Source organism: Sinohyriopsis cumingii, chromosome 7 (assembly GCF_028554795.1).
Source record: "Sinohyriopsis cumingii isolate HCF-2022 chromosome 7, ASM2855479v2, whole genome shotgun sequence".
NCBI classification, from domain to species: Eukaryota; Metazoa; Mollusca; class Bivalvia; order Unionida; family Unionidae; genus Sinohyriopsis; species Sinohyriopsis cumingii.
This window is the reverse complement of record NC_142967.1, coordinates 125,689,783-125,833,961: the sequence shown is the minus strand read 5'-3', so window position 1 is coordinate 125,833,961 and position 144,179 is coordinate 125,689,783. Positions and strand designations below refer to the sequence as shown.

The following is a 144,179-nucleotide window of genomic DNA, read 5'->3' as shown; positions in this document are numbered from 1 at the left end:
GAGGAAGAACCTGTGAAAACCCTGGGAAGAACCACTGACCCATGGGAAGCTACTGGCAAGCTTTCTATCATACTCATATTGGCTGATACTCAAACCCACACTGACAAGGTGTTAGTGATCTGTAGGGGCAAGTACTTAAACTATTCAGCCACTGAGGGACACCATTTATATTGGAAATTTGCACATGGGAAATTAGAACGGCCACAGGCAACTGACATCAGGTGACCACTCTATAAAGGCAAATATTGGGACAGCCTGGACTGTACTGGATTAATAACATGAAATCTTTAATAATCTAAACTCAGATAAATATAAAATATGAATAATTTTATCTCCTGGAATGCGTAAGGAAACATAACAATCAAAATGGAAATTGTTTGATTACATTTCCTTGCTCATCTCAACAAGAGGCAACTCCTTTTATTTCAGTCACAATGATCATAATTTACTACACACAGCAAGCATTATACTGTACATAGCAAGCAGTGTCTGCATATAGCAAACAGTGTACTGCATATAGCAAGCAGTGTATTGCATATAGCAAGCAATGTACTGCATATAGCAAGCAATGTACTACATATAGGAAGCAGTATATGGTACTGCATATAGCAAGCAGTGTACTGAATATAGCAAGCAGACCATGTTCAGACCTTGCATCAATTGAGGTGTGTTTTTTATTTGGATTTTTAACATAGCTTTAAAAAAAATCTGTCATATTGGTATGATGTCTGCAGTGTGGTAGTTTATAATGATGTCTAGCACTGGGGCATCATGCCACAGACATGTGGCATCATGTCCCACCCGTTTCCATTACCCTGACACACAGATAACCAGTCCTAACACTAACTTCTTAATGCTGAACATCTAGTGAGGCATCTTCTAGTACCATTTTTATGACTTGGCTGGGGTTTGAACCTGCAACCTCCTGCATCCGAGGCAGATGCTCTAACCAACAGGTCACCAGAGTGGTCTCATCAACTGAGGAGTGGTCAAAACAAAATAAGATGGTAATAAGTGAATCTAAGACAAAATGCATGCTTATGGGAACATCATAAAATGCGCAAAATTAAAGAAGATATATGACAGTACATTAATAATAAGGAGCTGAAAATGTAAGAGATCAGCAGCTATTAGAAGAAATCATTGACAGAAGTCTCAAGTGGGGATAAATAGTGGCCCTCAGGGTGGTTTGAATCTGAGACCCCTTGCCTAAAGGAATATCTAAGCAGAATTGATCATTAACTGCTATGAATATATGAAGATCCTGCTGAAAGTAATTTTCAAAACATAATTAGAGATCAAACCAAAACAAAAGATTTTTTACTTCTTTCATTTTTATTGCTTACACTTTAGCAGAATACCTCGTGGGAGATTAACTGTATTTAAGTAGCTGACAAATGAGTCACCCTCTTCAAATAAAGACATTATAATTATTATTACTGACTCAGGTATTAACTGTATATAAAGACCACTTTTGCGTTTTTTGTGTGGACTCTATGTTGTCATTACACACAGTCTGACTACTTTTCTGTCTTGCAATATACAATATTAAATACATGATCATTCTGAACAGAAACAATTTACAAAGAATAACTTCATGTATGCATTACAGAGCCTAATGGCAAGTAAGCACAATCCTGGCTATACAGTGCTAATCTGGCTCCAAGAATAAACTATATTCTTCTATAAATTTCACTGCATTAAGAATTCTGATACAATTTTTTGACAAAAAATCTGTACATATTTGAAGTTATGTTATTTTATAACCATTTGATACTGAATCAGAAAAGAAACTGTACATATTTGAAATTATGCTATGCCAATGTAACAATGCATGTATATCTGACCACTGGTATAGAGTGAAGATGTCAGTGAAACAAAGCATGCATCTCTGACCACTGGCAAAGAATGAAGATGTCATTGTAACAATGCATGTATATTTGACCACTGGCAAAGAGTAAAGATGTCAGTGTAACAATGCATGTATATCTGACCACTGGCAAAGAGTTGTTGTAGTAGGGTTTAACGCCATTTTTCAGCACATGATAGGCTATTCATGGCGGCCAGTATTAACGGTGGAGGAAGAACCCGGGAAAACCCCGGAAAGAACCACCGACCCACAAGAAGCTACTGACAAGCTTTCTCACATACCCACGTTGGCTGAATCCGAGACTCGAACCCACGCAGACAGAGGTGAGATGGCAGTGATCCGTAACGGAGAGCACGTTAGACCACTCGGCCACTCGGGGCCCCCTGGCAAAGAGTAAAGATGTCAGTGTAACAATGCATGTATATCTGACCACTGGCAAAGAGTGAAGATGTCATTGTAACAATGCATGTATATCTGACCACTGGCAAAGAGTAAAGATGTCAGTGTAACAATGCATGTATATCTGACTACTGGCAAAGAGTAAAGATGTCAGTGTAACAATGCATGCATATCTGACCACTGGCAAAGAGTGTAGACGTCAATGTAACAATGCATGTATCTCTGACCATTAGCAGAGAGTGAATATGTCAATGTAACAATGCATGTATCTCTGACCACTGGCAAAGAGTGCAGACGTTAATGTAACAATGCATGTATCTCTGACCATTGGCAAAGAGTGAAAATGTCAATGTAACAAAGCATGTAACTCTGACCACTGACAGAGAGTGTAGATGTCAATATAACAATCCATGTATCTCTAACCACTGGCGAAGAGTGAAGATTTCAATGTAACAATGCATGTATCTCTGACCACTGGTAAAGAGTGCAGATGTCAATGTAACAATGCATGTATCTCTGACCACTGGTAAAGAGTGCAGAGGTCAATGTAACAATGCATGCATCTCTGACCACTGGCAAAGAGTGCAGATGTTAATGTAACAACGCATGTATCTCTGATCACTGGTAAAGAGTGCAGATGTCAATGTAAGAAAGCATGTAACTCTGATCACTGGCAGAGAGTGCAGATGTCAATGTAACAATGCGTGTATCTCTAACCACTGTCAAAGAGTAAAGATGTCAACGTAACAATGCATGTATCTCTAACCACTGTCAAGGAGTGCAGATGTCAATGTAACAATGCATGTATCTCTGACCACTGGCAAAGAGTAAAGATGTCAATGTAACAATGCATGTATCTCTGACCACTGGCAAAGAGTAAAGATGTCAATGTAACAATGCATGTATCTCTGACCATTAGCAGAGAGTGAATATGTCAATGTTGTTGTTGTTGTTATTTTAGGGCTTAACGCCATTTTTCAGCACACGATAGGCTATACATGGCGGCCAATATTAATGGTGGAGGAAGAACCAGGGAAAACCCCGGAAAGAACCACCGACCCACGAGAAGCTACTGGCAAGCTTTCTCACATACCCACATAGGCTGAATCCGAGACTCGAACCCACGCAGACAGAGGTGAGATGGCAGTGATCTGTAACGGAGAGCGCTTTAGACCACTCGGCCACTCGGGGCCCCGAATATGTCAATGTAACAATGCATGTATCTCTGACCACTGGCAAAGAGTAAAGATGTCAATGTAACAATGCATGTATCTCTGACCACTGGCAAAGAGTAAAGATGTCAATGTAACAATGCATGTATCTCTGACCACTGGCAAAGAGTGCAGATGTCAATGTAACAATGCATGTATCTCTGACCACTGGCAAAGAGTAAAGATGTCAATGTAACAATGCATGTATCTCTGACCATTACCAGAGAGTGAATATGTCATTGTAACAATGCATGTATCTCTGACCACTGGCAAAGAGTAAAGATGTCAATGTAACAATGCATGTATCTCTGACCACTGGCAACGAGTAAAGATGTCAATGTAACAATGCATGTATCTCTAACCACTGGCAAAGAGTAAAGATGTCAGTGTAACAAAGCATGTATCTCTCACCACTGTCAAAGAGTAAAGATGTCAATGTAACAAAGCATGTATCTCTGGTCATTGGCAAGGTGTGTAGATGTCAATGTAACAATGCATGTATCTCTGACCACTGAGAAAGAGTAAAGATGTCAATGTAACAAAGCATGTATCTATGACCACTGGCAAAGAGTAAAGATGTCAATGCAACAATGCATGTATCTCTGACCACTGGCAAAGAGTGCAGATGTCAATGTAACAATGCATGTATCTCTAACCACTGGCAAAGAGTAAAGATGTAAATGTAACAATGCATGTATCTCTGACCATTGGCAAAGAGTGAAAAAGTCAATGTAACAATGCATGTATCTCTGACCACTGGCAAAGTGTAAAGATGTCAATGTAACAATGCATGTATCTCTAACCACTGGCAAAGAGTAAAGATGTCAGTGTAACAAAGCATGTATCTCTCACCACTGTCAAAGAGTAAAGATGTCAATGTAACAAAGCATGTATCTCTGGTCATTGGCAAGGTGTGTAGATGTCAATGTAACAATGCATGTATCTCTGACCACTGAAAAAGAGTAAAGATGTCAATGTAACAAAGCATGTATCTATGACCACTGGCAAAGAGTAAAGATGTCAATGTAACAATGCATGTATCTCTGACCACTGGCAAAGAGTAAAGATGTCAATGTAACAATGCATGTATCTCTAACCACTGGCAAAGAGTAAAGATGTCAGTGCAACAAAGCATGTATCTCTCACCACTGTCAAAGAGTAAAGATGTCAATGTAACAAAGCATGTATCTCTGGTCATTGGCAAGGTGTGTAGATGTCAATGTAACAATGCATGTATCTCTGACCACTGAGAAAGAGTAAAGATGTCAATGTAACAAAGCATGTATCTATGACCACTGGCAAAGAGTAAAGATGTCAATGCAACAATGCATGTATCTCTGACCACTGGCAAAGAGTGCAGATGTCATTGTAACAATGCATGTATCTCTGACCACTGGCAAAGAGTAAAGATGTCAATGTAACAATGCATGTATCTCTGACCACTGGCAAAGAGTGCAGATGTCAATGTAACAATGCATGTATCTCTAACCACTGGCAAAGAGTAAAGATGTAAATGTAACAATGCATGTATCTCTGACCATTGGCAAAGAGTGAAAAAGTCAATGTAACAATGCATGTATCTCTGACCACTGGCAAAGTGTAAAGATGTCAATGTAACAATGCATGTATCTCTAACCACTGGCAAAGAGTAAAGATGTCAGTGTAACAAAGCATGTATCTCTCACCACTGTCAAAGAGTGCAGATGTCAATGTAACAAAGCATGTATCTCTGGTCATTGGCAAGGTGTGTAGATGTCAATGTAACAATGCATGTATCTCTGACCACTGAGAAAGAGTAAAGATGTCAATGTAACAATGCATGTATCTCTGACCACTGGCAAAGAGTAAAGATGTCAATGTAACAATGCATGTATCTCTGACCATTAGCAGAGAGTGAATATGTCAACGTAACAATGCATGTATCTCTGACCACTGGCAAAGAGTAAAGATGTCAATGTAACAATGCATGTATCTCTGACCACTGGCAAAGAGTAAAGATGTCAATGTAACAATGCATGTATCTCTGACCACTGGCAAAGAGTAAAGATGTCAATGTAACAATGCATGTATCTCTAACCACTGGCAAAGAGTAAAGATGTCAGTGTAACAAAGCATGTATCTCTCACCACTGTCAAAGAGTAAAGATGTCAATGTAACAAAGCATGTATCTCTGGTCATTGGCAAGGTGTGTAGATGTCAATGTAACAATGCATGTATCTCTGACCACTGAGAAAGAGTAAAGATGTCAATGTAACAAAGCATGTATCTCTGACCACTGGCAAAGAGTAAAGATGTCAATGCAACAATGCATGTATCTCTGACCACTGGCAAAGAGTGCAGATGTCATTGTAACAATGCATGTATCTCTGACCACTGGCAAAGAGTGCAGATGTCAATGTAACAATGCATGTATCTCTGACCACTGGCAAAGAGTGCAGATGTCAATGTAACAATGCATGTATCTCTGACCACTGGCAAAGAGTGCAGATGTCAATGTAACAATGCATGTATCTCTGACCACTGGCAAAGAGTGCAGATGTCAATGTAACAATGCATGTATCTCTAACCACTGGCAAAGAGTAAAGATGTCAATGTAATAAAGCATCTATCTCTGACCATTGGCAAAGAGTGAAAAAGTCAATGTAACAATGCATGCATCTCTGACCACTGGCAAAGAGTAAAGATGTCAATGTAACAATGCATGTATCTCTAACCACTGGCAAAGAGTAAAGATGTCAGTGTAACAAAGCATGTATCTCTCACCACTGTCAAAGAGTAAAGATGCCAATGTAACAAAGCATGTATCTCTGGTCATTGGCAAGGTGTGTAGATGTCAATGTAACAATGCATGTATCTCTGACTATTGGCAATGAGTAAAGATGTCAGTGTAACAAAGCATGTATCTCTGACCACTGAGAAAGAGTAAAGATGTCAATGTAACAAAGCATGTATCTCTGACCACTGGCAAAGAGTGCAGATGTCAATGTAACAATGCATGTATCTCTGACCACTGGCAAAGAGTGCAGATGTCATTGTAACAATGCATGTATCTCTGTGTAACAAGATAACCGGGTGGGATATTTCGGATTAACAACAGAACACGTTTTGACGACACAGATATATGGTTTAATGTGGTGATTTATATGAGTAGTGGATGATGAAGATGTGTGCGTATTTATAATCCAAATATTGGATCTATTTAACAAAAAACGCACAGTTTCAAAGATGGAAAAAAATGTACAAATAAATTTAGGTCAGTAACCCTAAAACACAGGATAAATGATTTCACAAATGATTCAATAATGGAAAGATGAATATAGTTCACTCAAATAGTAAACAATGTAAGCGTTTACACATAGTAAAAAAAATGTATTCGCTCAGGTAGCGAAATTATGTCACTAAACAAGAACGGATATACAATCTATCCTTCCAGTCCTGAATAATACACTGGGTCTTACTAACCCAAAATTAGCATACAGCTAAAAATACATGTGTGGAGATGCACTCCGTCACCCGTGCACCATACCCGCTCCACAGCTCCTCCGAATCAATTTCACAACCAATATAGACTCCGGACCCTCGGAATACTATGATCACTTGAAACATTAGACCCTCCGGACACTTGAAATATTAGACCCTCCGGACCCCCTGGTCCTTTGACGGCTCTACAGCTGGGTCACCTTAGTCACTCTTGACATTCCGGATGCTAGACATTAGACGCTCCGGCACCTTAAACGCTCCGGACACACGGACGTTTCTACACTCTGACAACACCGGACACCCCGGATATTCCTACCATCAAAAACTCAGCCCTACAGCTGGAGTTGTGCGAATCCTTTAAGCAGGCTGCTTGCTGACAAAACCATTAGTATTGTAAAGGTCCTTTACATGTAGTAACGTATATATACCTTTAGAATTTTCATTACTCTTTATCAAAGGCACCTTGCACGTGTGGCACAGGACGTATCGTACTCACGATTTCGAAATACATAGACCATATTATAATCACCCTCGGGTATCGTTGTACAGAGAAAAAGAAACGAAACCCGAGTACATGTATTTAATTAACAACATTTACACCATTCCGTGACACTCTGACCACTGGCAAAGAGTGCAGATGTCAATGTAACAATGCATGTATCTCTAACCACTGGCAAAGAGTAAAGATGTCAGTGTAACAAAGCATGTATCTCTGACCACTGAGAAAGAGTAAAGATGTCAATGTAACAAAGCATGTATCTCTGACCACTGGCAAAGAGTGCAGATGTCAATGTAACAATGCATGTATCTCTGACCACTGGCAAAGAGTGCAGATGTGATTGTAACAATGCATGCATCTCTGACCACTGGCAAAGAGTGCAGATGTCAATGTAACAATGCATGTATCTCTAACCACTGGCAAAGAGTAAAGATGTCAGTGTAACAAAGCATGTATCTCTGACCACTGAGAAAGAGTAAAGATGTCAGTGTAACAAAGCATGTATCTCTGACCACTGGCAAAGAGTGCAGATGTCAATGTAACAATGCATGTATCTCTGACCACTGGCAAAAAGTGCAGATGTCAATGTAACAATGCATGTATCTCTGACCACTGGCAAAGAGTGCAGATGTCAATGTAACAATGCATGTATCTCTAACCACTGGCAAAGAGTAAAGATGTCAATGTAACAATGCATGTATCTGACCATTGGCAAAGAGTGCAAAAGTCAATGTAACAATGCATGTATCTCTGACCACTGTCAAAGAGTGCAGATGTCAATGTAACAATGCATGCATCTCTAACCACTGGCAAAGAGTAAAGATGTCAATGTAACAATGCATGTATCTCTAACCACTGGCAAAGAGTAAAGATGTCAGTGTAACAAAGCATGTATCTCTGACCACTGTCAAAGAGTAAAGATGTCAATGTAACAAAGCATGTATCTCTGGTCATTGGCAAGGTGTGTAGATGTCAATGTAACAATGTATGTATCTTTGACCATTAGCAGAGAGTGAATATGTCAATGTAACAATGCATGTATCTCTGACCACTGGCAAAGAGTAAAGATGTCAATGTAACAATGCATGTATCTCTGACCACTGGCAAAGAGTAAAGATGTCAATGTAACAATGCATGTATCTCTAACCACTGGCAAAGAGTAAAGATGTCAGTGTAACAAAGCATGTATCTCTGACCACTGTCAAAGAGTAAAGATGTCAATGTAACAAAGCATGTATCTCTGGTCATTTGCAAGGTGTGTAGATGTCAATGTAACAATGCATGCATCTCTGACCACTGAGAAAGAGTAAAGATGTCAATGTAACAAAGCATGTATCTCTGACCACTGGCAAAGAGTGCAGATGTCAATGTAACAATGCATGTATCTCTGACCACTGGCAAAGAGTAAAGATGTCATTGTAACAATGCATGTATCTCTGACCACTGGCAAAGAGTGCAGATGTCAATGTAACAATGCATGTATCTCTAACCACTGGGAAAGAGTAAAGATGTCAATGTAACAATGCATGTATCTCTGATCATTGGCAAGGTGTGTAGATGTCAATGTAACAATGCATGTATCTCTGACCACTGGCAAACAGTGCAGATGTCAATGTAACAATGCATGTATCTCTGACCACTGGCAAAGAGTAAAGATGTCAATGTAACAAAGCATGTATCTCTGACCACTGGCAAAGAGTAAAGATGTCAATGTAACAATGCATGTATCTCTGACCACTGTCAAAGAGTGCAGATGTCAATGTAACAATGCATGCATCTCTAACCACTGGCAAAGAGTAAAGATGTCAATGTAACAATGCATGTATCTCTAACCACTGGCAAAGAGTAAAGATGTCAGTGTAACAAAGCATGTATCTCTGACCACTGTCAAAGAGTAAAGATGTCAATGTAACAAAGCATGTATCTCTGGTCATTGGCAAGGTGTGTAGATGTCAATGTAACAATGCATGTATCTCTGACCACTGGCAAAGAGTAAAGATGTCAATGTAACAATGCATGTATCTCTGACCACTGGCAAAGAGTAAAGATGTCAATGTAACAATGCATGTATCTCTGACCACTGGCAAAGAGTAAAGATGTCAATGTAACAATGCATGTATCTCTGACCACTGGCAAAGAGTAAAGATGTCAATGTAACAATGCATGTATCTCTAACCACTGGCAAAGAGTAAAGATGTCAATGTAACAATGCATGTATCTCTAACCACTGACAAAGAGTAAAGATGTCAGTGTAACAAAGCATGTATCTCTGACCACTGTCAAAGAGTAAAGATGTCAATGTAACAAAGCATGTATCTCTGGTCATTGGCAAGGTGTGTAGATGTCAATGTAACAATGCATGTATCTCTGACCACTGGCAAAGAGTAAAGATGTCAATGTAAAAATGCATCTCGACCACTGGCAAAAGAGTAAAGATGTCAATGTAACAATGCATGTATCTCTGACCACTGGCAAAAAGTAAAGATGTCAATGTAAAAATGCATGTATCTCTAACCACTGGCAAAGAGTAAAGATGTCAGTGTAACAAAGCATGTTATCTCTGACCACTGTCAAAGAGTAAAGATGTCAATGTAACAAAGCATGTATCTCTGGTCATTGGCAAGGTGTGTAGATGTCAATGTAACAATGCATGTATCTCTGACCACTGGCAAAGAGTGCAGATGTCATTGTAACAAAGCATGTATCTCTGGTCATTGGCAAGGTGTGTAGATGTCAATGTAACAATGCATGCAAATTAGGCTTAAAGTCACAAAGGATTTGATCGCATAATGTATGCATTTGTGCCTCATGGGAAGAATCTTACTGACATTAAAGCAGCATCAGACCCAGGCAGTTATGGCGGACAGTCAGCAATCTGAATCTATGCACATGGGAAACAAATTAAACTTCAGTAGAGTTGTACTGATTTTGCCACATTCCAAAGGAAACATTAAAATGGAAATTTTCCTGTCTGAGCAAAATTCGTGTTGACTCTAGAGGAAACCTGAATCCAATAATAGTACATTGCTATGTATATTTCATTTAATTGTTTGTTTGTTTGTTAGTTTTAAAAAATTTATTTCATTACATGCTATTTTAATGTAACATTGTAAGCTGTACTTGACCTTATCCAAAACTAACCTGCTTGACGTGACTGATTTTTTAAAAATATATTTCATTTTATGCAAACAACTAATGCAAAGCTAAATTATTCTCTATGTTTATGGGCTTAATATCAGGATCTTTATTAATAGAAGAAGTAAATATATTGATTTGGGTCAGGGTTTTGGACCTTCCTATGTGAATTTTACTGGTTATGGTTTTGATTTTGTAAACATCAGGATCATACAAGATGGTTATTTTGCATTAGGTAATTTTTTTTTATACAGAAAATGCTAATTGTGACCTAATGTCAAGTAGAGAGCTATATAATCTTGTAATTGTGAGGACTTGGTCATTTGTGCTTTAACATCTAACACTTTCAAGTTGTATATTATATGTTGTGACCAGTAGTTCTGGGCTGGAATCTTTTTTGTTCAAATTATTGAATTCAAGTGATTATTTTCTCTAAAAATACAAAAGTTCTCTGATAAAATACATGGATAAAATCATTCACTGGAATTTATAGTATATTCAAACCTGGCATTATATTTCTGTGGTTCAACAAAAGACTGTAGACACACCAGCTCTTTAATAGCTACCACAGACACGTCATCTACTTCAATTTTGTAATTTTTTTCTGGACTTTTACTGAATTTGATTCAGGACTTCAAATTACAATGACTTATGTCTGTTATTCTTGGATTATCTTGGGATTTAATTCACAATACCTTAAGTTGTTTTTTTTTCATTTTCACTTTTTATTCCTTGGAAATAATTATATTTGTTAAATTTGACATAGTTTGATGTCTTTCACTCTTTCTGTTACTTATTTTAACAACATCATCTCCCAGGTGTTAAGATCAGCAATCATAACTACCACCAATATAATCCTGCAACGACTTAAGAAACACTAAAAGTACCTGTGGTGCATTAAGAAGAGTATGGACGGCAACAATAGTTCTGTGAAAGGACTGATTGAATGAGATGATGTTAATATTTTAATATTAATTTTTTTTAAATTTGTCCAATAGTTGTAATTTTTGACCATCTGGATGTTAACAATCGGTTGGTTAAAATCTCCCGTTGTTGAGGTAAAAAATACTAACCAAAGTTTGAAAATCTCCTGTTCTGACTTGTATTTCTGTCACGTGCATTAACATTTCCACAAATTCGATCATGATTTATTGCCTGTAATCTAAAATGGGTTAGGGCAAGAAACTCGCTCTCCATTTATTGCTAATATCATGCCCATCACTCTTCCCTATGTTCCACATATTAAAGGATGCCATGTAAAATGTTAATATATAAAGAATTTAAATGCTATGCACATGCTATCGATTTGTATACAGAAAAATCAAGGAATGAGCTTTCACAATTTATTCATAATCCACGTCTTACGGATCATTGATAACGAGAAAATGTCAATAAAAAAAATAAAAAAAAGAAATGTTATTCCCACAGTACAGACACTGACACTTTAGTTTAATTTCTGTATTATTTTTATTATTATAGATGTTGGTAATTCGTTTTTTGTCATTTTTTTTTTTTATGGAAGGAACGTAAAACTCCCGTAGCTCGCCATATTGGATGGTTTCATAACAAACCTCTAACAAGATTAGTTTTTTTAAAAGACATAGATATACGTGTGATATTGCTCTAACGAAAAACAAAACGAAATAAAACAAACCCACTAAACTTAATATAATATACCTTAGCCATAATCAACAATCTGCATTATCAGCATAGTAAAATCTTTTTAAAAAAATCCACATACAATATAGAACCAGTACATCGATGCCAATGACCTTTCTGGTCTTGTACTCCAGAGATTTATTTGTAGGAGTTATGTCCCTTACATCAGTATTGGAGATTAATCCAGTGTCGTGTAGCATATGGATTACTTCTAATTGCACAGTAGCAATATATTTATTTTCGTCTCACTCTTAGAGTGTTTGAGATGAAGAGTTTGTTTTTATTTCTGGATAATATTCACTTCTAAGTGTATATTAAGTTTGGTAAGCTTCATATAGTAGACTTTTCACAGTTACAAACAGGAAAAACAATATAAAAGTTATATCCAAAATTATATCCAAATATATAGTCCAGATATACATAAAGAATACGATCTCGAAACAATCAGGATGAGTATTATTTAAACCATCCATTTACCAACGTGATTAGGAAAGGAATATCGAAGATTTAACGTATATTAATAGTTTAAATATTAAGTTGAGGGTCACATTTCTTTACTCATTTCATATTGAACTATAGCTATTCTGAGGTGCTAACTGTTGACTGAATTATAATCTGTCATCTATTGTTTCATTACCAAGAAGTTAAACATTACATTTATAAAAAAAAATGCTCAGTTGAAGGTAAAAATATTTAAAACCGTACACGTACTGCCGCTACGTTAACTGGGTTGAAGGTAGCGCCTTTCTACTCTGCTACAGCTGACAGTAATTTTACACGCGTTAATCTGGTTATAGCAGCACTACCGTATGCCGCACATTTCATACCAACATTAAATATTTTCCTGTAATGTACGTTTAAAAACGGGCCCATGCTTGTACTGTCGATTTGTTAATGGAGCTAAATAGATAAGTAGTATAGTGGGACACTTTAGCGCCAATGGGAATTTAACATGGGAATGCCACCTGAAGGTCAATGGGAATTGAACATAGGGTGGCGTCATGAGATTCATAGGGTCAAAACTTTTTATAGGGTGAAATGTATTTCTAGGGACAAAGGGTTGATAGGGACAAACGTACACATATAGAAACAAATAAATACACATCCAAACACATATAAAAGAGGACAGAAATGTTCGAAAGAAAGATTCACAGATATAATAAAGACTCGAAAAAGAAAAGTCTATTGTATGGGTTCAAAACATTTATTCAAGTATATACATGGGCTCTCTGGCCTGTGTTTTGGTCTAAGCACTATCCATTCAATACATACACATTTGGACATGAAACAAACCTATTTACGAGTTATTTAGTTCTTCGTTGTAGTAAACTACTGTTTAAAATTAAAGTTCACTCCTTTCTAAAATCACTTCATATGCAACGTATTTAAATTTAATGGTACAAGTCGGTGGGAGGCAAGACTTTGCACTTGATCAATCCTTCGTATCGTCGAATGTTGTCCAGATCGATGTGTTCCGTCAGCAATTGCGGATGCCATGCTGGAGAGTGACAATATTTTCACACGTATGGGCACAGTGAACACACGTCCAAGTATTTGATTTCTTCTCCTTTCTCCTCGTCGGGTTGGTACAGCAAACAGGTGGCATTTGTCCTTCCTCCGTACAAACTGTCCCTCGGTTTCAGTGGGTCCACCAGCTTGTAACTTTCCACGATGCGTTTAAACTCGAGATGGGTTTTCAAACGGTGGTCGTACTCGTGTTCCCACATTTCCACTACTTCGTATCCTTGCTGTTCTAACTTCAAGCGCCGCTAACAAGTGGCCTCGTACAGGTATTCCATGGTACGTTGTAAAAACTGATTTTTAGTGTCACGTTGAGGGCATCAGAGTGGACATCTGTGAAATAAGCATCCGTTAAACTCGTACACATTCTTGGGATATCTTGAGTCCTAACCATCCATTTAATGCGTTCCGATGGTCTTTTGGTCTCCGCTGTTGCGGGCATGTGAATCCATTTATCTGCGTTGTCGCACAAGTAATGTAGCCAGCGTACGGCTTTGACCGAGTATTGAAGTTTGATAATGTTTGTCGTTTGAGGGCTAATGACAGCCAGGGTGTTTTCGGGCATAAAACGTTGGCGGTACACTACGGAACAGGTTTTGGCAATGGTGCAGGCTTCTTTCAAAGGATCGATCCCACTGTGTTACATGAACAGTTCTCGAAATTTTCCACAGCAACGTCGTAAAATGTCCACATCGGAACGACAATACTTTAACAAAAGTCGAAAGGGTCCAAGGCGTGAGCCTGGTACCAAGCGTATAAAGCTTCTCGTTGTTCGTTAAGTATGTTGTCGGTGTCGTAGTGGTGAACTTTGTATAGAGTGAAATGTATTTGCAACTTAAAGAAAATAGGTGTAGTCAATAAAAGTGCTTCTAACGAATGACGCATTTCTTTGCCTAGGCTCTTGCGTGAACATACATACAATCCTGTGTTATGTAACGTAACATTTCTTCTTGCCAAATCAAATACGTCACTGTGCCATTACACTGGACAACAAATTTTTACAAAAGTCATGTTACTGAAATAAAATTAGTCAATTCTTATCAATTTTTATATGCTGAACACGAATATGACAGTCAAATTGCAAAATTGGCTCTAGTTTTTTTGTAATCTGCAAGAAATTAATGTTTACATAACGAAATGCATTCCAATAGTAAAAGGTCAACTGTAATAGCCTACCTATAAAAAATCAAGTCATTGACTACATCTTAGATTTCTTCGCCTGTCTCTTGTACAGCTGTTCGGGAGCATCTCTGAGGAGTGTCCAGCAGTAGTCAGCCAGCATTGTAGTGGACCATTTTCCCTGGTATCTTTGTTCCATTGTTGCGATATCTTGATGAAAACGTTCGCCGTGTTCATCACTAACAATACCACAGTTGCTAGGAAAGAAATCCAAATGGGAATGAAGGAAGTGAATCTTTAGAGACATATTGCAGCCAAGTTTCTTATACTTCATCAACATGTCTTCTACTAGTTCCTTATAGTTTTCTGCCCTAACATTTCCGAGGAAGTTTGTAGAAACTAGGCGAAAAGCATTCCATGCTTGTTTCGCGTCACCTTCCAGCAAGTTGTTGAACCGGTCATCTTTGAAAAGCTCTCGAATCTGAGGACCCACAAAAACTCCCTCTTTAATCTTTGCTTCGCTGAGTCGAGGGAATTTTTCATGCAGGTATCGGAATGCTGGCAAAGTCCGGTCAATGGCTTTCACGAAGTTCTTCATCAAACCTAGTTTGATGTGAAGGGGTGGTAGCAAGATTTTCTGAGCCTCAACCAGAGCTGGGTGTTGGATATTCTTCTCTCCAATGGCTACATTCTGCCTGTGAGTCCATTCCTTCCTCATGTAGTGCATTTCCCTTGCTCGGCTATCCCACTCGCATAAGAAACACATGTATTTTGTATATCCTTGCTGCAGTCCCATTAAAAGGGCAACTACCTTCAAATCACCACAGAGGTGCCAGCTGTACTTGTTATACTCAATGGAATTCAGTAGCTGCCTTAAGTTATCGTATGTCTCTTTCATGTGGACAGCATACGCTACTGGAATAGATGGAAGAATGTTTCCATTGTGCAAAAGCACAGCCTTGAGACTCAGTTTCGAAGAGTCCACAAATAGTCTCCATTCTTGTGGGTCATGAGTGATTTTTAAAGCATTCATGAGGCCCTCAATATCGGAACAGAATATCAGATTACTTTCCTTTCTGAAGAAAGGCTCCAATTGCTGGTGGCGCTTTCGATATGCAGTAATTGTGACATCTTCTTCTAGAAGATTCCATTGTTGGAGTCTTGATCCTAGCAATTCTGCCTTGTTCTTTGATAAGTCCAAATCACGAATCAGGTCATTTAGTTCTTCCTGTGTTATTCTGTGTGGGGTTGATGATGCACAACAGTGAAAATCTGGATCACTGCATGCTGATGGACCAGGAGAAGAACAGGTCGACTCACCTTTGTCTTCGTCAGATGAATCAAGAGAATATTCTGCTGGAGGTTCTGGAATAGGAAGTCCCTCACCATGTGGAACTGGTCTCAATGCAGACGGCATGTTTGGGTAGACTATTCTCGACTTCTTTCGCTTCGTTATTCCGCCGGAAAGAGGAGGAACCAAGCAGAAGTAACAGTCATTTAGGTGGTTGCTTGGCTCTCTCCACACCATTGGGACTGCAAACGGCATTGATGACCTTTTGCAATTCAACCACTGTGAAAGCTGTGTTGTACATGTAGCACAGCATATATGCGGAGCCCAAGGCTTGTCTTGGTCACCAACCTTGCATCCGAAGTAAAGATGATATGCCTTCTTCACTTGAGAATTGATACTTTTCTTCTGGTTGGCAAATGTCACTTCCCCACAAATATAGCAAAAATTGTCCGCGGTATTAACACACTTTCGAGGCATTACTGTTCTTTATTGTACGTAAATGGATAAAATAATAAGTTTTATGTAACAGTAGCTTGAACTGTCTCGCACAACGTCTAAAATATTTTAAATGCTGAACCTATCTGATTGGGCTTTATATAGTACACTGCTTACGTCAGCTTCAGCAGCCGCCTGGCATTAGTATAATAGGCCTACACATGTATAGTACACTGCTGACGTCAACTTACTTCAGCAGCCGCATGGCATTAGTATTGCATTGCATCAGAAAATGATGCAATCAACTGTGGATGATGTGAGCATGATGGTATTATGCAATGTTACATCATTATTCCGGATGTTGCTGCAGTCCTACTGGAGAAATTTACACAGTGAAACATAGAAAATGAGGTATATGAATATCTTCAAAACGAGAGCCAATACAAATTTTTCACGGTTATATTCGTGTTCGGCACACCAAAATACTACAGATTAGGGCCTTTTCAAGTCAGTAATGATTTCACTGTTGACCAGTGTTATTGTTCGCGTTTTGAAACTGACCAAAACAAAATATTTTCTCACCTAGACATTTTGACGTACACACAATCGCATAAGTTGAGATAGAAATGATATAGTATCGAGTGGCAGTTTTTTTCTTCTTCAAAACAGTGAATTTTGGGTTTGTATGAAGTAAATAAACTAAAGTACAGTGAACGTCAAGGATGATAACCCATGCTGTCTGTCCATTGATGCATGTATTTACATCAGAAGAAATATAATCTCTAAAACACAAAGATATAAGGCAAACATGTTTGGAATGAAAACAAATACAGCAAACTGTAGTAACAAAGTTATGTTTTCCTTCACGTCCGCGTAACTTAAAGTTTCAATCCTTTGGAAGACAAACTTTGTACCTTTTGTAGAGCTTGAAATAAGAAAACTGAACAAATCTAAATACTTTGCTCTAGATATTTCCTTTTGCAGCAACAGACTATACAATATAAATACCGTTGCAGCAATAAAAAATCTTACATCTTCTATAACAAAAACATACATAAAAAATAGAATTAAAGATTAACGATGACTAACCGACAAAACTGAATTTAACAAAAGCAATGACATGTGTAGAAATGCATCTCACTTTGGGAAGGTATGCCAATGTAATCTGCCATGCACCATCAACATGAGAAAAAATAGTTATAAACAGAGAGAAACCTGAATTCAAAATTAAATTTTTTAAAAATTATTTGTACATACCTAAGCACTAATAAAGAGTGGAGGAGGGAAAATACGCATAAAAGCTTTGATATTTCTGAATAAATGAGGAGATATTCCTAACTTTGTTAACCAGCTATATATGCTTGAACTTGTCTGTGAGATATCCACAAATAAAGAAATAAATATTTCCGGTCACGTTTCAAGTGTGTGCGTGTTTTGGAAAATTGTAAAAATTTGATATACAATTTTCTCGTGACACTTCTATAATGAAGAGTCTGTGCAAGTGTCAAAAGCCGAAGTCATATAACGTGTGTACAGCTTATAAAGCTTTCCACTCTAGAAAATATGAAACATCACAAGTTATTATCACAAACAGAAGTGGAACATAGGGGCTTGTTAGTTTTTTTTATTATTATTATATAGATAGATATATCCACTAAACTTCACAACTTACTTGCGCTGTCTCTAACTTTGGTCTTAGGAACGATCACCTTTGTAGGTGCAGCAACAATGGTAACAGCAGGAGGAGACGCTGTCGCTGCTGTTGAAAAAGGTAAATTCTTTTAAAAATGGGTATAGTATTTTTGTTTAAAATATCAAATGAAGAAAAACGTGTGTTAAAACATTGTTGGTAGACATCGTGGTCAGCGACAAAGTAGAAATAACTGAGAGAAGGAGACATCGCTGTCGAGTAGCAGTGCCGTCTCTAGTTCTCTTGAAGACACCAACTCTCTGAGTTTTTTTTCTTGCAACTTTTTTTTCGTGGTAGGGTTTGAATCGAAGGGTCGTCAAGATGAATGAGGTGTTTAAGACGACAGCTGTCGTTGGGTTCCTGTATGTTTGGCTTTCACTTGCCCTTGTGAAATATACCAAGTCTATGTGACAACAAGAGGTAGAGAGGGTATATATGGAGAGAACGAACTTGGTTAAATCATTTCTGAATCGGCAATCGAGACGAAACAATCACACGATTTCAGTGAGAGAGAAGAAGAACGTAGGAAGCAGCGACGTGACGTACCGCCTCATACACGAAAAAAGTGTTCGCTCAAATCGAAGACATGAGCGAACCTAAACCAACACCTTCTACGTAAATTTAGAACCACGGCTTACACCTACACGGTGAAGTTTAAAAATTTCAAGTCCGGCGTACCGTTAGAGAAAGCAGAAGGGTTCATCACCGAGATGTGGGATTCTTTGCTCACCACACTCAAGCGACAATGTCAACCCAAAGAAGACGATCGCTTGAGACTTTCCATACAACACAACGGCTTGAAATCCCCTGTTTGGATCGAGTTTAGTAGCCCTGCAGAATTGACCCCTTCCAAAGCCATGGACAAAATTCAACACGTACAACAATCCAATGCCCAGTTTGACATCACTGACGGAAAAGCCACACTGTTTATGACCCACGTGTCTCCTCCTCAAGGGACTGGACGCAAAAAGATGTTATTGGTGAACGGTCTTCGCAGCATTAAGCGTAGCCTCCACCAAATTCACAATTCTCAAGACCAGATGTGTTTAGCCCGGGCTATTGTGGTGGGACGAACCTATACCAACAAGAACGACACGGTAGAATGGAAAAGAGACTGGGAGAACATTCGACAATCGGACCGAGCCAAACAACGAAGTGAAGCAGAACTCCTGTTACAACAAGTCGGCCTGTCCAAAGACACACCCTGTGGCATTCCTGAGATGCAAACATTGCAAGATGTCCTAGCTCCACGCTACACCTTGAAAGTGCACCCTCAAAAAGTGCGTGGACCTCTGTTGTTTCGAGGCCATGACTTTAAAGATGGAAAATACATTCACCTCTATCATCACGATGACCATTTCGATACCATTACTAGTATTACCGCACTCGTGGGATACGGTTATTACTGTGAGAAATGTGACTATGGTTATAATAATCGAGAGCAACACAAACATTGTGGATCGAAATGCTCAGGATGTTTGGCCTCTCCATCCTGTCTGAGCGTAGGACAAGAACCAGTGCATTGTTCAACTTGTCTGCGCACGTTTGTCAGCCCTGCCTGTTACCAATAACATTTGAAGACGCAAGGTTCACAGAAGAAATGTGCTTGTCAACTCCTGAGATTGTGCCCTACCTGTGGACAAGACATATGTACCAATACTGTCAAGGCACACGTATGTCGAGGAAAGAAAAAATGTCACATTTGTCATCACATCGTGGACTTGGAACACCAATGGTACGTGCAAAAATACCAATCCCAACCAGAGAAAGAGGATGGACACAAGAAGAAAGGCAATTTCATCTTTTTCGATTTCGAATGCATGCAAGAGACCGGCATTCACATTCCTGATTTCTGCGTGGCTCATCGAACGTGCGAAAAGTGCATTCAAGAACCTATCTTCAGTCACTGCCCTCACTGCAGCAAGATTCCTGGAGGGCGTGAAAAAATCTTTCGGGGACCGAACACGCTAGCCGATTTCGCACAATGGGTCTTAGACCCCATTGACAAGACGTGGAGCCAAGAGGACATCGAACGTTACGGAGATTGTCATCGTCATGCCACGGTGATGGCTCACAATTTCTCCGGATACGATGGACAGTTTCTTCTCAGATACTATACTGAACAAGGCACCGAGCGTCCTAAAGTCACTTTGAACGGAGCCAAAATCATTTTCATGCAAGTGGGACAAGTACAGTTTAAAGATTCGATGACTTACTTGGCCATGCCTTTGAGTCGAATGCCTAAAACGTTTGGAATGACAGAAATGGCTAAAGGGTACTTTCCACACTTTTTCAATACGGAAGCCAATCAACATGCCGTTCTACCCCATTTGCCTGAGGCTCACTATTACGACCCTGACAACATGCGTACCGAACAACGAGAAGCTTTCTACGCTTGGTACCAGGTCCATGCCTCCGACCCTTTCGACTTTCAGGAAGAAATGTTAAAGTATTGTCGTTCCGATGTGGACATTATACGGCGATGCTGTGGAAAATTTCGAGAACTGTTCACGGAACACGGAGGGGTCGATCCTTTGAAAGAAGCTTGCACCATTGCTAAAGCGTGTTCCTTAGTCTACCGACAACGATTCATGCCTGAAAACACCGTGGCTGTCATCAGTCCTCAAACGACCAACTATGTTAAACGTCAATACTCGGTCAAAGCCCTATGCTGGTTACATTACTTGTGCGACAAGGAAGACAAATGGATTCAGCATGCCCGCAACGGAGGAGGCGAAAAGACCATCGGAACGTATTCGGTCGATGGGTGGGACTTAGAAAAACCCAAGATCGTGTACGAGTTTAACGGTTGCTTATTTCACGGATGTCCCGTCTGTTACCCTGACCGTGGCACTAAAAATCAGTTTTTACAACGAACCATGGAAGACTTGTACCAGGCTACTTGTCACCGACGCCTAAAGTTAGAACAGCAAGGATACCAAGTGGTGGAAATGTGGGAACACGAGTACGATCACCGTTTGAAAACCGATCCCGAGTTTAAACGCCTCGTGGAAAGTTACCAGTTCATGGACCCGCTGAACCCGAGGGATAGTTTGTACGGAGGAAGGACCAATGCCACCTGTTTGCTGTACCAAGCCGACAAAGAGAAAGGAGAAGAAATTAAATACTTGGACGTGTGTTTGCTGTATCCCTACGTGTGCAAATATTGTCGCTTTCCTGCAGGGCACCCACAATTGTTCACCGAACACATCGACCTGAAAAACATTCGACAATACGAAGGCTTGATCAAGTGTAAAGTTTTGCCTCTCACGGACTTGTACCATCCCGTCTTACCTCACCATTGCCAAGGCAAACTGATGTTTCCTTTGTGTCGTACTTGTGCCGAAATGTGCAACCAAGATCAACCTTGTCATCATACCCAGGAAGAACGGGCCTTGACGGGGACGTGGGTTAGCGTAGAATTGTTCAAAGCTTTGGACATGGGATACCAACTGTTAGAAGTGTACGAAATTTGTCACTTTCCCAAGACACAACAATACCACAAGGGTGACCCCACGCAGAAAGGCATTTTCGCAGACTACGTGAATGCCTTTTTCAAACTGAAGCAAGAAGCCAGGGGCTATCCTTCCTGGTGTCGCACTCCCGAAGACCAAAAGACATTCAAAGAGAATTACTGGGCACAAGAAGGCATCACTTTAGATCACATCGAGAAAAACGAAGGCAGGCGATTGTTTGCCAAAGTGATGTTAAATTGCTTGTGGGGCAAAATGGCACAACGCCCGTGTTTACCCAAGACGGAATATTTGACAGAACCTCCCGCTACTTCCAGATGATTCACGACAAAACCAAATTCATGAAACACGTGGACGTCGTTCGCGAAAATTTGATCTTAGTGAATTACGAAGAAGATCTGGACTTTGTACAAGACGGCCCTTTTGGAAATGTCATCATTGCGGCTTACGTGACAGCTCATGCTCGCTTAAAATTGTACGAAGCTTTAGAACTGTTAGGGGAACGCGTCCTGTACTTTGACACGGACAGTTGCATTTACATCCATCACCCGAGTCAACAGCACCCTGACATCGAAGGAGACTGTTTAGGAGCCTGGAAAGACCAGCACCCCGACGACAATATTCTAAGTTTCGTCAGTGGTGGTCCCAAAAATTACGGTTACGAATACCGGGACAAACAAGGAGAAGTGCACACGACGTGTAAAGTGAAAGGATTGACTCTGAATTATCGTACCCTCGTGTGGTCAACTTTGGGGTATTGAAAGAAGCCTTGCAGTCTAGAGAAGATGAACACTTTAAAGTGATCACCTATCAGCCCAACAAGATTGTACGTTTACCCACTCACCACATCGTCAGTCGACCCTTGGAAAAAGTCTATCAAATCGTGTACCAGAAGCGAGTGCGACTTCCCAATCATTTCACCTTACCGTATGGACACGTTGGTATTGGTCTGTATATAAAAAGGAACCCTAGACAAGATCGATAGTTCATTGTGACTACCAAGACCGAGCGAACAAGATGAATACTTTCAGAGAAACACAAAACAAGTTTAGACAGGCACAATTCAAGTTTGGGGCCTCTGAAGTGGAATGCGATTGTGAGCCTTGCGATGGGAACGATGCTGTACGTTGTGACCTTAGCGATGCCGTAAAGCATCATGGGAACTTTGTTCTCACTACCCCTATCATGGAAAGTGATGCTGTGCGTGTCAAACCTGAGGGATGCGAAAGCGATGCCGATCGTCCTCTTGGACACTTTACTGGGTTTCGTTTTAAAGGTGAATGTCCACCTTCACGTCTACCTCCCTATGGATGTCATCCAGCTCTGAGCAAACTCCTGTCCATGTCACCCAACCCTCATCGAAACGAACCTGTGAAAGACGAATATTCTTTCCCTGTGCGTTTGTCGGAATACTGCGACTTTGAAAATCGTCTTCAATCGTTCAAAGGAAAATGGCCTAAGTATCTAGGAGGCCCGACCCCCGAAGAATTAGCCAGAGCCGGATTTTTCTACTTGGGCGAAGGGGATAAAGTCAAGTGCTTCAGTTGCGGTGTGTTACTTCACCACTGGGAACCACAAGATTCGGCCTACCTAGAACATGCTCGATGGTCACCGAATTGTCATTACTTACCCTTAGTGGGACCGAGACATTGAAGTAACTTACCATGTCGTTGACGAAGAAGAAGAAACCAGATTGGTTAGGAGTCAAATGTTGGACATCACCGAGACCAGTATTTAAACTTCATTTCAAGAACGATATTGAATCATTACCTAAAGAACTGCAAGAGAAGATTTGCAAGGAAGTTTGGCAGGGGTTTGCCAGAGTGAAATCTCAATGGGTGACTGTAGAACTTTTGTGCCGAGAAATTCACAAGAGGAAAGTGAAAAAAGTCAACCAGTGTGTTAGATTTCTCTGGGTTAAGTGTGCATTCGTCCTATTATATTACTCTAGACCGTTTACATCAAAAGAGTTCAATGAGATTCTTGGACGTTACCCTGAATGGCAGTGGCCAGAAATTACTCACTATGTGGATTACTTTTGCTCTAGGAGAAGATTGTGAATTGTACGGACTGACCTATTCATGGATGCTTTGCTAGAGAACATTTGTGCTTTGCCTGTGGAGTTGAGAGAACGCATTTACCGAGAGCTAGTCAAAATACAAGTCAAACGTAAAGAACAACTGCATCCGTTACGTCACCGGTGTTTGAACCACTGATACCTGAATGCTATACAAGGACTGATACAGTTGAAAGTGTTCCACTGGACAGTCATTGATCTACGACACCCTAGTTTTAAAAAGGATTGGTTTGCTATTGATGATTCTATCTACTACATTGTAAACTTACTGCATCGAATTCCAGAGGAAGAGTTAACGAATTACCAACATCTTTTACGCAATGTCAACTTAGTGAAAGAGGAAACTTCTGAACGAATTGTAATGTGTAAATTAGTGACTAAACGATTTGAATTCGACACTGAAGTAAAACTATGTCTGTGCAAACGGTACATTTCTTGTGTCAGAAAGAGGATTTAGTATGACCTATTCATGGATACTTTACAAGAGAACATTCGTGCTTTGCCTGTGGAGTTGAGATAACGCTTTTACCGAGAGCTGGCCAAAATACAAGTCAAACGTAAAGAACAATTGCATCCGTTACGTCACCAGATCTTTAACCACTGGTACCTGAATGGTATAAGAGGACTGATTCGTCAGAAATTGTTTCAGTGGTCAGACCATGTTCAACACTTTCAGTTAGTGAATGAACTAAATATTCGTAATTTTGGTTACTTCGAGATTCACCTAGAGCAACGTATTGAGGAAGACGAGTTAAAGGATTACCAACATATGTTACGTGGAATCTGCTTAGCGGAAGACGAAACATCTAGACAAACTCTGAAGTGTAGGTTACAGTATGCAAGATTTAGATTCCCTACTGGAGAACGAAGATGTCTAATTAGAAAGTACCTTTATTGCTTCCGAAATAAAGAGACTATAAAATCAGGAACATGCCACGGCTTATGTCACAACTGATTGAACAGATTCCGTGGAAGGAACTCAATGACCATATTCAAACCGTGGATCATTACCGTCAATTATTACAAGAACTGTATCCATTCAATTTGGGACGACGCATAGTGTGTGTCTTAGTGACTTGTTTTCTGGGATTTCGTATACCAGCCGATTCCTTGTGGACTCTTTACGAACAGTACTTACCACCCCAAAGGCCTTAAATGATCACGAAAGACTCGTTTTGCTTAAAGCCTTGCGTTTTCATCTGGATACTTCTCGACCTCAACAGGAAAAAAAGAATCGTCAACTTTTAGGTACCGAAGACGTGTATGACGATGTGTGTGTAGCTTGTGACTTACACCCCCATTGGACAGATCTTCGTGACTTGAAAATGGGGGGTTTTGAGGCTTGGACCCAAGAAGTGGCCCAGTATGCACAAGAGTTGTTCAAGGAAAAAAGTTACTTTTCAACCTGTGTTAGTGACAGTGCCAGAAGAACCCGTCACCGAGAACAACCACTCGCTTCAGGACAGGACTGTCATGGACATTCCTGAAAGGTCATTCCGGGAGGACACTTGTGTGACATTACCTCATGTAGAGACTGTAAGAACATTACACACTGTCCCTAGGACATCTTGATTACCCAAAACATGTTGTACAGAGACTTGTTTATATTCCACTTTGATCGTTTTGATGTGTTTTTTATTCCTGTACATAATTATTTGGCTTTTATGTATTTTTGTCTTTCGTGTTGTTCATATTTGAAACAGTCAATAAACGTGTCCTGAAAAAAGTATATAAACTCTCGTCTTGTTTGTTTTCGTGTCACAAGTGACATTCCTAACACTATAGCTACCTCTGCTGTCTCTGCTCCCTCTTCCTCCACTGTCAAAGTCAGCGGTCAGCGACGAACACTTAGATCGTGCCAGTTGGGAGGCTTTGCATCTTCGCCATCCCTTTAACATGCTCATTGCTTGACCTAGCGGTTCAAGCAAAACCGAATTCGTCAAACGTTTGTTTGAACATAAACATCATTTGATCGATCGACCACCTCAACGCATCGTATGGTGTTACAAAGAGTGGCAATCGGCGTACAGCCTCTTGCGAGAAAGTCAAGGCGATTCCATCGTCTTTGTGGAAAGCATTCCTAAAGAAGACGACAGCATCGTCTCTGACTCCCGTCAAACCCATTTGGTCATTTTCGACGACATGTTAGGAGAAGACGAAGAAGAAATTAAACTGTGGTTCACGCGCAAAGGGCATCACCGTAATGCCAGTGTCGTTTACATCACTCAAAATTTGTTTCAACAAGGTAAAGCCCATCGCACCATCAGTCTCAATGCGCATTACGTGGTCTTGTTTAAAAGCCCTCGAGATAAATCGCAAGTGCAAGTCTTAGCCAAACAGTTAGGAACGCCTTGGCTGACTCAGGCGTACGACGATGCTACTCACACTCCACACGCCTATTTACTCGTAGATTTGAAACCTACGACCCCCGATGATTTGCGATTTCGTACCCACTTGTTTCACCACTGGTGCCAAGACGGAGGGCCAGTCCTGTACACGTCTCCGTCCTCGACTTAACTTCACTCAACAAAAAAATCTATAAAAACCTCAGACACTTTGCGTCTGTCTCACACAGCGTCAACATGACGTCCCTTCAGTCGCATCTTGCCGTCAAATTGATTCGTGCCTTGTATGGCATCAGTCGAGAAAAAAAATCCACAAATACGGGCTCGTGTCTTAGAAGCTAGTCTCAAAGAAGTCTTACGATGGTTCACGGTGACAGCACGTCAATTACTGCAAGGGATCATTCAGATTCCTCATCAAACCGAACGCTTTTTTGATCCAAACAAAGTCGCTTTGACCCAACTGGCCGATCCCCCTATCGACACTCAAACCAAAAAACAAATCATTTTGAAACCTGGAGGGAGCGGTACTCTAGGAGGGGTCATCATTCGCTCTCTCTCTTAAGATGGGATCCTAATGCCCCAAAAGTTCTCCCCAAGAAAAAAGTCAAACGAAGCTCCAAGCAGAAGAAGAAGAAAAAGACCAGGTCCCCAAGGAGACTTCTCCAGTGGCGGACCCTCCTCTTACCAGACACCACCCCGGAAAAAGAAAAGCCCCCAGAAAAAGAAGCAGAGAAAAAGTCCCCAGAAAAAGAAAAGTCCACAAAAAAAGAAGCTGAGAAAAAGTCCCCAGAAAAAGAAAAGTCCACAAAAAACTAGTCGCAAGAGAGGCACTTCGGCCATGACGCAACCTTACACTCGCAAACCACGACCTGCAACGGCGGTGACCGCGTCTCCGGCAGCCTCAGGTTCATCCACTTCCCCGTTGATGATACCAAGAACTGAATAGTACTTGGAGACGTGTATCACACCAATAACTTCTCCGTTGATGACCCCAAGAACTTCCCGAGTGGCAGGACCCTCCAATTTAGTGACAGTGGCTGCTGCTCACAAAGTACCTGCTCCCAAAATCAAAGTTCAAGAAAGATCGGGCATGTTACAAAGTTTACTGGATTTGTCCAAGCAAGAACTGGCTCGATTTAATCCGTTACGTACCCTTGCACGACGTGTCATGCCTGTCCTGAAGTTGATACGACGTAAAGACAATCAGTGGCGACGCGTTCCAGTATAAAAAAGGTGTGTGACCAAGTAGGGTGTCAGTGTTTGGTGCTCCTGAAGATGTCACCCTTCAGAAAACATCCCTCTTCTAAACAACCCCGAGGAAAGAAAAGGAAAGGACTGCCTCCTCGTTTAGTCAAACATGGGGACATGTTATCTGTCCTGTCCAAAGCTTCTTCACCTCTACGAAAAAAAAACTCATTCAAACAGCCTCCAAAGAGGTCATCGATACCGTGTGCGAATGTTGTTTGAACGTCTTGAAAGGTACGATTCCTTCGTCCAAACACCAGAAACAATGCTTAGACAAACATCATGTTCTTCGCCAAATGGTTCAAAAGAAAATCCCCCTTCGCCAAAAGAAGAAGATGTTGGTCCAACGTGGAGGAATTTTACCCCTCTTGTTAGGCCCCTTACTGAAAGGAGTCTTGGGAACCATGTTGGGAGGCCTGATGGGAGGAAGATAAAAAGGCCCTCTGGAGACCCAAGATCTCAGAATCGACCCCTGACATCCCATGGAAGGACGAAAACTAGCTTTAGTGCCTTATAAACGATGGATGGAATACTATCGTTGGCAAGAACAACGCACTCCGCATTTACCTCCCAATCCCCATTTGACTGAGATGTCCCAGTTACAACACGAATTGCAGTCTTTGATGGATCGCCAAGATTTCTCCGAAACAGAAAAATCGCAAAAGTACGGTCAACTCTTGCAACGACTGCAACTCTTTCACCAGAAAGCTTTAGACGCAACAGCTCTTCCCACTCTGAAAGATTTTAAGACCTTGATGAAAAGTCCAGCACCATCACCACCACCAACACTACTACCAGTCCCAGGGGTCACCAGAGACGCTACCCCACGAAGGCCTGATGAAGAAGAGATACGAAAAGTGTTTCAAACACCGTCAGCAGCTCCCATGTCTAGTAAGATTGCAACATCCTTGTTGACACCGTCCCCCACACCCCAACGAGAAGAAATGAAAGCTTGGGTTAAAAGGATGATGTCCACTCCTCCTTCGACAGAAGTGAAAAAGAAAGAAGGGAAACCAGAAGTGAAAAAAGAAAAGAAGACCAAAGCCATTCCATTGCCACCTCCACCACCAATACCTTCGTCTTCTACTCCTGTAGCCCATCGTCCAACCTTCCGTCCCACCCAAAGTAGCATCCTCGAAGAGTGGGTGCCTTATTAACAAACACAAAAATGGAAAAAGTGTTAGCCAGCATTTACTACGATCCCTCTCATCATGCATGTTACGCAGGAGTACAAAAATTGTATCGTGCTGCCAAAACTCGACTGAAAAGTCTCCGTTTACCTCAAGTGCAACGATGGTTACAAGAACAAGCTACTTACACTTTACATAAACCCATTCGACACAAGTTTTCCAGAAGTTGCACCCGAGTGGAAGGCATCGATCATCAATGTTAAGCCGATTTAGCCGATGTCTCTCATTTGGCCAGCTACAATCGCGGCAACAAATATTTGTTTTGTGTCATCGACGTCTTTTCCAAATTTGCCTGGGTCGTGCCCTTGACTTCCAAATCGAGCAGCGAGTTAGTGCGAGCCCTGCAACGGGTGTTGAAACAAAGCGGTCGTCACCCTCTTCGATGGAAAACGGACAAAGGTACCGAATTTCTGAACCAAGCTTTCCAAAAAGAATTAAAGAAACGTGACATTCATTTTTTTTACCACCGAGAATCCTGAAACAAAAGCCAGCATCGTGGAACGTTTTCAACACACTTTGAAAGAACGCATGTGGAAATATTTTACGCATCACCACACTCTGAAGTACATCGACATCTTACCGCACCTGGTGCAAGCGTACAACCAATCTTACCATCGAAGCATCGGACGTGCCCCGCAAGAAGTGACTCCCGAGAACGAAGTGTTGGTGTTTGAGCGCCTGTTTGGTACGTCCCAGACAAGAGCTGTCCCCAAGAAAAGTGGAGTGTTGGCCGTAAGAGATTGGGTGCGCATTGGCAAAACCAAACGCACTCTCGACAAAGGTTACTTACATAACTGGACGACCGAATTGTTTCGTGTCACTGGACGAGTGCATGGCCGTCATCCTGCCGTCTATAAATTAGAAGACATGAACAGAGAAGTGCTCAAAGGAACGTTTTATTTGCCCGAGTTACAACGTGTCACCAAAAAAGAAGGCGACGTGTACGACATCGAAAGCATTCTCGAACGCGGAACCCGTAAAGTGGGCAAACGACGTGTCAAAGAAGTCAAAGTACGTTGGAAAGATTATCCACCCAGTTTTGATTCTTGGATCGACGCTTCGCAAGTCATCGACTATAAAAAGAAGTGACCATCATGCCCATTCACACAGATGCAGCTACGTCGACCACTCCTTCACCCAGTTCTTCTCTGCAAGATTTACAGAAACAACTCTTGTGGGTGTGGTGTGGAGAACGTGTGCCTAAAACGCAAATCGTCTTTTTCTGCCAAATCTTCGTGGTGTATTGTGTCATCGGGGCAGCCATCGCCAATTTGAGTTTGCAACAAGGAGACAAACAATTGTGGATCAGTTTATTGAGCAGTTGCATCGGTTACCTGCTTCCTAATCCCTCCCTGAAATTCATCTCGAACGGGAACAACGGGAACGTTGTCTCCAGTGCCAGTGCCAGTCACCACTCCAACAACAACAACAACAACAACCCCATTTTTGGTGGAGACACGCCTCTGACGTCCAGTAACCCTTCGGACAGCCACAGAACTCTGGAATTATGAGTCACCAAAACCAATTTTACTTAACCTTACCCAGTGACAGTTCCATTGAGGTGTTTCCCAAGAACACGTTGTGCTGTTACAGGGCCAAATTACCTCAGGTCATCCAATTAGATCACGAAGCCCATTGGGAAGTGGCTTTGGTAGAAATCATTCACCCGACCCAAGTCCTTAATGTCCTTCCTAGTCAAAATATTTTTGATGTTTTAAGTTCATGACGAGCCAATGGAAAAGTACTTGAATACCCATGTCAGATATGATCACAAAACCTATGATGACAAAACTCAAAAGTGGTCCTACCACTTGTTTATTCCCCCAGGCTATTATTTTAGTGGTCAACATTTGGTGAGCACCATAGCCTCCAGGTTTAATGTCGTGTTTCTGAAAGCTTTGGAAAGTGTCAAAAAAGTGTCACCATCGAATACCACAAAGCAGCTCGTCGCTTCCTGATGAAATCTGATGGAGGCAAAATCATGTCTATTATATTTTGTCCTGAATTTTTTGACATGTTGGGCGGGGACATGGACATGAGAATGGCCATGATCAAGAAAAACGAATTACCAGTCATTTCCGACAACGATTCTTTTAGCAAGTTATTTCGTTTCCCGGTAGAACTGAACCAAGGACTGAATTTGATCTTTGTGTACTCCGATGTGGTGGAGTATAACGTGGTGGGACACACCTCCGTACCGTTACTGCGTGTCATTCCTTTCAAAGTGGATTCTGTCACCGTCGCTGACGAAGAAGGTGGAAACACTTTCCACGTCCACCGCGAATTTGTACATCCTCACTATTTGCCTGTCAGCAAGTCGTATTTGGACACGGTCAACATTGCTATAAAGGGAGATCTGGGACAAAATATTTCATTCACCAAAGGAAAAGTCACGGTGAAACTCCATTTTCGAAAACGGTTCTCTCACGACTTGTAAGTCATGTATCCAGTGTACCGAGGGGTTGCTCGACAGCGAGGACACGGTTTAGGAGATATTTTAAAATCGGCTTTTCGTTCGGTGGCCCCGGTGTTGAAACCGATGGTGACACGCGGATTGCACGCCTTGAGAGATGCGGCACTGACGCAAGGCAAAGTATTTCTCCGAAATGTCATCATCGACAAACAAAGCCCCAAAGAAGCTTTCTTAAGGGCAGGCAAAAATGTCTTGTTGCGAACGGGTAAAGAGCTTTTGGGTCGACGAGACACACCTATAAATGCTCTGCACGCTACCGAGTCAGGCATTCAGCAAGGACAAGGTAGAAAGAGACGAAGAAGAAAACACCCTTTCACCAGACTTCACACGTCTAAAGCTAGAAAGACAAAGAAAAGAAGAACCGTTCGAGACTTAGACGTTTCCGATTATTGAGACACAGAGAAAAAAGTGATGCACCGAGAATCTTGCGCTTGTTCCAAGTCGGAACTGGAACTGTTTGCCATGCCACCCACCATGATGACGATGCAAGAATCCCAATGGGTGGAATTTCATCCCGTCTCCTTTTTGACGGATTCAGCTCCCATCGAGTTTGGTATCAAACGTCAGCCCGAAGATTACATTGATCTGAAAAGCAGTTACCTGTACTTGAAAGTCAAAGTGATCAAAGCAGTGGACAACACCAATCCTGGAGCCAATGATAGAGTAGCTCCCGTCAACAATTTCATGCATTCCTTGTTCAGTGAAGTGGACTTGTACTTGAATAACAAACTGGTCAGCAGCAGCATGGATACTTACCCGTATCGTGCCTACCTGGAAAATCTCTTGACGTACGGAAAAGAAGCCAAGAATACTCATCTGGATGCTTGCGTGGTATGGAAACCTGACACAGCGGGTGAGAACACGTTTATCGATACAGCCCTGACTTCAGATGGGAATGCTCACAATGTGGGGTTTAATACACGTAGAAATAAAATTCTGCAAGGGCGAAGTTTAGAACTGATGGATAGTTTGCATTTGGACATGTGGCTGCAAGAAAAGTATTTGCTAAACGGCGTGGATATCCGCCTGAGACTGAATCGTAGCACCGCTGCTTTCCATTTGATAGCCCATAACAACGAATACAAAACTGTCATCCAAGAAGCCAGGCTCTACGTACGACGTGTGGAAGTGTTACCCAAAGTGGGAAACGACGTCAGTCAGACGTTGAGCAGAACCACCGCCAAGTATCCGATACGAAGAGTGGAAGTGAAAACGTTCACCATTCCTGGTGGACAGCAATCCATGATCGAAGATCATCTGTTCCAAGGACAGTTACCCAAACGTTTGATCGTTGGTATCGTCAGGAATTCAGCTTTCAATGGACTTCACAACGAAAATCCTTTTGAGTTTCGACACTTTGGCGCGTCCAAGATTGAAGTCAGTCGCAATGGCAAGGCCTTGTGTACCCGACTCTTTGAGCCTAACTTTGGTGCCTCGAAGAATTATTTGAGATCGTACTTGTCCCTGTACGAAGCCACGGGACAGTTAGGAACCAACACCAGTCATGGCATTACATACGACGATTATGCAGGAGGCTATGCTTTGTGGGCTTTCGATTTCACTCCAGACCAAGGCAGCGACGAAGGACATTTCCACCCTATAAAATCCGGCCAGATTCGTGTAGAAATTCAGTTTAAAGACCGAACCCCTACTATAACGGTGAACATCATTCTGTATGCAGAATTTGACAATACCATAGAAATCAACAGTTTGAGAGAAGTCATTCTAGATTATTAGAAACCATGGAAGACTGTTATCCCTCTTTACCTAGTGGAGAAACTTTGGACATGGAATGTGAGGAGACCGTGAAAGAAGAAGTTATCATGATGAAGTCAAGAAGGCCAGAAGAAGAAGCCCATTTAGTCTCCTGTTTTACCAAACACTTGGTCGAAAAAATGACGGAATTGATCAAGAAAGATTGCTATGGATGTCAAAACGATCATCCCAGTCAAATTCAACACGATAAATGCCTGATGCTGAGTCAAGAAAAAAAATTGGACGAGTATCTGGACGAAGCTTGGAGTCTCACCTCAGACGAAGTCGTGTTGCATCAGTGGTATAAAGACTTGCGTGAACATTCTTGTCCACCATTAACCACTCAAGAGATTCATCGTATCGAAGCTCTCCTGAATCAGAGTGGGGAGACGAAACGGTTATTTGTCAGACATTTTTAAGCAAAAAGTCAGGATCGAATTGATGACTTATTGTTACCTGTGAAGAAGAAAAAGAAAAAAACCACACAAATAAATGGATACCTGGGGACTTTATTACCTTTTGAACCACAGTTCGTACACGGCTTCTTGGAATCCTGTCGTCTGTGCTAAAGATGAACTCCCTCATCGCAAACCTCAAGACCATCAAGCTTATGTAATCAACACGGACGACAGTCATCTCCCAGGAATCCACTGGGTAGCCGTTTACTTTCCTCAAGAAGGATGTGTGGAATATTTCGATTCGTATGGATTGCCCCCTTTGGAAGACAATATCATTAACTTTATGAGAAGAAATGCTCAGACCACCCGATTCAATAATGTGAAATTACAAGGTACAGATTCCTTGGTGTGTGGACAATATTGTATGTCTTTTCTGCATCATCGCAGTCGGGGCTATTCTTTAGAACATTTAGTGACTCAGTTTGATCCTCGTTCTTCTTCAAGAAACGATGTGAAAGTAGATCGATGGTTTTGTGACCATTATACTGGTCTTTTGCCTCAAGCTAGGAAACGTAGTGTCCATCAATGGCCTAATGACTTCCAACGGTGGAAATCACAATTTCATTCACAACGTTGTCAACCCTGTCCAAAATAAAGTGTTAGTTGCAAAACAAGTTTGGTATTTGAAAAAAATGTTTGATGTTATATTGTTGGATTATTGTTAAAAATGTTAGAGTTGTTTGTTAGTGTTAAGATTTTGGGTTTGTTTATTGCTGCTTCACGTATGTGGATAGTAGATAATATGAGATGAGAAAAGTAGGGGATGTTTTCCTTCACGTCCACGCGTTTTAAGTGATGATCTAGGTAATATAATTTTTGGGTTTTAGGGGATGTTTTCCATCACGTCCGCGCTTTAATTATAAGAACCAACAGTATTCGTCGTTCACACCATTCTACAAAGAAAAAAAAGAAGATGGCTTCGAACCACCTTGATAAAATGAAAAAATTGCAAGACGCCCTGGACAATTTGGGTATGATGGAGCAAATGTTGGTTAACCTAAACGAGGATCACTATTCTTATAGTCCCCATCGAGTGAAGATGGAGATCAACAATTTAAGAAAACTAAAGGACATCATAGTGATCTGTTAAAAGAAATAAAGGAGGAGAAGGAGGATGAAGAGGAAAAGATAAGGATGAGAGAATGGAATGAAAAAATTGAAAAAGAAGAAGAAAATGAGAAGAGGAAGAAAGAAGAGAAGGAGAAGCAGAAAGAAGAGAAAAAGAAGAAAAAGGAGGAAGAAAAGAAGAGAAAAAGTGTAGGACAGAAAATAAGAAGCTGGTGGAGAAATAAAAGAAATTAGAAGAAGTAGAAAACCAAAGGCCCTTTTCAGGGGCACTCCAGTCTCTCGAAAAGAGATAGACTTTCAATCGCCTACCCCTTTTTTTATTTTTTTATTTTTAAAAAAAAAATAGAGACCCCTCCCTGTTTCAATTTTACATAGACCCTATACAGTCCCAGGTGTTTTTGTCCTTGTTAAATTTACATAGACCCTATACAGTCCCAGGGGTTTTTGTCCATGTTAATTCCCATAGACCCTATATTGTCCCAGGGTTTTGTCCATGTTAAATTTGCATAGACCCTATACAGTCCCAGGGGTTTTTGTCCATGTTAATTCCCATAGACCCTATATTGTCCCAGGGTTTTTGTCCATGTTAAATTTACATAGACCCTATATTGTCCCAGGGGTGTTTTTAATGATAGGTCCCATAGACCCTATACTATCCCTATTCACTGCTAATACTGGCCGCCAAATATAGCCTGTTGTGTGCTGGAAAATGGCGTTAAACCCTACAACAACAACAACAACGTGTGTGACGGATATAGAGAGAAACATGAACTTTGTTCTATTTGATTGCCTGTTACTTGTTTTGTTGTCGCTTTTTCTTATAAATGAACATTAAAGGTAAATATGTTGCATATGAAGTGATTTTAGAAATGAGTGAACTTTAATTTTAAACAGTAGTTTACTTGAACGAAGAACTAAATAACTCATAAATAGGTTTGTTTCATGTCCAAATGTTTATGTATTAAATGGATAGTGCTTAGACCAAAACACAGGCCAGAAAGCCCATGTATATACTTGAATAAATGTTTTGAACCCATACAATAGACGTTTCTTTTTCGAGCCTCTATTCAATCTGTGAGTCTTTCTTTAAAACATTTCTGTCCTCTTTTCTGTGTGTGTTGGATGTGTATTTGTTTGTTTCTCTATGTCTATGTTTGTCCCGATCAACCCTTTGTCCCTACAAATACATTTCACCCTATAAAAAAGTTTTTACCCTAGAAACCTCATGATCAATTCCCACTGACCTCCAGGTGACATTTTCATGTTAAATTCCCACTGACGCCAAAGTGCAAACCCCATATTTTAACGTTAAAGTCCCATTGACGCTAAAGTGTCCCACTGTACTACTTAGATATTAAGAAAGAACTATCAACACATACACAAGACAAACATGTCTTATTCTTTTATATTTATGTATATAAATTTTATATTAAGACTAAATATTTTCCAATATTGTAAGTATTTGCATATCTTTGCGGTCATAGCGTGACCTTGCAATTTTGAATATTTAACATAAATCATCAAAATGATGAGTGCCAGTATATATTAAAAGAAAAGAATGATCAACACATAGGCAAAACAAACATGTCTAATTTTTATACATTTATATTTATAAATTGTTTTATCAACAGTAAATATTCTCCTCTGTTGTAAGTTTAAAATGTATACGTACCTGTCTTTGCCGAGCTTTTAGGTGTCTTTGCGAGTCATTGTGATGTTTGGTAGGACCACAGCAAAGACATTGTAAAATGATATGAGGCATAACAATTTTTGTTCCGTCCTGCATATGGACGGACGTGTCTGTTGTTGTTATAACTATTGATTGAAAATTGTCTTTTAAGTTCGCGCGATCGATCACCTATTCTCGAGATGAAATCAGGTCACACTTATTATTTCCGGTTTTGTATCCACGAATGTTGTCCCAGCCTATTTTTAGAACCTTTTTTTCTTTCTCTCATTTTCGTGGTGATGCAAGAATAATATTTATGCATTCTTGGTATTAAATTAAACGAAACTGTTTATTCTTTACAAAATGAGCATTATAGTGTGGTTGTCTGTGTGTTTTGGCAACAATGCACAGTGAGTAATAAAGGATTGATGCTGATCCGGAAATGAAATGTGTCTCTTTCCACGTTGCTTTGTTTACAGACCAGCCTCTAAAAAAAATGCTGTACGACCTATGACAAAAACTTTATCTTGAGTTCATATTTGAAGGTACTACTAATTAATATTTGATTTTTTATGATCTGGACACAGTGGAAAGTTGAGTACTGAGATTCAAATGTCGAGACCATATAGGAAAACTAATCGTGATCTGAGTCTCGAGATCACTAAGCGTAGCCAAGTCATGGCTCATATGGTTTGCCATACATGTTTTGTACACCCGACGTACGCAGTGTCCCACCGTCCACTGTTCAGTCCGGTAAGTCTTACGTCTTTAAAGCGCCATGAAAATATTTCATCTTTGTTTGTTTTAATTTTTTATATAGCAATGGAACAAAAATGGAATATAGGCATACGAAATGGAATCATAAATAACCTATTATACGTATCCTAATATTTCGAGGGGATACATTGAACCATTAAAAACAACGATAGGCCTACGCCATACAACTATGAAACCTAACAAACTTAGCGTGCCACATTAGAAAAACAGTATTTTATTCAAACCGATGCTATCTTTCATAGACAAGAGTCCATTTCATATTACGAAATTCCGCCTCACATTACGAATGTACATTTTGAGCAATTAGATAATTTTGAACTCAACGTAAATAACTCAATTACTTTATTGGAAATTTATGATTTTAGCGATCGACCAACTTAAGAAAATCAGAAACCATCAATCCTTGATGCTTTATTTATCATGATAGTTTTCCAGTTTTCTATACAAATTAATATGCAATAGGACTGAAAGTCATTTTTCTTTTGACCTTAAACAATTAAACAAAATTTGATTTACATTAAGTCTTATGTAAACTGGTATTAAATAGAAGGAATAATAATTAAAAAAATGTATATTTTACGATTCCATTTCGAATAACTATTTCCAATTGAGCGCAAAAAAATCACATGTAAATGTTTTTTCCTCAATATTCACTATTTTTCTTATTTTTAAAATTAGGTAGTACTATCTTCTCTTGTTTGGAATTTAAGGATCGAATTATGATAACAAGTAATGTATGAGTCTTATTGATAGACCGATAAATCAAACCTCTCATCTGTAATAATATTGACTGGTAGTTTCTGGGATGATATCGCCTATTCAATAAAACTAAACAAATCTGCAGATATTTTGCTCTGCAAACATCAGTGTGCATTTTTTTTTTTTTTTTTTTTTTTTTTTTAAATTTCGCGCTAGATATGGCTATTACCAAATACTGGTAAGCATCTAACCTCTACGCAACTGTGTTCCGGAAAGATCTGAATGCAGCAAATTGTACATTTCAACAAACAAGTGACATCCGATGCGCATTTCGTCGATCAGTATGAACACCACCTTCGCTAGCCAAGATTCTAATACGTTAACCTATCCACATATAGGGTAACATATCGGAACCTTGGCTCGCGAAGATGTATCAACAAATATTTTTGGAGGTTGGTTTATCGGACTGTCTCTTTTACATCTCGCACAAAATGTATTTTATATAGTCTCTATCGTTTTTTTTTCTGCGCATATAAGGTTTCCGTCACCAATATTGGCGCACCCCTGTGTTTTCTTGACTCGCGAAATGTCGGCTTATTATGCGCATGGCTTTGAAAAGATGTCATGTTAACGCATCGGGCTATCAAAATGAAACATTACTTTGGACTGTCAGCATTTTAAACGAGCAGGTTTATAGCTAGCTTGTCTGACAAAATTCAACTTAACAATCCCATAAATGGCAAGAGATATTAAGCAAAGTAAACCGATTAGTAAAAAAAATTAGTAAAAGTTAAACATTTATTTAAAAAAAATAAGCTCTTTTATTGAAGAGAAACAACAATGCATATAATGTAATGTGTTTACAATGTCTCGTTGATGGAAAAAAATTACTAAAGAAATTTAGAAACAAACTATAAACCGGGGAATTTCTTGAAAATAGAAGACAATAAAGTAGGCATCGGAAAACTTCTTGAAAAATTCGAAACATGCACTAAGATGCAGTATTGTTTTAAGTTAAAGAGTTCTATCTTTTAAAAAATATATTTCTTTGTATGATTCTGAAAGAGAAATATTAAACAGGTTTTTATGGGTAACAAGTTCAAGAAGGTAATGGAGTGGGTCTTCATGTTGACATTTAAAATCACATTTTCATATGCATTTAGAATATAAATGTGGGATATTTTTTTTACACTTTATGAATATCACTTTCCTTAATTAAAGGACGATCGTTCTCTCTTGATACAAATTGGATTTTCGATCAAAAACAGCACGCGATCCAATGTTTACAGCAATAGCATGTCTTTGCGCAGAATTACCCAACGTGCAAGCCGACACGGTAGTGTAATATGACGAAAGGTGACAATGTTTCAGAAATTTCTTTCAAAATAATAATAATAATAATAATAATAATAATAATAAAAATTTGAGCAGATTATGTTCAATAATTTTTAAATTAAAGGCTATTTTAAAGCTCTTGCATAAAAAGGAAATATTATAATTCCTTTTCACCTAATATTGTGTCGCTCTATTTCGTAAAAAAACCTCAACTGCGCATTTTTAGGTAACCCATACAGTCGGTGTAATGCACATAACACCGTAAAGGGGGTCTTTACGAACACGGTTTGTAGCACTTCGATACAGGAGATCGGCAGTGACAAATCATGGAAATATAAATATAAAGTGTAACTAGTATTATTTAGTATAAATTAATTTACGAATGTAGTGGAGTGCTGTGTCCGGACTATTGGTTGCAGGTATCGTTTGATTAACAATAATTTATCCTCTTATAGCAATCCTCCTTCAGCAGCAGAGTTGACACTTGTCTTCAGGCACGCACTTGATTTATGGGGAAACTAATGTCTGCATTTATCAGTTAACACGTTAATTGGTGAGTGTGCACATTAGTTTTCCCCTGAAGCAAGTGTCTCTGGCTGTTGTAAATGCCGACAGCCTAGAGGTGACACTTTGTCCTCAGAACCATGGGCACCCGATAAGGGTAAGGGTGACCCCCCTCCCCAATTTTACTTCTAAATATGTTTTGGCCTACATCCGTAAAACTTAATAGCTGACAGTACATGTTTGCTGTTGGTCAGAGCTATTGGTAATGCCAGCAGAGGTGACAATTGGTCTTCGGAGCTCATGGTAGTGCCATTAGGTTTCATAGGGTTACTTAGACCAACAAGTTGTTTTCTGCCTTTTTGTTTTGTTTGACCGGCGGCCAAACAAAAAAAAAAAAAAAAAGGTGGAGAACAACTTGTTGGTCTAAGGGTTACTGGGACTGTTATAGCAAAATATCGTACAAAGAACATATTAAGTGGAAATTATTACACCATTTATTTGCAAAACTCAGTGGAAAGCATGCACAGCTACAACCTGCTCTGCAAAGATAATTGAAAGAGTGAAAATGGATAATTTTTTGTTGTATATTATGCACAAGAGATATTGAGATAGAATTGACCATTTGTAATACAATTATTCTGTTGCATAAAAACATAGACAGTGCAAATAATTATACATTTTGTGTACACATGGGGCAAATATCCTGAAGCATTGTAATGGAGACTGCCATCATGGTCTTTGTTTCCAGTACATTCTCATGAATGAGTTATATTGCATGCATTTTCTGTACTGCGCCTGCTATACAAGTTTCTGTTATAATTTGCATGTTCTAACTCACTCGGCGGCTAATTGCTATTATAATGTTCATGTTGTACCTCACTCAATGGCTGATTGCTCTTATAATGTACATTTTGTACCTCACTCAATGACTGATTGCTGTTTTAATTTGCATTTTGTACCTCACTCAATGGCTGATTGCTATTATAATGAGTCATGCTCTATAAATAAAGCATTATTTTATTATTATTATTATTATTAATGTGCATGTTGTACCTCACTCAGCATGTTATTGTTTCACTTGATGGACAGCTTTTACCGCTTATTATAACAGGATTCAGTGTACAAGATTTGACTTTGTTTATATATTCCAAAAGGTTTGGTAAAATCTCCCTAGGATTATAATGATAACATTTCCTATTTCTGTATGTTGTATTATACACATACGTGATGAAAAATAATTATAAATAAATGAAACCAGACTTTTAAAATGACTGAGAAATCACATGGTGGCTTACAAACTTTAAAAAACATTCTTACTAACCAAAGAGTCACTTTAGTTTAAGTACAATTTTATTAGCTATATTAGTGAATCAGTATGGGCTTTCATCTTGAGATAAGTATGTCTCCAACAAAAGCAAAATTGCTATAGACTTTGTAAAATTTCCATTTTTTTTCACACTTTGCTCTCAGTGTCATATATTTATGGTGATACTTATAGGTTACTGCATTTGTATGGGAAAATATGAACGAGTTTTTCGAGTGGAAATACTGCATGACCTTGGGAGTACAGTATATCCATCTGACAAAATGAGTTCATATTTTCCCATACAAATGCAGTAACCTTTTTATTATATGCTCATTTTTTAATTCTACCTAATGCTTAATTATATTAACAAAATACATAACACGAAACAAAGTAACTGAATGTATGCCACATTCCAAACTAAATACACAAGCGCATATTCATCATAATACAACAACAACATTATTACTGCGCACATAACTCCGCCCAGATAAATTTGAACTTAGTCGCATGCTCTGCATAACTTTCAAAAGAAAATGGCGTGTCGAGTTACAATTAAAATTTGGAGTCGTATTGTGAATGAATATGCATTGCAACAACTTTTCCATTTGATCTGGAATTAATAGATTTTGGTATTTTTTTTATTCTACAAAATTTTGTGATTATGGACTGGATTTGTATGTGACAATTCCACATGAAATACATGGGATTGAAGAAGTTAGGGAGAAGCGTGTTGACGTCTGCAGATGTGTTTCTGTTTCTGTCACTGAATGTTTGAAATCATAATGTGGGAAAAATATGAAGTCTTTCAAATGCAATTATCAAAAAAGATGCTATGGAATTTAATGCTTATTTCATTTTGAGTGCAGTAAGGATGATGTAATTGCACTTATCTTCTAAATTAGAGTACAATTTCGAAATGTGTAATCAGAATTGAGAACCTATGACATGGCTCATGTAATTTGGATTTGCAGAACTAAGACAGTACATTTTGAGGAAATTCAGGATGTAAAACTGTAAGTATATTTTTTTTGCCATTTTTATCACCAGCTAAAGAAGACAGTATATGAATTGTCACTTGTATGTTATTTGTAAGGACCCTTTCTTGCGTCTGTTGTATACTGTAGCTAGCCTAAATCCGAAACATTGTATCAGTGCAGAATGTGCCAAGGCAGCTGGTATGTGGCTGTCCTTGAAACATCTGTTTTAGTTCATTCATAAACAAATTTAAACAACCACAACATAAGGTGCCTCTTATGCAAGTGTACATGATTTGTTTACAAATTAAAAGTGCTGGTATCTGCGTCCGTTGTTTGTTTACAATAGAAAGTAGTTCCTTTATGCACGTGAATGCTATATGTGTATTGTTGTGCAGGTTCAGTATCGGGTAATATTGCACAATTCTGACAATGTAAAGTTAACAGGGAAAAAATGAGCATATAATAATATTGTTTATCACATAGTAGATATAGTTTTCCTAAAGTATGTGCAGTTTCATATTTTTGATCACATGACTTTAATCTAGCTTAGGCAAAGTAAGACCATTTAGTTGCTGATTTCAAGCAGCATAAAACAATTAGTGCCCCTTTGAAAGTGTCAGCAGGGTTGGCTGGCTTGAGTGTCTGTCATTTGGTGACATGGATTATACTATGTATGATAAGAAGTAATTCCCATAGGATTATAAATATTTTTTATGATTGGATTACTAAAGTGCTCAATCAGCATAAAACAATTAACTTGGAATCCCTCTCCATATGGTAGGTTCTGCTTCATTGCATGCATTGTTGAGATGGACCAAAGACTACTCTCTATGATCAGCCTTAGTTTGGACAGGTTTAAAGATGTTAATTGACTGTGTTTGGATTACAGTAATGTTTAAGTACTGTAGTATCATCAGTTTTCATGGGGGACCAATTTTCTTGGATTACAGTAATGTTTAAGTACTGTAGTATCATCAGTTTTCATGGGGGACCAATTTTCTTGGATTACAGTAATGTTTAAGTACTGTAGTATCATCAGTTTTCATGGGGGACCAATTTTTGTGGTTTTAGTTGTTGCCCTGAATCATGAATTTAAATCCCCAGCGATAAATAAGCCACATAGGATGATGACCCCCTCTTAGATTTTCATACAGTGTTTCATTCCAAGAGATTAACACAGCCACTCATGAAAATAAGTGCTTATCAAGCTGGGTAGTCCTCCCATATCAAAACTAGGTCATTACGACATAATTTTCACACATGACTGTTTTGCTCTTGCTTATTTGTTTATAACACCCCCTTTATATTTTTGACCCTTTTTCACCCATATTCATGAAGCTTTACACACTCGATACCAACAATACATACAGGTCAGTGGATGGATCATAAGGAGGGTAACTCAACTTACCAAATATAGGTCACTAACCTATTTTTTAGGCTTGAATGATGGTTTATTTATACAAATGTATTTTCTTCACTAACATATTGCCTTCAAAGAATACAGTCCCTAGAGTGAAATATATTTTCAGTTTACGTGAATTTGGATTTACATTTTCAGTCTATTCTAAATTTTTTAGACTTATATTGTCATCTATTCTCAGCTACTACAAACATGCTCCTTCTGGTAAAAGTTATGTTTACTAGTAAACATCCTGTTGTCATGTTGAATTTCAGTACTTTTTTCAAAGGTATTTGAGACAGTTTAATACAGACTTGGTTGCTGAACCTAGGATGGCAACTTCAGGATATTCTTCAATAGAAAATGGTTACCCTGGCAACAAGGATGAGCATCTAGCGGCAATATGGGGTCAGGGTGTAAACAAAAGTTATGGAAGAGGGAAGAACAAGTTGTCTGTTCTGCAGGACTTGAACATGAATGTTCCTAGGGGAGCCATGTGAGTAGAATATTTACTGTATTTATCCCATGATAAGACCACAGGGCCAGCAGATAAATTTGTCAAAAAGTGTGTGTGCCTTATTATCAGATAAAGTCATGCATTGTAAACATTTGCAATAATAGATAATGTGTTCTTGAAAATATTAAGAGTAATCCTTCAGTACAGAGATCCTTAGTAATAAAACTACTTGGATATAACAAATACTCTTGGCAAATCACCAAAAATACACACTTATATGTAATAAACTCCTTTCCGTTCTTTGTTAAATTAAGTAAGGGACTCCTGAGTTTATGCCAGGGACTCGCAGAAATAGTCTGGGTACTCCTGGGTTCTGTGAATGAAGAGTCCAGGACACTTTTGAGAGCCCTGTAGTATCTGTGGAAAGGTAACTTAAAACATATAGACAAAATCCACTTACCAGGAAAATGTCAACCTTGTACATCATGGTGCTAATTTAGGAACAAAACTAGAACCTTAGATTTGTAAATAAAGTTTACTGCCCTGCTATTTCATTAGATTTGTAAATAAAGTTTACTGCCCAGCTATTTCATTAGATTTGTAAATAAATTTTACTGCCCTGCTATTTCATTAGATTTGTAAATAAAGTTTAGCGTTATTTCAGTCCATTTATCTTTATTGCTGATTAAAATCATATCTTGGAAATCAGATTCTATCAATGTGTTTTTTATTTACTTTTTACACAAACTTTTTTGATCCATTAATCATACAACAAAAGATACAATCAGGCATCAGTGTTTTTGAAGACTTTTTTTACATAAATTCTAACCAAAAGCAGAAAAGAAACAGCTGCTACTCTTGTTTAAGATGGGATAAAACATGAAGTACAGATTAAAGCCAGTTGCAACAGTTTTAATGCATGTTTGAATGTTTGTCACATTGTGAAATAATAATAATAATAATAATGAGAACTTTGTGCAGCACCTAATCTTTAGAAGCTCTGTGCGCTTCACAACATTAGACAACACCTAAAGAAAACATATAATGATATGATTTTTAAAAAAACACCATGAAATTAGAAAACATAAAACATGCTGAAAATATTAAAGATAAGGAAACATTATTAGGTCTTTAAGTCTGTTCTTGCAGTCAAAATATGTAAATTTTAAGAGCGCTCTTGAATGGGATCATCATGTCATTGTGTCTAAGTTCAGTGGGCAATTCATTCCATGTTGCTGGGCCCTGGTATGCAAAAGAACATTGTCCATATGACTTCATTTTCATAGTGGGAATTATGAGTACATGATTGTCAGAAGAGGAGCGTAAGTATCTTGGTGGTGTGTACACATGGGTGAGGTCAGATAGATATGTTGGACTGGAGCCCATTACTGAAACGTAGCAAGAGAACAAATTTTGTGTTTGATTCTGGATCAAATGGATAGCCAGTATAGGGTAAGAGAAGCGGGGAGGTTCGCTCTGATCGTGGTAAAAATTTAAGTATGATCCGAGCAGCTTTATTTTGAACTTTTTGAAATTTCTGCAGTAGATATTGAGATGAATCAGACAGAATTGAGTGACAATAGTCCAGTCTTGAAAGTACTAAAGAACACAAGTGTTTTAGTGGCATCAGTTAAAAGATATTTGCGAATGGAGCTGATGCATAACATCTGATGTGTAAACATTTGATTCAGATTTATAAAACATTATTGATGAATATCTTGTATGCCTTGCTAACAAGTCACATTTAATACCAACAATATATACAGGTCAGTTAATGCTAACAAGTCACATTTGATACCAACAATACATGCAGGTCAGTTAAATGCTAACAAGTCAATTTGATACCGGCAAGAGATACAGGTCAGTTAATGCTAACAAGTTACATTTGATACCAACAATACATACAGGTCAGTTAATGCAAACAAGTCACATTTGATACCAACAAGAAATACAGGTCAGTTAATGCTAACAATTCACATTTGATACCAACAAGAGATACAGGTCAGTTAATGCTGACAAGTCACATTTGATACCAACAAGAGATACAGGTCAGTTAATGCTGACAAGTCACATTTGATACCAACAATACATACAGGTCAGTTAATGCTGACAAGTCACATTTAATACCAACAATACAGACAGGTCAGTTAATGCACATTTGATACCAACAAGAGGTACAGGTCAGTTAATGCTAACAAGTCACAGTTGATACCAACAATACAAACAGGTCAGTTAATGCTAACAAGTCACATTTGATACGAACAATACATACAGGTCAGTTAATGCTAACAAGTCACATTTGATACCAACAATACATGCAGGTCAGTTAATGCTAACAAGTCACATTTGATACCAACAATACATACAGGTCAGTTAATGCTGACAAGTCCCATTTTATACCAACAATACAGACAGGTTTCTCTGTGTGGAGCAATAGTTGAATGTGAATTCATATTGAGAAATTAGTCATTTTCTTGGTATAATTTTTGTGGTTTTGAGGAAAAATACATTTTCAGATTAAATAGGTGGATGGAGAAAGAATCTTATTTTATTCACAGTTTGATTATTTTTGTTAGTTGCGTCTTCGTAGTTTGATATCAATGAAAACAACAATATAAGGTATTCATTGGAAAGTGAATTCACTATAATATATTTTGAAGGGCTTATAGCAGTGTTATAGAGAAAACTGCTAATTGAGGTTTTAGCCTCATTGTTAAAGTTTGTAAATAATTGTCTTTTTTCTTCTCTTTAGATATGGCTTACTTGGACCCAGTGGCTGTGGAAAAACAACATTACTAAGGTGTATTGTGGGGAGATTACACTTTGACAGTGGTAACCTGATTGTCCTTGGAGACCAACCTGGTGCACGGGGACATGGCATCCCAGGGAGCATGGCTGGATACATGCCACAGGTAGAATTCTTGCTCAGTTGGTTGTGTGTACACCTTTGAAACAATATTTTGAACAGTGAAGTTTGCTTTCCTCATTTGTGCACAGGTTTGACCACCTAATTGCTCATTTCTTAAATATCAATTATTCTTATTACCGTGTGACTCAATCCAAACCATCCTTGTAAACAAAGTTAAGTGTTCTTTCTTCACTTTCTTTTTCAGTAGGTAGACAGAATAGTGGCTTTATGCGTATTACTCGGTCAATAAAGGCACTGTTTTACACAACACCTGTCTCTACCTAATATTTTAATGAGGCCTGCTATTAGAATGCCATTAATATTATTCTGTAATAAATCTGTACCTCACTGCTTATTACCTTGTAGAATGCCATTGATCTTATTCCATAATAAATCTGTACCTTGTACCTCACTGCTTATTACCCTGTAAAATGCCATTGATATTATTCTGTAATAAATCTGTACCTCACTGGTTATTACCATGTAGAATGCCATTGATATTATTCCGTAATAAATCTGTACCTCACTGGTTATTACCTTGTAGAATGCCATTGATATTATCCATAACAAATCTGTACCTCACTGGTTATTACCTTGTAGAATGCCATTGATATTCTATAATAAATATATACCTCACTGCTTATTACCTTGTAGAATGCCATTAATATTATTCTATAATAAATATATACCTCACTGCTTATTACCTTGTAGAATGCCATTGATATTATTCTGTAATGAATCTGTACCTCACTGGTAATTATCTTGTAGAATGCCATTGATATTCTGTAATAAATATATATCTCACTGCTAATTACCTTGTAGAATGCCATTGATATGATTCTATAATAAATATGTACCTCACTGCTTATTACCTTGTAGAATGCCATTAATATTATTCTATAATAAATATATACCTCACTGCTTATTACCTTGTAGAATGCCATTGATATTATTCTGTAATGAATCTGTACCTCACTGGTAATTATCTTGTAGAATGCCATTGATATTCTGTAATAAATATATATCTCACTGCTAATTACCTTGTAGAATGCCATTGATATGATTCTATAATAAATATGTACCTCACTGCTTATTACCTTGTAGAATGCCATTGATATGATTCTATAATAAATATATACCTCACTGCTTATTACCTTGTAGAATGCCATTGATATTCTATAATAAATATATTCCTCACTGCTTATTACCTTGTATAATGCCATTAATATTATTCTGTAATAATCTGTACCTCACTGGTTATTACCTTGTAGAATGCCATTGATATTATTCCGTAATAAATCTGTACCTCACTGCTTATTACCTTGTATAATATCATTGATATTATTCTGTAATAAATCTGTACCTCACTGGTTATTACCTTGTAGAATGCCATTGATATTATTCCGTAATAAATCTGTACCTCACTCCTTATTACCTTGTAGAATACCATTGATATTATTCCGTAATAAATCTGTACCTCACTCCTTATGACCTTGTAGAATACCATTGATATTATTCTGTAATAAATCTGTACCTCACTGCTTATTACCCTGTAAAATGCCATTGATATTATTCTGTAATAAATCTGTACCTCACTGGTTATTACCATGTAGAATGCCATTGATATTATTCCGTAATAAATCTGTACCTCACTGGTTATTACCCTGTAAAATGCCATTGATATTATTCTGTAATAAATCTGTACCTCACTACTTATTACCATGTAAAATGCCATTGATATTATTCTGTAATAAATCTGTACCTCACTACTTATTACCCTGTATACTACTGATGCTTCCTCTGTATGACCTAAAAGCCAAAACTGTAAAGACCAACCAAAATGGAACCACTAATAAAGAAAAAGATTCCCTACCACCTTCTCCATCACTAGCATATTCTTAAATTTTTGGTATTAATTAGTCACATGATACCCATTTCAGGAGACGGCACTATTCAATGAGATGACCATTGGGGAGACTTTGAGTTACTTTGGGAGGATACATGGGATGAGTAGTGAGGATATCAAGAAGAGAACTAACTTTCTGTTAGAGTTCCTGACCCTCCCTAAACCCAACAGGCTTATCAAGGAGCTCAGGTACAGTTAGCATGTAAAACATGGGGAGTTCATTCGGTTTTTTTATAGCCTTTGATATAAAACATTGTGTATTTACATGTACAGAAAGACATTTAATTGCTTGAATTTAGGACAGTGGGCTTGAAGTTAGGTCTTGGGCATTTATTCTGATTGGATGCAGAGATCACTTTCCTGTGCCTTAGGCATTTATTCTGTTTGGATGCAGAGATCACTGCCATTTGTTTCCTGTTAAAGCATGTTGATTTTCATAAGATATGCTAAATCTGTTAAATTCCCCAAACCATTTTGTAAATACAAGGAAGTCTGTGCATCAGATGTGTTGGCACGCTTTGGGAAATGTTGCTGTGTCCTGGCTTTATTTTCAGCATCCATATTTAGTCTATAGATTAATATTTTATCTTTTGAGTTGCAAAATATTTTTATGGAATAAATTAAATTTATAAGGTCCTCCAAAAAATATTATGTGGCTTTGATATCCACAATAATCTCATTTCTAATGAGAATATCATTTTTCCACAACTGATCTACTTTTCTCATAAGTTTTCGTAGGTACCAGGTTACCAATCATTGCAAATCCCATTGTATGCATAACTGAATGGTGAGGGCACATATTTGCTAAATTACAGAGAATCATAGAAAGAAGAACTAATTTTAGGACACAAAAGCTCTTAAGGTCAATGTCGGAAAGAAGGAAAATGGTTTTCACGGAACAGCTCATGTTATCCATTATCAGTATTTTCCAAAACGTTTTGGATATCTTGCATGTGATGTAGGGAAAACACCTTTTGATTAGAAACTCAAAGGTCAAGGTCACTGTGACTTAAAGTATAAGAATGGTTTCTGCACAATAACTTGAATCCTCCATGATACACGGTTAGCAAACTATGTGGATGTCATGCATTTTGGACAAGGAATAAGTCAAAGGTGAAGGTCACTGACTGAAAGAAGATAATTGATTTATTGATTTGTGCATGGCATAATAACTTAGTTTGATATCTGATTGTCCCATACATAGTAGTTGGGTTGTACCTGCTGTCAGGAAGAAGCCTCTTGATTAGAGAGTCAAATTGTTAACCATAAAGGCCCCTTACTAAAATAATAAAAATTGTGTTTGCACAGTAACATTTGTTCCATATGGTATACCTCAAGCAAACTTTGAGGATGGCTTGCACTGGGAGTAAGGAACAAGCCTAATTATTTTGGGGTCACAAGGTCAAAAATCAATCTCAGTACTAAAAGAGAAACAAAACTGATTCCCCACAATCACAATGTTTGTATATCGCAGACATGGAACAGAACTTTGAGGATGGTTTGCACATAGGTAAAGACAAAGCCCATTAGTTTTGGGATCAGAAGTCAAATGAAAGGTCATGCAGATGGAAAGAGGAAAAATGAGTTTCATGCAGACATTTCAGTTGTCTATATAGAAGATCATTAAACACAGAGTATAATGGCCTGTTCACTAATCTTTTTTTTATAGCTTATTCTGTTTGGTTTTCTACATACAGTGGAGGTCAGAAGAGAAGAGTATCTTTCTCCGTAGCACTGCTACATGAACCTGATCTGCTGATCCTGGATGAACCAACTGTAGGGGTTGATCCACTTCTTAGGGAAAGGTAACTACTCTATTTTCTTCTTCAAATACATTATTACTTTATTTCTTCAATACGTTGCCCAATCACAAAAACCTTAGGAGAACTACTACTGTCATGGAGATCTGGCCCTTCCAGACTAAAACATTTTAGCTAAAATCTAAAAGTTGTCGGGCCACCTGTGCAGCAGTTTGATAGAGTGATCTCCCCATGATACATGGATTGGCACCAAATCACTGAACTCTTCAGTTAGTTCTACCACTTGTGGTCAGTAGCATGTTCTCTACAGAGGGAGATAGAGAGTGCAATTCACATTCAAGCATTTTGAAAGTTTTCTACCTAGTAGGAGTGTTCTCATCAAAGGGAGGTAAACTCAGACCATAGATTAAATTTTAAAAAAAATTCTTTCTGTGTTCAATGACAAAGTTTCTGATTTTGTTTAGTGTTACCATTTCACCATCCTAACTTAGATGCAGCTGCTATGTACCTGGCGGTGCATGTGCCATGATGGGTGTCCCATCACATTGCTATAGCTGTATTTAATTGGTCCAGGTCTGGTGTGTGACAGAAAGCTAGTATAATATTGTTGTATAATTTCCACTACAGTTGGACTCACACCGGTATGTTTTCTATATTGTCTTAGCATCCACTTCATGCATGATGCTTTACTAACTTTACTGTATGGGCCATCATTTGGCATTTCCTACCGGTCACATTGTCTTTCAACTGATGTTGTAGCAGTTTGTATGTATCAATAATGATGCCAAATCACATTTTTTATGTGCATGTATGGTGTGTACTATAGAGAACTCAATTTTTTGTTACTGTATAGTTTCTGCCACTGTCAGATACATGCAGGTAAGTTTCCTGAACATTGTGTCTCCTTCTTAGTTATTCTTAGCAATGCTTCTGTGATTTTACTTGTATAGGCAGCTAATTGGCCTTTCTGACATTTATTAGATTGATATTTTAGCATCCATTGCATAAGTATTAATAGTGACAATCCAATACCCAACCTGTACAAGGTATGTGTGTCCTTGTACAGGTAATTGTCATGTACACTCAGAAGTTCATAAAGCAGGGAATGTGCTGTGCTGCACATGTATATACTGTCTGCTCTGTTTACTCATGTCAAACTGCAGGTACATGTCAGATTTGCATATTATGGACAGAACTCAGTGGGCGGCAGTACTGGGTGTACTAAATGGGAAATTACAGAAACACACCTTGACGGATGAGGATGTCATCAATTTGCACACAACCATTCAACACCAGGTCATTTACTAGGGAGCAAGGTAGAGACCAAACAACAGTCTCAATTAAAATCTTGCATGTCAGTTTTTTGGACCATCTACATAAACCAGTATCCTGTACCCTGTCCCGAACTCAAGAAATGGACACTGTCATGCCAGCCAAGATCACCTAGTTCTGTAACGATTGTTTCTCACAATGAGAGCCTCACTTTCTCAAAATGATAGAATAATTATGTTGCTCTTATCAAAAAATCACAGTAGTGGGAAGGCTTCATTCAATCTTTTGCTCTCAAATGGGGAAGATTTGCCATAATCACCTATGGGCCAGTATCTATTTCAGTGCACCACCTCCTTTATCCTCGGTTCCCTCAGTTACAAACATGAATCTCTTTGTCTGTTAAAAGACCTAGGTGCAATCAAGAGGAGATCACTCTAACTGCTACCTAGGTGAGTAGATAACTCTGAGCATTTTTAGCTAAGGGGGCGCTCACCAATTAATATGTACTTTAGAGAGAGTGACATATGTAAGGTGAAGTAGTATGCATTTAGAACATGCACAGTGGAGAGAATGTTGGCATACCTCTATACTACATTAATGTAATGTGGACAATATTTCTTTGGATATTGTACTTTTGGAAATTTTACATGATTTAAGCACACTGCTAACTAAAATGACTGCTCCCTGTGTTAAAAAATCAGCCTGAATTAGTCTAAAGTACACTATACATAGCAGCTATTAAAATAGGGAAAATGAATTTTGCCAGACTAGACAATACCAGCTTCTGAAAGTGCAATGAATGAATTACCAAATATATAAAATGTAAAAAAGTTATTGGCTCTTTTTTTATACAATTTACCTCTGAAGTTCAGGAAGTGAAAATGACCAAGTAGAGCTAGCACTTTTTTGAAAGGTGCACATTTGAAGTAAGGCCAAGCTGTATACTCTATAACCCATAGTACACCCATCAATCATACATCAAAATAAAGGGAATTAAAGGTTCTTTTAATTATACCTAAGATATACAAGGTCTTTTTTAAATAGCCAGTATAACCAGTGAGGAAAGCCGGGGAAATTCTTTTTCTTTAAAATCCTAATCCTATGGAAAATGCGAAACTGTATAGCGCCACCTAAATTGTTCTAGATGGAAAGGCTGTATTTGTGAGGTAGTAGTAATTCTCCTAAAGTGTTATGATTGGGTAAGTATTATTGAAGAAACAATTTTTACTACAAACAATTAGTTTCTTGAATTTTTCTCACGCTTGCTTAGAACTTTTACTGTCTAGCTGGAGAAGTATCTCAGGCTTTTAAACCTGAAATACTGAAATCTTCATCATATAAGCAAAACCATGCAGGCTGAACTAGCTGGACTAAATCTTCTATTTCTTGTAGAACCAGAGCCAAAAATGTTAGAAAACTATGAGACTTACATGCTGGCACATGCGGCTTACATGCTGCCATATGTGGCTTACATGCTGGCATATGTGGCTTACATGCTGGCACATGTGGTTATTCACCACCATATGGAGCATCTATAAATATCATACACAAATATAGGCGTTGATTTTCCAAGCAGATTTCATGATGAACCTCAATTTATGAAGGGACAGTGATAAACTATGCCAACAGTTTAATGCAAATTTTAAAAATGGGTTATAAACTTATAAGCAGGGTGAGATTACAATGAGTATTCAGTACTTTGCTATTTGCCGAAGCTACTATACTATAATAGGCAATTGTTACCTTCTATGTAACCATTCACTGACCCATATAAAATGCAAGTGTTTGGACCAGCAGCTATGATATCAATTAAAATGGCATCAGTTATGTTATCTATAAAAAGACCACCATTTATGTTATCCATTTAAGATTCAATAATGTTGTTATTCATTAAAAGACCCTCAGTTCAGTTATCCATTAAAAGACCCAGTAATGTTATCCGTTAAAAGACCCTCAGTTATGTGTTCCATGAAAAGAATCATTTTTGTTATCCACTAAAAGACCATCAACTATGTTATCCATTAAAAGACCCAGTAATGTTATCCATTAATAGACCCTCAGTTATGTGATCCATTAAAAGACCACCAATTATGTTGTTATTCATTAAAAGACCCTCAGTTTAGTTATCCATTAAAAGACCCAGTAATGTTATCCATTCAAACACCCTCAATTATATGATCCACTAAAAGAATCAGTTTCTTTATCCACTAAAAGACCATCAAATATGTTATCCATTAAAAGATCAGTAATGTTATCCATTAAAAGACCCTCAGTTATGTGATCCATTAAAAGACCCAGTAATGTTATCCATTAATAGACCCTCTAATGTTATCCATTAAAAGACCCTCTATTATGCTATCCACTAAAAGAATCAGTTTTGTTATCCACTAAAAGACAATCATCTAAGTTATCCGTTAAAAGACCCAGTAATGTTGTCCATTAATAGACCCTCAGTTATGTGATCCATTAAAAGACCACCAATTATGTTGTTATATATATCTAATTTCCATTGTTTGTTAGATTTTTTTCTATTTCATTAAATGTTATGGATAATTGTATTTTGGGCTTGACCTTATCCAAAATCAAGTTCATTTTCAACCTGGCATGAATCATTGATTTTCTGTAAACAGCTAATACATGATAAGTGTTTTTTCTATGGGTATGGGTTAACAGTTAGGATCATTATCTTTACCGGAGTCATGGACATTGTGTTTACTATGTTCTTTATAAAAATTTTAGTAATAGACTTTCTAATTATAATTCTGATTTTATTTTATAAACATCTGAAACCTTCCTGATTGAAATTTTTCATTTCTAGTACCTATTTTAAGACCATAGAGTTGTAATAATGTTATTCATTAAAAGACCGTTAATTATGTTATCCATTAAAAAATGTGGTACTATTGTTTGAGTTGATTTTTCCTTTAGAATATGGAAGCATCTGCTGAGTATCTCACAGAGTAGTGGTCAGAAAACCACCATCATCATCACCACACATTACATTGAGGAGGCCAGGCAGGCAAATAGGGTACTTAATGATCTTTAATTTCTTCCCTATCTTTCTCCTTCATTTCCTCTATTGTTCTTTTCTCTGATCTTGTATTTAGTAGCCTAATATTCACCACCACCACCATCATTACTAGCAACATGTTATTTTATAGTCAGTTGTTGATAGGGTACTTTTTCCCAATGTAATGACACTTACCTAGGGCATAGGTGTTGAAGTAAGTTTATTGCAAGAAAATGCACACCAGGCTTTACATTTGTTCACTGATTTGATATGCTTGGTCCCTTAGATATGGAAAAATGTAATTTTTAAAAAGAAAAATATTCAAACATTTCAAAAAGCATTTATCCTTGAAATTATAAAGTTTTGTTGTGACTAAGCCTTTATGTGTTGTTGTCAGTTTCTTTACCATCATGGGTAATAATAAACTTATCCACAGAGATGTTGCTAGGTAACAGGACTGTGTTTTTTTTCGTCTCACAAAGATTGTTAGTCATGCAACTTCTCAAACCAATGGGGGAAAGGCCACACAAATTATACGTAGTTCCTACAATTTGTTGTACCCAATGTGTACTATTTTATATGTTTCATCTGTTTTATAGAAAAAGTTAAAAGTAAAGATTTGTCATATCAAGTTTTGGTTGGCATTTTGCAGGTGATCTCATTCAATCTATACTAAGGTAGATTTAGTGTTTGAATACAAGCAGCTGCATGATTGAGATCAGTATTCTTTGCAAAAACTATCCAGGGGTTCTGATTTAATTATCTCCCAGAGGGGTATAATTGACTGATCCATTGATCAGCTGTAACAGATATGTATTAATCATAACAAACAGTGAGTTTTATGAATGTTGAAATGGAAGATAACTGATTTCTTTACCTTACAATTGTCTGCTAAGTGAATAACTTAGAGCAAGAGGAAAGCTCTAATGTCTTTCATGTTCGAGTGCAAATTGAAGAGGTTGCACAAACCAGTGACCAAGAAATAGTTGGCACCTTGTCCACAGCATGTGTGACCTTGTGGATAGAGTGTCTACCTTGGATGCAGGAGGTTGCGGGTTTGAAACCCAGCCAAGTCATACCAAAGACATAACATTTTATTAGCAGCTGCCTCACATGGTGATGAGCATTAAGAGGTTAGTGTTAGGACTGGTCAGCCTGGTGTCAGGATAATGTGACTGGGTGGGACATAATGCTATGTCTGCAGCATGATGCCTCAGTGCTAGACATCACTATAAACTGTCACACTGCAGACACCGTAGTGATATGACAACATTTTTTCCTTGAACTACATTAGAAATCCAAATCACACACTCCGCAGCATGTAGAAATGGGGGATGAGAAAAGGAGAAAAAAAGGAACCCCAAAATTATGGATTTTAAATGTTCTATGTCGAGAATATAAGAAAGATAATCCATTTACTAACAAAATTGGTTGCACAGGTTAACCTATGTTGTTCAACATTGGTTGAATATACAGCCCAGCATTAAATGCGATCTTACAATAGAAATACAATAGGGAAAGCATGATTGACTTGTGGGAAATCATGTTCAAATATGAAGACCAGTTCTATAATTTGTTTGCATTGGCCAAAATTGCAGTGGTTCTCCAATTACAAACAAAAGAAATGGCGAATAAAATGAGGAGTATTCAGATATAAGGGGCCATGTAGACTGCTTGTATTAAGATATGTGGCCAAATAGACTGTATTTAGAGATAAGGTGCCATATTGACATTTTCCCATTTTTCAATATAAGGGGCCATATAGACTGTTTCCCATTTTCCGATATAAGGGGCCATATACAATGTTTATATTCAGATATAAGGGGTCATATAGACTGTTTGAATTTGATATAAGGGGCCATATAGACTGTTTTTATTCAGATATAAGGGACCATATCGACTGTTTGTATTAAGATATAAGATGCCAAATAGACTTTTTATTCAGGTATAAGGGACCATATAGACTGTTTGAATTTGATATAAGGGGTCATATAGACTGTTTTTATTCAGATATATGGGGCCATATAGACTGTTTGTATTTAGATATAAGGGGCCATATAGACTGTTTGTATTCAGATATATGGGACCATATAGACTGTTTGTATTTAGATATAAAGGGCCATATATACTGTTTTTATTCAGCTAGAAAGGGCCATATAGACTGTTTGTATTTAGATATAAGGGGCCATATAGACTGTTTGTATTTATATATAAGGGGCCATATAGACTGTTTCCCATTTTCCAAGGCTTTGAAGAAGCCAAGTAATAAGTAGCAGTGAAGAATATTTACCAGCACATCAAACTAAATTGGGTATTGGGCAGATACTTTAGATAGTTATAAAGTTATTAAATATTTGTCTTAAATTAGATATGCATAATGTTGTTACCCATCAGCAAAAATTTGGCATTGACCACCCCCCCCCTCCAATTGCACCTGCAGGAGGTAGATGTGGAGGACCTTCCCTTCTTAAGAAAATTCCTGGCATCATCTCTATCCATGCTTGGGCAGAGTTTGAAAAAGTTTCACACAAGGAAGCTAAATGATGGTGAGCTGAAATCTCCACACTCCATTTTCGAAACAATTTACAAGGAGGGCATTCTGGGATTAGTATAGAGGAACTATTGTATATAGTATTGCTGTCATAAAAATGCCATACTTTACCTTTGCAGGTAGGGTTGATGAGGAGTGGCCGACTATTGGCAGAGGAGGCCCCAGATACACTGTTACACCAGTACCATATGGATGTGAGTCATTACGGGATTTAAGGCTTTCTTTTTTCTTCCTATCTTCACAGTTTTGTAGTTAACATAGGGACAGTAACTTTGATAAATGTAAATGTAAGGTCTGTGACACTGAAAGGTGTTGATACAAGGTTGACATGTCTGGCAGATGTTCATATAAGGTACACAAGTCTGATAAAAACTAATGTAAAGATACCTAGCATTGACAGTTCTTGATATAAGGCCAGACTTATTATGGCAAACATTGATGGAAAATTTGTGATTTATATTAATGTGTGGTGAAGGACAATTAATTTTGGTATGGATTTACTTGTTTCTTACCTTCATTTTCTTTCAAATATTACATATATTTTATTTGGTTGATATTCGAGAGATAATAGATATATTTTTTAGTTTGTTTTTAAAATACTGTCATATAATGGGAATTTTAAAAATGTGTCAATAAGAACTTCATATAAATTGTTTACTGTATATCATTCATATTGTTTTTGTAGTGGCCTATTGTATTATGTCTGAAAGCTTGCAAGTATATATAAAGATCATTTCTTTCTTATTCCTTCCTCTTTTGTTTTAAAAACAAGAGTCATTGATTGATACCTTCCAGCACAACACCTTCCTTTTCATTAAGACGGATCCTAATCCACTGGATGGAAATTCATGAATCTTTATGTGGCGAATATTTACTAAGGAATTCAGAAATCCCTTGGAGGGAGTTTAAGGTCTGATGTATACAGATTGAAACTACAGTGATAGTTAAAAAATTTTTTTTAAAAACCAAATTTCATATTTGCTACCATGGCAAACTTGTGTGTTATATATGTGACAGCGTGTGCATTCTAACCACTGGGTCACTGTCTGTGGTGAGAGTATGGGTGAGTACCAGGGTGGAGCATTACAATATCTATTTTACTTTATCACAGAGCCTGGAATCAGTTTTTTTGAAGCTGTGCAGAGAAGATAAGAATGAGGACAATACGGTATGTTTCTGTATCCTTCAGATACCTTTTCTGATTACATTAATGTTAGGAATATATGCCTACTGCCTCTCAAATCCAGCCTTAATAAAAAGATAAAAAATCGTTTTTTTATCTAGCAATATCTCTTGACCATTAACTCCCCTTGCAACAGCTGGGATTCGCCAGTTTTTAAGCTTTGCTTCTGTACACCAACATGGCACTTCTCAGGAGTCCAAAGCCAAATTTGTATTAAATTTGAACCATCCATGCAGAAGTTTCGATTTATTTGGATTAATATTCATTCCTAAACAGCTGGTAAATATTTTTAGTTATGAGAATATTTTACACTTCTCTGGACTTTGCATGTTAGACCATGTGGTCTAAAAATTTATATCATTGATGCATGTTGTAAATTACAGTTTCACACACACTGTTTAGTGTTTGCTTACCTATTTACAATAGGTGTTATTTTAGCATCTTTTTAAAACACATACTCATTAATTTATACATTTTTGTTGTAGGTTATTTGATATCGTCTTTTCAGTGAAACCTGTTGATTAAGTTTAGTAAATGAAACAAATTCAAAGTTACGGTAGACAATCACATATCATACATTGCATGCACAAAAATGTGCTTCATCAGTTCCATGTAGTGTATACATTATATTAGTTAGTTAATACATTTTGTTAATTTTTTACTTGTTGTTTCAATGAAACCTGTCTATAAAAATTAAATAATACAACAAATTCAAGTTTTAAGAGCACTCGTGAATGAGTTCACAGTGTCCTTGTGTCTAAGATCTTTGGGCATTTTGTTGAATATATAGCTGGGCCAGATATGCAAAAGAACATCTGTTTGACTTCATTTTAACAGTAGGAACAATGAGAATGCAAATGTCAGAAGTGTAGTGTATGTTTCTAGATGGGTGTGCAAATGGGTGAATTCATATAGGTATATTGGACTGGAGCCAGTCAAGGAAATGTAGCATGGTGAACAGTTCATATTAGGGTATATTGGACTAGAGCCAGTCAAGGAAATGTAGCATGGTGAACAGTTCATATTAGGGTATATTGGACTGGATCCAGTCAAGGAAAGGTAGCATGGTGAACAGTTCATATTAGGATATATTGGACTGGAGCCAGTCAAGGAAATGTAGCATGGTGAACAGTTCATATTAGGGTATATTGGACAGGAGCCAGTCAAGGAAATGTAGCATGGTGAACAGTTCATATTTGGGTATATTGGACAGGAGCCAGTCAAGGAAATGTAGCATGGTGAACAGTTCATATTTGGGTATATTGGACTGGAGCCAGTCAAGGAAATGTAGAATGGTGAACAGTTCATATTAGGGTATATTGGACTAGAGCCAGTCAAGGAAATGTAGCATAGTGAACAGTTCATATTAGGGTATATTGGACTGGAGCCATTCAAGGAAATGTAGCATAGTAAACAGATTTTGTGTTTGATTAGGATCTAACTTGTAGCCAGTGTAGGCCAAAACAGAGAGAAGGTGTGCTCAGTTCTGTTATAATCTAATAATGATCTGAGCAACTGTGTTTTGAAGTTTCTGTAGTAGATCCTTAGATGAACCAAATAGAAGTGAATTAACAGTAGTCCAGTCTTGAAAGTACTAAGAAACACTCTTTTTGTGGCATCTACCAAAATACAGTTGTAAATGGAGCTGTTGCATTTCATTTCCAGACATGCCGCTTTGCATGTATTCATGTTGGTGTAATGAGAGCATGCTGTCAAGGGTGACATCGGTATGAAATTAATAATGATATTGTTGATACTTTTTGTTTGAGGAAAAGGATGTGAATAAGAAAGTCTTTGCATGGTGATCAGGATGGCTTCATTTTTATCATCATTCTACTGCAGCTTATAACATGTCATCCATGACATTTTATAAGACATGCACCCCTCTATTCCTTGGATGGTAGCCTCAACTTCAGTTGGGCAGCTAGATTTGTATATTTGAGTGTTATCATACAATTGATGAGACACTGGATCTCGATCTATGACGCTTGAGATTGTCTGATAGTATAGAATGAAGACAACTGGGCCAAGAACAGGGCTTTGTTGAACACGTAAATGAACTGTCTGGGTTGTTTTCCATTTACAGACACAGCTTGTGTCTTTTTGTCTGTGTAGGACTTGAAACATAGTAAGGCTGTATTGTGAAAGCCAAATACGTGATAGAGACATTTAAGTAATAGATCATGATCTATTGTGTCAAATGCTGTAAACAAATCAATGAGGTAGAGGACTGTAATCTTTCCAAAGCACATAGAAGGTCATTAACTACTCTCAGTTCAACATTATTGCAAGGGCCGTGTGCATACTGTACATTAGGAAAAATATGATTTGAAGTCAGATGAGATACAAGATTTTGGAAATGAATAAGAGGTTAGAAACGAGTCAGTTCTTTAAATCATTTGGGTCAAGTGTCAGTTTCTTTAGCAGATCATTAACACTGGCAGTTTGGAAAACTGATGGGAATTGCTCCACGAAGAGAGAGAAGTATTGATAACTGCCACCTTTAAGCTTTTTTGGAATGTCATTGCCACCTCCTTTATGGAAAAAAAAGCTATGTATAATTGGTCGGTTAAATTTAGAGTGATATGTTCTGATGTTAAGTAATATGTCATTAAGATCGAATGTTAGTAAGGATGATTTATATTTTGACCAGCATTTGGTTACCTTGTGTCGAATCAACATGTACATGGAAGATGTAACATATTCATTGTAGATACTGTGTAATGCATAGAAATGCATATATGTGGGGCAAAGGTAAAAACGTTATGCGTGGGGGGGGGCAAAGGTAAAGGCGTAGAAAAGCATACTTGGAGAGTAAAGGGTTAAAAACCCTCCCGACCATCACACCATCTGAGAATCCATGTTTATGCATCACTCAGCTTAAAATCTGGAGATTAGGGGAGGTAATGGGCAAGAGTTATTTCCCTTTGTAAGACTATGAACTTGTGGCATAAAAGCAAAAACTACAGGAAAATGATTTTTTAAAAAAAACGGGTTTCATATTAGAAGTAGTGAAATTGGTCTGGGAACCAGTCTCTAACTTTACAGCAGCACATCAGATGCTTTAAACTGCACCTGTTTGTTCATGTGAAGTGTCTGCATGATCAAACTGCTGATCATGATTTTTTTTTACAAATAGTGTCCAGCAAGCGATGCATGCATACGACGAAAGGGAAAATAAACCTGTTGAAAAGTGTTAATAATCAACACAGGAAAATTAAAAAGGAATATTCCGATTCTTGTGAATCAAGCTGGAAGGGACACAATTATGTTTATTGGACATCACATGCCAGTTTGAGTATGACTCATGGTGGGAAATACGATATTGTGAGTGATTCTTAAGACCTCAGTTGTTGTACAGGAAAAACTAGATAGTTTTATGAGGGGTCATTCAGGGTTCAACTAGATAGTTTTATGAGGGATCATTCAGGGTTCAGGTGAAGTGGGAGACTAAGTCACCTAAAAGAATGTAAACTCTCCCTTGTTCTCTTAGGAAAGCAAAAATGACTTCACCCTGTGATTTGTTAGATGTGTTGACTTTTAAGATGCTTCCTCACTGTAGGCAGATATTTAGGCTAGTTCTGACAGGGTTGTGGTGTAGCCCAAGACAAAATATATCCTATGTGGTGTTGATACCAATTGCACCAATGAACTAACTCATTCACAGTCACAGGCATGTGTTTTAATAGCTGACAGACCATTAACATTTTCCCAAGCAAATTATCACTGCCTGATTTCCACAAGTTAGACCTACAATTTAATGATGAAAATAAACTTCTGTTTTGACATTTAAACATCAACATTTATATAGTAATCTGTGTTTAAAAATAAAAGCATTGAAGAGCACTTTTTAATTTTAAATTTAAAGAAATGTGTTTGCTCTATTTTCTTTGTAAAATCATTTTGAAATCATACATGAACCTGTAATGGTGCCTTGGATTTTCCACTTTATTAGATTGTCTGTTTTTGTAAATAATTGGGCAAGTAGATGAATGAACATACTTAATTCCTAAAAAGCAAATTATAAATTGTATATGATAGAAGATATAGCTTAAAATGTATTCATGTAGGTCAGAAACAATGCTGTGTTGTGGAATATGAAAAGCACTATAACTTGTAAGGTCAGGGTTGTTTTCTGACATCACTCATTTTTGCGAAACTACAAAAACAGCAGTGAGGCAAATACTATTTAATCAGTGCATGACAATTCTACAGTTTGTTGGCAAATAATAAAGCCTTAAATTTTCAATCTGATCAATGGAAAATCCCACTTTCTAAAAATAGATGCACTTTCCTGTTATGCATGGCACCATTTGTGTTCTAATTCTAGGTTTTGTCAATTTGGTTGCTAAGTTCAATCATCAACTTTCATGCTTCATTCCATGAATAGTTATGATAGTTACAAGTTACAGGGGCTGTTTAAAAACAATTTGTAAATCTTTTCGACTAGTCAACTTCAGAAAGTAAAATTAACATTGTTTATGTGGTAGTTTATTAAGTAGTTTTAACAACATGCATTTACAAGACTGTAATCCTGTTACTCCTATCAGTTCCAATTAATTACAAATTTATTTTTACTGTGCTGTTTTAGTCATATTGCTAAAATACACTGCACATATCTCTCCATCCAAACATAAACACTTTCAAGTATGACTACAGTGGGAATGAATATAATTTATACAATAAACATATAATACAGATTTATCAGCTTGAATTATTGCATAAAACCAATGTTAAATGTATACAGAGAAACATAGGACAAAATTCAAATAAGCAAATGAAAACACATATATATTGCATTTCTTGCTTTGCTTCCATGTCTCCCTGATCAGCTGTCACTTATCCCACCTCTGTCCAAAAGAAGTCACTTCACCTTGAAATTCAAAGTCATTAAAACAACCTTTACACTGGTATTTTTGGACTATTTTGTGATGCCAGCTGTTACACAGAAAATACTAGACTGTTTTCTTTGTGATCTTTAAGACATCCGCTGTTACAGAGGAAATACTAGGCTGTTTTGGAACTGTTTTTAAGGTTTCAGCTGTTACACAGGAAATACTTGGCTGTTTTTGGGATGGTTTTTAAGACCTCAGCTGTTACAGAGGAAATACTAGGCTGTTTTGGAGCTGTTTTTTAGGTCTCAGCTGTTACACAGGAAGGAGTAATTTATTTTGTGGGTGGTTTTTAAGACCTCATGTTAGGCAGGTAATGGTATACTGATTTGTGAGCTGTCTCTTTAAGACCTCACTGTCACAGAGGAAATACAAGTATCGTGGATAATCTCATCGGTGATCAGTAGAAGTACCATATATACTTTCTTGTAAGTCAGATGTAGCTGCAATCATCATATACTCAGAACTGCTATCACATAAAGCACAGACAGAATTGGGTCTTAGCTTTTAGTTTTGATGATTAACAGACTGAAGAGACCAAGACTTACTAGGACATCATGGGATGACTTATCTGGGTTTATACAATCTGCAGTTGGAAAAAATTATAATTTAGTGCATATAGTTCTGTTTTGTTATTAGTGTGTCATATTATTACATCACACAAAAATTGCTCTTCCTGCTCGGAACAAAATATGCAATTTTGTGTTTTTCCTGCAGGATAACATAATTAACAAGAAAATCCAGAGACAGGACTGTGGCCATGATGATGATGATGAACCCCTACTGGATGCTGGTATGAATGAGAGCATTATGTATCCAAATATTGTTCCTCCCAGGAAAACTACAGGTAAATAACAATGTGATACATGAAACTACAGGCAAATAAGCATGTGATGTATGACACTACATGTAAATAATCATGTGATTCATGAAATTACAGGTAAATAAGCATGTGATACATGAAACCACAGGAAAATAAGCATGTAATTAATGAAATTACAGGTAAATAAGGATGTGATTCATGAAATCACAGGTAAATAAGCATGTGATACATGAAACGACAGGAAAATAAGCATGTGATTCATGAAACTATAGGTAAATAAGCATATTGGTGAGCAAAAACCTGACATTATAAAATGAGTTTCATAAATTCAGTATCAAATGATTACCCATTTGAGATTCTATTTATCACATAGTTTTATTTTAATAATATAGGAGAGCAAGAACAAATAATTTTGTTCATTCTAAATAAGATGATGCACTTTTCATTTGTTGTGTATAAGAAATAGTCCCTGACTCTAGTGGAATTTTTGCACTGTTCTGTAACAAGTAACATTTATTAGATCAAACATTCTTATGTGAACAGAGGTGAGCTTTACTCCTATAACTTAACATTTAAACCACTCTGCTATATAGAGCAAATTCAATGTTAGAGATGTACCACCCACCCCTCTGCCCACACCTATTATCATTTGGTAAATACCCTTAGTTTTATTTGTTTTTGCTCTTTTTGGGGGGTTTAACACAATTTTTAAGCACATTCTAATTTATACATGGCATAGTCAGCGTGACCTCTTTTCCCCCAATTCCCTTTGGGCAAGTGATTTGAAAAAATGGCCACCAAAACATTGATAGTAATAGTAAAAACAAAATGTTCCAGATGGCAGGTAAGGAATGTTTCCAACAATCACAGCCAGTCAGTAAAGAGAATACTGTACCAAAATTTCATGAGCCAATTTGGACCCATCAGAATCACATAAAGTGATATTTTAAGATGTTATTATGTTACTACAAAATATGAATCTGCACATACTGTATGTAAAATATATAGACTGTGATAAATGAAACTATAGGTAAATAAGTATGCGATATAAAAGACTACATGTAAATAAGTATGTGATATAAAAGACTACATGTAAAAAAAAGTATGTGATATAAAAGACTACATGTAAATAAGTTTGTGATATAAAAGAATATAGGTAAATTAGCATGTGATACATGAAGATGCTAATATATATGAACATTTAGTTGTAGAAATAGGATGTCAGAATGATAAAAGTAGTATGGAGACAATCTCAGTGAGTACCCCATTTTATGATGACATACGTATAATTGATATGAAACTTAGTACAAAAGGTTTTAACATATATAACACTTTAATGTACAAGGTACAGTGGGAAAAATAGGCCAGATTAAGTTAATGTTGTCTTCCAAGGAAAATAATATACATGTTTTAGGACTCACTGAAACCAAATTAAATGCTGACCACAGTGATAATCTGTTTCACTGTCAAGGCTACAATAAACCATTATGTAGGGACAGAGAGACAGCAGGGGTGGTCTTGTTGTATACATTAGGGAAGATGTAAATGTAGAAAGGCAACTTGACTTGGAATCACATGAAATTGAGAGTATCTGGGTGGATATTTTTCAAAATAATGCAAAATCATTCCTAGTTGGTTTCATTTATAGGTCACCTTCCTCCAAAGCAATTTGGTATGATAACTTTTTGAAACAAATGGAAAATGTTCTAGCACAGGAGAAAGAAACATATATACTTGGAGATATAAATAAGGACCTTCTCAATACTCAAATAAGGAATGACTGGATGGAATTTATTGAATCATTAGGCCTAGACTAGCTGGTAAATGAGCCTACAAGGGTAACAGAAAAATCGAGCACTCTTATTGATGACATTTATACCAACCTACCAGACAATGTAACTTGTGTTAATGTACTGAATGTTAGTCTTAGTGACCACTCTCCTATTTCTTTGACAAGAAAGGTTAAATGCAAGAAAAATAAGAAAAATGCACACAAAACGATCACTTACAGATCATTCAAATTTGTTTTGAAGGACATTTTCTTGGATTGTATTATTGTGATTCAACAAAAGATTATATCACCACAATATGGGCCACCAAAGGTACATCAGCACTTCCATCATTGGATTATTTATTTTGGAATATTACTAAAGTTTATTCAGAACTTTAAATATTTGGACTTGTTAGAAATTCTAAGATTTGGGATTTATTTTGAAATAAGTTCTTTTTACATTTTTCACTTTGTATGCTATGGAAATAAGTCCAAGCTGTTTGCTCTATAACCCATACTACATACATCAAAAGAAAGGGAAATGAAAGTTCTTTGAACAATACCTATGACATACTGGATTTTAACTAGCCAGTATAACCAGTGAGGAAAACATGGGGAATTTCTAACTGTAAGCAAAATGCAAAACTGTACAGAGCCGAGTGGAATAATGAATAGTACATGTGATCAACAAAAGTGAAAATACAGTGGAAACCTTTTTAGTTCATGCAATGGCTAATGCTTGGCTTAAAAACAGTAATTGCTTTCTCATATATGTAGCTTTTCATTTTGGAACAGTGTTTAACAGTAGAAAATACCATGCTTTTGACATAAAATGTGTGTATACCAGTAGAAAATACCATGCTTTTGACATAAAATGTGTGTATAACAGTAGAAAATACCATGCTTTTTACATAAAATGTGTGTATAACAGTAGATAATACCATGCGTTTTACATAAAATTTGTGTTTAACAGTAAATAATACCATGCTTTTGACATAATATTTGTGTTTAACAGTAGATAATACCATGCTTTTGACATAATATTTGTGTTTAACAGTAGATAATACCATGCTTTTGACATAATATTTGTGTTTAACAGTGGATAATACCATGCTTTTGACATAAAATCTGTGTTTAACAGTAGATAATACCATGCTTTTGACATAACATTTGTGTCTAGCAGTAGATAATACCATGCTTTTGACATAACATTTGTGTTTAACAGTAGATAATACCATGCTTTTGACATAACATTTGTGTCTAGCAGTAGATAATATCATGCTTTTGACATAAAATTTGTGTTTAACAGTAGATAATACCATGCTTTTGACATAACATTTGTGTCTAGCAGTAGATAATACCATGCTTTTGACATAAAATTTGTGTTTAACAGTACAGTCGACTCCGATTAATTGCACAGCCTCGGGCCCGTCATGAGACTTGCAGTTAAACGGAGTGTGCAGTTAACCGAAGTACGGTACAGTACAGCTTTAAATCAGCATGGTACAAATATAGGTGAAGAATAACGTATAAAGATGATTAGAATCCACTCTTTCAACGTTTACTTAAATGAAACAAAAGTCTACAATGAACAGCACTAATGTCATATTGTTAAATCAAACACAATGAAATTGACGCTTTCTGAAAGAAATCGGCAATTGATGTATGCACACAAGTTTTACTAATAAGTTGGTGAATTGCTGACTCTACTTTGTAAAACGGTTCAAACAGCTCACGTTCTCTCTGTTCCATGAATCTGCATAAATTCTGGAGTGACTGAATAGCAACTTTAGATGAAACCTGGTCATCTACTGCGTCGTCATCACTTCTTTTGTCATTTTCTTCTTGTTATGTCTCTGTAAGAGCTGCAACGATGGTTGAGTCCTCGATTTCACATTATGTCTGAAGACCGTCATCTATTGCAACATATGATTGTTCCCACGCTATTGCTTCCTGGTGGGCGGGAATATTCATGTATCTACCACCTATATCATCCTTTACATGTCAATCATTTACAAAGTCGCATTTACCGGCTTAATTGTCAGCTTTTTTGAAGCGCTACAGCAGTGGACTGGCAATAACTGATCCTGACTATACATTGTGCAGTTAACCGGAGTAAAATTCTAATGAATAATGTGCCAAGGGAAGAACATTTATCGTGCTATTATCTGGAGTGTGCATTTAAGCGAAGTGCAGTTATCCAAAGTTTGTTCCCACTGAAAAGCATTGGGAAAAAATGGGACCGGCGCGACTACGTGCAGTTATCCGGAGTGTGCAGTTAACCGATGTGCAGTTAAGTGGAGTTGACTGTAGATAATACCATGCTTTTGACATAACATAACATTTGTGTCTAGCAGTAGATAATACTATGCTTTTGACATAAAATTTGTGTTTAACAGTAGATAATACCATGCTTTTGACATAAAATTTGTGTTTAACAGTAGATAATACCATGCTTTTGACATAACATTTGTGTCTAGCAGTAGATAATACCATGCTTTTGACATAAAATTTATGGTCTAGGTTACACACAGAATCGCAAGAATTGGTGCCTCATGAATTTAAAGTGATTCATAGTATCTTGGACAGAATTTTAATGTCTCTGTGTTTTAGCACTCATTTTTGATGCATCATGTTTATATGTTTATTATCCACAGGATTTTTATAGTTCATTATATGTACATTTTTTAACTTGACATTTATAGCCAGTTTTGTACTGCCATTTAACCCTCACACACACACACACACACAGACACACACACTGCCTTTTTATGTCACTAAATATCAGTTTAAAGCTGAGTTTTACCACATGTTGAATTTAGGTTGCCCTTTATAGTTCTAAGACTTACAACTTCGACTGGTTCTAAGCTAAGTTTATGACTCAGACTGGTTCTAAGCTAAGTTTATGATTCAGGCTGGTTCTAAGCTTAGTTTATGACTCAGACTGGTTCTAAGCTAAGTTTATGACTCAGACTGGTTCTAAGCTAAGGATCACTGAGCATAAAACTCGTGTAAATATTTACAGTCACTATTCTAGTATAGGCTACCTGGTAATACTCCCCACCTGCGATCCATGTCTACCAAACAGTATAAAATTCCCAAACCAAATAAGGAGTTATTTAAAAAAAGTTTCCAATACACTGGAACTCTGCTCTGAAATAGTATTCCAGTTGAGATTAGAAATGCCCACTCTATTTCTTTCTTCCAAACCTAATATATCCAGTGGCTTCAGAGATGCAGCTAAAATAAATTCCTTTGTATGAGGGCTAAAAGGTAGATTAGTTCTTAGCTAATTGTGTTCCCCTCTTTAAATAAGGTCATTATTATTATTATTATTATTATTGTGTGTTCTAAACTAAGGATCCTAGTGCATACCGCCCAGACTGGTTCTAAGTCAAGGATCCAAGGGCTTAAAACTCATACACTATGGTTACTGAAGCAGTTGTTGGTATGACAGATTGTTGGTCTGAAATAAAACCACATTTTTGTTTCTGTTCCAGATTCTTCATCAGGAGATCATGGTGTTGGAGGATGTAATTGCTGTGTAAAATGTCTTCGTCCTAGGAATATTTTAGCTCAGATGATCAAGAACTTCACTTTAATGAAGAGGAATATAGGGTATAGTGTAATATATTGCTTTAATGAAGAGGAATATTGGGTGTAGTGTTATATATTGCTTGAAGAAGAGGAATATAGGGTGCAGTGTAATATATTGCTTTAATGAAGAGGAATATAGATGCAGTGTAATATATACCTTTAATGAAGAGGAATATAGGGTGCAGTGTAATATATTGCTTTGATGAAGAGGAATATAGGGTGCAGTGTAATATATTGCATTAATGAAGAGGAATATAGGGTGCAGTGTAATATATTGCATTAATGAAGAGGAATATAGGGTGCAGTGTAATATATTGCTTTGATGAAGAGGAATATAGGGTGCAGTGTAATATATTGCTTTGATGAAGAGGAATATAGGGTGCAGTGTAATATATTGCATTAATGAAGAGGAATATAGGGTGCAGTGTAATATATTGCTTTGATGAAGAGGAATATAGATGCAGTGTAATATATACCTTTAATGAAGAGGAATATAGGGTGCAGTGTAATATATTACTTTAATGAAGAGGAATATAGGGTGCAGTGTAATATATTGCTTTGATGAAGAGGAATATAGGGTGCAGTGTAATATATTGCTTTGATGAAGAGGAATATAGGGTGCAGTGTAATATATTGCTTTGATGATGAGGAATATAGGGTGCAGTGTAATATATTGCTTCAGATTTGTTTTGAAGTTTTTGTAGAGTTTATACATCAAAGTTCATAAAAGAATGGTTCCTATTATTTTCGGTATTTAGGATTGACGTAATCTATTATGCTGAGCATGGGAATTGACATTTGATGGTATTACAAAGTGATCCATTGTTTAACTTGTCTAAATGTTCTCACTTGTAATTTCAAGTACATTGGTTATATGGTATGCATTATTTACCTCATATTTTGTAGGCAATTGTTTATATGTTTTACATTAGTTTTGTTGATATGGTTTGCATTATTAACCTATTATCTATTATTTTCAGATTTCTTCTTTTTGAGTTTATGCTGCCAGCCATCCAGATTGTTCTGTTCTGCCTGTGTATAGGTCGTGACCCTTATGACCTCCAGTTTGGGGTAGTAAACATGGATACTCAAGGATTTGCTGGAAATTTGCTGCTGACAAACTTGGATTCTCAAGTCATTCATCAGGTCTTCTGCATAGCAACCTTTTTTTGTCTTGTTATCAATGTGGTCAAAACAGGTAGTGCTACCCTTTTCTGTCCATCTGTCAAGGTTAAATTTTACATATGGGTCAGTTTTCAGGCACACTGGTGGGGCAGTCGTGATTTATAAACAACTTTCAAGTTACAACTACAATTCCATGGCAGCTTGACTTAACAGTTTACAACAAAATTATATTATCATGTAAAAGCAATGATCAGCTTATTTTTTTTAGGTCACTGCATCTGTATGGGAAAATATGAACGAGTTTTTTGGATGGAAATATTTCACAACCTTGCGAGTACAGTATATCCATTCGACAAAACAAGTTCATATTTACCCATACAAATGTAATAACCTTTTTATTATGTGCTCATTTTCTTATTCTACCTAAGGCTTAATTATATAAACAAAAAAACACTACAAGAAACAGTAACTGAATGTATGCCATATTCCAAACTAAATACACAAGTGTAAATTCATCATTTCTGGAAGGTTTACCCCATATAGGAATCTGTTTTGCGTCTTGGACTTATTACTGATGTATTGAGAAAGAATAGTGAGTCTTGCCTTAACACTTGAGATGTCAAGGTGTTTTATGTTGTGTCCAGTTTGGGCTAATTATTTTCTTTTCTTCAAATTATTTTTAGTTCAGGTGATTCTTTTCCCTGGAATTACTAGTGCTCTTAATTAATTCTTGGACAAGGATATTTATTTTATGCTAAACAGTGAATTACTTGATTTTCTAATTAAATTAATATTGATATTTCACTGTAGTGAAAAAAATAACAATATTTTTTCAGTACAGGAACTACTTTTTTGGGTCAGAACATACTTACCTCCCTTTCATTTTCTGTCATTGAACTACTTTTTCCTTATGTACATGTCATTGTCATCTCTGTGTGCATCTGCAACCAAAATTAAACTTGTAGTTTGTTATTCTGGAAATATCAGTTAATTTTAATCAGTCTGACGTGGAACTAATTTTGTGCGCAGGTACACATAGCACAGCAGAACATGTACGGTAAACAGCTGACATTACCATAAGAAATCTGCTAATTCATGTGTCACAAACTTTAGGTAGCCAACGTATGTGAGCATAAAATAAAAAGAATATTTGCTTGAAACAAGTGAATAACGGATACATGTCATCTCGTGGGTGAAAAACTCTAGTATTTTCATCCACTAGATGAAATATATCCGTTATTCACTTGTTTCAAGCAAATATCCTCTATTTATTGAAATTTATACAGAATTCAAATACTGGAATAATATTTTCTGCGATTCAACAAGAGTCTGTTGACACTGCAGCACTTTGCAGGTTACAACAGACGTCATCTTCCATTTTGGATTTCATCGGGATTCAAACTCATTTTCATTCAGTACTTTTTATTACTAGGACTTCTGTTTTTTAATTCTTGGATTATTTTTGGATTTGATTCATAAAATAGTAAGTTCTTCTCATTTTTCAATTGATATTCTAGTAAAATAAATTATTTGTTAAATTTTACAAAGCTTGTTGTCTTCACTATTTTCATGTTACTTTTTGTAAGATCCTAGAACCGTAGCAAGAGACCCAGCAATTTGATGAAAACTGGCATCTAATGCTGGAAATAAAAATCTGAAACATTGTAGCAAGAAATTTAACGTGGAATGTGGCAAAGCAGCTGGTTTGTGGCAGTCCACGAAACATGTGCTTTACTTCATTCAGAAGCAAATTTAATCAACCAAAATGTACAGTGCCTACTACGTGAATGTACTTGATTTATTTGCATAGTAGTTCCTAACACACTATTGTGCACACGTGAGTGCAATATCGTAAAATACTGAATGATTCTGACAATGTAAAGTTAACGAAGAAACAGATTGAGCATATAATAAGATATAGCATATATAGCAGTGACCTAATTTGGGTATATTTTGTTTTACAAGTAATAATGGAACAATATATCCAGTTTTTTTTTTTTAGAAATTGAATCCCATAGTTTGTATGTATAATTACAGAAAATTATATTCACTGGTTACTTAGTTACTGAAAAATAATCCTTTAATATACCAAGCAATAGGAAGTTCTTTGTTTATTAAAATTACTAAAATGGTATTAAAGTTATTTTTAATTTCCAATGATTTATAAAAATATTAAAATCTAAATTTAAGGTAGTTCTTATGTACTTTAGGTACCTTATTCAAGTTTGGATGCTGGTTTGGACTCTGTGAAAGCTGGAAAGACCTGGGGAATTATCTTTATTAACCAGAATTTTACCATTGCAATTATTGACAGGTAAGCAAGATGTCATAATTTTTTTATCTCTGCTGTTTCTGTCATACATAAGAATACACGTGTAAATGGGCGTCTGGTACACTTTCTTCTGAAGACATCTTTATATTGTTGCATTTAAAAATAAAAGATAGATTGGACTTGAACTTCTGGGGAACTTGTGTATGCTACAAAAAGACTCTAATAGCATCATTATGAAGGTAAGTTTAATAGGGTGCCGCAGTGGCTCATTGGCTAGGGTTCTGGACTGAGGACCAAATTGGAGAGGGTTCAGATCCTACCATTGTACCAGCCTTGGTCAGTTACTGTGGTGTGTCCTTGGGCAAGGCACTTTACTGCAATAACCTACTTGGGTTATTGTGCCATAAAACACCAAACCTATGTGCAATACGTTGAAATCAGCCCATATTGTATTATTGTGGGGCAGACTTTATGCTGTACTTTATATCAGGCCAGTATGACTATTGCTACAGTGGATGGAACAGATGGTGGATATAGCCATATATGCCATGTTATAAGGCCTCACTTCACTGAACAAGTCATGCAAGACTTGAATTATTCCATAGATTCATTAGAAGAGTTTTGTAAGAGGGTCAGAAATAAAAAATTCATTAAATGGATGTCATTCTGTTTTATGTTGTTCCCCATACCATGATGTCTATCAGACTTCTATTAAACTTGGACATGGAGATGTATTATGCATAGAAACAATGATGTACATGTTGCTAAACACATACATACGTATACTGTACAACTGTGACCTTTCTCCATTTATTTTCATAAGATATTGGACATGAAATAAGAAGATGGGATCAGTACCATATATGGAATTGAATGTATTAACTCTGGGTATGACCAACACCATATATGGAATTGAATGTACTAACTCTGGGTATGCTCATCACCATATATGGAATTGAATGTACTAACTATGGGTATGCTCATCACCATATATGGAGTTGAATGTACTAACTCTGGGTATGACCAACACCATATATGGAATTGAATGTACTAACTCTGAGTATGACCAACACCATATATGGAATAGAATGTATTAACTCTGGGTATGACCAACACCATATATGGAATTGAATGTACTAACTCTGGGTATGACCAACACCATATATGGAATTGAATGTACTAACTCTGAGTATGACCAGCACCATACATGGAATTGAATGTACTGACTCTGGGTATGACCAGCACCATAGATGGAATTGAATATACTAACTCTGGGTATGACCAGCACCATATATGGAATTGAATGTACTGACTCTGAGTATGACCAGCACCATAGATGGAATTGAATATACTAACTCTGGGTATGACCAGCACCATATATGGAATTGAATGTACTGACTCTGAGTATGACCAGCACCATATATGGAATTGAATGTACTAACTCTGGGTATGACCAACACCATATATGGAATTGAATGTACTAACTCTGGGTATGACCAACACCATATATGGAATTGAATGTACTAACTCTGGGTATGACCAGCACCATATATGGAATTGAATGTACTAACTCTGGGTATGCTCATCACCATATATGGAATTGAATGTACTAACTCTGGGTATGACCAGCACCATATATGGAATTGAATGTACTAACTCTGGGTATGCTCATCACCATATATGGAATTGAATGTACTAACTTTGGGTATGACCAACACCATATATGGAATTGAATGTACTAACTCGGGGTATGCTCATCACCATATATGGAGTTGAATGTACTAACTCTGGGTATGACCAGCACCATATATGGAATTGAATGTACTAACTCTGGGTATGACCAGCACCATATATGGAATTGAATGTACTATGGGTATGCTCATCACCATATATGGAATTGAATGTACTAACTCTGGGTATGCTCATCACCATATATGGAGTTGAATGTACTAACTCTGGGTATGACCAGCACCATATATGGAATTGAATGTACTAACTCTGGGTATGACCAGCACCATATATGGAATTGAATGTACTAACTCTGGGTATGCTCATCACCATATATGGAATTGAATGTACTAACTCTGGGTATGCTCATCACCATATATGGAATTGAATGTACTAACTCTGGGTATGACCAGCACCATATATGGAATTGAATGTACTAACTCTGGGTATGACCAGCACCATATATGGAATTGAATGTATTAACTCTGGGTATGAATATGAAATTATTAATAAAAATATGAAATGTGTGTTAACCTTCTCATGAGTCCTGAGTCAGTTATATGGACCCATGTTAGGTTGTATTCTTCCTGTCAGTCATAGTGGCTCACATCTGGTTGGACAGACATTCATCCCTGCTTCAGACCAATGCAACCAGACAGGAACACTTGTCAATATTTTGTGTCAACACACATCCTAGCTTGCACCAGTACAACCTGACTTACATCAATATGTTGTATAGACACTTAGCCCTGCCATGGACCAGTACAGCCCAACTTATGTCAGTATGTCGTAGAGACCCAGCCTGGGTCAGTATGTTGTATAGACACAGCCCTGCCATGGACCAGTACAGCCCAACTTATGTAAGTATGTTGTAGAGACCCAGCCTGGGTCAGTATGTTGTATAGACACAGCCCTGTCATGGACCAGTACAGCCCAACTTATGTAAGTATGTTGTAGAGACTCAGCCTGGGTCAGTATGTTGTATTGACACAGCCTGGGTCAGTATGTTGTATTGACACAGCCTGGGTCAGTATGCTGTATTGACACAGCCCTGACTCAGACCAATATAACCAGACTTGCATCAATATTACTGTCCGTGAATTTATAATTAGGCCAATATGGAAACATTCATTTTTGTAAGACAATAAAAGATTTAAATAATGCATTTTCTAGCTTGCTGTGTTGTCTACATATTTAGCCTTTACATGATGTTATTTTTCCCTTTAGGTTTGCGAAGGGTGCCAATGCATCAAATACAACTCTAGATGAAAGTACAGTGAAGTTATATTTAGACATGACAAGTATGTACACACCTGTGTCTTCTTCAGATATGTTACCTGATAATATTTTAGAAGTACTGCTACCTCACAATCTAGCCCTTTTGGTGTAACAACAGTCTTAAATGCTGTCCAGTAGGAAATGTACTGAATAATTACTATTGATACTTATGAAGTGAATGCAGTGATATGAGTTATAAAACAATGTTACCTGTAGGAAAGGCCAATGACGACCTATACAGGTAAGATAAGTAAATAACTTTGAAGCAGATACTAAAACTATATTAATATAGAAATTTACCTGTATGTATGTAACTGTAGCAGTAAAATGATAAAATAGAGACAAACAGTCATTATTGTACCAGAAATTATAAAACAATATTATATAGTTTTCTGTCACACTCCAGACCTGGACATATTTAAATGCCACTGTAGCAATGCTTGGAGACATAATGGTGACCTATGTAGGTACATACCAAGTGTGCCCATGTGTGTTGAGGACAGCATAGTGATAATACTGAAACATTGTCATTGAAGAAAGAAAGAAACGAAATGTTGGAAATTATTGATGGAGTGTACTTTGCTTGAAAGAGAGCACTCATTCAACTGGCTTGAAGGTCAAAAGTCTCCAAAATACTGTGAGACCACTCTGTAGAGAGCACTTCCAAAATACTGTGAGACCACTCTGTAGAGAGCACTTCCAAAATACTGAGACCACTCTGTAGAGAGCATAGTACTCAGAATGAGATGAAATAGTAACTGAAGTATTCATGGAATTTAGTGCCAATCCTTTAATGATCACTCAAATGCCACCTAGATTGCCCGGGAGGGCTGGATGTGCGAGGCAGTAGTAGTTCTTCTGAAGTATTATCAGTAAGTATTACTGAAGAAACATTTAACAAGAAAAATTTGGTTTCACTCATTTAACTTCTTAATATCTTACTATACAATCCTTCTTAGCTCATCAGTCTATAAGACCTGGTGACCCTATGTCATGGTCATACATTTCTTTCTCATAAGATCAACATTTGTTATTTTCGACTTCTCAGAAACCACTTAACATAATGTTATCAAACTGGACAAAGCAATCTGGTATGAAGGTCTTTTAGATATTTATAAATGATGACAACTTGCCATCAGATATGACTCATTGTGACTCAGAATTGAAAAACCATTTTAAAAAAATTCTAAATTAACCCCACTTTACCAGAATTAGATTGATGTTGATGAAAATCATATTGGCTTTTCAGTTTTGTATAAGTGATGCCAATACGTCATCTGATGTGGACGTCATTGGAAACAGATAAACCTTTAAACTAATTCTGTAAAAAACGCTCAAAAATATTTTATCCAATTTGCACAGAAAAGGCCTTTACACAAATGATGTAGATCCACCTTCAAATTTGGTTGCCATTACTAAAAATAGAAAAATATTAAAAAATTTCTCAGAAATAGCTAGTAAAGGATGGTAATCTGTCATTGGATTAATGAAAATGGAAAATATTAGTAAATCTTCATGTGACATCTTTGCAAAAATCTTTAACAGAAAGAATTTTAACATCAAAGGTCCTTAAAATAAGTGCAAATGATTTGACACCAGTCCCGCCATCCAAGGGGAGATCATGTTTGTCTAACTTTCACTTAGGTTGACAGATGCCTTTTGGCATTTACGTTGCTAAAACAAGGGCTGGATTTACAAGGTAGTGTTTGTACTCCTTATGTATTGTGATTGTGAGAGCAAGATCTACAAGGCAGTGTTTGCGATTGTAAGGGCTTGATTTACAAGGTAGTGCTTGTGATTGTTAGGGTTTGGTTTACAAGGTAGTGCTTGTGATTGTTAGGGTTTGGTTTACAAGGTAGTGCTTCTGATTGTGAGGGCATGATTTACAAGGTAGTGCATGTGATTGTGAGGGTTTGGTTTACAAGGTAGTGCTTGTGATTGTGAGGGCTGGATTTCCAAGGCACTGATTGTTAGGGCTGGATTAACAAGGTAGTTCTTGTGATTGTGTGGGCTGGATTTACAAGGTAGTGCTTGTGATTGTGTGGGCTGGATTTACAAGGTAGTGCTTGTGATTGTGTTGGCTGGATTTACAAGGTAGTGCTTGTGATTGTGTGGGCTGGATTTACAAGGTAGTGCTTGTGATTGTATGGGCTGGATTTCCAAGGTAGTGCTTGTGATTGTGTGGGCTGGATTTCCAAGGTAGTGCTTGTGATTGTGAGGGCTGGATTTACAAGGTAGTGCTTGCGATTGTGAGGGCTGGATTTACAAGGTAGTGCTTGTGATTGTGAAGGCTGGATTTACAAGGTAGTGCTTGTGATTGTGTGGGCTGGATTTACAAGGTAGTGCTTGCGATTGTGAAGGCTGGATTTACAAGGTAGTGCTTGCGATTGTGAAGGCTGGATTTACAAGGTAGTGCTTGTGATTGTGTGGGCTGGATTTACAAGGTAGGGACTGTTATGGCTGGATTAACAAGGCATTGCTTGTGATTGTGAGGGCTGGATTTCCAAGGTAGTGCTTGTGATTGTGAGGGCTGGATTTCCAAGGTAGTGCTTGTGATTGTGAGGGCTGGATTTCCAAGGTAGTGCTTGTGATTTTGAGGGCTGGATTTACAAGGTAGTGCTTGTGATTTTGAGGGCTGGATTTACATGGTAGTGCTTGTTATTGTGAGGGCTTGATTTCCAAGGTAGTGCTTGCGATTGTGAAGGCTGGATTTCCAAGGTTGTGTTTGTAATTGTGAGGGCTGGATTTCCAAGGTAGTGTTTGTACTCCTAAATCACTTTGATTGAATAATATAAAAGAAATGGATTTTTCACAAAAATGTGTATACATACTATTTAGTATAAAGAAATGACAATGAACAGTACTTATAATGAAATACTTGGAAACAGAATGAACATTAATTTTGCTAATCAAAATATTAAAAAGTCAACCTTTAATTATATTTTCATCTCTAATATCCTATTTTTCTCCTCCCTCATTCAATTTTAGCTCAGAAAGTCTTAGAGCAGAAGAGCAGTTAATTAGTTATTAGTTGACACCAGTTTGTTATTGCTGTCCCTCCTAACTACTACTACGATCGCCCCATATCTTTTCAGACGTAGTGTTGGTCTTAAATAAAAATGTTGCCCCTTGGACACCTTATGTGGCAACTACAGTTCCATCTTCAAAATTGATCTGACATTCAGTGAGTTATCCATCGAGATGAGGACCAGTTTGGTCATCCATTATTTGAGGGGGATCTATAGATCTGTAGGTGCGCAGGTGGCTGAAGAGGCCAATGTGCACCCTAAATGTTCTATGGCACTGTGGAAAGGGGATTGTAGTAATGCAGATTGTGGTGTCACTGTCTCGAGCTTTCCTGACCTGCCTCTGTTGTTCTGGTGCAGATGTCCTGTTAGCCTTGCATGCTGCAGCACCTTTTCCAATGGATTAGTGTCACATGCCTGTCTTGCACAGTCTGCTTCCATGTATCAGTGCTTATGCCAAAATCCTTCAAAGACATCTTCAGTCCTTGTATTGTTTCCCCAGGCCTCTTTTGGATCAGTTTCCTTGTTCAAGCTCACAATAAAAGAGTGTTTTGGAAGCCGGTAGTCTGGCATGCGAGCTACATGGCCTGTCCATTGCAACAGTTCATCAGGATGGTGTAGATACTGGGCAGGCTTGCTTGGGCCTGGAATCTTGCCTTGCTATTTGATGTAGAGGAGTCTTCTGAGGCAAGATGTGTGGAAGTGGTTCAGCGTCTTTGTATGGCACTTGTACATCATCCATATTTCACATTTGTATGTTAGCATAGGGAGAATTGTAGTTCTGTACACTTTCAGCTTTGTCTGTAGACTAATGCCTCTTTTGTTCCTGACATTGGTGTGTAGTCAGCCAAAGGCTGCACTGACCTTTGTAGTCCTGGCATTATCTTTATCAACGATTACAATGTTCTGGGACAGAATACTGCCATGGTAGGAGAATCTACTCACTGTGGCTATGTTTATCTTAGCATATGGTTTTCTTGGGGCTGGCTGGTACATTATTTCAGTTTTTGTGTTGATAATAAGACCGAAATGTTTGAAAGCACAGGAGAACTTGTAGATGCTGTGCTGCATATCAGCTTTAGAGCTGGCCTTGAGGGCATAGTCATCAGCAAATAATAAGTCTCTGAATGTATGTCATGACCATAGTTTTTGCTTGAAGCCTTTTGAGGTTGAACAGTTTGCCATCAGTTTGGTATATGGTATATGTCGATTGCCACGTCACCATCTTTGAAGACATCCATCAGCATGGTGGAGAACATGACTCAAAAGTGTTGGTGCCAGTACCCAGTCTTGCTTTATTCCGTTTGAGACAGGAAAGTGATCAGACATCTCACCATTATTCCGGACTCAAGTTTCCATGCCGTCACAGGATTACTGCACCATGACAATAAATTTCCTTGGGCATCCATACTTGACCATGATCTTCCACAGGCCCTCTCTACTAACAATTTCAAAGGCATTGGTCAAGTCGACACAGGTGGATAATAGGTCAGCATTCTGCTCCTGGCACTTCTCTTGCAACTGCCTAGCAGCAAACACCATCTTGATGATTTTGCACTGCTTCCATAATCAACTCTGGCTTTCTGGTAGGAGTCCTTGGTCAAGGTGTGATGTGAGACGGTTGAGGAGAATCCTGGCAAGTATCTTGTCTGCAATGGAGAGCAAAGATGTATCTCAGTGGTTGTCACAGCCTGATGATTCCCTTTGCATTCATACGGGTGTATAATAGAAGCATCCTTGAATTCCTGTGGGATCATCTCTTTCTGCCATATGAGCTAAAACAACTGAAGGAGCTTTTCAGTAATAGATGTGAGTTATATCTCTCCTGGGATTGAGTCTCAGCTGGGAGACTTGCTGTTATAGAGCAGACATATCGCTTTCCAGGTCTCTAACAGGGTTCTTGAGTCGTCCAGTAATTAATTTACTGGCACTTGGGGCAGGTGATAAATGGCTTCATCATTGATGTATGTTGGGTGGCTCAGAATTCAGTTGAAGTGCTCAGTCCACCATTTCGAGGATATTTTCTTTGCAAGTGGTCAGCTTGTTCCCATCCACACTTAGGAGAGGGGATGATCCTGATGATGAGGTGCCATTGACTTCATTCAGCAGGTCATAAAACTTATTCATGCTTGTCAGCGTAGCTTTGCATGACATCAGGTCAGTTGATAGTCCTGTGTTTGCTGAAGTTGCTGTTGAACAGTCCTTTGGATGTTATTGAAGACATCCTTCTTTGAGGTGGACTTAGGATCACTTAGGTATGGTTTGTGGAGGTGATGTTTTTAGCCAACAGTTGCTTGATGTCACCACAATTCTCATCAAAACCAGTCCTTCTGTTTTCTGGAGGAGGGCCCAAGGATCTCGGTAGCTGTGTTCTAGGCCAGATCTCTAAGGTTTGCCCAGTCTGACTCCACTTTCTGGATGATATATGTCTATGTTTTTTTGCAACTCCAACCACTGTGGTGGCCTAAGTGGTTAGAGTGTCTGCCTCAGACTGGGAATTCACAGGTTTTGAACCCTGGCAGAACCATGCCAAAGGCTTATAAAAATGGTTTTAGCAGATGCCTGGCTTGGCACTATGCAGTAAGAGGTTAGTTAGGACTGGTTGGCCATGCTTGTCAGGATAATGTGACTGATTGGGGCATGATTCTACATGTCTGCATCATGATGTCCCAGTGCTGGACATCAAAATAAACTGCCACAGTGGTATGCCTGAAAAATTGTTAAAAGCTACATTCAAAATCCAAATCACACACACACATTTTGTAACTACTGCGACATGATTAATCTATTTTGTTATAATTTTTATTTATGACTGTAATGTGTACAGAATATCTTTAGTTAGCTTTATCTAACCTGAATCTGTTAGAAGCATAATACTGCATAGGATCTATAAATAGATGTTTACACATGTTTTGACAGTTGTTAATCTTAAGAAAAAGACTTAAATGGCTTAATTTCTCAGTGGCTGATGGGGTTTTGATGTTCTATAAATATTCTGTAACATGTCATTGGTTGTGCTAGTTCACATGAGTTTTTGACACAAAATGGGTAGTGTATTCTGTCATATGGGCTTTATTGCAAAATTCAGTTGCAATAGACAGTGTAAATAAAGAGAGGACTACAAATCAGTTTCTTTCCGATTTTTGGAGTCATTCACACTTATTATGTTGATGTCTGGAGATGCAATAACTATTTAGTGTGGATGTGGTATATAGTGTGCAGCTCATGGTACTCTGGTTGTTCTCAGTTGTGTTTATTTAACAATTAAAAAGAAAAACATGTTCAGTTAGTAGTAAATATTATAATTGTACACTAATATTAAAAATATACACATGCTGTCAGGACAGCTACCAGGTCTTGCAAGCAGTCCATTTAGAAGCTAGAAGCTACACTTTATTCAGAGGAACACTGCCTCTAAAATGAACATTGTTTAATTGTTAGCTTGTGCATTCCCCAGACATGATATTCCCAGCCAGTGCAGTGCTATAAACAGCCAGTTCAGTGTTCCAAACATCCAGTGTAATGCTGCAAACATACAGTGCAATGTTCCTAACATCCAGTGCAATACTATAAACAGCCAGTGCAATATTCCAAACATCCAGTACACTACTCCAAACAGACATCCAGTGCAATGCTCCAAACATCTAGTGCAGTACTCCAAACAGCCAGTTCAGTGCTCCAGACAACCAGTGCAGTGCTCCAAACAACCATTGCAATGCTATGAACAGCCAGTGCAATGCTCCATACAGTCAGTGTGGCAAACTGATGTTGCAGTGCTCCAAACAGCCAGTGCAGTGCTCCATACAGCCAGTGCAATGCTATAAACAGCCAGTGCAATTCTCCAAAAAGCTAGTGCAAAATGCAAATAGCCAGTGCACTGCTCTAAACAGCCAATGCAATGCTCCGTCAGTGCAATGCTATGAACAGCCAGTATTGTTCACTCAGTTCAGACTAGATAGTTTAGTTTAGATTAAGCACAGAACATGATAATTTAGATCATCCTAAATTTGCAACAAATCAGGCACTATGGACTTCAATCCAATATGGACTCTGAAACTTGACACAGAATCTAAAACATTCACTGGATTTTCCAATCCAATATTGACTATGCTTATACTAAACTGAATCAATTTTGATGTGTTTCTTTTTCATTTCAGTAAATACATGTAGACACATGGTAGAGTTTTCAGTAAATACATGTAGACACATGGTAGAGTTTTCAGTAAATACATGTAGACACATGGTAGAGTTTTCAAAGTGAAATGAGACGTGCACATGGTATAAAATAACTCTGGTTATTTTTTCATGCAGCCTCTTTAAATTTTCAATATTTAAAATAAATATTAATTTTTTTTCACACAGACAGTATATGTGAAAACCTTGTTGCCAACGTTATGATAAAACCACTTGAGGTAGACAAATGAGATTTCAAAGACATGTTAGTATGCTTATTTAGGTAGACATATGAGATTTCAAACACATGTTAGTAAGCATGTTTAGGTAACCTGATTAGATTTTCATGCTACTAAAGCAAATTTGAAAACTCTCTGGACTTAGATAATGTTTGACAAATATGCATATCTTGTTCTGAATGTTAAATCAGCAGTTAATCACTATCCCTTGTGATTGATTCAAATATGAATGAGACTTTAAAGATACCATTATAGTTTTTCATAATTAATTATTTTACAGTTTTTCATTTCAGATCAGCAGATAGCTTTAATTATACAGGAAAAAGTGGCACAAGCTTTTCAGGATTTTTCCAGTAATCTGCTTATACAGATCCACAAAAATCCTGCCATAGCTCAGGTCCCTATAAAGGTAAGGAAGATTTGTCCTGCCATAGCATGAATCCATTTAATGGTAATCAGGATTTGTCCTGTCATATCTTAAATCCATTAAATGGTAACCAGGATTTGTCTTGTCATATCATAAGTCCATTTAATGGTAACCAGGATTTGTCCTGTCATATCATAAGTCCATTTAATGGTAACCAGGATTTGTCCTGTCATATCATAAGTCCATTTAATGGTAACCAGGATTTGTCCTGTCATATATTAAATCCATTTAACTGTAAGAAGGTCTTGAAATTAGCTTTGTTTGAAGGTATTATATTCTAACTTCATTTTAATTAGTTCTAGTAATATTCTAACTTGGTTTTAGTAATATTCTAACTTCATTGTAATTGACCGCTACAGTGGATTAGTGGTTAGAGTGTCCGCCTCTGATGTGGGAGGTCATGGGTTCGATCCCTGGCCGAGTCATACCAAAGACTTACAAAAATGGTACTAACAGCTGCCTCGCTTCGCGGTCAGCATTAAGAGGTTAGTGTTAGGACTGGTCGGCCTGGTATCAGGATAATGTGACTGGGTGGGACATCATGCTACATGTCTGTGGCAAGATGCCCCAGTGCTAGACATCACTATAAACTGTAACACTGCAGACATCATAGCAATATGACTGAAAATTTGTTAAAGCAACGTTTAAAAAATTCAAATCCAAATCATTGTATTGGTTCTATTAATATTCTAACTTCATTTTAATTAGTTTTAGTAATATTCTAACTTGGTTTTAGTAATATTCTAACTTCATTATAATTGGTTCTAGTAATATTTTAACTTCATTACAATTATTTCTAGTAATATTCTAACTTCATTGTAATTAGTTCTAGTAATATTCTGACTTCATTGTAATTAGTTCTAGTAATATTCTAACTTCATTGTAATTAGTTCTAGTAATATTCTAATTTCATTGTAACTAGTTCTAGTAATATTCTAACTTCATTGTAATTAGTTCTAGTAATATTCTAACTTCATTGTAATTAGAGTTAGAGATCCAGTTTCATACTCGACAAGTTTTGAGTATATACAGAGACTATTCCTATTACTAGGATGGCAAGATTAGCAATGAAAATGAAACCAATCTGTATGCCAGTACAGTCAAGACTTTTGACAAGGTCATAGAGATTTTCTGTTACACTAATATTCTAGACCTGCCAACTCTAATGATTTTGCCCTTAGTCTTATGAAATTTACCTTTAAAATACAGACTTGTGGCATGCAACCAAAAACTACTGAAAAATGATCATTGCTGTCAAATCTGGAAAATTTGTTCATCCGTGTTTGATTTGGATCCAGGTTTCATATTAGAAGTAGTGAAATTGGCCAGGGAACCAGACTAACTTTAGAGCAGCACTTAAGATGCTTTAAACTGCACATATTTGTTAATCTGAAGCATCTGCATGATCAAACTGTTGATCATAGAATTTTGTTTAAAATGGCATCCAGCAAGCTATGCATGTTTGAGACAAAAGGGGAAATAAGCCTCTTGAAAAGTGTTAATAATTAATACAAAAAAATAAAAAAGGAATATTCAGATTCTTGTGAATATAAGCTGGAAGGGACATAATTATGTTTATTGGACATCACATGCCAATTTGAGTATGACTCATGGCAGGAAATATGATTGCCATTGTCATGTGAAATGGACAAAAGAATTTCCAAGAATTACATCAAGTTGAGAGATAGCAACTTGCCATTGAGCTCCATAGGGTTTGGAACTAAAATTTGTGCAACTGTACTAGTGACAAATAAAGTCTACATGTACTTTACACACTTTTAAGTTGAAGATGATGTTTATTGTTGCTGCACTCTCCACAGGAGTCTGATGTTTTATCACAGGAGTCTGATGTTTTATCAATAAAGTACTGCAAAATCTCTGACAACATGGAATCACCCTATCGGGAATATAAATGAACACAAGGAGTGCCACGGTGACCACAACCCTCCACTCGATTCGAGTTTTCTCATGCATCTTTTATTACTTAAGATTCGCAAGGAGACTTACAAACTACACATACATTCAAAAGAAAGTGACATACCAATACATAACTCCAGGATGACCATGTCATTAATCCAATCTGGCGATTTAACCTTTATCTTCACCATTGTGGTCACAAACCCTTTCATATAGAATCCACCAGATGGGAGTAGCTCATTCTACCAGTTTCTACCCTGCAGTAAAAATATGCATTAGAGACTAATAATTATCTGGTGTTACATGCTGGAATCTGATGTGGTAGGCTTGCCTAGTTACAGTGGCACATGCTGCTTTTGTGGTTAGATGAAAATTGCTAGTTCTAAGCTCACTAAGCTCAGTTAAACTTGGAGTTTGGTCCATTGCATAATCCATTTGCAGTTAGTATTTCCAACTTCCTCTCACATACTACTTGACCACTTTAACATGTTTTACAGGGAGAATTCTGTTCTCATGGCCTTTGATATTTGTTTTCATTTTATGCTGATTTATCATCCAATATGGCTACCATTACTGAAAATTGAAAAAGCTTAAGGCAGCTTCGTCCAAAAATTGCTCAACAAAATTTGATCAAAAGAAACAACAGAAAGAATCTTGGTATGAAAGTCTTTTTAATTGTTCAAATGATGACTTGTCACCATCAAAATGATTCCATTTCCTTGGCATGATGTGGCCAATCATATGTTAAAAGTGCCATTAAAACCACATCCCCTAAAAGTGTTGGTTACTTTCCTTGTCATTTACCAGAATCCTAATTAAAAAATTTAAATTGAAGCATAACATTTTTATATTTTCAATTATTATTATTATTATTATTATTATTATTATTATTTCAGTTGGAATCCCCAGTATATGGAAGCAATACACCCAGTTTTACCAACTTTATGGCTCCAGGAGTGATCATAAGGTATTCTTATTTGTGATATAGAAGTTTGTAAAGATGCTCATAAATATTTGTACAATACTTAAGCATTGCTCTCAGATACAAGTAGGATATATTAACATTGCTCATATACATATAGCTGTAACATTTAGCATATTGCTAATATACATTTAGCTGTAACATTGCTCTCAGATACATTTAGCATATTTCTAATATACATGTAGCTGACACATTGCTTTCAGATATGTATGCTATACTTTAGCATTGCTCTCAGATTCGTGTAGCAAATGTTAACATTGCTATAAGACAGGTGTGCACATCCCCTGTCCCCCGAGCCAGATCTGGCCCGTGAGCTTGTTCTGTCCAGCCCTCAGGGCATATTAAAACAACACATTAATCTGGCCAGTGAACAGAAATTATATTAAAGAAATTAGTGTTTGCAACCCCCGAGTGGTCTTAGAAAATGCAATCTGGCCCTTGGCCAAAAAAGGTTGTGCACCCCAGCTCTAAGATATATGTAGCATATGTTAACAATGCTCTCATACGTGTAACATATTGTAACATTGCTGTCAGATATATGTAACATATGTTAACTTTGCTCTCAGGTACATGTAACATATTGTAACATTGCTGTCAGATATATGTTGCATATGTTAACATTTCTCTCTGATACATGTAACATATTGTAACATTGCTGTCAGATATATGTAGCATATTTTAACATTGCTCTCAGAGACATGTAACAATGCAACATTGCTCTCAGATATATCTAGCATACTTTAATATTGTTCTCAGATACACTAGCTTATGTTAACATTGCTGTCAGACACATATGTAGCTTATGTTAACATTGCTGTCAGACATATATGTAGCTTATGTTAACATTGCTGTCAGACAGATACACTAGCTTATGTTAACATTGCTGTTAGACAGATACACTAGCTTATGTTAACATTGCTGTCAGACAGATACACTAGCTTATGTTAACATTGCTGTCAGACAGATACACTAGCTTATGTTAACATTGCTGTCAGATAGATACACTAGCTTATGTTAACATTGCTGTCAGGCACATATGTAGCCTATGTTAACATTGCTGTCAGACACATATGTAGCTTATGTTAACATTGCTCTCAGACACATATGTAGCTTATGTTAACATTGCTGTCAGACACATATGTAGCTTATGTTAACATTGCTGTCAGACACATATGTAGCTTATGTTAACATTGCTGTCAGACACATATTTAGCTTATGTTAACATTTTTCTCTCATACATGTACTATATACTTTAGCATTGCTGTCAGATACATATAGCATGTTATGTTAACATTGCTGTCAGATATATGTAGCATAGTGCAACATTACTCTCAGATACATGTATCATATTTTAACATAGCTGTCAGATATATGTACCGTATTTAGCATATCTTTCAAAATAAATGTGCGATATATTAGATACATGCAACATAGTTCTCAGATACCTGTAACATGTAGTAACATTACTCTCTTATGCATGTATTGTATTTGACAAGAAGTTTGATTAGGCTAGTTTGATTTGGGCATATGGAAGTACTTTGTTGGCAAATTTAATTAATTAGTATTAAAAAATTTCTTAAGATTACCTTCCTCACATTTGCAATTCTGATTTGGTTTTGCAGTTAGGGTTATCTTGTCCTTTCTGAATAGCAGTAAAACAACATGTAAAGTAAATCAAATGATTCAAATTTACATTGCCTTTTGGGTTCTCTGTGTTTCCTGAACACAAATCAAAAGATATAAAATGGCTTATCATAATAATTATAAGAATCACAATGGAAAAAAATTCTTCAAGAAATTTATCTTGTAATCTCTTCATCTTTCTAATGATTGATGTTTCTGTGAAGAATAAATGCTCTTTTATCACTTCTCAAATGTTTATAGGTACATGTTTGAAAAGTATACAAAAAGCAAATTTCTTTCTACATACAGTAGTCATCAATTTTTGATGAATGACAATCTACCAATATCTTTGCCATAAAGAACTTGCTTCAGTATTTGAATTGTTTTGATGTAAGCAAAGATCGGGCATAATTATCAAGATGAATGACATTACTTGTTAAACATTGAATTAATTCTATATTTTGTCCCAAAGATGACTTCTGTATTAAGGCTGTGAGTTGCCTTGGTAACCATTTATCATCTGTCTTTTTAGTATTACATTCTTCCTTGCCACTGGTCTAACAACCTTGAGCTTTGTCCTTGAAAAGAAGGAAGGCTTGTTGGACAGGAGTCTTGCAGCAGGTATGTAGCATTTGTTTCTTATAATAGTTATTTTGTACTCTCAGCAGAATTAAATGGTGATAATGGTAGAGATGGTAAAGTAAAATCTAATTATATTAAAGTACATGTACATGGTTAAACTAAAATGTCTTATTGATTTATTGTACTTATTTTGACTCCATGGCTTAAACTAAGTAACAGCAAGAAGTAAAGCAACATGTTTAGCAAAATCAACACATAAATTTATTTCTCATTAAATTCCAAATAATTCTAAAAGTTCTATCCCGGGTCCAAAAGTACTGTCTGTTCTGAATGAAGTCCAATATTGAATGTGCTGAATTATGATGTGATAGGTTGATGTGGCAAACATCTTGATGTGTCACATTGGTATTATCCAGAATGTATTTGAATGAATCACAATAATCCCAAAGTAGTGATTTTATCCAAAATATCAATGAGCACTTTGTAATTCTAGTGAATAATTTATTAATAAATGATACCTCTTAAAATTCCATCTGAACACAACTGAAAATGATTCCTCTTAAAATTCCATCTGAACACAACTGAAAACGATTCCTCTTAAAATTCCCTCTGAACACAACTGAAAATGATTCCTTTTAAAATTCCATCTGAACACAACTGAAAACGATTCCTGTTAAAATTCCATCTGAACACAACTGAAAACGATTCCTCTTAAAATTCCATCTGAACACAACTGAAAATGATTCCACATACTGATCTTAAGATAACAATGAAGATTTTATTAACACAAAATACTTTTATATACACACCCACTTTACCTATAATGCTATAGCATTTTCTGAAAAACTCAATCATCTTAATAGAAGACTACACCAAATTGTAAGCATGTTTGCTTCCAGAACTTTCTACAGTCATAACCGGGGCCCCGAGTGGCCGAGTGGTATAAAGTGCTCTTCGTTACGGATCACTGCCATCTCACCTCTGTCTGCGGCGGTTCGAGTCTAAGATTCAGCCAATGTGGGCATGTGAGAAAGCTTGCCAGTAGCTTCTCGTGGGTCGGTGGTTCTTTCCGGGGTTTTCCGGGTTCTTCCTCCACCATTAATACTGGCCGCCATGTATAGCCTATCGTGTGATGAAAAATGGCGTTAAACCCTACAACAACAACAACAACCATGGCCTCAGTAAACATTTAATTTATAACTTACAAACATACATAATATACATAAGATTAAATCATTTTTAATATAATGCTTTCTATTTTGTTTATTCTTCAGGGTCTCACCAGATGTACAAATACATTAAAACCTGACTTAAATATCACCTCGATTGAACAATTACCTGTCTTAGATGACACTTTTTAGGATCAATTACACCAAATTAGTCTTAAAATAAATCTACATTATGCAGTCACCAGAACTTTAGGCCAGTTTTGTTATTTCTCATAAGTAGCTTTTTAAGATTTTTTTTTAATTCAGTTTTTAATTATCAGCAACTATCTTAGTAATTTATTATTTAATTGCTGTATAAATTGAATCATAACATTTATCTCTCTGGTTGGTCTCAGTGTGTATTGAGCCAGGACCCCATGATTACTGTGTAAATTGAATCATAACATTTTATCCCTCTGGTTGGTCTCAGTGTGTATTGAGGCAGGACCCCTTGATTACTGTGTAAATTGAATCTTAATATTTATCTCTCTGGTTGGTCTCAGTGTGTATTGAGCCAGGACCCCATGATTACTGTGTAAATTGGATCATAATATTTATCTCTCTGGTTGGTTTCAGTGTGTATTGAGCCAGGACCCCTTGATTACTGTTTCTTTAGGTTCATTTGTCCACATCATATATTTAGCTGTACAACAAGAGCATGTGAGATGGTGGATTATTGTTTGTAGTCTGTCCTATTTGTTGTCTGTCATCTGTCATCAGATGTCTGACATCTGTAAGTTATCACAAGTTTTGTTATTGATACTCCTTTGAAACTGTTTGGAGGATTACCATGAAACTTTTAATCCCAAAATCAAGTTGATTCTAAATCATACAAATGGTGCTTCTCAGACATTTGATATAGCCTCTACAGCAGCCATCTTGAAATCATGTTATCGACATTCATGATGAATGGTCATGTCAGGATGGGGTTTTCATGAAAAGACTTCTTATGATGTCTTGTTGACCCTCAATGAAAGTGTCGCTAATGTAACTTTCATAATCATTGCAGCCATCTTAAAAATCTTGTTGCTACTCCTCCTTAACATAAAATCTTATTGACCTGGGGAATTAGAAGACTTCTTATGATGTCTGTGGTCCCAAGTGAAAATGGTGCAGCCTTAACATTCATTTTGGCCAGAAGAGTGGCCATCTGGAAAATCTTGTTATTGCATCTCTGCTTTTTGTTGGATCAATGTGGGGTCTTCACCAAAAGACTTATCATGTTTAGTTGGTGCTAAATTAAAATAGCTCATTATGGAAATCCAATATGCCAGCATCTGTGACAACTTGAAAATCTTATCGCTACTTCTTCTGAATGGATTTTGTTATCAGCATGGGGTATGGATGGTCATATCAACATGGGTATGGATGGTCATATCAACATGGGGTATGGATGGTCATATCAACATGGGTATGGATGGTCATATCAACATGGGCTATGGATGGTCATATCAACATGGGGTATGGATGGTCATATCAACATGGGGTATGGATGGTCATATCAGCATGGGGTATGGATGGTCATATCAACATGGGCTATGGATGGTCATATCAACATGGGCTATGGATGGTCATATCAACATGGGGTATGGATGGTCATTATCAACATGGGGTATGGATGGTCATATCAGCATGGGGTATGGATGGTCATATCAACATGGGCTATGGATGGTCATATCAACATGGGGTATGGATGGTCATATCAGCATGGGGTATGGATGGTCATATCAACATGGGCTTTGGATGGTCATGGGGTATGGATGGTCATATCAACATGGGCTATGGATGGTCATATCAACATGGGCTATGGATGGTCATATCAACATGGGGTATGGATGGTCATATCAGCATGGGGTATGGATGGTCATATCAACATGGGCTTTGGATGGTCATGGGGTATGGATGGTCATATCAACATGGGCTATGGATGGTCATATCAACATGGGTATGGATGGTCATATCAGCATGGGGTATGAATGGTCATATCAGCATGGGGTATGGATGGTCATATCAACATGGAGTATGGATGGTCATATCAACATGAGGTATGGATGGTCATATCAACATGGGGTATGGATGGTCATATCAACATGGGCTATGGATGGTCATATCAGCATGGGGTATGAATGGTCATATCAACATGGGTTTGGTTATGGATGGTCATATCAACATGGGTTTGGTTATGGATGGTCATGTCAACATGGGCTGTGGATGGTCATATCAACATGGAGTTTGGATGTTCATATCAACATGGGGTATGGATGGTCATATCGACATGGGTGTGGATGGTCATATCAACATGGAGTATGGATGTTCATATCAACATGGGGTATGGATGGTCATATCAACATGGGGTATGGATGGTCATATCAACATGGGGTGTGGATGGTCATATGAACATGGGCTGTGGATGGTCATATCAACATGGGGTATGGATGGACATATCAACATGAGGTATGGATGGTCATATCAACATGGGGTATGGATGGTCATATCAACATGGGCTATGGATGGTCATATCAGCATGGGGTATGAATGGTCATATCAACATGGGTTTGGTTATGGATGGTCATATCAACATGGGTTTGGTTATGGATGGTCATGTCAACATGGGCTGTGGATGGTCATATCAACATGGAGTTTGGATGTTCATATCAACATGGGGTATGGATGGTCATATCAACATGGGTGTGGATGGTCATATCAACATGGAGTATGGATGTTCATATCAACATGGGGTATGGATGGTCATATCAACATGGGGTATGGATGGTCATATCAACATGGGGTATGGATGGTCATATCAACATGGGCTGTGGATGGTCATATCAACATGGGTTCTGGATGGTCATATCAACATGGGCTGTGGATGGTCATATCAACATGGGTTCTGGATGGTCATATCAACATGGGGTATGGATGGTCATATCAACATGGGGTATGAATGGTCATATCAGCATGGGTTGGTTATGGATGGTCATATCTAAATGGGCTGTGGATGGTCATATCAACATAGAGTATGGATGTTCATATCAACATGGGGTATGGATGGTCATATCAGCATGGGGTGTGGATGGTCATATCACCATGGGGTATGGATGGTCATATCAACATGGAGTATGGATGTTCATATCAACATGGGGTATGGATGGTCATATCAACATAGGGTATGGATGGTCATATCAACATGTGATGTGGATTGTCATATCAGCATGGGGTATGGATGGTCATATCAACATGGGGTGTGGATGTTCATATCAACATGGGCTATGGATGGTCATATCAACATGGGCTATGGATGGTCATATCAACATGGGGTGTGGATGGTCATATCAACATGGGGTATGGATGGTCATATCAACATAGGGTATGGATGGTCATATCAACATGTGATGTGGATTGTCATATCAGCATGGGGTGTGGATGGTCATATCAGCATGGGGTGTGGATGGTCATATCAACATGGGGTATGGATGGTCATATCAACATGGGCTATGGATGGTCATATCAGCATGGGGTATGGATGGTCGTATCAGCATGGGGTATGGATGGTCATATCAGCATGGGGTATGGATGGTCATATCAACATGGGACGTAGATTGTCATATTAGCATGGGGTGTGGATGGTCATATCAACATGGGGCGTGGATGGTCATATCAACATGGGGTATGGATGGTCATATCAACATGGGCTATGGATGGTCATATCACCATGGGGTATGGAGGGTCGTATCAACATGGGGTATGGATGGTCATATCAACATGGGGTATGGATGGTCATATCAGCATGGGGTGTGGATGGTCATATCAACATGGGGTGTGGATGGTCATATCAGCATGGGGTATGGATGGTCATATCAACATGGGGTATGGATGGTCATATCAACATGGGCTATGGATGGTCATATCAACATGGGGTATGGATGGTCGTATCAACATGGGGTATGGATGGTCATATCAGCATGGGGTATGGATGGTCATGTCAACATGGGACGTAGATTGTCATATTAGCATGGGGTGTGGATGGTCATATCAACATGGGGTGTGGATGGTCAGATCAACATGGGGTATGGATGGTCATATCAACATGGAGTATGGATGGTCATATCAACATGGGGTATGGAGGGTCGTATCAACATGGGGTATGGATGGTCATATCAACATGGGGTATGGATGGTCATATCAGCATGGGGTGTGGATGGTCATATCAACATGGGATGTAGATTGTCATATTAGCATAGGGTGTGGATGGTCATATCAGCATGGGGTGTGGATGGTCATATCAACATGGGCTATGGATGGTCATATCAACATGGGGTATGAATGGTCATATCAACATGGGGTATGGATGGTCATATCAACATGGGCTATGGATGGTCATATCAACATGGGGTATGAATGGTCATATCAGCATGGGTTGATTATGGATGGTCATATCTAAATGGGCTGTGGATGGTCATATCAACATAGAGTATGGATGTTCATATCAACATGGGGTATGGATGGTCATATCAGCATGGAGTATGGATGTTCATATCAACATGGGGTATGGATGGTCATATCAGCATGGAGTATGGATGTTCATATCAACATGGGGTATGGATGGTCTTATCGACATGGGCTATGGATGGTCATATCAACATGGGGTATGGATGGTCATATCAACATGGGGTTCGGATGGTCATATCAACATGGGATGTGGATTGTCATATCAACATGGGGTATGGATGGTCATATCAACATGGGGTGTGGATGGTCATATCAACATGGGCTATGGATGGTCATATCAACATGGGATGTGGATTGTCATATTAACATGGGGTATGAATGGTCATATTAACATGGGGTATCAATGGTCATATCAACATGGGATGTAGATTGTCATATCAGCATGGGGTGTGGATGGTCATATCAGCATGGGGTGTGGATGGTCATATCAACATGGGGTGTGGATGGTCCTATTAGCATGGGTTATGGATGGTCATGATTTGTAATCATTATGTTTCTATTTTATTACAGGTATGACATCAGTGGAGATTATGTTAGCTCATGTGATGACACAGCTGGTAGTGATGGCAGTGCAAGTAGCTATTTTGCTTGTCTGTGCCCTTCTCATCTTCCATGTATGTACTATTTACAGTGCCCTTCTCATCTTCCATGTATGTACTATTTACAGTGCCCTTCTCATCTTCCATGTATGTACTATTTACAGTGCCCTCCTCATCTTCCATGTATGTACTATTTACAATGTGAGTCATTATTGTCCCATCTGTGGTATATCTGGCAGTAAGCCATGGATGCAGCCATTCAATAATCTCCAAATTCAACTTTCTACAGTGGGCAGCATTCTGAAGTTTTTAATTGCTATTCAATGTCAAGATACTAGATAATCACTATCAATAGTACAGCTACTACATAAACACTATCCACAGTACAGCTACTACATAAACACTATCCACAGTACAGCTACTACTTAATCACTATCCACAGTACAGCTACTGCATCATCACTATCCATAGTACAGCTACTACATAAACACCATCCATAGTGGAGCTACTACATAAACACTATCCATTGTACAGCTGCAACATAAACACTCTCCATAGTACAAATACTACATAATCACTATCCATAGTACAGCTACTATATAATCACTATACAAAGCACAACTACTACATAATCACTATCAATTGTACAGCTACTATATAATCGCTATCCATAGTACAGCTACTACATAAACACCATCCATAGTGCAGCTACTACATAAACACTATCCATAGCACAGCTGCTACATAAACACTATCCTCAGTACAGCTACTACATAAACACTCTCCATAGTACAGCTACTACATAAACACTATTCATAGCACAGCTACTACATAAACACTATCCATAGTACAGCTACTACATAAACACTATCCATAGTACACCTACTACATAAACAATACCCATAGCACAGCTACTACATAAACACTATCCATAGTACACCTACTACATAAACAATATCCATAGCACAGCTACTACATAAACACTCTCCATAGTACAGCTGCTACATAAACACTCTCCATAGTACAGCTGCTACATAAACACTCTCCATAGTACAGCTACTACATAAACACTATCCATAGTACAGCTACTACATAAACACTATCCATAGTACAGCTACTACATTAACAATATCCATAGCACATCTACTACATAAACACTCTCCATAGTACAGCTACTATATAGACACTATCCATAGTACAGCTACTACATAAAAACTATCCATAGTACACCTACTACATAAACAATATCAATAGCACAGCTACTGCATAAACACTCTCCATAGAACAGCTGCTACATAAACGCTATCCATAGTACACCTATATAAACAATATCCATAGCACAGCTACTGCATGATCACTATCCATAGTCCAGCTACTACATGATCACTATCCATAGTCCAGCTACTACATAAACACTCTCCATAGCACAGCTACTGCATGATCACTATTCATAGTACAGCTAATACATAAACACCATCCATGGTGCAGCTACTACATAAACACTCTCCATAGTACAACTACTACATAATCACTATCCATAGTACAACTACTACATAATCACTATCCATAGTACAGCTACTATATAATCACTATCCAAAGTACAGCTACTACATAAATACCATCCATAGTGCAGATACTACATAAACACTATCCATAGTACAGCTGCTACATAAACACTCTCCATAGTACAGCTACTACATAAACACTCTCCATAGTACAGCTACTACATAAACACTATCCATAGTACAGCTACTACATAAACACTATCCATAGTACAGCTACTACATAAACACTACCCATAGTACAGCTACTACATAAACACTATCCATAGTACACCTACTACATAAACACTACCCATAGTACAGCTACTACATAAACACTATCCATAGTACACCTACTACATAAACAATATCCATAGCACAGCTACTACATAAACACTATCCATAGTACAACTACTACATAAACACTATCAATAATACAGTTACTACATAAACACTGTCCATAGTACAGCTGTTAGATAAGACATTTTCAGTTTTACAGTCACAAGATATTTGTTATGATCAGCCTGTTCTTATTTGGACTTGTCAAACTACTAGATACATATTGTCAGTAGTACAATTGCTTGATACATGCTGTCAGTAGTACAGCTACCAGGTGCATACTGTCAGTTGCATAGCAGCCAGGTGTCCCATTTTCCCCGTATTTGTTCAATATTTTGGACCCAAATACAGGTGTATGTTCTTTTTAAAAATCCATTTCTTTATTTAAAATTTTTAAATTAACAATTTTCTTGCAATCGTCTGTTTAAAACAGGCACCTATTTCCATTCTGAGAGCAAATGTTTCACATGCTTATCGGAGTATAGAGTTCTAAAATATGATTGCTTCATTCAAAATACATGTTACCATGCCATTCTTTAAACACCATGTTGCTTATGCAAAGCAGTTGCCGCTATCACTGTATGTCATCATTTTAATATTCAGCTTCTAGTTTTGCCGAAAAGGGAAGCCAAAATTCAGAATTTTCTCAGCAAAGAAAACAAAACAGAACTTGAAGGACAATTATGTCATCATGTTTAGACTCGTGAAACCATCTAGTAAGAGAGAAGATGTGTTTTGCAAATTGTGTAATGTGATTTTTCCATAGAGCATGGAAGTCATGAGATAAAACAGCATGAAAAAGTTCATAAACATCAGTTTGATGCTTCATCATCAACTACTTAGCCTGAACTTACAATGTTTACAAATACCAGAGAGAACCTTGATATAATTTGATCAAAGTTTGGTTTACTGAATGTCTTTTATAAATGAACCTTCCTCTTTCAGTTGCTAGTGTTGCTGGCGATTTATTTTGCACACTTTTCCCAGACAGTAAATCCACAGAGGATTTCTTGTGTGCTAGAATGAAAACATGTCATTAAAAAAATTGCACAGAATTCAGATCTTGAATGCAAGATTGTTCATTGGTATCAATAATGATTGAAGAAAAAAAAAACAAGGTGTGGAAAAGGCTCATATAAACAGCCTGTGTCTGTCTGAGTGTGCTGCACTCTTGCACCTCTTGAATGGGCACCCAGCTGGAACAAGGTGCCTGTTCAGAAGGTACAAGAGCACAACACATGCATCTTTGACATTAATAATTAAGTTATTGTCCTACTTTACTGATGGTTGTAGATGTTGTAAATGGTTACATATGCATTAAAGAACTAAAAATCAGTAATTGTTCCAGAAAATCAGTAGTTTTGTCATAAGCAGTCCAAATTTTTTTACTCAGGGGTTTTCAGTTATGTAGTAGTACATCTGCTAGACATTGTTGGTAGAAACAGCTACAATATACATACTGTCATAAATGCAGCTGGTAGACGTTGTTGGTAGAAACAGCTACAAGATACATACTGTCATAAATACAGCTGGTAGACGTTATTGGTAGAAACAGCTACAAGATACATACTGTCATAAATACAGCTGGTAGACATTGTTGGTAGAGCTACAAGATACATACTGTCAGTGATACAGCTGGTAGACATTGTTGGTAGAAACAGGTACAAGATGCATACTGTCAGTGATACAGCTGGTAGACATTGTTGGTAGAAACAGCTACAAGATGCATATTTTCAATTGTAAAGCAACCAGATAAATACCATCAGTAGTACAGCTGCTAGATAATACTATTCATTAGTACAGCTGCTAGATAATATCATCAGTAGTACAGCTGTTACATAATACCTTCAGTCATACAGCTGTTACATAATACTACCAGTAGTACATATGCTAGATAATACCACCAGTAGTACAACTGCTACATAATACCATCAGTAGTACAGCTGTTACATAATACCATCAGTATTACAGCTGCTACATAATACTATCAGTAGTACAGCTGCTACATTATACCATCAGTCGTACAGCTTCTAGATAATACCATCATTAGTACAGCTGCTAGATAATATCATCAGTATTACAGCTGCTACATAATAACATCAGTCGTACAGCTTCTAGATAATACCATCATTAGTACAGCTGCTAGATAATACCATCAGTATTACAGCTGTTACATAATACTATCAGTAGTACACCACTAGATAATACCATCAGTACTACAGCTGCCAGATAATACCATCAGCAGTACACTGCAAGATAATACCATCAGTAGTACACTGCTAAATAATACCATCAGTACTACAGCTGCCAGATAATACCATCAGCAATACACTGCTAGATAATACCATCAGTACTACAACTGTTAGATAATACTATCAGTAGTACACTGCCAGATACAGAGCACTCATTGGTCGTAATAATATGATTAATACAACTTAAATTCACGTTCTCCTTTTCACTGTTTAATACATGCATTGCTATGTTATATTTGATTTATAATGTGCCTATGATACTAATAAGTAAAGCATGTTGAATACTGTTTATATATTGATGACACTTTTTGCGTCTTCTTCCGAAGGAGCTTGTATTGAAATTCACATATGTGATTCAACAGACATTATAGATGTTTATGTGCCTATCACACTTTATCACACTATAAACATGTCACCATCAGTGTTTGCAACAATTGTAAATGTATATACTTGCTAATGGCCATTTGGCTAAACGCAAATAAAGTTTTTGTCCTGTAACTTTGTAGGTAGGATAATATAATTGTGTAGGTAGGATAATATAATTGTGTTATTGGTATTTTGATTTTGCTGTAATAAAATCCTGTATTTTTTTTTCAGGTGCCCTATGAGGGTCCACTTATCTGGGTCATTGTGCTAGTTTTACTGCAGGGGTTCTGTGGCATGGCTTTGGGTGGGTAACAGAGTTTGATGAAGTTTATTGTGTTTCCTTTGAATGGCAGGACATAGGTACAACTTTTTCTATTTCAACAGCATTGTCAGTACTGACTTTTAAATGTCAGTCTTTAAATGCTTACTAAAGCAATATCAGTACTAACTTTTAAATGTCAGTCTTTAAATGCTTACAACAGCAATGTCATTGCTGATACTGACTTTTATATTAAGTTCAGTGTTAAATTCATTGAAGGTCACATTACTTTCTACATTAGTTGTACTCAGTGCAGACGTTTGGATAATATTACTTTGCATCTGAATTTTGTATATTGCTTTGTTTAAGCCCTGTCTTTCCAGTTTAAGCTTTGTTTAAGCCCTGTCTTTCCAGTTTAAGCTTTGTTTAAGCCCTGTCATGCCTGTGTAAGCTTTGTTTAAGCCCTGTCTTTCCAGTTTAAGCTTTGTTTAAGCCCTGTCTTTCCAGTTTAAGCTTTGTTTAAGCCCTGTCTTTCCCGTTTAAGCATTATTTAAGCCCTGTCTTTCCAGTTTAAGCTTTGTTTAAGCCCTGTCTTTTCAGTTTAAGCTTTGTTTAAGCCCTGTCATGCCTATGTATGCTTTGTTTAAGCCCTGTCTTTCCAGTTTAAGCTGTGTTTAAGCCCTGTCTTTCCAGTTTAAGCTTTGTTTAAGCCCTGTCTTGCCTGTGTAAGCTTTGTTTCAGCCCTTGGATGCCTATGTAAGCTTTGTTTAAGCCCTATCATACCTATTTAAGCTTTGTTTAAGTCCTGTCATGTTTTTTTAAGCCGTCATGCTTATGTATGCTTTGCTTAAGCCCTGTCATGTCTGTGTAAGCTTTGTTTAAGTCCTGTCATATCTGTGTAAGCTATGTTTGAGCCCTGTCATACCTATGTAAGCTTTGATTTAGCTCTGACTTGCTTGTGTAGACAGAGAGCTATATCATCATGGCAAAACACATTACAGGTGAGACACTATGTTCATTTGGTCCATTGGTTATCCAGGGAACAGTTTCATATTTGAAGGATTTATGGTACTTTGTTTTTTAAATTGGTATGTTTCAAAATAAAAACATATTTTAAAAATTAAAATCCAAATGAATTCCTCAAATACTAGATTATTATCCATATAAAATCAAACATTTAGACATTTTCTTCCTACTGTTGGAAATTTAGCTGTTTGCCATGGATCTTTCCTACTGTAGGAAATTTAGCTGTTTGCCATGGATCTTTCTTCTGTAGGAAATTTAGCTGTTTGCCATGGATCTTTCTACTGTAGGAAATTTAGCTGTTTGCCATGGATCTTTCCTACTGTAGGAAATTTAGCTGTTTGCCATGGATCTTTCTTCTGTAGGAAATTTAGCTGTTTGCCATGGATCTTTCTACTGTAGGAAATTTAGCTGTTTGCCATGGATCTTTCCTACTGTAGGAAATTTAGCTGTTTGCCATGGATCTTTCTACTGTAGGAAATTTAGCTGTTTGCCATGGATCTTTCCTACTGTAGGAAATTTAGCTGTTTCACCGGTTAGAGAGTGGGTTACATTAGAATTTTCTCCCAAACTTTAATAAGTCACCTAAAGAATATTATAAAAATTGAACCCGCAGAAGATGTTACAAGATGGTTATTTAAAGAATTATAAAAAATTATGACCTTAGAAGGAGATGTAATCATAGTGGTTAGATAAAGAATGTTGTTGTTGTTGTGGGGTTTAACGCCATTTTTCAGCACACGATAGGCTATGCATGGCAGCCAGTATTAATGGTGGAGGAAGAACCACCGATCCACGAGAAGTTACTGGCAAGCTTTCTCACATACCCACAGTGGCCGAATCCTAGACTCGAACCCACACAGACAGAGGTGAGATGGCAGTGATCCATAATGGAAATCGCTTTTGACCACCCAGCCACTCGGGGCCCCGATAAAGAATGTTACAGAATTATGCCCATTAAAGGAGATGTTGTCATAAAGTGGTCAGATAAAGATTGTTAAAATCATGCCCATTAAAGGAGATGTTGTCATAGAGTGGCGAGATGTGTGTGTATGTGTGATTTGGATTTTTAATGTAGCTTTAACAATTTTTCAGTCATATCGCTACAATGTCTGCAGTGTGACAGTTTATAGTGATGTATAGCACTGGGGCATCATGCCGAAGACAACCAGTTCCATTATCCTGACACCAGGCCGACCAGTCCTAACAGCTACCTCTTAATGCTGAGTGCCAAGAGAGGCCTCTGTTAGTACCAATTTTGTAAGTCTTTGGTATGACTCGACCGGGGATCGATCCCATGACCTCCCACATCTGAAGTGGATGCTCTAACCACTAGGCCACCGGAGCAGTGAGTGGTTAGATAAAGAATGTTACAAAATCATGCCTATTAAAGGAAATGTTGTCTTAGAGTGGTTAGATAAAGAATGTTCCAAAATTATGACCATTAAAGGAGATGTTGTCATAGAGTGGTTAGATGAATGTTACAAAAGTATACCTTGTGGGTCCATCCAATATTCATGTTGGATTTATTGTGTGGATTTATTGTGTACTTTATTTTTTAAATTTCTGCCAATTTTTGAGTGATATGTTGCTTGTCAGGACTTCTTCTTATAAAACCACTATCCCACCATGCTAATGTTGACCTTATACAAGGTCATTACAAGCTAGTGTACCTTTGACTTTATTCGCTTACTCTTTCTGTTATAGGGCTCTTATTAGTGAAATGTTTAAGTGTTGCTTGATATTTATACTTAGTTTATTCATATTTCACAGGGGCCCTGAGTGGCCGAATGGTCTAAAGCGCTCACCATTCTGGATCACTGCCATCTCACCTCTGTCTGCGTGGGTTCAGCGTGGGTATGTGGGAAAGCATGCCAGTAGCTTCTCGTGGGTCAGTGGTTGTTCTCTGGGTTTTCCAGGGTTCTTCCTCCACCAGTTATACTGGCCACCATGTATAGCATATCTTGTGCTGAAAAATGGCAGTAAACCCTAGAACAACAACAACAACAATTCATATTTTACACTGTTTTGATAGAATTATGGTTTAGTTATTAACTTAGCATTGTGCATTAGTGTATAACGGGGCCATAGGGTTTTGATATGACACTTTCATTGATCTGTTAGTTACGACTGTGTTTTAGCGACCTAGAAATTTCAACACGGTACTAGTTTCTTCTTCAGTTTGTGTTATGTCGTTTCTGCAGACGTCAATTTAAATGATCTATGTGCAACTTCAGAGCATCATGTGTACCATGACTGTTTTGTTTATACTGTGTATACACTGTTTCTGATATTCAGCATCTTTAACACTGCAGAATGACATGGCTGTTGTTGTTGCTTTTGTAGAGTTTAACACCATTTTTCAGCACACAATTGGCTATAAATGTTGGCCAGTATTAATGGTGGAGGAAGAACCTGGCAAATCCCAGGAAAGAACCACTGACCCTCATCTAGTCCTTTAAACAAACTGGGAAAGACAAACCTCCATTCATCCCAGAACTTTGACTAATCTGGGTATGTCATTCTTAATGAACCAGAATCTGGTGCTGCCCTTGAGTTTGCATTATCAGAATTGTTGAATTCATCATGTTCATTTCCAACAGGACTTGGATTTCATTGGGTGAATTCATGAAAATCCTCGATTTATTATATGGCGGAGGACTTGATCCTGCTTTGTTGTCTCTTTCTGCAGGCCTTCACAGCACATTGAGGCCCCTATTTATGTCCTCTTAATCAAAAGGGAATTGGCCTCTACACATCAACATCCTAGAAATGAAGGCTGTCATCAGAACCTTTCATTGATGAAAAGATCACCTCTGAAGTAATGACAACCTGCATTTGGTCCGACAACTCAGTGGTAGTGACCTTTCTTCTCTAACAGGGACTCACCAAATCACTCGACCTGTGTGCTTTGATTTAACATTTTCTACATGGGTGCAACATTCTCCACATCAACATACAAATCAGACACATTCCTGGAAGAATCAGTCCAGAGGTGGTCACGTCCTCAACATGGAATGGTCCCTCCATCATTTGGTCTTCACTCAGATTTGTGCACTTTGAGGGCATCCGATGATTGATCTCTTGGCGACGAGGTGGAATCAAAAGCTACCCACCTTTGTCTCTACAGTTCAGACTCAGATGCTTGGGCCGTGGATACACCGTCAATCATTTGGGAGGGGGTGTGGACCATGCTTCTTCTCCATTGGTGCTGATATGGAAAATAACCCAGAAGTAGTGGTGTAGAATGGCAAGATGATTCTGATGGGACAAGTCCTGGGTCACTGTTCTACTCTTTCTAGTGATAGTACACCCAGGATGATTCTGTCCAACCCAAATCTTCTCCAGTACCCACTGTCACGGGTGGTCCTTCCCTGCCTTGACTGCCCTCTTCTTCTACATGCTCATGTCTTACTAGGACAGCCTTGCAAAACAAAAAATTCAAATCTTTGATTGTGGAGAGAATCTTGAGAGCAAGAAGGCCCTCTTCTCTCAAGGCTTATGATTGGAAGTGGTGTGTGTTTAGGGACTGGTGCCAGGTCGATCACATCGTATATTTGCATGCCTCAGTCCTGCGCTTGGCCGACATTTTATCTGGCTCCAATTACTATCAAAGGCTATTGATCTATGGTATTGGATACATTCTGACATCATGACAGATGTGACAATAGGCATGATAAAGATCTTTCAGATCTTTAGTGAAGTTTGATCTCCAGCGACCAAAACCCATAACATTGTTTCCTAAATGGAGCTTGTCCTGGGTTCTACCATGGTTTTTAGTCCTAACAGAACCAGGCTTCATAGTTGGAAACCAGTTACCGTCCATCGGTAATCAATGAGTTGTCATCCATCCCCTCTCTTCCATAGGCAAATTGAGAGCAGCAGCCATGTAAGATCCTGTCCATGCCCTAAAACACTTCTTGAGATGCACAGAGACCAATAGGGGCATGTGTAAATGCCTCTTCATCCTGGTAGGTCCTGAAGGACACCATTCCTCAAGCCCTTGCTTTGTAGCTGAAGTGGGATATATGCTTGGCATACTGAGATCACACAAGATGAGAGCCACCTCATGAAGATTACAGATCATGATATTAGAGCTATCTCTGAGAGCCTTGCTTTCGAATGCAATGTTTTAATCCAAGCTATTGTAGAAACTGTTTGCTGGCATGCAGATTCAGCATTCACGAGTGTTTACCTCAAATTTAGCATTGCAGAGACAAACTTTGGATCTTGTAGGCCCGGAGGCAGCAGAACAGATAGCCACCAGACCCAACTAGATAAATCAACACAGCCTGTTAGCTTCTGAAATTTTCGTAGATGAGAAGATCTCAACTTCGTCTTCTCAACCATATACGAGTCCCAGGTCAAGAGATCCTGGGCTGTGTTGTTGTGCCATTAGGAGAATGGTTTATCATTCATATGGGGAATCCAGCCACTCATCCCCAGAAGTATACACGAGGTAGAGGTTGGATACACAAGGTAGAGGTCTCCTCCTCCTCCTACTTGTTCTAATGTAATGTGATTGGGGAATGTATTCAGAGGAAATTTTTAAGTAAATTATGTTTCTCTGAGAATACTTACCCAGTCGCATTACTTAAACACTCTCCCACCCACCACACCATGCAAGCATCCTCGTTAGTATCTTGCTCAATTAAAAACAAGTGACTCCTGGTGGTGTCAAGGGGAGGTAATGGGCAAGAGTTATTCTCCTTTATATATATATATATATATATATATATATATATATATATATATATATGGAAAGGTGATTTGCAAGGAAGCAGGCTAATAATCATAATGTAATTTAGTTGGGTAAGTATTCTTGGAGAAACAAAAATTTGTTTGATTCCCACAGAAGGTTGATTGTTTATTGGGTATTTCAGTTCATGGATTGTAGAAAACACAACCCACAACAATATTTCACAGGAAGTAATCAGAGTAGCCTTCTAATCAGTCTTCTAGCTAGCCATATGAAAATCATTATATAATCACCTTTAGTTGAGCTTCATTCTTTGTCAAATCCTTTGCCTAGGTTTTGGTGTCATATGAAAAATTTCATATCATTGATTAATTTCATACAGTACCTTTTAAGTCAGGTTGTCATTTCAGTGGTAACCATGTAATATGTATATTGTCATTATAACATGTATTGTCTTTATTTTCCCTCATTTGTCATCATGTGGTATCTTGACTACCTTTTAGGCTTGTGAGTCATGCACTACTTTGTTTGAATATAGAAAGGAAAAAGGAAGAAGAGAAATTTTTACTATTACCTAGTTCATTTGGAAATGAGTTCTTGTTACTTTTTGATTGTGATAATTTTATTGGCCAGGTTGCAATGTATTTATGATGAGGTTATTTTTTAAGACACTACTGCATGTAGTCACATGAACTGGTATAAAGATACTTCATGAGGATCACCAGTGAAAACCAGGTCATTATCACCTTCATGTTTTGGTCATTGATTTGTGCTTACATTTGCATTAAAATTGGTTTCTCTAGGTTAGGTTTGTTGTTTAGTTCACTTTTGCTGACACCAATACCTGCAGTCCTGTAATTTTGGGGATGAAGATGCATCATGAAATGTAATACACACTTCAGTCAAAACTTGATCTTTATGACCTATATTTACATTATGATTACCTACATGTGTTTAGCTAGTGTTTTAGTTTTTACTATTGCTTTCACATATAACTTAACTATGTAGATGTGTATTAAAGAAGCTCACACTCCAGTTAGCTGCATTAAAGTTTATTTTCCCACTATGTTTATTACACTATGTATGTTGGTGATATGACTTGAAAGGAGCACATCAGAAAATGTGCATTGTAATTAATTCTACGAGCTTGAATTAGTTAGATTCATCATGGTAATTACAAGCAGGTAAAAATATTTAATCAGCTGCCTCTAGAACAGACAGGTAAATTTTTTGTTGGTTTCCAAAACTTTAGCAAAAGTTTACTTGGTCCAAAACATTGCTATTCATTTTGTAATTAATCCTTTATGCAATTGGTTTTCAAACTGGAGTTACTTGCCCATAATAACAGTGACCACCATGGTTTAAATATATGACCACTATGGTATGAAGACATTTGTGCACTTGGTCACCTGTACATTATAGAGACTGTGTCAAAACAGCTTTGAAATATTTTGGGACTTAAACTCAGATAATGTGAGGCAAAAAAAGCAATCAGCATCATTGCTGTCATCAGCAATTACGGTTTAGGTTAAAATTAATTCCCAGCCATATTTGATTTATGTCATGGCTTTGTTCTCATTTTTCTAATATTTACGAATCTCATGATGGATTTCCATCATATTTGGCATTAACCATTTTGAAGCTAGCACAGTTCATTATATAATATGCTTGCTTGCTCCTTCAGGTTAATTTTGAATACATTCAAATACATTTGCTTTTAAGAGTGTTTCACTTAGACTGATGCCTAGTTGTGCCAGAAAAGCTGTTTTACAATGGCTATTTGGCTCGTGCATGTGCAGATGGGTAAAAAAAGTTTCTTGTTTTGCTTATTGGATCCATTATTTTCTGCTGGCCACTTCTAACTCCAAATCCCCAACTTATCCTACATTTTGCAAAGACTCATCTGTCTGTGTGCAGTTCAGACCTGTCTGCCTTAAATCACAGGCCAGAAAGTCTTAAATCTGAACACAAAATCCAATTCTGACAGCTGGTGAATTTTTGGTGCAAAAAATGTGGGTCTCAAAAGATATATTTTCTCGCTGCATTTTGTAGTGCGAGTAGAAAGTCCAGATTATTAGGTATCATTGTAGAGCTACATCTGTCTGCTTTATTGTTTATCCACCCACTTTGGTGTATCTTAAATGACCTTGATGCTAAAGAGCTCAAAAGTAGGGTACAGCCTCATCATGTCTACAGGCGGGATTGGGCCTGAATGAATTAAAGTTTTGGTTGAATTTTTTTAACATTTGCATATTATTTCCTAATCCCATTGATGGATTTTCCTCCTACTTGGGATGCATCATTATGGAACTATGGAAATTCATTTGCCTATGTGACATCACAGTTGGAAAATTGTGGTAAAGTTTTGATAGAAGTTGTTTATTTGCTTAATCCCCGAATCCCCTTTGATGGATTTTGTTTGTAGATTAGATAAATTATTATGCTGCTAAGAATTCATTATATGACATGCATTATCTGTCCTTTTGACCCAAGATAACATGTGGCATGCTTGCTTTCTATTTGATCTGAGATAATTCATGCCCAGCATTCTCTCTTCTTTTGACCCAGGATAATGTTTGGCATGCACACCATGGCCTTACTGAGTGGAATTTAAAACAATTGATGAAAAATACATTATTTGTTCTAGTGGCTTTTTATTAAATATTGTTGCCTATTGGCAGTTACCATGTCAGTTAGAATTAATTTTGTTGTATAGTTTCTTCTGTGCTCATTATGAGTTTAATACATGAAAATATAATCAAATTGTGGACAACAACAAAAAGTTTAGCTTAGTTTCTTAGTTGCTATTGCCTTCAGAGCCATGTGTTATGGATATCTGTATCATCAATTTAATTTATAATATAGTTTTTATTTAAGTCATCTGGTTTTATGATATTTATATTTGAATGCTTCAATTCTCTGGCTGGCTAGCAGTATAGTAAAGTACATGTACATCATGTTGCTGCTATGTTCAAGTCAACAGGTATGTCATTCAATTATGTCACACTTTAATTTGAATGGAGATCATGAAACATGTGAAACTAGGAATGCATTTGCCCTGTTAGAGCTATCTATCATGCCTTAATTGTTGATTGGTTATATGGTTTGTGAAGGTCTTAAAATGACTGAGTTATTTTTATAAATTACGATTTAATTGTTTGCAAGTCATTTAGTGAATCAAATTCTGCTATATGATTCATATATACAGACTGTATAACGAAAATACACATTCCACGAATTCTGTTCTTCAGTCTATGTCAGTTTTGTAAGAGTCATTAAAAAAAAGTGATTTATTTATAATATTTGCTTGTTGGAGTTAGTAGAAATTTAAACAGTCAATACTTATTGGATTTTGATTAATTTATTCAAGTATTTGAATATTTAAATAATTCTAACCAATTATGTGAAACTTTCCAGGATCTCATTGATAGTCTATGTTCACAGGATTATTTTAAATTAAAAACATTTAGATTTAGAACTGTGTTTCTTCAGTGGTGCTAGCATGGTAGCACATAAGCACATTAGAACCATCAGTGGTACTAGCATGGTATCACATAAACACATTAGAACCTTCAGTGGTGCTAGGATGGTAGCACATAAACACATTAGAACCTTCAGTCAGAATACCTTTGGACAGTTTCAGGATTACTGAGAGATTGATAGTACAGTTTAGGATAATATTCTAGGAATTCATACACTGTAAGTTATTTTTAATTCTTTCACTTTATTTGATTTTATACTTTATTTAAATAAATTTATCTTTTGGAAAATTGAATGCTTGTTGGGCTTACCTTGTCTCGTTACTGAAGTTTAAGACCCTAGGCTTAAAAACATTTAACAAGGTATGTAAATTAAAATGAAAAATAGTGCACTCTTCAGTAACAACTAAGTCAAAGTGACCTATATTTTGTGCTAGTAATCTGCATTAACCTATGTATTTAGTTTCTTAATGCTGTTATTGCAGCATGAAGTATCTTGATACCTATGATACAGCATAAGAAATATTACACTGTTTAGACAATAGAATGACGTATCTTGATACATATGATACAGTGTAAGAAGTAATATAGTATTTAGACAAGAGTTATGTATCTTGATACATATGATACAGTGTAAGAAGTAATATAGTATTTAGACAAGAGTTATGTATCTTGATACATATGATACAGCATAAGAAGTAATATAGTATTTGGACAAGAGTTATGTATCTTGATACATATGATACAGCATAAGAAGTACTATAGTATTTGGACAAGAGTTATATATCTTGATAGACATGATACAGCATAAGAAGTACATTAGTATTTAGACAATAGTGTGATGTATCTTGATACATATAGTACAGCATAAGAAATGCTATACTAATCTATTTAGTCAATACAGTGATGTATCTTGCTGTATAGGATACATCATAAAAGGTATTACACTCTTTAGACAAGACAGATTGATGCATGTTGATACATATGATACAGCGTAAGAAGCACTATAGTATTTAGACGAGTTATGTATCTTGATACATATGATACAGCATAAGAAGCACTATATTATTCAGACAGTAGTGTGATGTATCTTGATACATATAGTACAGCATAAGTTAGTCAATACAGTGATGCATCTTGATACATATGGTACAGCATAAGAAATACTAGACTATTTAGTTAATACAGTGATGTATCTTGTTGTATAGGATACATCATAAAAGGTATTACACTCTTTAGACAAGACAGATTGATGCATGTTGATACATATGATACAGCGTAAGAAGTAGTACTACACTGTTTAGACAATACAGAGCTTCCCAATTCAGTCTTACCACCACTGATGCATTTTCTTATTTTATTTTATAGGTATGATATTTTCATCAATCTGTGATAATGAGAACTCAGCTATACAGTGTGCACTGGGATCAGTCTATCCAATGCTACTTCTTAGTGGTAAGTTATGGGATCATTCTATCTGGTGCTACTTCTTATTGGTAAATTATGGGATAAGTCTATTCGATGCTACTTCTTAGTGGTAAGTAATGGGATCAGTCTATTCGATGCTACTTCTTAGTGGTAAATTATGGGATCAGTCTATTCGATGTTACTTCTTAGTGGTAAGTTATGGGATCAGTCTGTTTGATGCTACTTCTTAGTGGTAAATTATGGGATGCTACTTCTTATTGGTAAGTTATGGGATCAGTCTGTCTGATGCTGCTTATTGGTAAGTTATGGGATCAGTCTATCTGGTGCTACTTCTTATTGGTAAGTTATGGGATCAGTCTATCTGGTGCTACTTCTTATTGGTAAGTTATGGGATCAGTCTATCTGGTGCTACTTCTTATTGGTAAGTTATGGTATCAGTCTATCTGGTGCTACTTCTTATTGGTAAGTTTTGGAATCAGTCTATCTGATGCTACTTCTTATTGGTAAGTTCTGGAATCAGTCTGTCTGGTGCTACTTCTTATTGGTAAGTTCTGGAATCAGTCTGTCTGATGCTACTTCTTATTGGTAAGTTATGAGATCAGTCTATCTGGTGCTACTTCTTATTGGTAAGTTCTGGAATCAGTCTGTCTGATGCTACTTCTTATTGGTAAGTTATGAGATCAGTCTATCTGGTGCTACTTCTTATTGGTAAGTTCTGGAATCAGTCTGTCTGGTGCTACTTCTTATTGGTAAGTTCTGGAATCAGTCTGTCTGATGCTACTTCTTATTGGTAAGTTATGAGATCAGTCTGTCTGGTGCTACTTCTTATTGGTAAGTTCTGGAATCAGTCTATCCGATGCTACTTCTTATTGGTAAGTGATGAGATGTTCCTTTTAGATCCAGTTAGAGTACTGCAGTTAGATATCTCGGTCTTTGATTATGTTCACCAGTCTGTACAATAATATCGTGACTTGCACAAAATTAGAATGACTTTCATGCTTCCTTCATAATATTTTATTTTGTCAGTCTTAATTCAGTGACAGGTGCTAAAATCATGCTTGGCAATTGATGTGTCACACAAATGATTAATTTAGATTCTGTTATAGTGTGCCAGAATTGTTACATGATGTGTCACACAAGTGATTAATGTAGATTCTGTTATATTGTGTCTGAATTGTTATGTGTATTCTGTCATAGTGTGTGACTTGTTATGTATATTCTGTCATTTTGTGTCTGAATTATTATATATATTCTGTCATTATGTGTCTGAATTCTTTTGTATATTCTGTCGTATTGTGTCTGGCTTGTTGTCTATATTCTGTCATATTGTGTCTGACTTGTTCTATAGCCTCTGTCATATTGTGTCTGACTTGTTATACATATTATGTCATATTGTGTCTGACTTGTTATACATATTATGTCATTGTGTTTTACTTGTTATACATATTATGTCATATTGTGTCTGACTTGTTATACATTTTATGTCATTGTGTCTGACTTGTTATACATATTATGTCATTGTGTCTGACTTGTTATACATACTATGTCATTGTGTCTGACTTGTTATACATATTATGTCATTGTGTCTGATTTGTTATACATATTATGTCATTGTGTCTGACTTGTTATACATATTATGTCATATTGTGTCTGACTTCTTATACATATTATGTCATTGTGTCTGACTTGAATTAAGTATAATTTATCAGAGTCCTAATATTTCTTTGATAAACACTGGATAAAATTGTCTTTCAGACTACTGTATTATCTGATTAATGATTACATTAACAACACTGGATGAAACCATCTTTCAGACTACTGTATTTATCATCGCCACCACCAGTTTTACGAAATTATGTTAAATGCTTGTTAAACTTTGATGAAAGCCTGTCCTTATGTTTTTTAAAACTAAATTATGGCAAGAATTCACTAAGTTTATGGTTGACTAATAAGAACGTCATATGCCATTTGCACAAAATTATGGTTACTATTTATATCTTTCATAAAATCCCACTTTCATTTTAACACTATGGGTATATTTACTAATGTTTGATAAATGCCTAGTACCCCTTTCTTTCTGTCAAATTTATTAGTGTTGGTTCTCTCAGAGGATTACAAAGAAGTAAAAAGTATTGAGTGTGTTTCATAAATTTGAAATGAATACTCCTGTAAGTTTTTCAGAATATGGAGAGCTACTTTTTATTAGTGACATTTTCTTGATTCAAGGTATCATATGGCCTGTAGAAGCCATCCCTACATGGATGAGATATATCAGCTATTCCCTACCAATGACATATGCTGCAGATGCTCTTAGATGTGTACTTAGTAGAGGTAATTGTGACCTACATTTCATAACTATAATAAGTTTCATAAGTTAAACCTGTCGTAAGCAGTCACTTTTGGGAAAAGAGGCTTTCGAAGACAGGTTGTTACTTAATTATGGATGATAGCTTGTGAAATATTATATTATTTACCTTTGTGAAAAGGGACATTTTTTTTTAAAACTTAGGATCCAAGCAATCCAAAATTGATTCCAAATATATAGGTATCTATAATCTCTATATCTATACCTAAAATATCTATACCCATGTAAGGGTCAATACATAGAAATGTTTGGAAAAAATATACCCTGTCACAGACTGTCTATAAAATAATAGCTAAATGAGTGTTGAAAGTAACAGTGCATAGAATGGTATGGGAAACTGTACCCAGTCACTGTCTATAAAGTAGTAGTTAAACGAGTATTGGAACACGTCAGATTTGCAAAAGGCAAACACCATAGATTCCTCTTATCTGATAGATTAAAGAAAATAATACGTTAATAAGTGAATGTTTTCTGTATGACACAGTTATTGAAATCAAATTAGTTTCCTCAATTGAAAGTCTCAGCTTCCATGTTCGCAACAGTTATAAATCCCATCAGTTTCTGCATCAGAAAGCCTTAGCTATCCTATTCGCAACAGTTATAAATCCCATCAATTTCTGCATCAGAAAACCTTAGCTATTATATTCGCAACAGTTATAAATCCCATCAGTTTCTTCATCAGAAAGCCTGAGCTTTCCTATTCACAACAGTTATAAAACACATCAATTTCTGCATCAGAAAGCCTGAGCTATCCTATTCACAACAGTTATAAATCACATCAGTTTCTGCATCAGAAAGCCTTAGCTTTCCTGTTCACAAGTTATAAATCACATTGTTTCCACAACTGAAAGCCTGAGCTTCCTTATTCACAGCATTTATAAATTACATTGTTTCCACAACTGTAGATCTGAGCTTTCCTATTCACAATAGTTCTAAATCACATCAGTTTCTGCATCAGAAAGCCTTTGCTATCCTATTCGCAACTGTTATAAATCACTACAGTTTATGCATCAGAAAGCCTCAGCTTTCCTATTCACAACAGTTATAAATCACATTGTTTCCACAACTGAAAGCCTGAGCTTCCTTATTCACAGCAGTTTTAAATTACATTGTTTCCACAACTGAAGATCAGAGATTTCCTATTCACAACAGTTCTAAATCACATCAGTTTCTGCATCAGAAAGCCTGAGCTTTCCTATTCACAACAATTCTAAATCCCATCAGTTTCTGCATCAGAAAGCCTTAGCTTTCCTATTCACAACTTATAAATCCCATCAGTTTCTGCATTCAGAAAGCCTTAGCTTTCCTATTCACAACAGTTCTAAACCCATCAGTTTCTGCATCAGAAAGCCTTAGCTTTCCTATTCACAACAATTATAAATCCCATCAGTTTCTGCATCAGTAATGTCATTAATTTATATGGCCTTTGGTCTTATGTGATATATTGAATTTCAGCTTGAGTTGGTTTGTAATTATAGTAATTGAACTCAATAAATATTCAATGTTCCATTTACTGTTGCAATTTAAGTTTTAGATTTAAACACAGAACATTTATTACATCAACATAGATAGTTATTTTATTGGGCTCCAAAAGAGTAATTGCAGAATATATTTTTTCAGTTGTTTTCAAAATAAACTGGGAACTTAGTATCCATTCTTCCATCTATCCATCTATAAATATACCATCAACTCTAGAACTTTAAAGCGGTAGGAGATTAATGGAGAGAATATGATACAATTATACATGATCACTAGAAGATTTGTTGCATGCCACATTAGATGTCCTATCTTCAGGGTCAAAGTTATGGGTCAAATATTATATTTTTTATCACACTTTTCCACTCTATAACCTTAAAGCTGTTTGAGACTAAGGGATCAGACTTGGTATAGATACACATCATTGTTAGAAACTGTTGTGTACCACATTGATGAAGGGGTGGGGGTCTTGTCTTCAAGATGAAGGTCACATCAGTATTTTAATAATAATAATAATAATAATAACTTTATTTTAGATACAAGTCATGTTTTAAATAGTATGTTAGAAGAATGCATATGCACAGTTACAATACAACAATTTAATGCATTTTTATTGAATGTTGTTGAACAATTTCATGCATAAAATAGTAATTCTCTTTTCTTCTAGGTTGGGATATCACTATGATGCCAGTCTGGCGTGGTTATCTGACAACCATGGGATGGAGTCTGGGTCTATTACTAATTGCGGCAATTATTTTAAGAATTAAACAGTGATAGCAGACCAATCCATAAGTTTTTATAGGCTCACTATTTATCCAATTCATTGTTAAATAACTATCTCAGCAAATGTTTAGCTGACCAGTCTGTAGGTTGTATGAGCATGTTGGTATATCACTGCATCCACCATTCATCATGTGGCATTTGTCATCCATTGTGTATCCATCAACGCTTGCTTTGTGAACTCTGTAGGCTCCATTCTTTAACAGATTGTGATCAGACTTGGTTTATAAGGTTATATAACTGATTTTAACTGATTGTGATTAGACTTGGCAGATATCTTTTTATCATTGATTTTAACCGATTGTGATTGGATTTGGCATATAAGGTTATATCATTGATTTTAACAGATTGTGATCAGACTTGGCATATAAGGTTGTATCATTGATTTTACAGATTTTGATTGGACTTGGCATATTAGGTTATATCATTGATTTTAACAGATTGTGATTGGACTTGGCATATAAGGTTTTGTCATTGATTTTAACAGATTGTGATTGGACTTGGCATGTAAGGTTTTGTCATTGATTTTAACAGATTGGAATAGGACTTGGCATATAAGGTTTTGTCATTGATTTTAACAGATTGTGATTGGACTTGGCATATAAGGTTTTGTCATTGATTTTAACAGATTGTGATTGGACTTGGCATATAAGGTTATATAACTCATTTTAACAGATTGTAATAGGACTTGGCATGTAAGGTTTTGTCATTGATTTTAACAGATTGTGATTGGACTTGGCATATAAGGTTTTGTCATTGATTTTAACAGATTGTAATAGGACTTGGCATGTAAGGTTTTGTTATTCATTTTAACAGATTGTGATTGGACTTGGCACATAGATTATATGAGCTTTTAGAATAGTTCAGTTATGAATGATATATACACATATTAAAGAATTGTTATTGCATTTGATTACCATATATACTCGCCTATAAGTCGAATAATGTAGGAAAAAATAAAGGCCTGGCAGAAAGGGAGGGGTGGCTTATCTGCGGGCCAATATCTAAACTTGACAGTTTTTAAGTCTTTTTGTTTACTGTAAAGGCTGTAAATCTTGGGACACGAACAAATAATTTTTTTCTTTGTCCTAATACATATCCCTGTTAAAAAAATTGTTTGGTGTCCCCACACTTATTAAACTGTTATCAAGTACTATGAATGATTTTTTAAAATATATTTTGCATGTGCATTTTTTCTGATTTCCCCATCATGGGATTAAATAAAGGTAAATACAGACTTCATAATTTGCGGGCCGGTTAAGTTTACATGGGAGACCAGGCTGAACTATAATGTACAGTACTTACACAGTGCAAAGCATGCATAGCATCACTTAAATCCTTTTTCATTCCCAAATATATTAGATGTAGATTTTGCTTTATTCATTGTTTCAACCAAATTGCATTCTTCCAGATAACATTTCATCATTTCCTTAATAGCGGTTCCATTTACATTGAATCTCACGCTCTCGAGTTACTGATTTTCAATGATATAAGCGATCCTACAAATATTTATGAAAAGATATGCATGTTTAATTGTAGAAGGCATATAACCAGCAGAATTTACATGTTCACGAAGAGTGGTAATAGTAAAGGCTAAAATTCTCATTATAGATCAGTTAAGATCATCATCAATCTGTTTTGTGTTTTTGCTGAACAACATGACAATTTTCCACACAATTTTAAGTTTGATATTTGGGTGTCTCGTTTTTTGATAGTTGGTGTATTTGTCTTTCGTTTTCCGGCAGCAAAACAGACCAGATAATCATTAAAACCTTGAAACTGGCTTGTGTTAAGAGAAAATTTTGACCAGCAACTATACCAGTACATTGATGTGTAATTGCCTTTCATTCCATAATATTAGCACGTTTACTGTAGTTTTGTAATACGGGGTGTAAGGCATACCTGTCAGCTTTTCAAAAGCCAAGTAGGGAGACTGGAAAAACATAATAGAGATTGGGACCTAAAATCAGGAGGTTTTTCGTGGCATTTTTAAAGCTTTGTTTTCACTAATATTGATCGATCTTTTGGGTCTAATATGGGCAAAATTTGCAAAGGACACGTGGTTTTTCCCTGTGACGTGCCTTATTTTCCGCCATGACATGCCTATTTTCATATTCTGGTCAGCTGTGGCCAAACTGCACAATAGCTAATGTTAATCGTGAATAAACAAGCAAGAAAGCCAGCACAACTGATTAAAAGTTAATCCTTCTCGATGCAACTATTTTGTGAAAACGACCTGCCCTCCACCATGATTTAAAGAAACCTTGTTATGCAAGCACCAGCAATTGATTGGCAAATAATGGATTACCAATTTTTTAAACTAAAGGTACCAAAAAAGGCATCCTCACAGTACTGTACATGTGGCAATTATTTTCCTCTCATTGTATAACCAACTTAATTCCCTTAATGTCTAATTGGAAGGCATTTAGTATTATTCACTATAAAACATACGTATTCTTAATTAGTTTTTTGAGGACACATACTGCATGGTATGTATTTTCATTCCTTCTTTTAATTTGACAATGGTAATTAACATTCGTATATACAGTATGAAAATGCCAGGTGCAAGTTTCTTTGGTGGGAATGGAGCTACAGCATTCACGGTGATCATTCTTAGGATTGAAATTAATTGCCAACAGTGTTATTGTTGTTTATTTTTTGTTCTGGTTTATTTTCTGATTTTTGTATTGTTGTAGATGAAAAAAAAATCATAAATTTATGTGAAAAATGTTTAAACTTAACATCCTATTTAGTTTAGATGCGAATTTTTTCTAGTAATTATTTCATCTCAACAATATTCACAGGTGATACAACAGAACATGGCTTCCATGGAATGCATATGATATATCTATTGATCTAGGACTTTTCTTTTTTAGGAGACTTGAAAATCAAAGACATAATGTAATAATCAGGAGTTCTCTGCAAAAATCGGGAGATATTATGAAATCAGGAGGTAGGCATGGAGTGACCTCAAAATTTGGGAGGTTTTTTTTCCCCCTTAAGAGTTGACAGGTATGGTGTAAGGTCGCTTGCATCAAAGCAAACTACAAATAAGCTTTTATGGTATTAGCATAATTTTCGAAGGATTATTTCTGAAACTTCATTATTGTATTTGGAGATATCATTAAAGTTAAGTGCAGTGGTGCCCATGATTGAACTCCAAGGGACTTACTTCATTCAGCGGAATGTACTTCATTCAGCTCGTGTTCAAACCTACAATGTACATGCAGTGGTGCCATTATGTAAATACGTTCAGTAGCCTAATTGTGAGCGTTGAATCAAAACATGTTGTTCGTTGTGTTATCATACTAGGATTAAATTTTAACAAGTTAGGTATTTACAATCAAGGCAAAATAAAAATGTAATTACTAATGCACTGATATAAAATGTCCAATGCAATGATACATAAACAAACAATAATCAAGTCAAAAGGCAGAGGTAGTATTACAGCAACTCGCGATTGCTCAATTCTTGTCATCGTTCGATCAAATTATACACAAATCTAAATTAGGCAGAAACAATAAGAAAACAGAAAATTAAAACAATTGCTTTTCAAACAAGTTTATACCATTTCTTTTTAATAATTATACATGCCAAGCCCGAGATAAGTATACGTGTACTCTTTGCTAATATACTTTTGCCTAATTAAAAGCATTTAGAACTTACTGCTTGCATCTTGTGATGTCTCGAAGTTGTGGGTTGGCTTATACGCAGGTGATGCACTTTTTAGTGTTTATACCTGTTTAGTTTGGGGGTTGGCTTATACGCGAATGAGCTTATACACGAGTATCTACTTTAAATATTGTGAACATCTTGCTGACTTCAGTTTTTAATAGGTTGTGATCAAACTTGGTGCTTGCATCACGGGAATGTGCTGTTTTATCATTGATCAGTATGGGACTCTTGTTGCCTTCTGCTGTGCCTCAAACAACAATTACAACAGAGATAAAACAAAAAGAACTTTACTCATAAAGCAACTTAAGCTCTCTCCATCTATGATTACACATGCAAAACATTTTGAGAATGAGAAACACACACACACATACAAACACATGAAGTCTAGCTATTTAGTAGAACTCATAAGTGGAAGCGTATCGTATAACCCAAAAATGTGGTGGCCATCAATGCCGTTCACATGAATAAACTGCTTGAATCCTCACTATATAAAGCTCTAACACAGCATCAGCTTCATAAAGAAAGGGGGCCGACCTGGGCCCCAACACATCATCATAAAGAAAAGGGACTGACCTGGGCCCTAACACATCATCAGCTTCATAAAGAAATGGGCTGACCTGGGCCCTAACACAGCATCAGCTTGATAAAGAAAGGGGGCCGACATGGGCCCCAACACATCATCAACTTCATAAAGAAAAGGGGCCAACGTGGGCCCTAACACATCATCAACTTCATAAAGAAATGGGCTGACCTGGGCCCTAACACATTGTCAACTTCATAAAGAAATGGGGTCAACCAGGGCCATAACACATCATCAACTGTATAAAGAAATAGGGCTGGCCTGTGCAGTTATAGAACCTGTAACTTTGGGATTAAGGGTCTTGACGCTTTACCAACTGCATTACAGTGGCTTCCTACAAGATATATGCTTTTCATATCCTGACTGGACAGCTAGATTCAGGCTTCCTACAACATATATGCTTTTCAAATCCCGACCGGACAGCTAGATTCAGGCTGCCAATAGTTTATTACCAATGTGTGTAATGTTTTCTTTGATGTAGGGTCAGCCTTAGTTATTCAGAAATGCTTTTATGTGCTAAAGCTGAGGAGAATTATTCTGGGTGTTCCATGTATCATATAGTATAGTTATGTAGTAATCCTTACTCAGTTTAATCTCTTGATTAAACAAAAGTAACTTAGGTCAGACATCATTGATTCAAGATGTGCTGTAACTAATATACTATCCAACGTAGATGAAGCTGAACTAAATTTGACATGTGTGACATAATTTGTATTAAGTGACATACATGTGACATAATTTGTATTCAGTGACATGTATGTGACATAATTTGTATTCAGTGACATGCATGTGACATAATTTGTATTCAGTGATATGCATGTGACTTAACGTGTATTCTCTAAGATGTTCGGTTATTATAACTCTAATTTTCATTTAGCATTTTATAAATAAATTCATACTGTACATAAAATTTTTCCTTAAATAAAGTTGAATGAAATGGGTACTGTTTACTGCCATAGGTTCTCTGTGATATATTCCCATTTTCATTGGAATTTAGATTACATGATAATAGTATGTGATTTGATAGTATTTAGCTGCCTCGTAGCTAATTGCCTACCAACTGGATTGTGAACAACATATGTATCATATTTTTTTGTTTCTTTTGGGTTTTATGTTTTGTTTGAAAGCAGTTTGCTAATGCTGTCAACAAGATTTTTTATTCATTTTATGAAATATTGAATGGTTAAATAAATTATACATTTTCTATACCTGTCCTCCTTATTAATATGTGGCATCTTTTGACCTCTTCTGCCAATCTGATCAAGTTCCATTGACATGAAATAAAGTACAAATTAATACAGATCTATTTGTATTTCATATTAAAAGAGATTTTTATACTATTCACTGCAGTCTAAACCAGGTTGTTATTAATTTAATAATTTTGCTAAGTATTTCTGCATTGTAAGTGACATACCAAAAAGTGAGAAAAAAAGTGTAAGTGGAGCATTTGAGCCAACCAGATCATTTTGTTTAGCAGCCAGACTTGAAAATCTTGCCATCACTATTCCTAAATGAAAAGCTATATTGCCAAATTATTTTCTCACCAAAAGACATTTTATGATGTCTAGTTGGCTCTAAATCAAAATGGGGCTGACCTAAAGTCCAGTATGGCCATCACAGAAGTCATCTTGATAATATTGTTATCACTACTCTAGAATGGATGGCCATGAAAATGGGGCTGACCTAATGTCCAGTAAGGCCATCACAGAAGTTATCTTGTTAATATTGTTATCACTACTCTAGAATGGATGGCCATGAAAATGGAGCTGACCTAATGTCCAGTAAGGCCATCACAGAAGTTATCTTGTTAATATTGTTATCACTACTCTAGAATGGATGGCCATGAAAATGGGGCTGACCTAATGTCCAGTAAGGCCATCACAGAAGTCATCTTGATAATATTGTTATCACTACTCCAGAATGGATGGCCATGAAAATGGGGCTGACCTAATGTCCAGTAAGGCCATCACAGAAGTCATCTTGTTAATATTGTTATCACTACTCTAGAATGGATGGCCATGAAAATGGGGCTGACCTAATGTCCAGTAAGGCCATCACAGAAGTCATCTTGATAATATTGTTATCACTACTCTAGAATGGATGGCCATGAAAATGGGGCTGACCTAATGTCCAGTAAGGCCATCACAGAAGTCATCTTGATAATATTGTTATCACTACTCTAGAATGGATGGCCATGAAAATGGGGCTGACCTAATGTCCAGTAAGGCCATCACAGAAGTCATCTTGATAATATTGTTATCACTACTCTAGAATGGATGACCATGAAAATGGGGCGGACCTAATGTCCGGTAAGGCCATCACAGAAGTCATCTTGATAATATTGTTATCACTACTCTAGAATGGATGGCCATGAAAATGGGGCGGACCTAATGTCCGGTAAGGCCATCACTGAAGTCATCTTGATAATATTGTTATCACTACTCTAGAATGGATGGCCATGAAAATGGGGCTGACCTAATGTCCACTAAGGCCATCACAGAAGTCATCTTGTTAATATTGTTATCACTACTCTAGAATGGATGGCCATGAAAATGGAGCTGACCTAATGTCCAGTAAGGCCATCACAGAAGTCATCTTGATAATATTGTTATCACTACTCTAGAATGGATGGCCATGAAAATGGGGCTGACCTAATGTCCAGTAAGGCCATCACAGAAGTCATCTTGTTAATATTGTTATCACTACTCTAGAATGGATGGCCATGAAAATGGGGCTGACCTAATGTCCAGTAAGGCCTTCACAGAAGTCATCTTGTTAATATTGTTATCACTACTCTAGAATGGATGGCCATGAAAATGGGGCTGACCTAATGTCCAGTAAGGCCTTCACAGAAGTCATCTTGTTAATATTGTTATCACTACTCTAGAATGGATGGCCATGAAAATGGGGCTGACCTAATGTCCAGTAAGGCCATCACAGAAGTCATCTTGTTAATATTGTTATCACTACTCTAGAATGGATGGCCATGAAAATGGGGCTGACCTAATGTCCAGTAAGGCCATCACAGAAGTCATCTTGTTAATATTGTTATCACTACTCTAGAATGGATGGCCATGAAAATGGGGCTGACCTAATGTCCAGTAAGGCCATCACAGAAGTCATCTTGATAATATTGTTATCACTACTCCAGAATGGATGGCCATGAAAATGGGGCTGACCTAATGTAATGTCCAGTATGGCCATCACAGAAGTCATCTTGATAATATTGTTATCACTACTCTAGAATGGATGGCCATGAAAATGGGGCTGACCTAATGTCCAGTAAGGCCATCACAGAAGTCATCTTGATAATATTGTTATCACTACTCTAGAATGGATGGCCATGAAAATGGGGCTGACCTAATGTCCAGTAAGGCCATCACAGAAGTCATCTTGATAATATTGTTATCACTACTCTAGAATGGATGGCCATTAAAATGGGGCTGACCTAATGTCCAGTAAGGCCATCACAGAAGTCATCTTGTTAATATTGTTATCACTACTCTAGAATGGATGGCCATGAAAATGGGGCTGACCTAATGTCCAGTAAGGCCATCACAGAAGTCATCTTGATAATATTGTTATCACTACTCTAGAATGGATGGCCATGAAAATGGAGCTGACCTAATGTCCAGTAAGGCCATCACAGAAGTCATCTTGTTAATATTGTTATCACTACTCTAGAATGGATGGCCATGAAAATGGGGCTGACCTAATGTCCAGTAAGGCCATCACAGAAGTCATCTTGTTAATATTGTTATCACTACTCTAGAATGGATGGCCATGAAAATGGGGCTGACCTAATGTCCAGTAAGGCCATCACAGAAGTCATCTTGATAATATTGTTATCACTACTCTAGAATGGATGGCCATGAAAATGGGGCTGACCTAATGTCCAGTAAGGCCATCACAGAAGTCATCTTGTTAATATTGTTATCACTACTCTAGAATGGATTGCCATGAAAATGGGGCTGACCTAATGTCCAGTAAGGCCATCACAGAAGTCATCTTATTAATATTGTTATCACTACTCCAGAATGGATGGCCATGAAAATGGGGCTGACCTAATGTCCAGTAAGGCCATCACAGAAATCATCTTGTTAATATTGTTATCACTACTCTAGAATGGATGGCCATGAAAATGGGGCTGACCTAATGTCCAGTAAGGCCATCACAGAAGTCATCTTGATAATATTGTTGATAATATTGTTATCACTACTCTAGAATGGATGGCCATGAAAATGGGGCTGACCTAATGTCCAGTAAGGCCATCACAGAAGTCATCTTGTTAATATTGTTATCACTACTCTAGAATGGATGGCCATGAAAATGGGGCTGACCTAATGTCCAGTAAGGCCATCACAGAAGTCATCTTGTTAATATTGTTATCACTACTCTAGAATGGATGGCCATGAAAATGGAGCTGACCTAATGTCCAGTAAGGCCATCACAGAAATCATCTTGTTAATATTGTTATCACTACTCTAGAATGGATGGCCATGAAAATGGGGCTGACCTAATGTCCAGTAAGGCCATCACAGAAGTCATCTTGATAATATTGTTATCACTACTCTAGAATGGATGGCCATGAAAATGGGGCTGACCTAATGTCCAGTAAGGCCATCACAGAAGTCATCTTGTTAATATTGTTATCACTACTCTAGAATGGATGGCCATGAAAATGGGGCTGACCTAATGTCCAGTAAGGCCATCACAGAAGTCATCTTGTTAATATTGTTATCACTACTCTAGAATGGATGGCCATTAAAATGGGGCTGACCTAATGTCCAGTAAGGCCATCACAGAAGTCATCTTGATAATATTGTTATCACTACTCTAGAATGGATGGCCATGAAAATGGAGCTGACCTAATGTCCAGTAAGGCCATCACAGAAGTCATCTTGTTAATATTGTTATCACTACTCTAGAATGGATGGCCATGAAAATGGGGCTGACCTAATGTCCAGTAAGGCCATCACAGAAGTCATCTTGTTAATATTGTTATCACTACTCTAGAATGGATGGCCATGAAAATGGGGCTGACCTAATGTCCAGTAAGGCCATCACAGAAGTCATCTTGATAATATTGTTATCACTACTCTAGAATGGATGGCCATGAAAATGGGGCTGACCTAATGTCCAGTAAGGCCATCACAGAAGTCATCTTGTTAATATTGTTATCAGTACTCCCGAATGGATGGCCATGAAAATGGGGCTGACCTAATGTCCAGTAAGGCCATCACAGAAGTCATCTTGATAATATTGTTATCACTACTCTAGAATGGATGGATATGAAAATGGGGCTGACCTAATGTCCAGTAAGGCCATCACAGAAGTCATCTTGATAATATTGTTATCACTACTCCAGAATGGATGGCCATGAAAATGGGGCTGACCTAATGTCCAGTATGGCCATCACAGAAGTCATCTTGATAATATTGTTATCACTACTCTAGAATGGATGGCCATGAAAATGGGGCTGACCTAATGTCCAGTAAGGCCATCACAGAAGTCATCTTGATAATATTGTTATCACTACTCTAGAATGGATGGCCATGAAAATGGGGCTGACCTAATGTCCAGTAAGACCATCACAGAAGTCATCTTGATAATATTGTTATCACTACTCCAGAATGGATGGCCATTAAAATGGGGCTGACCTAATGTCCAGTAAGGCCATCACAGAAGTCATCTTGTTAATATTGTTATCACTACTCTAGAATGGATGGCCATGAAAATGGGGCTGACCTAATGTCCAGTAAGGCCATCACAGAAGTCATCTTGATAATATTGTTATCACTACTCTAGAATGGATGGCCATGAAAATGGAGCTGACCTAATGTCCAGTAAGGCCATCACAGAAGTCATCTTGTTAATATTGTTATCACTACTCTAGAATGGATGGCCATGAAAATGGGGCTGACCTAATGTCCAGTAAGGCCATCACAGAAGTCATCTTGTTAATATTGTTATCACTACTCTAGAATGGATGGCCATGAAAATGGGGCTGACCTAATGTCCAGTAAGGCCATCACAGAAGTCATCTTGTTAATATTGTTATCACTACTCTAGAATGGATGGCCATGAAAATGGGGCTGACCTAATGTCCAGTAAGGCCATCACAGAAGTCATCTTGTTAATATTGTTATCAGTACTCCCGAATGGATGGCCATGAAAATGGGGCTGACCTAATGTCCAGTAAGGCCATCACAGAAGTCATCTTGATAATATTGTTATCACTACTCTAGAATGGATGGCCATGAAAATGTAGCTGACCTAATGTCCAGTAAGGCCATCACAGAAGTCATCTTGATAATATTGTTATCACTACTCTAGAATGGATGGCCATGAAAATGGGGCTGACCTAATGTCCAGTAAGGCCATCACAGAAGTCATCTTGTTAATATTGTTATCACTACTCTAGAATGGATTGCCATGAAAATGGGGCTGACCTAATGTCCAGTAAGGCCATCACAGAAGTCATCTTGTTAATATTGTTATCACTACTCCAGAATGGATGGCCATGAAAATGGGGCTGACCTAATGTCCAGTAAGGCCATCACAGAAATCATCTTGTTAATATTGTTATCACTACTCTAGAATGGATGGCCATGAAAATGGGGCTGACCTAATGTCCAGTAAGGCCATCACAGAAGTCATCTTGATAATATTGTTATCACTACTCTAGAATGGATGGCCATGAAAATGGGGCTGACCTAATGTCCAGTAAGGCCATCACAGAAGTCATCTTGTTAATATTGTTATCACTACTCTAGAATGGATGGCCATGAAAATGGGGCTGACCTAATGTCCAGTAAGGCCATCACAGAAGTCATCTTGATAATATTGTTATCACTACTCTAGAATGGATGGCCATGAAAATGGGGCTGACCTAATGTCCAGTAAGGCCATCACAGAAGTCATCTTGTTAATATTGTTATCACTACTCTAGAATGGATGGCCATTAAAATGGGGCTGACCTAATGTCCAGTAAGGCCATCACAGAAGTCATCTTGTTAATATTGTTATCACTACTCTAGAATGGATGGCCATGAAAATGGGGCTGACCTAATGTCCAGTAAGGCCATCACAGAAATCATCTTGTTAATATTGTTATCACTACTCTAGAATGGATGGCCATGAAAATGGGGCTGACCTAATGTCCAGTAAGGCCATCACAGAAGTCATCTTGATAATATTGTTATCACTACTCTAGAATGGATGGCCATGAAAATGGGGCTGACCTAATGTCCAGTAAGGCCATCACAGAAGTCATCTTGTTAATATTGTTATCACTACTCTAGAATGGATGGCCATGAAAATGGGGCTGACCTAATGTCCAGTAAGGCCATCACAGAAGTCATCTTGATAATATTGTTATCACTACTCTAGAATGGATGGCCATGAAAATGTAGCTGACCTAATGTCCAGTAAGGCCATCACAGAAGTCATCTTGTTAATATTGTTATCACTACTCCAGAATGGATGTCCATGAAAATGGGGCTGACCTAATGTCCAGTAAGGCCATCACAGAAATCATCTTGTTAATATTGTTATCACTACTCTAGAATGGATGGCCATGAAAATGGGGCTGACCTAATGTCCAGTAAGGCCATCACAGAAATCATCTTGTTAATATTGTTATCACTACTCTAGAATGGATGGCCATGAAAATGGGGCTGACCTAATGTCCAGTAAGGCCATCACAGAAGTCATCTTGATAATATTGTTATCACTACTCTAGAATGGATGGCCATGAAAATGGGGCTGACCTAATGTCCAGTAAGGCCATCACAGAAGTCATCTTGTTAATATTGTTATCACTACTCTAGAATGGATGGCCATGAAAATGGGGCTGACCTAATGTCCAGTAAGGCCATCACAGAAGTCATCTTGATAATATTGTTATCACTACTCTAGAATGGATGGCCATGAAAATGTAGCTGACCTAATGTCCAGTAAGGCCATCACAGAAGTCATCTTGATAATATTGTTATCACTACTCTAGAATGGATGGCCATGAAAATGGGGCTGACCTAATGTCCAGTAAGGCCATCACAGAAGTCATCTTGTTAATATTGTTATCACTACTCTAGAATGGATGGCCATGAAAATGGGGCTGACCTAATGTCCAGTAAGGCCATCACAGAAGTCATCTTGATAATATTGTTATCACTACTCTAGAATGGATTGCCATGAAAATGGGGCTGACCTAATGTCCAGTAAGGCCATCACAGAAGTCATCTTGTTAATATTGTTATCACTACTCCAGAATGGATGGCCATGAAAATGGGGCTGACCTAATGTCCAGTAAGGCCATCACAGAAATCATCTTGTTAATATTGTTATCACTACTCTAGAATGGATGGCCATGAAAATGGGGCTGACCTAATGTCCAGTAAGGCCATCACAGAAGTCATCTTGATAATATTGTTATCACTACTCTAGAATGGATGGCCATGAAAATGGGGCTGACCTAATGTCCAGTAAGGCCATCACAGAAGTCATCTTGTTAATATTGTTATCACTACTCTAGAATGGATGGCCATGAAAATGGGGCTGACCTAATGTCCAGTAAGGCCATCACAGAAGTCATCTTGATAATATTGTTATCACTACTCTAGAATGGATTGCCATGAAAATGGGGCTGACCTAATGTCCAGTAAGGCCATCACAGAAGTCATCTTGTTAATATTGTTATCACTACTCTAGAATGGATGGCCATGAAAATGGGGCTGACCTAATGTCCAGTAAGGCCATCACAGAAGTCATCTTGTTAATATTGTTATCACTACTCTAGAATGGATGGCCATGAAAATGGGGCTGACCTAATGTCCAGTAAGGCCATCACAGAAGTCATCTTGATAATATTGTTATCACTACTCTAGAATGGATTGCCATGAAAATGGGGCTGACCTAATGTCCAGTAAGGCCATCACAGAAGTCATCTTGTTAATATTGTTATCACTACTCCAGAATGGATGGCCATGAAAATGGGGCTGACCTAATGTCCAGTAAGGCCATCACAGAAGTCATCTTGTTAATATTGTTATCACTACTCTAGAATGGATGGCCATGAAAATGGGGCTGACCTAATGTCCAGTAAGGCCATCACAGAAATCATCTTGTTAATATTGTTATCACTACTCTAGAATGGATGGCCATGAAAATGGGGCTGACCTAATGTCCAGTAAGGCCATCACAGAAGTCATCTTGATAATATTGTTATCACTACTCTAGAATGGATGGCCATGAAAATGGGGCTGACCTAATGTCCAGTAAGGCCATCACAGAAGTCATCTTGTTAATATTGTTATCACTACTCTAGAATGGATGGCCATGAAAATGGGGCTGACCTAATGTCCAGTATGGCCATCACAGAAGTCATCTTGATAATATTGTTATCACTACTCTAGAATGGATGGCCATGAAAATGGAGCTGACCTAATGTCCAGTATGGCCATCACAGAAGTCATCTTGATAATATTGTTATCACTACTCTAGAATGGATGGCCATGTCATCATGAGTGTTTTACTAACTTCTTATGATGTCGTGTTGGTTCTGAATGAAAATGGTGCCATTTTAAAATTTTGGTACCTTGGCTGACATTACAGTGTCTTTCTTGAAAATCTTTTTTCATTGCTACTCATTCTGATTGAATGGACATATCAGTATGGTGTGTTTACTCCAAGACTCATTATGATGATTGTAAATGAAAATGGTGCTGGTCCAACTTATAATATGGCTGGTCATATCAACATTGTGCTTTGACCAAAAGTTTGATCAAATGTTTAGCTGGTGTCAAATGTGAATGGTGCCAATCTTGTCCAATATGGCCACAGTGGCACCCATCTTGAAAATCATATCATTACTTGTGGTTGTTGTGTGTTGAGGTATTGGGATGAGAAAACAGAACTTGTTGCTGTTGTTTTAGTATATGGGTGAGAATACCAAACTTGTAGGTGTTGTTGTATTGTATAGGGATCCGAATACGAGAAGTTTTGTTTTTTTTGTAGGATATGGATGAGAATAGAGAGCTTGTGATTGTTGTGTGTTGAAGTATAGGAATCAGAATACAGGACTTGCGGTTGCTGTGTGTTGAAGTATAGGAATCAGAATAGAGGGCTTGTGATTGTTGTGTGTTGAAGTATAGGAATCAGAATAGAGGGCTTGTGATTGTTGTGTGTTGAAGTATAGGAATCAGAATACAGGGCTTGTGATTGTTGTGTGTTGAAGTATAGGAATCAGAATAGAGGGCTTGTGATTGTTGTGTGTTGAAGTATAGGAATCAGAATACAGGGCTTGTGATTGTTGTGTGTTGAAGTATAGGAATCAGAATACAGGGCTTGTGATTGTTGTGTGTTGAAGTATAGGAATCAGAATACAGGACTTGCGGTTGCTGTGTGTTGAAGTATAGGAATCAGAATACAGGGCTTGTGATTGTTGTGTGTTGAAGTATAGGAATCAGAATAGAGGGCTTGTGATTGTTGTGTGTTGAAGTATAGGAATCAGAATACAGGGCTTGTGATTGTTGTGTGTTGAAGTATAGGAATCAGAATACAGGGCTTGTGATTGTTGTGTGTTGAAGTATAGGAATCAGAATGCAGGGCGTGTGATTGTTGTGTGTTTAAGTATAGGAATCAGAATGCAGGACTTGCGGTTGCTGTGTGTTGAAGTATAGGAATCAGAATAGAGGGCTTGTGATTGTTGTGTGTTGAAGTATAGGAATCAGAATACAGGGCTTGTGATTGTTGTGTGTTGAAGTATAGGAATCAGAATACAGGGATTGTGGTTGTTGTGTTGTAGCATAGGGATGATAATACAGGGATTGTGGTTGTTGTGTTGTAGCATAGGGATGATAATACAGGGATTGTGGTTGTTGTGTTGTAGCACAGGGATGATAATAGAGGGATTGTGGTTGTTGTGTTGTAGCATAGGGATGATAATACAGGGATTGTGGTTGTTGTGTTGTAGCATAGGGATGATAATACAGGGATTGTGGTTGTTGTGTTGTAGCATAGGGATGATAATACAGGGATTGTGGTTGTTGTGTTCTAGTATAGGGATGAGAATACAAGATGTGTGATTGTTGTGTGTTTGTAATATAGGGTTGATAATACAGGTATTGTGGTTATGTGTTGCAGTTTAGGGATGATAATAGAGGGATTGTGGTTGTTGTGTTGTAGTATAGAGATGATAATAGAGGAATTGTGGTTGTTGTGTCGTAGTATAGAGATGATAATACAGGGATTGTGGTTATGTGTTGTAGTATAGGGATGATAATACAGGGATTGTGGTTGTTGTGTTGTAGTATAGAGATGATAATAGAGGGATTGTGGTTGTTGTGTTGTAGTATAGAGATGATAGAGGGATTGTGGTTGTTGTGTTGTAGCATTGGGATGATAATACAGGGATTGCGGTTGTTGTGTTGTAGCATCGGGATGATAATGCATGGATTGTGGTTGTTGTGTTGTAGCATAGGGATGATAATACAGGGATTGTGGTTGTTGTGTTGTAGCATTGGGATGATAATGCATGGATTGTGGTTGTTGTGTTGTAGCATAGGGATGATAATACAGGGATTGTGGTTGTTGTGTTGTAGCATAGTGCTGATAATACAGGGATTGTGGTTGTTGTGTTGTAGTATAGGGATGATAACACAGGGATTGTGGTTGTTGTGTTGTAGCATAGGGATGATAATACAGGGATTGTGGTTGTTGTTTTGTAGCATAGGGGATGATGATACAGGGATTGTGGTTGTTGTGTTGTAGCATAGGGATGATAATACAGGGATTGTGGTTGTTGTGTTGTAGCATAGGGATGATAATACAGGGATTGTGGTTGTTTTGTTGTAGCATAGGGATGATAATACAGGGATTGTGGTTGTTGTGTTGTAGGATAGGGATGATAACACAGGGATTGTGGTTGTTGTGTTGTAGCATAGGGATGATAACACAGGGATTGTGGTTGTTGTGTTGTAGCATAGGGGATGATGATACAGGGATTGTGGTTGTTGTGTTGTATCATAGGGATGATAATACAGGGATTGTGGTTGTTGTGCTGTAGCATAGGGATGATAATACAGGGATTGTGGTTGTTTTGTTGTAGCATAGGGATGATAATACAGGGATTGTGGTTGTTGTGTTGTAGCATAGGGATGATAATACAGGGATTGTGGTTGTTGTGTTGTAGCATAGGGATGATAATACAGGGATTGTGGTTGTTGTATTGTAGCATAGGGATGATAATACAGGGATTGTGGTTGTTGTGTTGTAGCATAGTGCTGATAATACAGGGATTGTGGTTGTTGTGTTGTAGTATAGGGATGATAACACAGGGATTGTGGTTGTTGTGTTGTAGCATAGGGATGATAATACAGGGATTGTGGTTGTTGTGTTGTAGCACAGGGATGATAATAGAGGGATTGTGGTTGTTGTGTTGTAGCATAGGGATGATAATACAGGGATTGTGGTTGTTGTGTTGTAGCATAGGGATGATAATACAGGGATTGTGGTTGTTGTGTTGTAGCATAGGGATGATAATACAGGGATTGTGGTTGTTGTGTTCTAGTATAGGGATGAGAATACAAGATGTGTGATTGTTGTGTGTTTGTAATATAGGGTTGATAATACAGGTATTGTGGTTATGTGTTGCAGTTTAGGGATGATAATAGAGGGATTGTGGTTGTTGTGTTGTAGTATAGAGATGATAATAGAGGAATTGTGGTTGTTGTGTCGTAGTATAGAGATGATAATACAGGGATTGTGGTTATGTGTTGTAGTATAGGGATGATAATACAGGGATTGTGGTTGTTGTGTTGTAGTATAGAGATGATAATAGAGGGATTGTGGTTGTTGTGTTGTAGTATAGAGATGATAGAGGGATTGTGGTTGTTGTGTTGTAGCATTGGGATGATAATACAGGGATTGCGGTTGTTGTGTTGTAGCATCGGGATGATAATGCATGGATTGTGGTTGTTGTGTTGTAGCATAGGGATGATAATACAGGGATTGTGGTTGTTGTGTTGTAGCATTGGGATGATAATGCATGGATTGTGGTTGTTGTGTTGTAGCATAGGGATGATAATACAGGGATTGTGGTTGTTGTGTTGTAGCATAGTGCTGATAATACAGGGATTGTGGTTGTTGTGTTGTAGTATAGGGATGATAACACAGGGATTGTGGTTGTTGTGTTGTAGCATAGGGATGATAATACAGGGATTGTGGTTGTTGTTTTGTAGCATAGGGGATGATGATACAGGGATTGTGGTTGTTGTGTTGTAGCATAGGGATGATAATACAGGGATTGTGGTTGTTGTGTTGTAGCATAGGGATGATAATACAGGGATTGTGGTTGTTTTGTTGTAGCATAGGGATGATAATACAGGGATTGTGGTTGTTGTGTTGTAGGATAGGGATGATAACACAGGGATTGTGGTTGTTGTGTTGTAGCATAGGGATGATAACACAGGGATTGTGGTTGTTGTGTTGTAGCATAGGGGATGATGATACAGGGATTGTGGTTGTTGTGTTGTATCATAGGGATGATAATACAGGGATTGTGGTTGTTGTGTTGTAGCATAGGGATGATAATACAGGGATTGTGGTTGTTTTGTTGTAGCATAGGGATGATAATACAGGGATTGTGGTTGTTGTGTTGTAGCATAGGGATGATAATACAGGGATTGTGGTTGTTGTGTTGTAGCATAGGGATGATAATACAGGGATTGTGGTTGTTGTATTGTAGCATAGGGATGATAATACAGGGATTGTGGTTGTTGTGTTGTAGCATAGGGATGATAATACAGGGATTGTGGTTGTTGTGTTGTAGCATAGGGATGATAATACAGGGATTGTGGTTGTTGTGTTGTAGCATAGGGATGATAATACAGGGATTGTGGTTGTTGTGTTGTAGCATAGGGATGATAATACAGGGATTGTGGTTGTTGTGTTGTAGCATAGGGATGATAATACAGGGATTGTGGTTGTTGTGTTGTAGCATAGGGATGATGATACAGGGATTGTGGTTGTTGTGTTGTAGCATAGGGATGATAATACAGGGATTGTGGTTGTTGTGTTGTAGCATCGGGATGATAATGCAGGGATTGTGGTTGTTGTGTTGTAGCATCGGGATGATAATGCAGGGATTGTGGTTGTTGTGTTGTAGCATAGGGATGATAATACAGGGATTGTGGTTGTTGTGTTGTAGCATAGTGCTGATAATACAGGGATTGTGGTTGTTCTGTTGTAGCATAGGGATGATAATACAGGGATTGTGGTTGTTGTGTTGTAGCATAGGGGATGATGATACAGGGATTGTGGTTGTTGTGTTGTAGCATAGGGATGATAATACAGGGATTGTGGTTGTTGTGTTGTAGCATAGGGATGATAATACAGGGATTGTGGTTGTTGTGTTGTAGCATAGGGATGATAATACAGGGATTGTGGTTGTTGTGTTGTAGCATAGGGATGATAATACAGGGATTGAGGTTGTTGTGTTGTAGCATAGGGATGATAATACAGGGATTGTGGTTGTTGTGTTGTAGGATAGTGCTGATAATACAGGGATTGTGGTTGTTGTGTTGTAGCATAGGGATGATAATACAGGGATTGTGGTTGTTGTGTTGTAGCATAGGGATGATGATACAGGGATTGTGGTTGTTGTGTTGTAGCATAGGGATGATAATACAGGGATTGTGGTTGTTGTGTTGTAGCATAGGGACGATAATGCAGGGATTGTGGTTGTTGTGTTGTAGCATAGGGATGATAATACAGGGATTGTGGTTGTTGTGTTGTAGCATAGTGCTGATAATACAGGGATTGTGGTTGTTGTGTTGTAGCATAGGGATGATAATACAGGGATTGTGGTTGTTGTGTTCTAGTATAGGGATGAGAATACAAGATGTGTGATTGTTGTGTGTTTGTAGTATAGGGTTGATAATACAGGTATTGTGGTTATGTGTTGTAGTATAGGGATGATAATAGAGGGATTGTGGTTGTTGTGTTGTAGCATAGGGATGATAATAGAGGGATTGCGGTTGTTGTGTTGTAGCATAGGGATGATAATAGATGGATTGTGGTTGTTGTGTTGTAGCATAGGGATGATAATACAGGGATTGTGGTTATTGTGTTGTAGCATAGGGATGATAATGCAGGGATTGTGGTTGTTGTGTTGTAGCATAGGGATGATAATACAGGGATTGTGGTTGTTGTGTTGTAGCATAGTGCTGATAATACAGGGATTGTGGTTGTTGTGTCGTAGCATAGGGATGATAATACAGGGATTGTGGTTGTTGTGTTGTAGCATAGGGATGATGATACAGGGATTGTGGTTGTTGTGTTGTAGCATAGGGGATGATGATACAGGGATTGTGGTTGTTGTGTTGTAGCATAGGGATGATAATACAGGGATTGTGGTTGTTGTGTTGTAGCATAGGGATGATAATACAGGGATTGTGGTTGTTGTGTTGTAGCATAGTGCTGATAATACAGGGATTGTGGTTGTTGTGTTGTAGCATAGTGGATGATGATACAGGGATTGTGGTTGTTGTGTTGTAGCATAGGGATGATAATACAGGGATTGTGGTTGTTGTGTTGTAGCATAGGGATGATAATACAGGGATTGTGGTTGTTGTATTGTAGCATAGGGATGATAATACAGGGATTGTGGTTGTTGTGTTGTAGCATAGGGATGATAATACAGGGATTGTGGTTGTTGTGTTGTAGCATAGGGATGATAATACAGGGATTGTGGTTGTTGTGTTGTAGCATAGGGATGATAATACAGGGATTGTGGTTGTTGTGTTGTAGCATAGGGATGATAATACAGGGATTGTGGTTGTTGTGTTGTAGCATAGGGATGATGATACAGGGATTGTGGTTGTTGTGTTGTAGCATAGGGATGATGATACAGGGATTGTGGTTGTTGTGTTGTAGCATAGGGATGATAATGCAGGGATTGTGGTTGTTGTGTTGTAGCATCGGGATGATAATGCAGGGATTGTGGTTGTTGTGTTGTAGCATAGGGATGATAATACAGGGATTGTGGTTGTTGTGTTGTAGCATAGTGCTGATAATACAGGGATTGTGGTTGTTGTGTTGTAGGATAGGGATGATAACACAGGGATTGTGGTTGTTGTGTTGTAGCATAGGGATGATAATACAGGGATTGTGGTTGTTGTGTTGTAGCATAGGGATGATAATACAGGGATTGTGGTTGTTGTGTTGTAGCATAGGGATGATAATACAGGGATTGTGGTTGTTGTATTGTAGCATAGGGATGATAATAGAGGGATTGTGGTTGTTGTGTTGTAGCATAGGGATGATAATACAGGGATTGTGGTTCTTGTGTTGTAGCATAGTGATGATAATACAGGGATTGTGGTTGTTGTGTTGTAGCATAGGGATGATAATACAGGGATTGTGGTTGTTGTGTTGTAGCATAGGGATGATAATACAGGGATTGTGGTTGTTGTGTTGTAGCATAGGGATGATAATACAGGGATTGTGGTTGTTGTGTTGTAGCATAGGGATGATAATACAGGGATTGTGGTTGTTGTGTTGTAGCATAGGGATGATGATACAGGGATTGTGGTTGTTGTGTTGTAGCATAGGGATGATAATGCAGGGATTGTGGTTGTTGTGTTGTAGCATCGGGATGATAATGCAGGGATTGTGGTTGTTGTGTTGTAGCATAGGGATGATAATACAGGGATTGTGGTTGTTGTGTTGTAGCATAGTGCTGATAATACAGGGATTGTGGTTGTTGTGTTGTAGTATAGGGATGATAACACAGGGATTGTGGTTGTTGTGTTGTAGCATAGGGATGATAACACAGGGGATTGTGGTTGTTGTGTTGTAGCATAGGGATGATAAGACAGGGATTGTGGTTGTTGTGTTGTAGCATAGGGGATGATGATACAGGAATTGTGGTTGTTGTGTTGTAGCATAGGGATGATAATACAGGGATTGTGGTTGTTGTGTTGTAGCATAGGGATGATAATTCAGGGATTGTGGTTGTTGTGTTGTAGCATAGGGATGATAATACAGGGATTGTGGTTGTTGTGTTGTAGCATAGGGATGATAATACAGGGATTGTGGTTGTTGTGTTGTAGCATAGTGCTGATAATGCAGGGATTGTGGTTGTTGTGTTGTAGCATAGTGCTGATAATACAGGGATTGTGGTTGTTGTGTTGTAGCATAGGGATGATGATACAGGGATTGTGGTTGTTGTGTTGTAGCATAGGGATGATAATACAGGGATTGTGGTTGTTGTGTTGTAGCATAGGGATGATAATGCAGGGATTGTGGTTGTTGTGTTGTAGCATAGGGATGATAATACAGGGATTGTGGTTGTTGTGTTGTAGCATAGTGCTGATAATACAGGGATTGTGGTTGTTGTGTTGTAGCATAGGGATGATAATACAGGGATTGTGGTTGTTGTGTTCTAGTATAGGGATGAGAATACAAGATGTGTGATTGTTGTGTGTTTGTAGTATAGGGTTGATAATACAGGTATTGTGGTTATGTGTTGTAGTATAGGGATGATAATAGAGGGATTGTGGTTGTTGTGTTGTAGCATAGGGATGATAATAGAGGGATTGCGGTTGTTGTGTTGTAGCATAGGGATGATAATAGACGGATTGTGGTTGTTGTGTTGTAGCATAGTGCTGATAATACAGGGATTGTGGTTGTTGTGTTGTAGCATAGGGATGATAATACAGGGATTGTGGTTGTTGTGTTGTAGCATAGGGATGATAATACAGGGATTGTGGTTGTTGTATTGTAGCATAGGGATGATAATACAGGGATTGTGGTTGTTGTGTTCTAGCATAGGGATGATAATACAGGGATTGTGGTTGTTGTGTTGTAGCATAGGGATGATGATACAGGGATTGTGGTTGTTGTGTTGTAGCATAGGAATGATAATACAGGGATTGTGGTTGTTGTGTTGTAGCATAGGGATGATAATGCAGGGATTGTGGTTGTTGTGTTGTAGCATAGGGATGATAATACAGGGATTGTGGTTGTTGTGTTGTAGCATAGTGCTGATAATACAGGGATTGTGGTTGTTGTGTTGTAGCATAGGTATGATAATACAGGGATTGTGGTTGTTGTGTTCTAGTATAGGGATGAGAATACAAGATGTGTGATTGTTGTGTGTTTGTAGTATAGGGTTGATAATACAGGTATTGTGGTTATGTGTTGTAGTATAGGGATGAGAATAGAGGGATTGTGGTTGTTGTGTTGTAGCATAGGGATGATAATAGAGGGATTGCGGTTGTTGTGTTGTAGCATAGGGATGATAATAGACGGATTGTGGTTGTTGTGTTGTAGCATAGGGATGATAATACAGGGATTGTGGTTGTTGTGTTGTAGTATAGGAATGATAATACAGGGATTGTGGTTGTTGTGTTGTAGCATAGGGATGATAATACAGGGATTGTGGTTGTTGTGTTGTAGTATAGGGATGATAATACAGGGATTATGGTTGTTGTGTTCTAGTATAGGGATGAGAATACAAGATGTGTGATTGTTGTGTGTTTGTAATATAGGGTTGATAATACAGGTATTGTGGTTATGTGTTATAGTTTAGGGATGATAATAGAGGGATTGTGGTTGGTGTGTTGTAGAATAGAGATGATAGTAGAGGAATTGTGGTTGTTGTGTTGTAGTATAGAGATGATAATACAGGGATTGTGGTTATGTGCTGTAGTATAGGGATGATAATACAGGGATTGTGGTTGTTGTGCTGTAGTATAGAGATGATAATACAGGGATTATGGTTATGTGCTGTAGTATAGGGATGATAATACAGGGATTGTGGTTGTTGTGTTGTAGTATAGAGATGATAATAGAGGGATTGTGGTTGTTGTGTTGTAGCATAGGGATGATAATACAGGATGTGTGGTTGTTGTGTTGTAGTATAGGGATGATAATACAGGATTGTGGTTGTTGTGTTGTAGTATAGAGATGATAATAGAGGGATTGTGGTTGTTGTGTTGTAGTATAGGGATGATAATACAGGGATTGTGGTTGTTGTGTTGTAGCATAGGGATGATAATACAGGGATTGTGGTTGTTGTGTTGTAGCATAGGGATGATAATACAGGGATTGTGGTTGTTGTGTTCTAGTATAGGGATGAGAATACAAGATGTGTGATTGTTGTGTGTTTGTAGTATAGGGTTGATAATACAGGTATTGTGGTTATGTGTTGTAGTATAGGGATGATAATAGAGGGATTGTGGTTGTTGTGTTGTAGCATAGGGATGATAATACAGGGATTGTGTTTATTGTGTTCTATTATAGGGATGAGAATACAGGATGTGTGGTTGTTGTGTGTTGTAATATAGGGTTAATAATACAGGGATTGTGGTTGTTGTGTTGTAGCATAGGGATGATAATACAGGATTGTGGTTGTTGTGTTGTAGTATAGGGATGATAATACAGGATTGTGGTTGTTGTGTTGTAGCATAGGGATGATAATACAGGATTGTGGTTGTTGTGTTGTAGTATAGGGATGATAATACAGGATTGTGGTTGTTGTGTTGTAGTATAGAGATGATAATAGAGGGATTGTGGTTGTTGTGTTGTAGTATAGGGATGATAATACAGGATGTGTGGTGGTTGTGTGTTGCAAAATATAGGGTTGATAATACAGAGATTGTGGTTGTTGTGTTGTAATATAGGAAGAGATTGTTGTTGTTGTTGTTTTAGGGTTTAACGCCATTTTGCAGCACACGATAGGCTATACATGGCGGCCAGTATTAATGGTTTAGGAAGAACCCGGACAATCCCCGGAAAGAACCACCGACCCTCGAGAAGCTACTGGCAAGCTTATAGGAAGAGCATACAAGATGTGTGGTTGTTGTGTGTTGTAATATAGGGTTGATAATATAGGTATTGTGGTTGTGTGTTGTTGTATAGGGATGAGAATACAAGATGTGTGGTTGTTGTGTGTTGCAAAATATAGGGATGAGAATACGTGGATGGTGGTTGTTATGTGTTTTTGTATATTGATGAGAATACACAGATTGTTGGTGTAGTATAGGGATGAGAATACAGAAATTGTGGTTGTGTGTTTTAGTATGGAGATGAGAATACAGGGATTATGGTTGTGTGTTGTAATATATGGATGAGAATACAGGAACTGTGGTTGTTATGTGTTTTAGTATAGGGATGGGAATACAGGGATTGTTGGTTTAGTATAGGGATGAGAATACAGGGATCGTTGATATAGTATAGGGATGAAAATATAGGGATTGTTGGTGTAGTATAGGGATGAGAATACAGGGATTGATGTTGTTGTAGTACAGTAATTGGGATTTCTGCACATCCATCCTTGTGTATATAGGTCCAAACCCTACATTAAGTTCAGCCTTAATGTCTTTATTTCCCTTTGTATCCCATCCATACCCCAGATGAACCTCAGTATCTTGGGGGCCCCGAGTGGCCGAGTGGTCTAAAGTGCTCGCCGTTACGGATCACTGCCATCTCACCTCTGTCTGCGTGAGTTCGAGTCTCAGCCTCGGCTAACGTTGGTACGTGAGAAAGCCTGCCAGTAGCTTCTCGTGGGTCGGTGGTTCTTCCCGGGGTTTTCCAGGGTTCTTCCTCCACCAATTATACTGGCCACCATGGATAGCCTATCTTGTGCTGAAAAATGGCGTTAAACCCGAAAACAACAACAACAACTAATATCTTGTACTTCCCTTTTGTCTTAGTACCATTGTATCCCATCCATACCCTAGATGAACCTCAGTGTCTTGTACTTTCCTTTTCTTTGAGTACCATTGTATCCCATCCTTATCCTAGATGAACCTCAGTGTCAGTGTCTTGTACTTCCCTTTTCTTTTAGTACCATTGTATCCCATCCTTACCCTAGATGAACTTCAGTGTCAGTGTCTTGTACTTCCCTTTACTTTTAGTACCATTGTATCCCATCGTTACCCTAGATGAACTTCAGTGTTAGTGTCTTGTACTTCCCTTTACTTTTAGTACCATTGTATCGCATCGTTACCCTAGATTAACCTCAGTGTCAGTGTCTTGTATTTCCCCATTCTTTTAGTACCATTGTATCCCATCGTTACCCTAGATGAACTTCAGTGTTAGTGTCTTGTACTTCCCTTTTCTTTTAGTACCATTGTATCCCATCGTTACCCTAGATGAACTTCAGTGTTAGTGTCTTGTACCTCCCTTTACTTTTAGTACCATTGTATCCCATCCTTACCCTAGATTAACCTCGGTGTCAGTGTCTTGTATTTCCCTTTTCTTTTAGTACCATTGTATCCCAATGCTACCCTAGATGAACCTCAGTGTCAGTGTCTTGTATTTCCCTTTTCTTTTAGTACCATTGTATCCCAACGCTACCCTAGATGAACCTCAGTGTCAGTGTCTTGTATTTCCCTTTTCTTTTAGTACCATTGTATCCCATCCTTACCCTTGATTAACCTAAGTGTCAGTGTCTTGTATTTCCCCATTCTTTTAGTACCATTGTATCCCAACGCTACCCTAGATGATCCTCAGTGTCAGTGTCTTGTATTTCCCCTTTCTTTTAGTACCGTTGTATCCCATCGTTACCCGAGATGAACCTCAGTGTCAGTGTCTTGTATTTCCCTTTTCTTTTAGTACCATTGTATCCCATCCTTACCCTTGATTAACCTAAGTGTCAGTGTCTTGTATTTCCCCATTCTTTTAGTACCATTGTATCCCATCGTTACCCTAGATGAACCTCAGTGTCAGTGTCTTGTACTTCCCTTTTGTTTTAGTACCATTGTATCCCATCCTTACCGTAGATGAACCTCAGTGTCAGTGTCTTGTATTTCCCTTTTGTTTTAGTACCATTGTATCGCATCGTTACCCTAGATGAACCTCAGTGTCAGTGTCTTGTACTTCCCTTTTGTTTTAGTACCATTGTATCCCATCCATACCCTAGATGAACCTCAGTGATAATGTCTTGTACTTACCTTTTATTTCAATATCATTATCTCACCCACTTCATATTTGGAATACAGTTACATATGCAATTGGCTTTATATTTTATCATCATCATTCATAGGCCATTCCATTGGGGGAGGATTTTTGATGGTACAGTAAGCTTTAGATTAACCATCATGTTTACCTTGTCTGTACTTCAATAGTGTAATCAGTTATCTGGTACAGGCATAATGTTATTTGCTGTGTAGATACATCTTGTCAGTTTCCCAAGTACAGGCATCATGTTATGTGCTTTGCAGATACATCTAGTCAGTTTCCCCAAGTACAGCGGTCATGTTATTTGCTATGTAGGTACATTGTGTCAATTTCTCAGGTACAGGCATCATGTTATTTGCTATGTGGATACATCTTGTCAGTTTCCTAAGTACAGGCATCATGTTATTTGCTATGTAGGCACATCTTGTCAGTTTCCAAGTACAGGCATCATGTTATTTGCTATGTAGGTACATTTTGTCAGTTTTTCAAGTTCAGGGGTCATGTTATTTGCTATGTAGGTACATTTTGTCAATTTCTCAGGTACAGATATCATGTTATTTGCTATGTAGGTACATCGTGACATGTAACAGCACCAATTTACCAAAGTAGCTCAGTGTGACGGAAATTCATGCTTCACTGACTCCGTTAAATTTTTGTTTACCTTAATTTTGTATGTACTCTTGGTTAGGATGTCATGCAACTTCAGCAATGGATACATTTTGTTTGGTAAAATACCAAATCTGAACAAGTAGGGCAGTTTGACTTAGATTTCATAATTCAGTGACTTAAGTTTTATGCTTTGGTCAGTTTCTTGGGTATGATTGGCTACATATTCATGGAAATTGATATATGGTATCACGGTACCAATTGTTTTTCCATATACCTCAATGCTAATGTTTTGTGAAATAAATATACTTTCTGTCCTACTTGGGCATGCATGTCACACACTGTCATATAGAACAATGCTAGATTGTCAATTTGACAATGACATAACCAGGTACTCCATTGCATTTAAGAGAGATAACTCTACTGGAACTAGACAGGGGTAAGAGTTATCTAGTCACAACAAGCACATTTTCAGCCATGTGTACCATATTTTAAAAAAATCATAAAAAATACAAAATATGATCTAGATAGAAATTAACACAAACTCACATGTTGCCAAGAGGCTCAACATTTTTTTAAGCCAAACAGAAAGTACAACTCTTACATAATGCACCAATCACAGCTAGTGTTGTTCTTTAATTCTGAATACAATGTTCCATACACCTTAAGCTCCGCCCACCTGGACTTGTGCAATTGGTACCGTTATACCATATGGCTGTGTCTTAGTGGGTATAACACCTTCCACCAAAAGTAAGTCACTTGGATACTATTGGCCACAGAGTCGTGAAAATGGATAAATGGATTTGTCTTGGTTGGATTAACATCTTCCACCAAAAGTAAGTCACTTGGATACTATTGACCACAGAATCATGGAAATATAATGTTTCAGTTGTCTTAGTGGGTGTTATACCTTTTTACCAAACATAGGTCACTTTAGGTCATCGTGTCATAGAGTTTGGTGCAGAAATGCACTTATACTAATTTGCCAAAAGTAGGTCACATTGACTTGTTGTCAGGAAACACTTTGGCAGAAATTCACCATGGTGAACTGATCACCTTGGCATCAATTTGTGTCTATACATCTGCCCACATTCTAGATTATCCTTGGATTTGGAATATACCAGTGGCTTCTTGGATTTGGAGTATACCAGTGGCTTGTTGGATTTGGAATATACCAGTGGCTTCTTGGATTTGGAATATACCGTGGCTTGTTTATACCAGTGGCTTGTTGGTGTATTTGACATTCAGGCCATTGCCAGCTTGTTTAAATCTTGCAATAGTGGTGGCAAGAAGAATTGAAACAATTTTTGTTTTAAACTTGAAACTATATTAAAATCTTGCAAAAGGATGTCTTATGTTTTCATCCATTGACATCAATAGATGTAATTTAGTTTTTATGTGTCCTCCAGTTTGTCTGCTTGATAACTTTCATTCTGCATCATTTACCTACAGTTTTGTGAATAGCACTGCACTTGTGATAAGAAAAAAAAAATATTTTGGATTCAAGAGGTCAAGGATCAAGATGCCTGTAAGGGGTTCTTCACAATAACTAGAATTTTATGCTGTCTACATTTACCAAACTTTGTAGCTGGCTTGTACTTGGGATAAGGAAGAAACCTATCAGTTTCAGTCAAAAAGCTCAAAGGTCAGGGTCACTGACTGAAAGGAGAAAATTGATTTTTGTATAATAACTTTCATTCCTCACCATCTACAGCGGCCAAACTTTCTAGGTGGTTTGCATTCGGTAGCAGCAAATTCAGTGAAAGGAAGTGATGCAGTTATTATTTGTGGGCTTATGCTAAATTTAAAGAATTTGACCAGGTAAATTTTGTTCTGGAGTTTTAATTTACACATACTGTTCTATAGAAAGCATGGTAAAATAACTTGTTAATATTTTCTCAATATCTGACCTTTGACTTGTAATTTTGTTGCAATTTAAAGATATATTGTACAAATTCTTCTCTTTAACTCGACTGATCATAGACCGGAAGTGGATATAGTATGGTTTTTCATCTGTCCTAGATTCAGTTGAACGAGTTTGTTATTGCTAATCCTCCTACGATACTCAGAGTATTGCCATAAAACTTTTTACACACTGGTACTACTCTATGATCTTCAATTAATTAACAGAAAAGAATAAAAACCAACAGGTTTTGTAAATTCAACAAATAATTTATTTCTCTAGAATACAATGTGAAAATTTAAAAAGAACCTATAGGATTGTGAATTAAATCTTAACTAGTCATAAAAGGTCTATCACAATCCCAAAAGTATAGAGTTCCAATTGAATTCCCTTGGTATTCCAAATAAATTCTAATATTGAATATGCTGATGTGCCTGTAGTTTCGAAAGTGCTAATGTGACAATGGCCTTGATTGTGGTGATGTATTAACAGTCTTTTGATGTGTCACAATACACGGTAATATAAACCAAAATGTTCTTGACTGAATTCACTATAATTCCAAATTAATGCTTTAATCCTGTAATTATTAATTGAGCACTTTGTAATTCTAGTGAATAATTGA

The 144,179-nt window shown here is 37.4% G+C and overlaps 2 protein-coding genes across 6 annotated transcripts in view; one reads left to right on the top strand and one right to left on the bottom strand.

Annotated features, from left to right (window-relative positions):
- The window catches only part of LOC149796078 (uncharacterized), a 17,231-nt gene extending 4,882 nt beyond the window's left edge, over window positions 1–12,349 (bottom strand). Inside the window, exons 1-2 of one of the 3 annotated variants that reach the window (XM_089965988.1) lie at window positions 12,272–12,344; window positions 887–978 (exon numbers count right to left, since the gene is read on the bottom strand). In XM_089965988.1, coding sequence (XP_089822114.1) covers window positions 887–931 — 45 coding nt within the window. In that variant the 5' untranslated portion in view covers window positions 932–978; window positions 12,272–12,344. Of the gene's footprint in view, window positions 1–886; window positions 1,584–12,271 lie in introns of those variants that run through there. The other 2 variants (XM_089965989.1, XM_089965987.1) reach the window with 2 other exon arrangements.
- Window positions 12,350–39,129: 26,780 nt separating this feature from the next.
- LOC149796077 (ABC transporter G family member 20-like) lies at window positions 39,130–120,381 on the top strand. Of its 3 annotated transcripts, none has more exons than XM_089965985.1 (21): window positions 39,130–39,292; window positions 43,349–43,555; window positions 46,269–46,428; window positions 48,365–48,519; window positions 50,028–50,135; window positions 54,291–54,390; window positions 57,043–57,117; window positions 58,035–58,091; window positions 63,716–63,845; window positions 69,093–69,210; window positions 70,170–70,335; window positions 72,525–72,628; window positions 75,542–75,615; window positions 83,324–83,439; window positions 86,271–86,341; window positions 88,512–88,600; window positions 94,789–94,892; window positions 99,547–99,619; window positions 110,144–110,230; window positions 112,430–112,534; window positions 114,712–120,381. In XM_089965985.1, the coding sequence occupies exons 2-21, from the start codon at window positions 43,392–43,394 to the stop codon at window positions 114,816–114,818; spliced, it is 2,163 nt and encodes a 720-aa protein (XP_089822111.1). In that variant the 5' UTR covers window positions 39,130–39,292; window positions 43,349–43,391; the 3' UTR covers window positions 114,819–120,381. The 3 variants fall into 3 exon arrangements, with proteins under 3 accessions (XP_089822111.1, XP_089822110.1, XP_089822112.1); XM_089965984.1 differs by having other exon boundaries at window positions 43,335–43,555; XM_089965986.1 differs by lacking the exon at window positions 39,130–39,292 and adding an exon at window positions 39,397–39,534.
- Window positions 120,382–144,179: the final 23,798 nt, after the last annotated feature.

Coding starts and splice junctions, on each gene's coding strand:
- LOC149796077 (XM_089965985.1), top strand. CDS start 43,392: ATGGCAACTTCAGGATATTCTTCAATAGAAAATGGTTACCCTGGCAAC. Junction 94,893..99,546: donor GTGCCCTTCTCATCTTCCAT/GTATGTACTATT, acceptor TTTTTTTTTCAG/GTGCCCTATGAGGGTCCACT. Junction 110,231..112,429: donor TCCAATGCTACTTCTTAGTG/GTAAGTTATGGG, acceptor TCTTGATTCAAG/GTATCATATGGCCTGTAGAA.